This window comes from Cheilinus undulatus, linkage group 7 (genome assembly GCF_018320785.1).
Source record: "Cheilinus undulatus linkage group 7, ASM1832078v1, whole genome shotgun sequence".
NCBI classification, from domain to species: Eukaryota; Metazoa; Chordata; class Actinopteri; order Labriformes; family Labridae; genus Cheilinus; species Cheilinus undulatus.
This window is the reverse complement of record NC_054871.1, coordinates 25,911,774-26,032,410: the sequence shown is the minus strand read 5'-3', so window position 1 is coordinate 26,032,410 and position 120,637 is coordinate 25,911,774. Positions and strand designations below refer to the sequence as shown.

Genomic DNA, 120,637 nt, shown 5'->3' with positions numbered 1-120,637 from the left:
ATCATGGTTTCTCTGGAGTATCCCCAAAGAAAGACAAAAGTGTCAATACAGTCCTCCTCTCATCAATTGCTCTTCCTTTACTGCTGTTGCTGATTAGCCAGGACAACCCAAGCATGAACTCAGTTATGGGATACCTGTAGTTACCTTTGTTTCAGCTTCCTTATTACCTGCAGTGATGGCTAATTCAGAATTCTTCCATACCAACAATTTACCTGCTTCATTTTCAGTCGCTCTAAACTTCCCTGTAGATAGGTTTTGTTTGACACCATCCATGTTGATCACATGAATAGTAACTGCCTAAATTAGCCATGTGCTGCCAATGTAGCTAAAAGTCCCAGCGCCCAACAGGAAGTAGGTTGTACAAAAATGTCTTCGAGTTATATTAAAGGATCCTTGCAGTATATCTTCCAGGTAACACAATACAAAGTGTGTTATTATTATTATTCACCATTTACTTATTTGGTAATTGTCATTTCAGCTGAACATGTTGACCATTGATGTTTTTATCTGCCAGACTTCCACCTGTGAAGCCTAAGATGATAAATGCCGGCTAATGGAAACTCATCCCTGTGCAGAGAGTGCTCATAAAGAGAGGAGCTATTCAGTTCAATACCAGGCTACAGATTTATTTAACATGATGTTAATGAGACTTGGGGGATTTTGCAACCTCCTTGAAGTGGACACTCAAGGAACTGCAGTTTTTTTACTTCTGCATTTGCATCATTTTCCATGCCAGATGTTGAAGTTGATCATGCACATTTTGTCTTAGTCTTCTTTTATCTACTCTTTTTCATACTATAAGTCAGTTGTGCCACAATGTGGTGCTGGTTTTGCACAAGATTATTTAATCACCTTTTAAAAAATCAATTTACACAACACTTAATTTCTGTAAAAACTGGAGTCCACAGGTTTTTAGGCTGTCTTCCATTGTTTTTCAGAGTTATTATTCGTGATCCATCTTTGCGACAAACAGTCTTGTCTAAGTGTCACAGACCGGGCGGGAAAACTAACATGATATCTCTGCTCTTTTCAAGGGATTTGTTGACAGTCTGGAAAATATATTCTTTAAGTTCTGCTATAATTGGACAGTATGTTCGCTGAAATCACACAGCATGCATTGCTTGCGCTCCATACTTCATTGAATATTTTGCCTCTGTGACAACCACTCACACTCACAGCGCTCTTAAAAAAAAAAAATGTTTTCAGATCAGGGAATTGAACTTCAGCAGCAGAGACAAAGTTGAGTACCTGCAAACAGTATCGGCCCGCCAATACAAGAGTGCTGTGAATGTGTAAACATACAGGATACTGGTTTGTGTGCAGCGTGGGTGTATGTGTGGTGGGGGTCAGTCACCAGCCCCCTTGGGAGGAAGCGATCAATGATTGAGACCATAATGCACCTCTCTGTATTCCTGCTCACATTCATGCTGGCTGGCTGCTTTGGGGGTGCTGTCACACACACATTGACACACTTTCCCCCCCCTGCACGCTTGCACACACATTGTCACATGTTCGACAGCTCATCTCTCACACGTTCCCTTCCACTCCATCTTGTAGCTGTCTGGTCGATGGCCTCTCTCTCTCTCTGTCTCACTTCCTCCACTCAGTGTTTGGCAGACTGCGCTGATCTGGCGCTGTCTCTCCCTATGTTAATATAGTAGCTAACCTCTCTCTCCATAGCACTGCTACCAGACTGTCTCTATGTTGATATACTGAGAGGAGTGGAGCACTGCGACACACAACTACTACCCAACTGACTCCACAGCACAGAGCTCACTTCATCTCCAGCACTGCCAATGCTCGGGCGCTCGCATGAACACTTGTTTTCGGCTTTTCCAGCAGGTATAAAACACTTCTAAAGTACAGATTATTTCCTTTTTCTTCATTTTCACTCTCTTTTCTTTTTCATTAGTGGAAATTGTATGAAGTTTTGGAAGCAGTGTGCTGTAATTGGAGCTTGTGAGTCCCACAGCTAAAGCTAATCGTCACTAATTGGTGAGTGGAAATGATTACAGCAGTAACTTAGTTTTCTCCATGCCCCAAAACAAAGAATACAGGAGAGTGGAAATAATAAAAACAGGACTATTTAATGTTCGCCGCTCTAATTATACATTGTAAGAAGTTAAAAGACTCCACTGATGACCTCTGGCATTGTAATAAAGAAGTGGAGGACTCTCATGTTGATTTAATTTGTTTGGGATTCATCTAAAAACCACAGAACTAAGCTGCAAAATCTAGGCCTTTGATAAGTCTGAGATAAGATGCAACAATCCTGCTAAAAAGAGATGAAATCAAAGCATCAACAGCATGCATTAAGATGTTACACTCTATGTGTGCATGTGTATGTGCTTGACAGTCAAGAAGATGGCCAAGTGACTCACCTCCTGCCAGAAAATGAAGACATACAATTAACATCGTATCCCATCATCCTCAGCTGAGTGGGCAGGCCTGTAATTGGCTGGCTGACCAGCCTGCGTGGCTCCGGGTGGCAATTTATTCTGGGAACCGCGCAGTTTACCCAGGGCGGCTAACGGCCCCTGTGCCATAACCTGGCTGAGGCAGCGGGGACATCATTAACACTTCACTGGGCCTGCAGGACACACGTACACCCATCATCCACTGTACACCACCCACAGCCACTAGCACACGGGCCAAATTGGGTGTATGGGGTAGAAATAATAATCATAATGTGAATGGAGACACTTGTAGTGTTCGCTGATCAGCAGGGCAATTACGCGATTTTTCACATTCTGTGTTCAGGGCCTCTCAGATTACTTTTGATTGTTAATTTTCTATAAAACTAAAGTCATTCTTGCCCTGAGCAGGGATTATTTGACAGTGTGTAAGGTGGCATCTGCCTCTCAGACCTTAAAACAATGTGAGGGACAGAGGGGGTCTCTAGGTGGTGTAATGACCTTGCCTTGTCACAAGGAATGCATGTGTTACTCGCTCCCATATTGGTCTGAGGGCAGGACTGTAACAGAGTCAGTCTGGACTCTGCTTTATGTGTCCATTTAAAAGTCTACATCTGCTGTCTGGCCCTCCTCTTCCTCTCCAAGCGGCTGTCTTCAGGCACATATGGGAAGCTCCCTCTCAGGGATGACTGTATGGGTGAGGAGAAGTTATGCTTCTCTTCAGTCTTTGCTAATGATGACAAGAGGGTCCGCATTTATCTTTAAATCTCAATGATCTGAAGTATTTTCACAGTGCACAGTGAACCCCCTGATTTCCAGCTCCCCACATGCCTCTTCCTTGTGTCTGCTTCTTCTTCCTGGCTCTCTGATATTCCCAATTCACTCATTTCCCATCTCAGGACTCTTTCTTGCTCTTGCTCACACACACACACACATGCATGCACACAGGCTCACAGCCAAATGGCTGTTCATTAAAGACAGGGACCTGAGGGGAAGCAATCGTCTGAGAGACGGAAATTGCGTGTCACATTAGATTAGGAGTGTAAAGCCTCTGGATTGGCTTGGGGGAATAAGGAATTATTTCAATTACATTATTTCAAAAAGTCTTTAAGCAATACCAATACCGATAAAAACAAATTAAGAGTGATTTGGGCTGATTTGTGGCGCTCTGAGCTGCGCTTTCTGACAATGTGCTAGAAATCAGATATGAATAATGTAGATATTAGGCTGTGTGTAATGTGTTGGAGTTGAAAGGAGATTATCAGTGACAAATAATACCATTGGTTTGCATTGTGTCTCATCAAAAGGGAATGTTCCCAGGTGTCAATCACACAGACTGGAGACTAAGCAGGCTCAGCGAGGAGAGGATCACCAAAGCTGAGACTCCAACACGAGCACACACGATGACTAGTGAGTAAATATGTGCACTTTGTTGCACTAATCTAAACTCTAATCTAGAATTCTGTCCTTAAAATGCGTAAAGCCCTTTCTTATCATTTACATGGTGGAACACAGAGGTCAGACTTTCAGGTACAGTTAAAGTCAAGGTTGCACCTGGGATAAAAATCCTATTAAGTTAATGATCTGTATCTGTATCCACTTTTTTCCCCGTGCCAAAACTTTACTCTGTATTTTCTTTTGTCTCACTTTAAGTGCAACATTTCTCACCAGGTTAAGGGTTTAAAGGTGTCCATCGCCGGCAGCGCGCACGGCAAAGTGGGGGAAGGCTACAGAGAAAGAGGGCAGGGAAAAAGGGGAGACAAGTAGAGGGAGGGAGGGGAAGGTTGAGGGTGGGGGGTTTGTTACGGAGCGCACTGCAAGGAAAGCCCAACACAGACAGAGCCAGTACACTACTCACTCAAGTCCTGATCGTGGGCACAAACGCAGAGCCTCGACACCTCTCTGAACTCCTCCGCTCTCCGCTAAGTCTCCGCTCATCACGGAGTAAAAAAAAACAAAAAACAGAAAAACAACTACATCTGGAGAAGGACCGGGAAAGCTGCCCACAGCTGCCCGTTTCCCCACCTTTTTCTGTCTTTTCTGCGCAACCAGGAGAAAGTGCCGCGTCCTGAGATCAGAAGTTGTTGGAGAGGGAGAGAGTTGTTGACGGTGAAATCAACCTCGCGTAAAGTCCAAGGTAAGACACCAGGAGTGATAACAGCTGCATTTGTTTTAATTAGCTTCATTAGTTTTTTGATTGCTGTGTTGCTAAGTCGGGGATTGTGGGAGTTGAGGTTTCTACAGTGAGAGAACTTGTGCGCTCGCGCTGGGAAAGAGTTCTCGGTGGTGGGAAAACTTGAAAATTGTCGCTTTTAGATTACGCAAAGTGACATCTTGATAATTTCCGCTTTCATACGGTGTAAAAAAGAAATGGCAAAGACATGTTTTTTCTTGCCTTTGGGTTTTCGTTGGCTTCAGTGCTTTTTAGTCACTTAGTAAAACTGCAACTTTGTGCGTAAACTTTGACTTTTCAATGTGATCGTAGTAAATTTAGAGAACTTTTTGGGATTCAAACACGATAAAAAACATGAAGTTCACAAATATTTACTTAATATCCCATTTCAGTTCGGCCTGTCCCAAGTTTTCCATTCTCTCTCATTTTGTCAAATAAAATTTTGAGTTTAAAAACAGAGAAATTGCTCGGCATATAGATCCATTTCCACAGTTCTCTTGGGCAAAATACATGTTTTTATCATGATTTTTTTTGCACATATTCTAATTAAATACACTCAGATAATGCTTTGATATTTTGTCTATTTATGCCTTAGAAGAGAAAGGATGGCACTTTTTTCTTGGCCACTTAAACACATTTTTATTTTTCATAATACAATGAATATGAATCGATTTATTAAGACAATTAATTACAGACGGAAAACATGAGCCGTTTTTTAATTCCTCTGTGTTTGAAGGATTTCCCCAAATCTACTTGTTTGTTTCTCCCTATAAATGCACTTTTCTCGAGCTTCTGCTCCATGTGTGTTTTATTGGCTATTTATTCCGTTGTAATTATTTACAGGCAGAAAAGGCCTCCACCAACCCATTTTTACTGAAGTGAATCCAAACCTAGAATTGTAAAAATGCCTCTGAAGTTGCAGCTTTTCAAATGCAGAGATGAAGAGTTTCCCATTTGAATTATAAAACTTTTTTTCTGGAACTTGAAAATTGAATCTTTTGCCTTTTTTTTTTTTTTATTAAAAATTGAACTCCAAATATTTTAATTTTGCAGCTTACACCAGTTAGTAAATCCACTGAAAGTCTAGAGAAAATCCTCACATTTAAAAATGTCTGAAATAAATCTCTTGAGTCAGCCGGTTATTTCTTTCATGTTTTGATGCTCAGCTCTCTCCCTGTCTCCTCTGGTTCCCTGTCCTCTCTCTCCTCAGGACCACCAATAAGGAGGTGAATGGACCTCCACCGCCCCTTCAAGATGGACAGCCCCTCCTACCTGCCGACTCCTCTGGCCTCCCCCGCCCTCATGGTCCTCGCCTCCACCGCTGAGGCTGGCCGTGACGCCTCTGTCCCCTGCCAGGCTCCCCGGCCCTTCGGCGTCCCCGCCTCAGTGGAGAAAGACCTCCACCTGCCCTTCCCCTCCGCCTCCTACACCTTTACCTCCATGTACCAGCGTCAGGGCCCCATGTCGGGCACCTTCCCTTCCCGAGACTTTCCGGCCTCCTTGCTCCACCTGCACCCCCAGTTCACCCCTCCGAACCTGGACTGCTCCACCCTCAGCATGCTCAACCACAGTGGGGTCGGTGCCTTTCGACCTTTCTCGTCCCCACAAGAGGAGAGAGAGTCGGGGGTTTACCAGTCGGCTTTCACTCCAGCTAAGAGGCTGAAGAGCTGCTTCCCTGATGTGGAGGGGAAGGAGTTTGACTTTGGTTCTCCTGGAGGCTCCCTGAAAGGTGGAGAAGACTCAGGAAGGAAGCTTTTCTCCATGTCCGGCCTGCTGTCTGATGGAGAGGCTTCATCGAGCCCGGAGGAGCGAAAGGAACACAGTAAGTACTAGTGCTGGGCAGTTAATCTGCTTGTCTTACAATTAGGTTTGACCTTTGTTGTCATGTGGTAAAAGTTACTCTGGTCATAGAAGTAGTCATTTTTGTTGATTAAATGTTATTTTAAATCTTTATTTTGAAATATTTATGCTTTTAACTCATTCATGTTTTTTAAAGCGTGACAGGTATCTAAGTTTGTTAAGTGCATGTTTTGCAAATGTAAAATCAATGAGTAATCGTGTTCTATAATCATGATCTCTATAACTGACTATGATTTGCCATAATCGTGAGTACACATCTGATGTATGTTCTGATATTTAAGCTCACTGTCTCACTCAGCACAGCTTTAAAGCACGCAGACTTTAATTGGCATCTAAAAGACCTTTCTCCCCTGTCATGGTACTGCAGATGAGATTAACATTTCCTCTACAGATGCGTGGAATAATGTGAACAAATTGAAAGCAGCCTTTGTGAGCATATCTGAAAATCTTTCCCCCTTGCACTCTGGTCTTTATCTTCTAGTTGGACAAAGTGTTTACAGCAGCAAGCTGCGACTGACTTTGACACAAATAAATTGAATAGTGTCACTTGTTCAGCTTAGTGATCATTAGCCACATATGACCATTAGGGCCTATTGGAAGTCAGACTTTTCTCAGCTGCTGAGAAACACAAATACATGCGACCGCGTGAAGGGTTGACACAGGAGGAGTGAGAGTTGGAACGAATGACACCCTGTCAGAGATAACGAGGTGGCAGAGATAGAGAGGAAGGGATGGAGGAGGAAAGAGAGAGAGAAAGAGAGAGAGAAGGAGATGCGACGATGCGACGACAACCCTCAGCTCAATATGGCCGCCCACACCAGCCGTCTGATTTGTTGACAAATGAGTGGGAGAGGTGTCAGTCAGCGAGGCCGCAGAGGGAGAGACGCTCCTCATTACTCCCGGGGATAATTGCCCGACGACGCGGGGGCACAACAGAGAGAGAGAGAGAGAGAGAGGGAGGGTGGGCTGGGAGAGAGAGGGAGAAAGAGGGAGCTGGAGTCAAGGAAGGCAATGCTAGGCATGATGGGAAATCAAACCCCCTCAGTGGCGGTCGCCAAGGGGAGCGCCTGACAGATGAAAGGGACCAGAGAAAGACAGAGAGAGGAGAGAGAGAGAGAGCACCCAAAGGCTCGGCAGATCAGAGGGGGACACCATCGAAAATAATGACAATGAGAAGGGGGGGCAGAGATGGAGACGCTGAAACACGCTCTCACACACAGCAGCACCTAAAGGAAACTTTCATCCCACACATAAAGGGCGGGAGCAGGGACGAGTTGTCTTAAGAAAAGTTTGGATTGTGTCTTTCTCTATGCATATATGTGTGTGCGTCTTTGTTGAAACTTGCTGGTTTTGTCGCCGCTCTGTGGCTGAGTGACAGGACCAGGGAGGCGGAGTGGCAGCGAGGAATCTCAATATGGAATTTTAATAAGGACAGGAAAGGAAAGAGATGCCAGGCGGCGGGCTGGTGTGAGAGGTGTGTCTGTCTGACAATGTTTGCTCGGTGCACTCGAGCATGCGTGCTCCCCTCACCTCCTGATTTCGGGAATCTCATTTGGGGAATGTTGACAAGGACAAAAGATTGGGATGGGATAGAACATGGGGAACATCTCCTCCAAAAAAAATGAGAACAGGAGTAAAAAAAATGGATTTGAGCACATTGGAAGCTGCTTTTCCAGCTCTATCCAATTAGATTGCAGCTCAGGCAAACTAAGAGCTTTAATGCAATTGAGCTCCCGGCACTTTTCTAAGTCTGACATACACTTGTTCCTCTTGACTGGGTAACAGACAGTCACTTCAGGAGCAAAAGTCTTAAGTGTTAAGCTTGAAATCTTAGAGTGAGCTGTTCGCATACTGCTGCAACACCAATGCAAATACTCATAGTAAGTACAAAGTGCAAACCAATCCATAAAAACTTTGTACTTTTTGAGCTTTCTTCATAATTGAAATGACCTGTTTTGTTAGGATTGTTTGGTTTCACTCCAAGAGAATGAGCCTCCCTATAAGAAATACATGTATGGCATGCATTAATAATAAATCTGCAGATTTATTGGCCTCAAAATTGAGGGTAACTCTGTGTTTTCAAGAATGTAAAGGGCAACCTATATATACTATTTAGTACCTGTAGTGTTGGCTTTCCTCTGAACATTCAGAACATTTTGGACTTCATGTGACATTTAGCAGGCATACATTCTGAACCTCCTTGAACTTTTCTGGCCTTATATTTTGTCATGCTTCTATCTCCACTTAAAATTGATTTAGTTGAAGTCATTTGTAGTGAAAAAACACAAAATTGTCCACAAGTTTCTAGTTATAGGGGGAGATATTACATAGTATTTGAAAAATATTACAACCCCTTGTTAAGATAAGGCCCCTCCCTATACCCAGACCACACACAACGCATAGGGCCTCATCATAAGTGGGGAGCGTTTCTTTCTCTCTCTCTGCAAATCAGGCAGGTGTTTGCATGATGAGTATGATCAAAGTATATAAAGTGTTGGCCAACCATAAACTTTACCTGGGCATCACACATTATTAAATCAACCCTCAAGATTTTGGAAATATGTGATCAAGTAATAAATGCGCAGTGTCCTCTCACCCTGCCTCACTCTTCCTCTCCTGCTCATTTACACGCACACTTGCTGCAAAGAAACTTACGTTTCTCCTGTAAATCGAGTTGTTGTTCTACATCGTCAGCTCCGGCTATTGTTTGGTTTCTTGAATTTATGATAAAACTCTGTAAAGTTTCTGCGTTGGTTCCGATCATGAACTTCTCTCACAGATCAGCTGTTTAAGAGTCAGATCACGGTCGAAAACAAATAATGATGATGTATATTTTAAGGTGATTTAATTAAAGAAAGATTACTGATGAAAGCAGAAACACACTGAGGGAGTGAAAGAAGCATAACGGACGAGCTGCTATGTGCGAGGAAAGGAGAGGGGTGCAGGGGATGTGTGAGGGGGGGTTGGGGGGACAAGATGACCTTATTTAGGTTAATTTTATTTAGGGGGAAAGACACCAATAAAACAGATACCTAACAAATTGGGATTATTGTTTTGATGAAAATAATTATCCCACAGTGATGAGCTTTTTTTGGGGGAAAAAATGAGTAGATGAAAAGAAAAAAATCTAACCTAATTAGTGCAAAAAGGAATATGAGTTTTTCTGAAAGTCATTTTGTATGTAATCCTTGTTGATGAATAAATTATAACTCAAATTTTTCTTTTCATATCTCTAAGGCTTAATTGAAAATTTCAAAACTTTGTATTGTTGTAATTCTAATTGAGTATATTGGGGTGAGGATGATCCATGCGGAGGGGTCATGCACTGTAGGGGGGCCTCATACCAGAGTCTGCTTAGGGTCACACTTTGGCCAGGGGCGGCCCTGGTATTGCCTTTAAGTTGGCATCCAACTTTGCTTTCTTGTTTTTATCAAGCTGTAAAAAGCTCTAATAAATCTGTTATAATTCCAGGTTGTAACAGGGTGAAAATGCACAAAGTTTAAGGGGTGAGTACTGATGCAAGGTGCTGTTTATTAGGCGGACGGCAAAACTTCTATATCTCTTCTTGTAGCTTCATATCATTCAACACAAAACGCAGGTTGAACATCACTGTCTGTGAGCTTCTCCTCCTCTCTTCCTTCGATTTCCCCCCTCTCAGACTCGCCTCTGTTGTATCAGGGGCAGTCTGAGATGCACAGTGTGCTCTGACAGCTGTTCAAACAGCCACGCTCGCTTTCAAAGGGCAGATGTCTTCACTGGACCGAGTCCTGCTTATTTTCCTCGGGGAGATGCTTCCCACCGCAGGTCGGAGCTGGAACTAAAACGGCCCTTTACCAGAAACGCAAGTTTTGAGGACAGGAGTGGCAAAACACACCACGGCCTGGTACTGATGGAGTGTATGTGTGCGTTTTTGTGTCTTGCTGTGGTGGTGTAGCTGGGTGGGAGCTGTGATAACTAGAGGCAGATGTTTGAGAGCCTTCTTGCTAACTCTCACTGGATGTGGCTGTCGGGGAAGAGTGGTCCTTCACCTGCTGAGGGGACAAATTAGACTAACAGAGAAGATAGTCATCAGACATGCAGTATAGAATCACTCTGTTAGTCTGTACTGCAGATTCTTCTCTTCTTTCTTTAACATATATTACTTGGCCAACCTGGAGCCAGTTTATATTGCAATAATAGCAGCGTCCTGTTTCACAAATCAGCTTTTATTTTGCAAAAGTTGCTGTAAATGAATCATGCTTAAATGAATGCAAATGTCATTTTTCCTCCTCTAACTTAAACGAGTGACTATTGCTATATCATTAATATATTGTCTACTGAGTCCTTGGTTGTCTAAAGTGAAATTCAACTCAAGCATCAGGCCCGTAAATCAGCCCCACACATCACATACTCTTCTTACCGGGATGAGAGACTCTGAGAGACTCGCCAACATCTTCACCTGAGTGGATAGAAATCCTACAGGAAGTTAATAGAGGGGAAACATGTCAGCGTAACACATACTGAGGATCCTCCAGCAGATGTGTCACACTGTAAGTGTCCTCCATGCTCAGTTATTCATGGGCTGTTAGCGGACGAGTGCAATGCCTGAACAGAATCAATATTACAACGATTCATCTTGGATTTGGCACATGGATTATATCTGTGTTCAAGTTAGATGGCTTTAAGCTTGTTCTGGGGAAAGCTTACATGTATTGGTTGAGCGTGTGTCAAGGAATATGACTTACAATCTTGTGAAGAAATAGTCCAGATAAAGCCACACATGTAACATAATGTAACATTTTCACACAATGAAAATAGAGATGTTTATTGCAACTTCAGGTGATTTAATATTGTCTTCTATTCATTCATAAGCCAAGTATTTCAGATATGTCCAACATTAGTTGCATTTTACTTTTAAAACGTATCAAAGTGATGCACATGAGGAGCATTTTTGTGTCTATTTTCAAATCATTCACTTGCATGCATGAGTGACATGGTTCAGCGACACCTCTTGACCATTTTCTAACGCACACACATACAAGGTTGAATTACTCCAGCTGTGTGTCCTGATTTGATAACTGGGACAACGTCTGTGCGCCGTGTTTTCTGTGCAGCAGTCGTTTGATGGCCGCTCGTATCGAGTGAAGCGTCCCATTGAAAGACACAGTGTTTACATCCCACTGGCAGACCACGGGAGATCAATAGCAACCACTCGATGCTCATGCATACACATATCCTCTGCCTGCTGTTATTCCCGGGGCGTTTGCTCCGTATGTGCGCTCCATACATCGTCAGTCACACTCACCATATGCTTGAGTTTATTTTTGTGATTTTGTGTTTGTGTTTGATGGTCACGGACCAACTTAAGAAAGAAAATTGAGGTAATGTTGCAATATGAAGGTGCACACATGAACAGGACAACTGGAAATGTTGTGTGAAAATGGAAAAAGATGAGTGTCACAAACTTCTAAAGAAGTCACGGAGACGATGAGTTAAGGGCCAACAGCCATTTAAATATCATCCAGAAACCAACTGAGAAACTAAAAAAGCAAAGTGGCGGATTTTGAAACTGAAGATTTAACCTTCTAGGGGCTCAGACATTCATTTTTGTTTCCCTTCATCATTCCTCTTAATTTTGATTAACTTTGGCCTGTTGGCCTCACTTGTCTACCATTGTGTGGTCGCAAAGTACAATTATCAGTGTCCATTCGAGATAGCTGCCATTCTAACCTAAACACTCTACAGCTGGTCTCCACCCAAAACTGGTCAAGGTACCATAACTCTTCACATTTTTAAATCGAAAACTGTTTATTTATGCTTTGTAATGTATGATCCTAATACTGCTGCAAATTTGGCATGTTTTATCAGTACAGTAACAAGCTACAGCAGCAAGTACTCGCATGAGGACATTAGGACTATTTATTAGTGTAAAAATAAGAAAACATTGCTCGGGCAGATTTTGGAAAGACATCAACAATTTAAAGTAAAAGTGAGTATAAATGTTTATTATATGTGGTACAGTGAGTTTACAAGAATTTTTATTTGTGTGGGATACATATCCAGGGAATATTTATCAATAACAGAATCATTGATGAATACAACAGAAGAAAACGCTGATGTATCTCATTCAGGAGATACTTTATGTTGTTCAAAAACATGTTCCTGCAGACCAAAAGAACATTCAGGAGATATGATGTAGTATTTAATATTTATTTTGTGGCTGTCTTGTTTAGGCATATGATTTTAAAGTTGTATGTGGGCCTTTCTACCAAAATGGTACAATCTGTGTTCAAAAAGCCAACAAAAAAGCTTGAAATGATTTTAGTCTTGCATATTTAGCAACATTTATCTATTATCTCCCATGACACATAATTTTAAGCTATATTTATGTTAAATACCCATTTATGGAGTACTTTGTATTGTGAAGTGGGTGTCCTGAAAGGAAAACTCTAAGTTCCATTTCACTAGAACCATGCTAGATTTAAATTTGTAGAACCAAATTTTGTTATTTTGGTTCTGTTGCATATATATATATATATATATATATATAAGAAGTCATAAAAACTATTTTATTTGTTTATTTTTTAACTGTAACAGTGCTGTCACTACATACCATGGCATTATTTTCTCAAAAATTAAAAATTCTTAAACCACTATTCATGATGTTCATGATGTTTTAATGTTTTTTTTTAGTTAATTGTGTAATAAAACTAGTGAATATTAAACTTTGCCAAATATGGCAATAACTGAATAAAAAAAAATACATATATATATATATATATATAGTGTATGTAGATTTGAACAGAGTATAAAAAAGCCTTTTAATGTTATTTTTTCCCATATAATTCTATGTTGCAGTAGTGACAATTTAATTCAATTAAAAATTTTAAGGAACTGAAAATACAAATCAAGATGAAAGTGGAAAATTGTAGAAATGTATGTTCAAAAAAGTTTTTCTCATCAATATAGGCATAAAAAATGGAGCACATAAATACTTTTTTCAGGACATTTCTACCTCTGTTTTTGCACTACATTTATGGAATTGCCCATATTGTGGTCGACGGTGTGTTTATTGTGTTATGCAGTAAAATAGACCCACTGTCCTCATATGAGGACTTCAATTTAAATGAAAACTACCTATTGAGATACAATGTTTAGTTATTAAAAGGGCTGCCAAGATTAACCGCAATTGATTAAGGTCCACAATAAGTTGCATTATTTTTTAAATTAATTGCGATAAATCACATCCTTTGTTGTGCCTTTCAACACACGTTGGTTAACCAACAACAGTCTGCCTGCAGCCACAGTGATGTTAAAAACGTCCACCACTGCTCCTTGATGTCTCATTTCACTTTAAATAACTCACAGATGGATCAGTGGATAAGTCAAAAGTAATCTGAATCTTTTTTATAATGATTACTTATTTAATTTTCAATCCATAACGAGTTCCTTTATCTGTGGTTAAGATCATGTTATAATCTTCAGTCTACCTCTAAAAGCAGGTCTGAATCCAATCAGGAAGGCAGTACCCTTAGTTTATGACAGGAGAAAAATTCAAAATGAAACAAAAACAGTTTAAAATGCAAAACAACAGAATTTTGAAATGTGATTAAAAGGCTGCGATTAATCCCGATTAACTACAGAAATTTGCAGTTAAGAAGTTTTATCTTTTGACAGCCCTTGTTATAATACTTATAAAGTCCTAGTCATCCTAAATAAGTAGGATATCAAATACATGCCAAATAAAAGCTCAGGAGGGTCTCAGGAGGCTTTTACTCTTAAAATTTAATTCCACCTGCCATCAACACAAACTGCTCCAACAGTGTTTTCCACATTCTGTCCTTAACTTAAGTCATCCTAAAATCCGTCCCATCTGCAGCCTCCCCTCTCACTGACCACAATGGCAGTCTTGCTGTTGATTTCAAACAGTCATGGAGGAAGCATTACAATATTAATGGTGCTCGTGTTTGATGTGAGAACACGCCGTGGTTGACTTTTCCCCCTCCTGTTGTGATGGCAGTTTGTTCTCCTAATGTTCTCCCGAGTAAAAGAGGCTTTCATCCTAGCAGGAGGGGAAACTCTACTTACCTCCTTCTTCCACTCTGTGTGTGTGGGTTCCAGCTTCCATGCAGGCCCATGTATCCTCAGAAGTTTCAGGGTGTCAGGCTGTGGGACCACACGGCTTGTCGGAGACAGACAGGATTTCTATAGGTCTGGTGGTAGTCTTTACAGTAGCTGGGGGAAATGTGTGAGTGTGTTTTTAAGTGTGTGGCCATCAGCACCTGTTAGATGGTCAGGAGGATGTTCATCTCAAGAAGGGTGAGTCATAACACATCTTGTATTCACTGCACATGCCTCTATCGCTCGCTGTGATCGGCCCACACGAACAGTCTGTGTAGAGAGAGAGGGTCATAACGAGTGCAGGGCCCAGGGGTCGATAAAACAACAGCCTTGTTTTAACAGAAGACCTCTTCATTCCTTTTTCTGTTTCTCTGTCTCTACGCACCTGATCGACTTGCATCATGGCCGCCTCTGATCTCACATCAAAGACCTGTATCCAAAGGAGAAGGGGTATTTCTGTAGATTGAATCGCTCTTTCGTAGGAAATGGCAAACATATAGGTGCATGCATTCACAGACAGACGCACACATGGAGCAGAAACTCACATCCTCCGCGGTGTCCCTGGAGTCTAACAAATCAGTCAGGCAGATAGAGAGGGCAAAGAGGCCAAACGCTCAGGTTAAACACATGCTGTAGAGGAGCAGTGCAGGCAGACAGACGAGGAAGACCACACTGACATTGCTCGCCTGGATGGCAGCCTGGAACTTGGACACACAAATACACACATATACACTGTATATTACCTATAAAGGATATATATGTTATCCTGTGTCACACACAAACCTCATTACAACGTGTCACCTGTGCTTGTTGCAAGTGCAACAGCTGTGGAGGAGCCTGACAGGAGATGATCTGTCAAAGGCAGATGTGATCGCATTAGCAGATACATGACATCCTGACATCATTCTGTGGATTCAAAAGCTAGATTGGCAGTCATCAGGCCTGAAGAGGCTAATCTGAAGAACTGAGAGAATTCCTGGCTTGTTTTAGGGCTGTGAGGACCGATGTACAGAGACGTCAGTGTAGATGTCTTTTGAATATGTCTGATATCATGCATTTTCATTATTTTTATGCTCGATGTCATTGTAATGAGGGCTCGCCCTCAATGATTTTGGAGTTTAAATAAATAAAGATAAAGATCATAGAGGCTGTAGTCATGAGGTATGGGCATGAGCACTCATTGTTTGAGAAGTGTAACATTTACCCTCAGCTAACTTGGCTGGGGAGGTACGTCCATGTCTGTGTGACAGACTTATTTGGTTCCATAATTACTTTCATTTCTCTGCCCCCACAAATTTAAGATCATAATAAACAAGAAAAAAGGGGCATAAAAGAAGAAGAGGGAGCGCTGGAAAGCTGGATTAAAAAACTAAAAACTTTAGACGCATAGGCAGCCAAGTGGGGTTTTTTTTATTATTGTTTTTATTTATGCCTGAAGTTTGATGTACATGCACCAGGTGGAGATGGCATAGGTAAGCTAGTAGTGCCAAATGTTCAGCACAAAGCATAACATGGAGTGTGCAGTCATCGTCTAAGTTTATGAATGAATGCAGTGATTTTTGCAGTTTAATATAGCTTAAATGGGCTACATTAGAAATCAGTTTTATGGTGATAGTAGCTATGTTAAAGCTAGAGCTGAATATGAAACATCGCTATGAATCCCCGCTGCAGCAGCTGCAGCCCCTCACTCAGTTTGCTGCTTACAGTGAGAGTGATGAAGTTCCACCACCACCAAGCATAGCCATGAAAGTGTACAGGTAGGATTCAGTCAGTGTAATAATATAAAGAGTACAATCTGTAGGCTTCTTTTAGACTTCTAAACCTACAGCAACAACCTCGTAATGCTTTTTCTTTGCATAGAAAATAACAACAACCCCATGGTTAGTAATGAGGTTGCCATAACTATGAGGCTTGATTTTTGTGTCAGTAGCAGTGCCAGGATCCAGTTGCATGCTCAGTGCAGTTGTCTCTGTCAATAACACACAAGGCAGGAGCGTGCTGTTGTCCTAGTGTGTGAACATTTACAAATGATCAAAAAAATGGCAGTTTATGTGATTTCAAAGTCTTTATTGTAGAAACAGATTATAACAAATATACTAAATCCACATTTAAATAACTCTGTTTAAAGATTCAAGTGGGCTAAAAATGATTCCTATTCCAGCCCTGGCAGCCATTATGGAGTTTCAAATGTGCATTGTTTGATCTAGTTGAGTAAAGAGCTGCAAAATGTGCAAGTCATGGAAAGTCTTGTATGCTACCATACGGCACGGCCTTAGATGGCCATAAGGCATTTAGACATTTTTGGGGTGAGAAGCATGTGCAAATAGCTCAATTTTTCACTCAGACTTTGCACAGAATTTTGTGCATATTTTGTAAATATTACATGTGAAGTCTGCCTGAGCTCATATAAGAATGCAGCAGGAAAAATTGAACAAAATACACCATGAGCAGGTGAGAGGGGGTGACTATGTTTCTGTCCCGTGACTGTCATGTCACAACCCTGGATTGTTTCTCTGTTTATGTATTAAAATAGCTTCATATTATTTTCTCTTCAACAGCATGTTCTTCTCTGCTCTTTCAATGATAATATGAACATGTCAGAGCAAATATTCTCATTATACCATCCCAAAGCGGGCTTCAAGCATCACCCGCTATCTCCCTGTTGTCTTTTATGCCATGTCTTGCCTTCTTTCTTGAAAAATTTTAAAGAGGCGATATGAGAAAATAGCCAAAGTGTCAGAAATTTTGACAATCTTAGCACGGCCTACAAGAAAGTGTAAAAAATGTCAGGGTTTACAGAACGTGTGCATGTGACAGCTTAAAACACAGGAAGGAAACTGCACAGATTACTTACTCATGCATCCTTAAGAATCCACTCATCGATTCAGTCACTTCAAGTGCCGCTAAGCAGTTCACAAACTCCCATCAGTGCTGGTGCTCCCCCTGCCTCAAAGGTCAAAGTTTGCCAGGATTGACCCCCTCACCCCCGCTGTGTAGGGGTGTAAACACTCCCCCAATTCTCCTCAGAGAATAGGATGGAGTCCGAGCCATAAATCACAGGCCTGATAATTGATAGGAAAACAGCAGTCCAGCAGTATATAACCTTTTACGTGTCGTCTCAACTCTTTATTATGGTGCTAATGAGTGGCCGCGGATCAGGGTTAGAGCTGCCAGCAAAGAGGGTGAAGGGGGGGGTCTCAGTAAAATACAAGCTACTGACTACTTAGACACACATACTGTGGAGGCATACACACACATAAATACATAAACACAGGAACTCCATGTGCACTCACACCAGAGGGCAAGCAGATGCTTGACTACACAGGAAGGCACTCACACAGGAGGATATGCGCGTATGCAAACATTCCCTCACACACACATGCATATGCAAACACACACACATGCACAGTAGCTGGCAGGCTCAGCAGTGTCCATTACAGGCTGCCATTAGTATGGAGATTGTGCTAATTGTCCCCACAGACCACACATGTAGCGCTCGGCAGGCCCGCTGTGAGTGTGTGAGGCCGAGTGCGAGCAGAGACTCAGTTTTATACATCCCATTGTTTCGGTCGCGACCCTATTAGTGCAATTACAAATCAATCACTGAATGATCATGGGATGCATGCTGGGGATTGTTTCGATGCAAATGATCCCATTATCGAAAGTCAAGTGGATGCACTGTAGCTGAGTTTTAAATAAGAACAGAACTGATTTAATTTATACCATACAGTTTAATATCTAACATAGTTATCCAGGTTAAGAGCGGTGTTAATTTTGTCCACTTAAACTATGAATAAAAATGTTAGTCAAAAACCTTTTTTTTCATTGTGGAAAATTCTGTCAAAACACAACATATCTGTCCCTCCTCTGCCTCTCAGCTGTAGAAAGCAGGGAGCCCAGGTTATTTAGGGTGTTTAGAACTCACTATGAGTCTGGACCAGATACATAGCTGTCAAAATTAACAGTGGTTAGAAGGTTGAAGAAAGTGTCCTGATTAAGTTTGCCCTAAGTGGGCAATCATCTGTACGTTTTAATTTACTCTGTTCTCCTAAAAAAAGTTTAAGTTTTTTAAGATCTTGACTAAATTGTCTCGTTATGTAGATATAACAACTTTGGTTTTCCCCAAAATAAAAAGTTAAACCCTAAAAATTTTAAGAAAATAACTCAAATTACTGATAACAGATAAATAAACAGAGCTTTAAGGGAAACAACCAAAATATACTCCTTATCATGAAAAATTTGAGTAAAAAATATGGAAGCATGCCCTCTCATGGCTTACACAGATTTTTAAATTTAAAACAAAATTTGAAAACTAAAACATTACAGGAGTTTTGCACTTTTTTGTCATAAACTAACAATAACTGAATTCCTGTAAAATTGTAGACCTACTTTTATTATAAGGTAATTAAGAAACATGAAGTGAACCATGGGAAAAGGAACTTGTAGTGGTTTTGAAATAAAATAATGGAACAGTAAAAAGTAAAACATTTGCCATCACAAAGTACAAATGACCTTTGACCTGCTGTGGAATACTTGAAGTGTGCTTAATAGGACAATAAAGCATGTGATTAATGCAATTAAGAAAATTAATGCACTAGTAGTTATGGACCTTAACTAAAGAAAATGATTTTTATAAAAGGTGCCACCTTGAAAGTAAACTGATATTAATAGAGTTGTTGATCTATTCAATATTTCTGTAATTTAATACAAAATCAGACTCCAGCAGTGTCATAGTTTTAGATTTAAGTATGCTCTTAACATTAAACATGGATATTTTTGTCCTGAGAGTGATCTTAAATGAAACTTAAATACCCGATATTATAACATCTCTCACTAGTAAAAGGCATATTCACTCTGTTATAAAGAAAGCGATTTAAATCTGGCTAAAAAACCCCCATCAAATTATAGTTTTACAGATGTAGTCATTTTTTATTAAATCAAACGAGTCAGACCTGTGTAAACGATGTCTTGGTATGCTATTATTTCATTTTACTCTGACTTGGACTTTCGAGTATTTGCAAACTCGTTTTGAGAAGTAAAAGCCAAACTCCTGTACTTATGATAACCTGTGACTGTAAAGGGCTTTAACCAGCAGTGTTTATAACCACTTTTCCCAGTCTGAAACAGCTGCTTGTATCTGTGTAGTCTTCCTCTGAGTGGCCCTGTTCAGAGTCCTGCAGACTGGAAAGGGTCCGGTCTCATTAGCAGCGGCTCAGAGCTCTGATCGGCCGAGGTGAGGGGATTGAAGTGTGAGCGGAGCCTGTGTGACCCCACTGAGCGTGAACACAGGAGAGAAGATCTATATCCACAGCTGTCTTTGTTCCCCCCTGTTTGCTGACAGGAGAGATTGGAGGGGCGTATCGATGGGAGCTCACACCGCGCTGCGCTCACCACGGCTACATGAGGGTGTATATGTGTGCATGATGTTAGAGCGTGTACACACTCAGAACTGTGCTTTTACACCCATCCCTCTTTCCCATCCACAGTCTGGCATTTTCACTTGGTTACACTTGCTCTTTGCTCTAATGTCCTACAAACACACCTTCACAATAAAACTCAGTCACTGTGATTTCTCTTCTAATTTGGAGGGTTCAGTCCACTTAAGTGCATCCTTTTAAAGATCTCTATATCCTTCTGTCTATGGGTTTTAAGAGTTGGTCCCGTCTTTCTGGTGCTGGGAAACCACACACAGCATGCATCTATGTTGTTGCCCTTTATCCTCAAAAGACAACAACTTCAGCAGCTTCACAGTCTTTATTTACTGCTCACTTGTGTTTACAGTTTAACGGTCCAACCAGAGAATAGATGCCATTATAAACGATAAGGACTTTTGGGTTGAAGCAGAACTTATCTGCACAATATCTTGAATTCTTAAGAATTAGTGAGATTGTGTTTGTGATAATTTTTTTAACATGTTTTGGAAGGCCATTTTACTGCATGCACTTCTGAAAATTTCTGAAAATTTTTCTGGGGCAGGGGCTCTGGAGTGGCAAGACACTGTGAAAAGAACAATGAGAGGGACAGACAAGAAAATACAAATATTGCCCTTATATTAAGACTACATGTGGTTCAACATTTTTACAGTATCATTGAGAAAGAGTGGAGAATCATACAAGCACACAGAAACAAATAAACTTTATTTACATATACATATTTATGCCCCTATAATGTTTGCCCTGAAAATATCATGGAGCCATAAAGAGGACAAAGACACCTGTGTCTGGAAGATTAGTCACTAGTTGATCAGTATTCCTGGCTAGCATTACACCATGGAGACAAAAGAACACTCCAAGCAACTCAGAGAAAAGATTTTTTGAAAAGTATATGTCAGGAATTCTGGAGAAAGTCACCCACCTCTGAAGTTTTAGGATGTTTTCTGAAATTTTGTGCATATGTTAAAAAGGCCTAAGTTAGTCTTTTGGATTTTCATCTTGGGTTGTGGTGATGTATTTGGTTAAACATACACCTATTTTGATAGCCTGGAAAGATTTGGTGTTTTAATAAATACTCCTTTTACTTCAAAACGCTGCAAAATAGAAAGAATGTGTCCTATTTGCAAGCTTGAATCACAAACTATAACTTCATTTCAACATGTGCTTCTTCTTTTATGAAATAATTCTCTATTACAGAAAATGTATTATTAAAAATATAGGTTTTCTTTTTTCTAGATATGGGTTAATCAGCTTTAAATCTGTTTTTGCCCTTTGTGAATACTGTTCAGCTAGTGCCGTTAAAGTGTCCCTGATTCCTCTTTCCTTTGTGTGCCACTAAAGATAAGCAGCTCAATCACTTCTATCTTTCCACTTTTTGAAGAATGAAAAACATCATCTGCTGTAATCATTTTCTCATCCAGGCAGACACAATAACATCCTTTAGGAAGTGTGACTAACCCAAACACAGGTGTATCACAGAGCACCAGGTGGTACCAGCAGCAGTCTGCAGCCTGTTTCTGACAGTATCAGATCTTATCTGGAGGAGGAGAGGAGGCACTGATGGATATCTGTGATAATGCCCACTCAAGAGGTGTAAGAAAATCAACAAGTTGGTACCTCTTTTTAAAACCGCAAATGAGGCCCGGTGCGGAACTTTTTGGGGTCAAAAACATGCCATTTAGATTTTGTTTGAAGCTTAATGCATGTTTTTAGGATCTGTCGCTGTGTAGATGATGTGTATGTGGGACAGGTGTTTGAGAGGTGGCAGGTGGTTGTGTTTTCTTTGGTAGAGCATGCAGTGTGTAATCATGTGAGTGTGAAGAGCGCTCTGAAATGATTACAGTCTAATCCAATATGTAGTGTAATCATTACTCTATATATATCCTACACTCAAACAATAGCAGTTGAGGTTTTTGTTTGGAATTGAGGACTCTTTTCAGTAAAACCTACACTACTAAAGGTGTATGTACTAAACAGTAAACTCTCATTTGCATTTCACAGAAGAATGGAGAAATGCTGTTAAAGTGACCTACATGGTTTACACTGGGAGCCACTTGTAAATCATTCTGGATTCGCTTGCAGCATTAACAAGGACAGCTTCTTTTAATAGCTTTTCTACCCCATGAAATAAAGACGGAGATTTACTGTTTAGTAAATACACCTTAAGAAGTGCCATTTTTCTTGAGATGAACATTACGGGTGACTTTTGGGTGAAAGAGTGAATAGCAGGGTAATTGTGATTGTCAGGAGTAAGCTGCAGAAAACATGAGTACAGCAACAGAGCAGTGTAGTCATTGTTTAATTAATGCAGATATTTCAGTGCCAAAATTCCACAAATTGAACCTTTAAATATCACACTTCCTTTAAGTCTTTCTCTTTTTTATTTTTCTCACAAACTCACCCAGAGTCCTAACAACAGGACATATTTTCAGAGCTCGAGTTCCTTTTTAATAAATGATGTAACTGCTTAAAACTGCTCCTCAAACCTCTCACCACATCTGGGAACCTCATCTTATGTTGAATGCGCCTCATGCACCTGATAGCTACAGTATTAAAACCATAAATCTTGATAAAATTGACTTCTATTGGAAATGATCAACGTACTCAATTTGTTCTTTTCAAGTCTCGTGGTTTAAAAGTGGCCAAAAAAGTATGGCGTGACATTTGTTCTGTGAGTTTGGAAGCGAGGGACGGAGTCCAGACTTTGTGTGCCTACAGTGCTGGATGTGTCAGAGTTGGCAGCACCGTTACATCACTGTTTGATGCAATGATTTTAGGCATGATCCCAGAAGTTTTACTTCCAAGGCATTCAAGGAAACAGAGAAAAACACTTCTGGGGGAAGCACTGCAAAGTAGCATGAGTAAAGTTTGTGTACATGATCAGCACAGTTAGAAAATAGTCCCACCTGATAGAATAAATATGAAGATTTTACTTCTGTCATCTGGTTGGTGTAGTCACTGTAATTGTTCTCTGGGAACTGATGAGCAGTGTAATTAAACTCTTCAGTGAGCTCCACTCACAGTGTTGCAGTGTTTGTCCGAGGCTGTTTAGAAAAGTTGAGTACTTGATGCAAGCAACAGAGCGATCGGCTCATTTTCTCCTTATTAAGCACTAATTGAGAGAAAGAGCGAGCAGGGAAAAGAAAATGAGAGGGATGTGATGAGGAGACGATGGAATAATAACAGAGAGAGAGAGTATTAATGTGTATTAATCAGTGGTCCGGGTAATAGTGTTCTGTATTTTAGGAGCCAATCTAATTATCCTCTAATGAGGGATTGTGATCTGTTTATTAGCTTTGTGGTGTCTCTCTCTCTCTCTCTCTCTCTCTCTCTCTCCCTCTCTCTCTCTCTCTCTCTGTAGTTCTGTTTCAGTCCAAACATATCACAACATTTCCAAATCTTTTTGGAAATTAAAAGAAACCCAGATTTTCTATTACAGTTAGGAGTCAACAGATTGAGCAGTTGATGGCACTGCTCATTTCAAAATGAAAACACTGCGGAGTAAGAAGGCCCAAAGCTGTGTTTCATAATGATCAATAGCCTACATCAGCAACAATTATTAGGACTTTCCCTGAAAACATCAGGGAATTTTCTCTACAGCCCTTCCCTGCATTATCAAAATGCTGACCAGTCACTTATTTTACCTTCAAAAAATTGCTGCTTGTGCAAGTTTGAGTTAAATTTTGAAAAATATTTCAATAACCATGTATCCCCACCCTAAGGTGCATTGCTCCTAGCGTTATGATACTGAGTGACAGGGGAGGATATCAGTATTTTATGCCTGTCTGGTCCGTGCAGGTGGATGGCATCAGAGTGAATGACAGGACAGCAGTGAACAGCTCTATCACTGTCCACTGTCAGCAACTTCTTGATTCAAAGTGACCGCAGACACTTTGACAGACAGCAGTCACCAAACATACAGTTGACACTGTGTGTGTTTGGCATTTGCTGCCCAGACAATGAGCTCCAATTCCTCTCAGCATTTGGAGAATCATGTATTTCCTCTCCGGATTTTCAATATAACTTGCAACCCCATGTCTTCCACCACCTGGCAAAATTCAAGAGCTCATCCAAGGTGAAACAAGAGCTTGACAAACAAAACTAAAGAGGGAACATTCATTATGGGTCATTAACAAACATATTATGTAGTCCTGCCAATGTCCCAGGGTGAACTACTGCTAAGCTCAACAGACATCAATTACTGTTGTTCACTTACAGGAGAAATTTTAACCAAGAGAAGCTTCCAGTGTGGTTCTGTGCTCGTATTTTGATTAGAGATGTCTGGAACTACCTGTACCTGTACCAGCTGCCTCTGTTTACCAGCTTTCAGAACAACCACGCCTGCAGCTACTCCCTCTTTCTTCTCTGATGACACTGGTCTGTCTGTTCAATTTATAGCTACACTAAACAGTTCTTATTGAAGATTTGCAAGATGGATTCGTCTGATGAAATACATGAAATCTGACCGATTCATTGGCTTTGTAAGGTTAACCATCTTTAAACCCCTGTTGGTACATTTAAAATTAATCAGACTAATCATCAACCTAGATTTCACACCGTGAAACCACTGGGAAAACACAGTGAAACAAAAAACAAAAAAAGATACACCAGAATTGATCAGGAAACATAAAAAATTATCTATACCAAGTTTGATTGGATCATCTCAGGAAGAAAACACAATGAAATTCACATTCCTGGCTGCATCAATACACTGGGACTAGCTCAAAGATGGTATAAAACATGTTCATGCTGCACAAGCTTCATGTTTTAATGCAGGCTATATTCCATTGTATCTCTGGAATTTACTGCAGGCCAATCAAAAATGGGCGGCAATCCAAATTTAGCCCTAGGGCCATAGTTTGGACACCCCTGTTCTAGGGCCAGAGGTTGCTGCTTGGTCCAGCTTTATAAAGTTAGACTGAATATGACACAGACAAACTGGATGAAGTTTGCTTAATTTGACCTGTTAAGATCTCTTTCAGTCATTAATGTTACAGAATTAAAAAAGAACTCTTCAAAGAGTTCTGCAGATATTTTCCCATGAGGTGGACTCTAAGTAGCCTCATATTGCTGCAAATACCCAAGGACAGTCCTAACTTCCACTGCCTCTCTCCCATCTGTAAGTCACTATCAAAGATCATTGAGCCATGCATCTCAATGAGGGCCTGATTGATTGGCTGGAGCAGAGCAGAGGCAGGGTTCGATCTTTGCCCTCCGGTCCTGAGAAGGGAAATATGGTCTTGGGGACACTGTGGCACAGCTACACAGTCCTCTCTCCATCAACCTCATGATTGGACACATGCATGCAGCACCATGCCTGCACCTGATGGAGCAATCGCAGTGACTAATGGAGAAGATGAGAGAGAGAAAGAACGAGAGGAAGAGGGAGAGAAATGGAGGGTGTTGGATGCTGATTGACCTGTGGTCACAGAGGTTATGTCCATTGATCTGCAGGGCAGAAGAAAAGGGTTTTGGCCTGAGGTGCCTCTGAATGAGTCTATTTGAGGTTTAGGATTCCTGTCCGTTCCCACCAGGAGCTTTTTCATCATCTGACTCCTCGGGACTTACAGCTGCTGTCTCCTGTTGTCTGCATAATACACAGAGCACTACAGAGGCCAAAGGCCAATCAATGCTCTACAAGAGGTTGATACAGATCTTATTAGTCAATGAATGATCATTAGTGGTCTAACGAGGCATTGATTCCTGCTAGGGCCAAAGGTTGCGGTGGTTGTGGTGAGTGTCTTTAATACATTAAACACAATTGATTGCAGAGCAGGAGGAATAGTTTGAAGGATGCTGGAATTAGATTGGACAGTAGAGATTTGAGGTCAAGCCAGGAGAGGAAGTCAACCTTTTGTCAGTCTCTGAATGTGGTTAGGATTGAACACGGAGCCCTGAGCTGCACATTCTCCTTTTATGTATTACCGGTGTAGCAATACTGCAATTAATAAAAAGCAGATATGCAGAAGTCAAAGGCAAGTGGACTTGGTGTTTCAAAGGCTTGGAGCAGCAGCCTTTGAAAGCTGAGGAAATGACTCTGCTCATAGCAGATGTGTTACTACAGGCCCTATTATGTTGCTCATTAAATACCCAACCTCTCAATAGGCCATTATTTCCCCAATAAAAAACAAACGGCGGCCTGCATACTTTCCCCTCTCCCCCCTCCGCTTCAGAGGTTACTTCTACCTCACAGACGGTGAAAAAGCCTGACTAATATGCTGCATGTGATGCTTTTAAATAGGAAGCAGGCTGCGGGATAGGGTGGAGTACAGGTGTGGCAGGAGCCAATGGCTTTTATAGCCCTCCATCTCCTCTGAAAATGTGCCAAGGACCTGCCTACACAAACCCACCGCTGCAGCGTGAGCTGCCAAGCATTAACTTTACTCCCCCCGCCAATCTCTACATGCCTACTGGTTATATAGAGTCTGTGCTTGTTACCAGTTTATGGAGGGATTTCTGATGTGCTTAGAGAATTGTTTGATGATTGGGATAATGATGCCAGTTGGAGTGAGTCGTCTCAGCACTTTATCACCAGAGAAAAACAGACCCAGCTGATACAGAACAGCTCCACATCTTCCCCTGGATGCTCCTTCATATGTACCCCTGCCATTCAAAGCCGTCTAATCCCCCTCACGTCAATCAGAATTAGAGCACGTCCACAGGTTTGTCACCGGGGGGACGTTCATCACCATGTCTCCCCTGCAGAACAGCCTTTTCATGCCCCGGCATAATGTCAGCGGGTGACATCCAGGTCTGATGTGATGTGGCATTCACTAAAGGTCACGTTAGGCATCTCCGCTCCGTCTGCATCAGCAGAACTGGCAGCCGTCATATGGGCGCTGGCATCGGCTATTACCCGGGCCCTCAGGGGGGACTTCATGCTTTGAGAATTTGTCAGCGGGATGCTGATCTCTCTGTTTAAGTGTGGAGCGCTGAGCACGGACCAGTCAAGATTTAGTCTTTGATGCAGAACAGCTGAGGCTGGGTTTGACCATCAATCTTACAAGGGGATCAGGAGGACAGGAATGTCATTTTTGGTTTCAAAACATGAACTTTGCTGTCCTGTGATGCTCTTAAAATTAGGGGTATGTATCAAAGGTTGTTTGCCAGAGGGATGTGTCCTCTTGGGAGATAAGATATTGATGGTATCTGGATAGATATGTTTGTACTAGCTGTGTGATAATCCCCTAAAAGTCATAGTTATCAATTTTACTGGCAAATTTAAAACATATTTAAGTTCTTCATTTGCACATAAATGCACAATTGTAAACTGATTATGCATGGAATAAGTCTAGGCTGTCTGACTGAAGGGAAACGAGGACATGGTTTAGGCTACAAAAGTATCACTGGTGGACCCACAAAGAATAACCCAATGATTTAGTGCAGACCCCTGTTAAAAGTTGATCAGGTTATTCCAATTTTAACATTTTACCACTCAGATTCACACATCTTTTTTATCAGAGCAGCTGATGCATTTCCCCGGTGATATAAGAAAGTAAAGAGAGTAAAAGGCAGCTGGACAAAGGCGAGACATCCAGGAAAAGAGGTCCTGAACTGGCGAGACACAAAGACTGAAAAAGGAAACAATCAGATGCACAGAGACAGTGAATCCATCTGGAGACGGGCCAGTCAAACTCAGCACAGAGAGGGGACGATCCATCCCTGCCAGTTGCCGTAGTGAGGAGCAGTTAACAAGCCCCACAGGCAGCTTTTACAGCCCCCTGTTGTGTGTCTGAGACCCCCCAGGCTGAAAAGGGGCTGAAGCTGACTCACACTGACAGGGTTTATGTGGGCAGAGAGGGGGGTGCAGGGCGGCCAAGGGGGAGTGGAGAAGTGTAAAAAGGTGGTCATGTACCAACAACTGTCATTTATGAGAGTCAAGCCTTAGCAAAAGCACATGCACATCCTCACATCCAAACATGAAGCATTAATCTGATGTTTGTTTTGAGCAGAGGTGAAGTGTGAGGGAGGGGAGAGGGGGGCTTATCCAAAAAGTGGACCAATAAAACACCTGAAAATCAAATCCCATTGCTCTTATCGCGGCGCCATTCAGAGACGTTATCTGTGCAGGTAATGTGGTTATAAATTCAATTTCGGCCCCAAGATTTCATTGTTTACTGATGCCTGCATGTTCCGGGCGGCGGAGCGCAGAAAGCCCGGGAACGCTCGATGCGTGTCGGGAAAAGTCATTTAGGCTTCCACGAGGGGATGCAAAAAAGGCGAGAGAGACAAGGGGGGTGAAAACAGGAGAGCTGTCACTCTCTCCCAAGGACACCTGACTCCTTTCTATTTTCCACCCCATGTTTTATTTAGAAGCCATTTTGTCCCATTTGGTTCCTCATTATGAGGGCTCATAGCTGCACTGATGTCAGGGGATGCCACATGTCTGTTCTGGAGTTTGCCTTGTTTTGCTCATTTGGACAGGAGCTTGGAGAAAGTGTTTGGATTTTAGAGTTGGAGAACGGTCCACCATCCTTCCAAAAGAGGGGTCAGACACCGTCAGAGTCACTTGTAATTTTCCCCATCACAAAATGTTAAATTGTGTTTTCCAGCCCTGTCATTTGTTTCCTCTTGACTGAGGTAAATTAGGTGCATCTTGCCTACGAGCTCCATGTGTGTGATTGATGGCTTTCAGGAGTAAATCACCTCATCTACTAGGTAAAATCTTGATATAGTGGAGCTCCGCCGGCTCCCAGCTGGCTGCTTATGGCAGTAATCCATCAGTGGGACCAAATGGGCCGAGCGGCCCTCTTGGGTAATGTTCCTATTGACAGCCTATGATGTCAGCACGCTGACAGAAGGGGGCCATCGCAGTGTCTTTATATGAGTGTGTGAGTGTAACCGGATTTTACTCTCACTGTCACTGTCTGTCAATAGTGTGAAGTCTAGTAAACACACAAACAAACAGTGGTGGCTGTTTACAGCTAAAAATCCTGTGGGTTAGAAATTAATGAGCAGAGGTGACATGTGGTAACTCAAGTACAGCTTCCTCTCTCTCACCTTATTTCCTGTTTACTGGGTGCTGTCCAAGGCATTAAAGCTCCTGAGGAATATTTGGTTGGTGTTGATTTTGTCGCCCCCTGTGGTCTAAAACTATGACTGAAATGTTTCCTGAAACATTTGTTCCATGTTGTCTACAAAATAAAATGCAAAATAAAGGCAACACACAGATTAACAGCCTAATATCTCCTGATTTGAAATAAGAATAAAGAATGCAAAATGTAAATTTAGATACATACACTTTTGGGCGATGTATCACAGTTATGATTTCCGAAGTGTTCTTTTACATTGTTGTTGGCAGTAAGCCAGTGCGCTGGTCAATACTTCGCCATCTTCATGCTACCCTCTGCCTCCCCAAATGAAAGACAAGAAATTTATTATGGAATTTGATGATTTATTTGTACTCACTTTATTTTAGCTCTGATCTGCGTGAATTTACACAGGAAATAATCACATTGACTAACACATTTACTGTACTGGTGTATGAATTTTGCTTGGGCCTCTTACACAAAGTAGTTACACTGGTTTCTTTTTCTTATCCCTTGTTCTACTGGCATCTTTGGTAAGATACTACTGAGAATCATTTACGATACTCAAACAGCTTTTACTCTTCTCCCAACTTTCAACACACTTTTTTTTTCTCCTGTGTATCAATTCTAGCACCATTTAGGCATCAGCACCATGTAAAAAGAACTGATTTAGCACTAGTATCAGAAAAAACCCAATAATACCCAACCCTAGCTGTGACCGAGCCAGAGAAGTGTGCTTAAATACATTCTTGAAGTCAGTGTTTTTAACTAGTACAAGTACATGCATAGTTTTCAAAATGTATTAGCAATGGTAATGTCTTTGAACCGCTCTGCTTTTACATCCCGTAATATTTGTCACGTTTCTTTGCTTTTGTTTTCTTTTTCAATTGTTTGGATGAATTCATTCAGTGATATTTTGTCCCCTAAATCATGATGGTTTGGGCCGAATGCAATACAGCCCTACTAAAAATAGATCTTTGCTGATATAAATTTTCGGTCTGTAGTCAACCAAAGAAAAACTTGTTTGACTGATATTACAGCCGCCCTCGACCAATCAATTGGCTGCTTGAGTTTTTTAAACTGCAAGTTATTAAAAAAAAAAAAAAATCCTGCATGTTATATCAAGATCAATTTGATCAGTGACAGGCTTGTCGTTGCACCGTCCTTATAGTTCAGATTAACTCAAAAGTAACATCACAAGCTTTTTGTAGCATTATTGATTATTTTAACCTCATCACTGCTGTACTGAAATAACAGTATACTCACAGCTGACCAGCATGCACCTGCCCATACTCAGAAAATTTCTGTGATCACGGCAGGATGTCTAATAAAACTCATATTGCCTACAAAATGACCTGAGATCTTTTTTTTCTGATTTATAATTAACTATTAATTAACTATTAACAGGGCTACTTGCCCCAGTCAGCTCTGTGTAATTTCTAAACAATATACCAGACAGCATGCTGCCTTTATTTACGGAGGTGATGTGAAAAAAGGCTGCAGCTTGGGAGACATTGCTGTCTCTCTCCTCTGCTCTCTATTCTACAGTAATGTGTTAATTTGAATGAGATGATAAAGGGACTTAATACAGCATATTTGCCAGTTGGGGATTTAAACATGCAGCAGAAGTAGGCTGTGATGGTGGGAAGAGCAGTGACACTTGCAGCACTACTTCTACTTCAGGAGACTGCTTTTAAAGATGTGTCCTTTGTAGCTTATTTAGAGCTTTACTGCCGGAAACAATCAGAACACAACATAGGCTTGTGTCCCACATCTCTCTCATTCACTCAGCTTTGTGCTCCCAGTTAATTTAATCTTTGGATACAGAAAGAAATCATTGTTATAATAATAATAATAATAATAATGTTAAACTTTCTTTTGAAAACCCCCCAAATGCAGTTCCTCCTTTGGCTCTTCTTTTATCTGTCTTATCTCCTGTCATCTAGGTAAAGTGAAGGGTCTGTATGACGCCCAGGCCCCCGTGTGTCCAGTGTGCCAGACTGTCCTCAGACCAGGAGAGCTGCAGGAGCACATGGAGCAGGAGCTGAACAAACTCACACAGCTACAGATCAGGTATCATAAGTTAAATGTGTCTGTGTCCACTGTCTTCAGGTGGTTTTATCATAAAATGGGCCTTCAAACCATCTTTTTCCTCATTTTTTATCCATCTCTGTCAGTCCATTTGTCATTTTCTTCCTGCTCTGCCACACTTTCTATTCTGTTCAGGTGATAATTAAAGCTGACAGATTTAGTATCTAGAGGCTGCCCCTCCTCCCCCATCACTTTCCTCAGGTGGTATCTCCCGTCACCTGCGTGTGATGTTTACAAGCTGCCTCATTGTTTCCTACATATTTCATATTAGAGCCTGCGGCCTCCAGTCTACAAATCATAAGGAAGGAGGATAATGTCCTGCTAATGGTTGCTCTGAGCCACACGCACACAGAGTCAGAGAGTAAAACACACACACAAACATAACCTGCTGCTTAGACCAGAAGAATGATTCGTCCAATAAAGACATTACACTCCAAATCTCCTTAACGACCGCTCCGTGGACAGTAATGCTTTCAAATTGAACTTAGCCCACGGGGACAATGTGTGTGTGTGTAAGTCTGTGTGCGGTACAGTCTCTCTGTGACAGACGTGAATGTAGAATAAGGTTTTACACAGACTCAGAGACAAAATCCTTCTGGTTGAAAGCGGTTTTTTTTTCTGAGTTGATATTTAAATACAATGTTTAGTTTTTATATTTAAGGGAACAGTGCATGTGATTTGGGCCTTTGCTTCTTTCACAGATTAACGTCTGTATTGTTATCTCTTTTCTTAACAGCACCACCACAGTGCAGCACGACCACCTCATGAGGACGCCGAAGGTAAACAGCTCAGATCATGAAAAAAGTTTAGAGATCTTTCTGCCTTTTTTTTTTCATTGTTGTTTCTTTTTTTCTATCCAGTCTCTCTCGCTGTCTTTTCACATCAAACGTGAAGGAGGTTCTCCTACCTCGCCCCCACGACCGTCTGAGGACGTCCACTCGGATCGATACCAGGTCAGAAAAATGCAAAAAAAAAAAACATTTCAGACTGAGAGATAATAGGATTGATAAACTTTTTTTTTCATTAAAGCTCCTGAGAGGACTTTTTAGCTGGTTATGAAGCAGGCTAATATTAACACTGATGCCTTTGTATGACTTAAAAAACCCACAATGAATATAGACTGACTTTTCCTAATAATACTTTTTAATGCTTTCAAATGCTCCCAGGGGGTAGGTGTCAGACTGAGGCCTAGTCCACACGGTTTTTAAAACCAGAGTTTTTTCCTCATCCATATTCAAAAATAATCCCATCCACACATAAAAACATCTTTGTCCTCATGAAGACACAAAAAGAGCTATGTTGTGTGGAGCATACCATGCCAACAGGACTTTTCCCAGCTGCTTACGTTGGTGGCGCTAATAACATACTATTGTTGTACAACAGTAACATTAAACAGAGGAGAAACCGGTGTACTTGTTGTTTATTTACTTGTTGCTGTTTGCTTACAACACGACTCTGCTGCTCCTGAAAGTACTGTCCTTTGTCGCTGACTGGTCCACACTCTAACCGGGCCCAAACAGCTCAGACGGGAGCTTTGCAAGATGGATTCACCAGTGAGAAACAAGGAAACGGGCATATCCATCTGCTTTGCAAGGTTACCAGTCAATCCAATACCAGTTAAATCGTGACACCGGTTCAGACAAAATAATAAATGATAAAAAAGTGATATGAGTTAATACTTCTTTTGTTTCCTCTGAGTCTTAAAATGACATGTAATCAAGTCTTCCATGGTCAATTAAATTGGGCTTTTTTTTACATTTTTTTTTAAGTTTGGTGATTATTTGTTCTTGTTAATGATCACTTGGGACCCATCTGCAGCATCTTTAGGGCCTGCCAGTAGTCCCCGACCCACATTTTAAGAAGTACTGGTTTATACTAAGAAGCAACTGTTAACTAGAAATGAGTAACATTGTAAAAAAATGTAGTGAATACTTAAAAATAAAAACAGTGTTTGTCTTAATGAAGTTACAGTGATTCATCACTTTTATGGACGAAAACTGCAGTTCTTAACTCTTACCTCCAAAAAGTAGCTGGCTCTTTACAGGGCAAAACCAGTCATTTAAAACTGAATAATAATAATAATAATAAAAAGATTTTTAGACGGGCTTTATAAACCTACATGTTTTATGTCCTTACACTATGTAACAAAATAAAGTTTATTAAAAGAGAAAACTTAAATGAAAAAGAAACAACTTGCTGAAGTACAAATATAGGCTATATACTTAGATTTTAAGTATGATCAGTTTAAGAGGACATCAGTGAAGAGATGATAGTGTATGCTCTAATACAGCAGCAAATATAATTTATGTGTGGTAAAAGAACAAAGAATTAAAGTTGAAGAACTGATGTTATTCCTTTTGTGTTTTGCAGACTTTCCTCCGTGTGCGGGCCAACAGACACACCAGACTAAATGGTACGTTCCTTCATGCAGAGAGCACTAACTGTTGTGTTTCATTGCTGCTGACTCAGTTTGTTGTCAGGAGAAAGCTCAGTTCACTAAACTGTCAGGTCTGCAGCTTTTTAAAAAAGAAAGGAGTCAGAGTTTCCCTTCCCAGTGTCGTCTAGTCCTCACCCTTCCTCACCCGTCATTCAGATATTACCCTTTTTTTTTCCCACCACATCCTGGCCTAGCGCCCACACGAGCAGAGGAGCTATTAACCTTTCAACTTTGGCTTCTTGATATGTTAACAGTCGATGACCTCTGCTGGTGCAGGTGCTACGTCAAATCTGCCCCATTACGTCCCCACAGCGCAGGAGCCCACCTAGACTGCACACAAGCTGGTAAGACAGAAGACTTTCTCCTTCAACAAAATCATCCATGATAAAACTATTTTTTTAGGCAAAAATGATTGTTTCTCTTAAAAACTGTTCATGCAAAGGTAATAATGTGGAAATACTAATTTGGTTCATATGTTTTATTTCACACTCACTGGTGCTCATTTTCCAGAAACACGAGGTTTAACTTCAGTCAATTACAACTAAGTAATTAAACATTAGCTAATAAATGGCCCTTTATTTAAGAAAAAACACTTTCAGCTGTTTTCTTCCAATCACCTGATCATTTATAAGTGAAATATCTAAGTGTTTCTGTACAGACATGCAGGCCTGCAGAGGGTCTGTACAGCTGACATCTTACTCCTGGTATTATTACTGCTGAGATTGTTTAGCTCTTAGTTGACTCTTCAAACTGCCTCTGCTGTCGAGCTCTGTTAGCCTTTATTGGGCCTTATAACAGGACAGCATAATGAGCTTCTAAATACATGTCAGGGAGGAAGAAAGGAGAAGAAGAAGAGAGGAGGAGGAGGAGGAGGGGTCCTCTGTTGATTAATCAACCTCTCTCTCTCTCTCCCTCTCTCTATTTGATGAGCTCTTCTTCGAGTATGACCGTCTCTTTAACCCTCATTATGTGCGCCAGGATGGCGGCACTCAGGTCATGGCCACCAGCTCTGTGCGTTTGTGTGTCCCCCCCTCCCCTTGAGGCCCACTGTCATCCAGAGTGGGAATTAGAGGACCCTAAAAATTAATGTCCCCCAGTGCAATCTGCAGTCAGTCAGGTCACAGAGAGAGAGGAGATGCAGTTGGTGTTCTGCTGTGTTAACTTTTATATCAGAGGGGGGAGTCAGAGGATGACAGGATGGGGAAGGGGGAAACTGTGTGTCCAACACAGTTGTTGTAGAAAAACACAGATATGTGCTGTTATATGTACTTCAGGGCCTGTGAGTGGATGCAGTCCAGTTTTGAAGCCACCTTAGCAGTCAGAGCAGAATGGTGTTGACCTCACCAACAGCGCTCATGTTGGTGTGTCTCTGTTTTCATTCAGACTTCTTTTAACTGGATGATACTCAATGCTTCTAAAAATATAAAAGTGACATTGTTATAATACTTTTTAAGTCAAGAGCACTTTTCAAGAAATGTGCATGATTTGCAGTCATAAATATTGTTCTTGTTAATTATTTGCACTCAATACTGTTATCTATACTTGGCGGTGTGACTGTTCTGGGATCCCCCTGCCCTTCCATGAGTCTTTGTGAAAAACATCAAGCAGGGACAGCACACTTTCCTGCCTTTCCTGGGCTTACTGGGAAAGCCTAAGACTGGAAAAGAAGCAGCAACCACCCAGAGCAGAGCAGGCATCAGTGACAATAAAATGACACCGGCTAGGTCAGAAGCAGAATAAAGGAGGAGCTGGGGTGGAGGAGGGTTACAAAAAGAAGCTTGCAGATGGAGCAGCAAAGTGTAACCAAGCTACAGCAGCATAAATATAGCAGATATTGGGATGAGCTGATCTCAGTTATATGGCAGTGCTTGGCTCCATGGCCTGCCTGAACTAACACTAGGTGCTCTGTTTTTGGATATAAGATGTAATGATCATAGAAATTGTTCATGTTTAAATGGTTAATTGCCTTTTTTTGGCACTTTTATGGTTGTTAGCTTGTCTTGCACTGTTATGGCCTAGGCTATGATTGGTTATGTGCGTTGTCAGAGGTAAGACTTCTACTTAAATACATTTTTTAGGATGTGTTGAAGGCTGATATGACTTGACATCTTTTTAAGTCTTTAGAAATAAGGCTTAGAGCAGTGGTTCTCAACTGGTCTAGCTATAGGACCCACCACCACTTTCTTAAGGTGACACCGCAACCCAAATTTCTTACATTTTTCAGCCGCTGAAAAACATTCAATAAAAATTTTGACTTTAATGCAGAAAAAACATGACATAACAAAGAGACAGAACAGAATTTCAGGAAGGTATGCATGCAAACATGTTTTTTGAATGTATTATTCCCTAATAAAGGAGATTTTGGTTGTTTTTTAATCTTGAGAAATAATGACATTATCATGAGAAAACCAGATTTCATCAAGATATTTCTCACTTAGATATGAGTGTACAGTAAATAAGACAAAATCTCAAAAGAACATCCAGAATTTGCTCCTTGGAAACATGTCTGGCTTGAACTTCCACACACCTATGATATTTTGCCAAAGGTTTCTTTTTTCCAGGCACCAGTTTGCAACCTGCTTTCAAGTCCCAACCCATCAACTGAGAACCACTAGCTTAGAGGATTTATATCATAGGTTGATGTTGTGGTAGTTAAAGAAGGGAAAAAAAAGTTTGAGTAAGAAAATTTAGTTAAAGTTAAGTTAAAAAATTGAAGTTCGAATTACACAGGACTAAACATCTGTAGGATACTCAGAGTTAAATTTCTGATTTGATGCATTAACTGAAATAAGACAGGGTAAATAAATGTTATTCATTCTTGTATGTGAGCACACTCTCCAGGCCATCCCCGCATAAGTCACAGCCACAGTTGGGCCACCCAAGTCAAAAAAGTCTGCCTACACCACTGATCATTTGACTACTCACAGCTCTTTTTTCCAGGTCAGATTTACCTTTTGACAACCATGCACTAATGCCAAAGGCTGCTATGTAAAGTAGCCGTCAATATTTAACAGTCTTATTCATACACATCCACTGGTATGGATATCCCAAGGTAAAAACATGTGGGCAAAAATTATGGAGGCAGAACTTGTGGATCTGACCGACTTATCAAAGACGAGCAGATCTGTAGATCTTTCTTACAGGATTAGTTAACTCAAGTGTTACATAAATACAAGTTGATGGTTAGGTCAAGGAGACAAAGTGATCAAGAGTACGCACAAAGATTAACAATAGCTTATCATATCAGTTTTTTAGCATCTTCACTACATGCCGCGGATGCAGCAGTGGAAGCAATTTGGGGTTTAGTGTCTCGCTTAAGGACACTTTAACGTGGCTGCAGGGACTAGATATCAAACCCACTACTTTCCGACTCAAAGACTCTACAAGTGATCCACAGCTGCCCCTTTAGGCTGAGTTCAGTCTTTGAGCAAACCCAGTTGACTTAGTCTTTGCTGATTTTAACAGTTGAAGTTGGGCAGTTTTGGAACTGGTTCCAGTTTATGTGGAAGTAACTGGGATTTTTCTTCTATTTAACAACATGTGTTTGTTTTGTTTGTTTATTGGTATGCGTGTTTATATCATCCTTCAAGCCAATAATTAATTTAAAGTGTAAGCGAACCCCCCAGTTCAAAGCTAACTCCACCCATTTCAGTAATTAAAAAATGCACAGAAAGTGAGCAGTTTGGTCCTGAGAGGAGGGAGAGGTAAAGGACGGGGTTTTCCAGACGAGGCGGGAGTGACGGTGACGTCCCCTTGCCAGAGATTGAAACAGAGTCCTGCAGAATTTTTCCCCTCCAGAGTCCCCTGAAGCAGGCTGTAGTGTGGTGGTGGAGCATGGTGGTTCTGAGCACTACCTATTTGGGCCGTTTGCTCCAGCACAGGCGTTACTAAAGCTGGAGCTCTCTGAGCCGAAGCAGTGCAGGTGCAGGAGAGGATGGGAGTGGTCTCTGAATGGTAAAGTCAGTTAGAGGCAGTAACATTCTACCTTTTATATAAAGTTTGTGATTTGGAAACCTACCGATGGTGGGTTTCTATGTCACATAAGCCACGCCTTTTCAGAAAAGATTTTTCAAAGCAGATGTTTGAGCTAATTAAAAGTCGTAAAATGCAGATTTTTATCAGTTTGGTGCTAATGTCAGAAATAACACCAGCACTGATGTGTTGTATCATAGTTCAGTCAGATTCTTCAGTGTACAGATGAAAAAAAAATGTTAGAGTGTTTACTACTTCTTAAATTTTGATATATATTTTTTTCACCATTATTAGCAAAACTTTAATGACTTGATTTTACAGAATCACAACATGTTACTACTAATAAAATATTATATGACTCAGTAAATTAAAAAATAACTATTATATGAATTAAGATAATGTTGCATATTTTAGGGGTCTCTGAAAACAGACAATTACAATTACAAATTACAATTGGGTGAAAAAGAGAGACCCTGTGTGTCACGTTTACACCATTACTTATGAGTTCCTTCAATCTCTCCTCTTGGCTGAAAACCACTGCAGCAACCCCAGCTAGTTAGAACGTAACAGTGTTATCAAACCCTGAAAAAGGCTCAGACCTTTCTAAGCAGAAGTTATGTATATTTCTGTAACAGCTGTAAGTCACAGAGAACAGATCAACCTCTTTTTTAAGTTGATAAAGAGACTAAAGCTCACATGTTGATCAAACACAGTCATGAAGAGTCAAACCAGAGTCAATGTGACTTTTTATATTTCATCCATGTCTATCTTGTGTCTGTTCCAGTCAGGATCGGGAAGCTGAAGAGGAGGAAACCAGAAGATGGGCAGGTGTGTGGTATTTATTTCTTATCCAGTAGGACACACAAAACTTCCATGACATTTTATCATAATCCATCAACAATAAATACACAGCAGGTTGAGAAAATTTCAGGTTGAGAAAAGGACAATGAACCCTCTCACCCTGACTGCTCCTGTTCACGTAGCATCAGGATCAGCATCAGCTCGCGCTGTGTTCATGTGAACACACAGCTATGAAAACACAGGAGCAGATCTGTAGCTCCAGGCCGTCCCATGAATGTGGACAGATTCACAGAGACAGATGTTTTCAATGGATTTTTTTTTAGGAGGGTTCAGCTGACCTGATGCCACTGGAGGACGACTGGAACGATAAAAGGAGGATACAGATGACATCTTTAGTTGGAGGCTTTAAAGGTGAGCATAATGTGTGTGTCAGAGGTGAGTGTGTGCATGCGATGGAGGCCTCGGTGTATATGATGCTGTTCAGTGGGGGATGAATGATGTGACTGAGTGGCAGCTGAGAATCACTGAACTTTTCAGTCCAGATTACAGCGGAGAACAATGCCTTGGAGGTGAACTTAAAAATAACGGTTTCCTTTACCCAAGGAGGCTCTGACCGGCACACTGCTTACACAATGACTGACAGACACAAGCAGAGTGAGGGAAGAGCGATGGGACAGATAACATTTTGCGATTCATAAGTTCATCTTATTGTGACCTTAGAGTGCAAAAACAACCCTTCTCCACTTTGTTTTTTTCCAAACTGTGTCATACTACAGTTAAAACAGGAGCCAACTTTGTGATTTTTGTAAAAAATAAATAAATAAATGTCTCGTCAGCTGCAGTTCTGGTGAGCACAACTTCTAAGGAGTGCAGAGACAGTGATGCAGACCTGGATGTGGATGGAGACGACACTCAGGAGTACGGCAGAGCACAGTATCCTTTACTGAAGAAAGCATTTGAGATGCATTGAGAAGAATCACTACATTTAAACAAGAAACTACTCTAAGATTTACAACCCTATGATCCTAAACTTTCTACCTTTTACTTTTTTCAAGAATGTCTCTAACACTTCTTTATACAGCCATACCCTCAGCGCAACAGCAACAATTACAGCACAGTAGGTCTACAAGTGGTCTTAACCAAGCTCTTATAGTCTGCTTTAACTCAGGGCAGAAGACTTCAAGAAAGAGTAATCAATTATAGTTCTTATTTTATTATTAAAAAAAACTGTTACATCCTGTGCTCTGCCAGTCTTTTACAAGTTAGATAAGTGTCCCCTGCTTGTGTTGTTTGTTGTTGTTTCCTGACTGTTGACCTCAGATACACAGAGACAGATGTGATCCCCTGCTCAGGAGAAAGCTCCAAGGAGACAACAGTCAAGTATGTATCCATCTATAGTGCACATCCAGTGAGTTATATGAATGTAATCACACAATCTGCTGTTTCTTAAAGGAGTTATTTGCTATTAATTTATTTATTTTTACTTTTATCTGCAGCAGCAGTGGCAGTATGGTGCCAGACTCCAGAGTAAACCTAGAATTCTCCAAATGGTCCAACGATGGTGGGTTCAACAAACTTGTGACTTTCTTTATCACTCCTTTATCACACATTTTAGAAATCAAGCTCTTCTCAAAAAGTACCTTCTCACCATGAAAACATGCTCTTTAAGCCAGTTACTGTACATACAAGATCAGACTCAGCAAGACAGATTTTCTTGTTCTGGGCGTGAATCCTGGAGCATCTTTTAGTAATTCAGTGTACTTTTGTCTTTTGGGTACTAAAAAACCCTGACTTTATTTATTCATTTATTACTCACATTTTTTTATTGAACTTGTTTGAACTGCTTTAGTACATTTTCATTTTTAAAATATTGTCTTTCCATTCGTTTTGACTTTCATGTCAGAATTTATATCTTGCTGGATGATTTTCATGGCCCTAAATCAGACTTTCTTCTTGTTTTTACAAGGCCTATAAAAAGTATTTACTCCACTGGATGCTTTATTGATTTTATAAATCAGTCATGGTCAATATGATTTTGACTTTTGACAAGAGAAAATACAAAAAAACACTCTTGAATGTTAAAGTTAAACAGATTTCTACAATTAAACAAAAAAGGAATATAAAATAACTGATAGCATAAATACCCACCCCCTTTAAAGTAACTGGCCTACTATTGAGAGAGGCCACCAAGACACCTTTGACTAACTCTGAAGGAGTTACAAGCTTCAGCAGCTGAGATGGGAGAGACTCTGCATACAACAACTTACTTGTGTTCTTCACTAGTCAGAGCTTAATGGCTGAGTGGAAAGGAGAAAGCCACTGTTGAAGAAAACTCAGATTAAATCTTGACTAGAGTTCACCAAAGCACTTTTTGGAGACTCCATGGTCAAGTGAAAGAAAGTTATCTGGTCTGATGAGAACAAAATGATGCTTTTTCGCCATCAGACAAGATGCTGTGTTTGGCTGACACCAAACACTGCACATCACCACAAACACACCATCCTCTCTGTGAAGCGCGGTGGTGGCAGCATCATGCTGTGGGGAGGCTTCTCGGCAGCAGGCCCCAGAAGGCTTGTAAAGGTAGAGGGTAAGATGAATGCTGCAAATATAGGAAAGACCTGGAGGACAATCTTATTCAGTCTGTAAGAGAACTACAGCTTGGGAGAAGATTCATTTTCCAGCAAGACAATGTCTAGAAGCATACAGCGAAAGCTACAGAAATTATTTAAAGACAGCAAGGTGAATGTTTTTGAGTGGCTGAGTCAAAGCCCAGACCTCAATCCAATATAGAATTTGTGGTTGGACTTGAAAAGAGCTGTTCACACCTGATCCCTGTGCAACCTGACAGAGCTTGAGCAGTTTTGCAAAGAAGAATGGAGGAAAATTCCAGTGTCCAGATGTGCAAGCCTGATTGAGACCTATCCACGCAGACTCAGTGCTGTGATTGCAGTCAAAAGTGCATCTACTACTACTACTCATTTGAAGGGGGTGAATATTTATGTGGTCACTGATTTTACATTAAATATTTTCCTTTAATTGGCATCACTTTGTAGAAATCTGTTTTCACTTTGACATTAGAAGTTTTAGAGGCCAAATTAACAGTGATTGATTTTTAAAATCATTAAAAGGGTTAAACATCCAGGGGGTAAATACTTTTTATAGGTGCTGTATAACCTGCCTGTGTTATGTTTTAGTATCTTCTGCACATGGCTCAATATCCCTTTGAATGAGGTTTGTCACTCGGTGATTTCTTATAAATAAAGGCTTATGGATTGAAACCCTGACTTAATAAAATGATGAAATAAAGGAAAACTTCCTGCTATGTTTAATTTGTTTATTTCTTCCCACAGGAAGCCCATCTACCAGCAGTGCAGAGAAAATGGACGGCAGCACAGCGGGTCTTCCCAAAACTTGCAAAAACTCTGACATAGAGACGTAAGTTTTTAAGATGTTCAGTCTCTTAAGAGAGTAAATGTTTCAATATTCAGCCAGTCAGAGAGCTGCAAAGTGAACCATTCTGTTAAATGTGATTTGGTGGCCTATGCAATACTTTATCAATATGATGACATCATCAATCAAGGACACAGCAGGCGGCACATGCATGAACACACATTTCATCACACTTAATGCCTTGTTCCCCATCTGTCTGACTGTACAGTATGTTTGTCCATGTAGTCCATCCTGTAATTGTTCATGTGTTTGTGTGGATGTCTATCTGTGCGAGGACCCTGACACTTACACCCCCCTCCCCCCGTGATAAATGAGACAGCGAATGCAGCCAATGTGATTGCTGATAAATTTCATGCTCAGTGTCCATGTTGGCCAGAGAATAATTTAATCTGTCTTCGATTTATAAATGACTCTCCGGTGTCTGCCTAACTCATGCACCCTCCCCTCTCTCCTCCCTGTTACCGTCTGTCCCTGTGTGTGCGTGTGCAGGCTCTCGGAGGATTCCTCGCTGACATCCCTGGATGCACTTAAAGCTCGGATACGGGATTTGGAGAAACAGTTGTCCAAAGGAGACAGATTTAAATGTCTCATCTGCATGGTGAGTATGACGGCGAATTAAACTGACGAAGCAGACGCACAAGATAGACAACATGATGAAACTGCTGCTACTCCCGTGTCTCAGACTGAAGTCAGTATTAGTGGTCCTGCTCATTCATAGGAGTGTCAGTGTTATAGTGATTGCTATTTGGTCTGTATATGTAGCTTTAAGATGATGTAATGCTCTTACATAGATTATTTTGTTGCTTTCCTCTGTTAATGTATTGTAATTCAATTACTATACTTTTGCATTGGTTAGTCATATCTTTTCAGAGTAAATCCACTAAATCAACCAAATGTATCAATGATTACTGGATTGTTTAAGTTGTAAGACAGATAACAGATGGATGATAGATAAGACAGAACTTTAATAGTTCTGAAGGGCAGGCTCAATACAAACTTTTAAGAATCAAGTTTACTTTTTAAGACCTGCACTGAGAAAAATTAAGACCACATTTTGTGCAGAAAATGGTCAAATATAAAAGGCATGTGAGATTGCTTTGTACACTAGACAGAGCTGAATCCTCTGGTTTAATTCACTGGAAATGAAATGACTAGTGATACAGGAAAAGGAAATTTTTTTGGTCATAACACCCACATTTGATGTATTTTGGCACAATAAATGCATCTTTTATATCCGCCAACTCACTGATAAGTTCAGGTACCGATGCAATTCTGGCCCTAATTTCAGTGCAGCGCTGCCAGGCATGGAAGACCACAGCAGGAAAAGATGCAGAATTAGGTTGACTTGTGCTGACAGATGGGCAAAAATCTTAATTTAGTATGTAACGAACAAGTAAACAACATTGAGATATTTATACTATTGGTTTTATATAATCAGTAAACTTAATGTGCATAAAATGAAATAACCTACGTTTTATGTGTTAGAGCTCCTAAACGTCTCTTTTGAGGCTTTCAGGGGAGTTTGTGCCTTCTTCAGGGGAGCCAAGCTCACCTCAGTTCACTCAGAATTCAAACTATGACTGATGATTTAAGGAAGGTACTTTTAGGAGAATGTCTCTGATTAATGCTGAATTGTTTTGGTCGGATGATTATGAAAAATGTGAGTTTTTCTTTAGAGAAGGAACCTTTTTTAAAAGCAGATTTTATCTGAAAAGCTTGGGAGAAAAGACGGAAGGTATTGTTTATTACGTAGCTGGGAAAAAGATCATGCAACTTTGTAATTGCTTGTAATGAACTGGGTTTTTCTTACAACACTGCAGCTGTATTTCTGATGTCTAATAAACCCATGTGGGTGGGGCACTTTATGTGCATGACATATAAATAAAGTATATGTATAATATGTGTATAAAGTGAAATCACGACAGGAAATTGTGCACTTTGAAAGTGAGGAAGCTTTTTTTGCTGCATTTGTGTTTGAATTTTAGAGAGAATAGCAGAACTATTCCTCAGTATCTATAATTAAAATTGCATATTAATTTATATCATGAACTGACCTTTCTAGGGCTTTTCTTATTGTCAAAGAAACTTCATTAACACTTAAAAACACAGCAGGCTTGTATGAATGTCATTATTGTTGTTCCACGTGGACATCTAGTGGTGGTTTTTGCTACTACAGTTAAAAAAAAATTGTATTTTGCTCCTGCAGGACACGTACACAACCCCGCTCACCTCCATACAGTGCTGGCATGTTCACTGTGAGGAGTGTTGGCTTCGAACACTGGTAAAATATCACTAATTAGAAAATTATAAAAGCATGAAAACAAAGTTAAATTCTGAAGAATGATTGATTAAAGTCTCATTTTTCCTTTTTTTTTATTTCTAGGGAGCAAAGAAGTTGTGTCCTCAGTGTAACACCATCACCTCGCCTGGAGACCTGAGGCGAGTCTTCCTGTGATGCAGCCACTCACACAATAATGGAGGGAGCCTCTTCTGTTTCGACCAATCAGGGGTGGACTTGTGGGCAGCTGGCCTGTCAAAGACTCACACCTCCTCCTGCTTCTCCTCCTCACCCCTCCATGGTTCTACCTGTTCATCAGTGTACTCCTAACATCTGCTAATCCTGACAATTTGGGGAACAGCAAGTGTGACCTTTGTCATCCCTCCACAGCCCTGTAGGATCCACAACAAACATCAAGAGAGCTCAGGCACTACAAACATAGAAAAACAGCTTTGGGATAATATATACAGATTTGTAACCCTTTTATTTCTGTTTCACATGGGGAAAAATCACTTCAAAGCACATGTACATAATTTGCATTAGTTTGGATTGGTGTGTGTATATGTTGGCTAGCGAAACAACCCAACTGTATTTACTGTTCAGGGTTAGTCTCTGTTTGGATCATTTTTATTATTCCTGAAGATCCTATAGTTTGGAAACATTTACAGTCATCTCATCACATTAAGACCCTTTTGTCTTTCTTATTTCTGTGTTTCTTTGTATAGAGTCATTAAATCTAATTTTATCAATGTTACTAAAATAAAATGTCTGTCTAAAATGTAAAACTGACCTGTTGATTGTGTGGTTTTCATGTATGAATTGAGTAACGCGCTCTGTTGTCGAGGCCCGTCCACTGTCTTTTATAATGACTCTGTGGAGTCTTTAACCTTTAAGAAGTGGGTCGAAGCAGGATAAGCCAGAGCAGAGCCCATCACGGCTCATAGGAAGTCAAGGGATGCTAAATCCTGCTATTCTGAGAGTTTTACTGTTAGAGGACAGAAGACCACTCAGGGTTTGACACAGCAGAGGTCAATCACATCAAAAAGAGAGGGAAAAATAATAAATATGCCTTTGGTTGATTGTTACCATGACTTTAAATGTTTGAATTGTAAAATCATTTAAATCTACAGTGGTTCAAGTTGAACTGCTTCATAGACAGAGGAACAACTCTTTCTAGGCATATATATGAGTAACTTTATATCTATAAATCTTAATAATACATTAAAACATACAGATATATTTGTTTTATCCTGAGTTTGTGAAGATATTTTGGGGGGTTTGTGAAGATATATACGTTTTTATTTTGTTAAATCCCTTTAAACATACTAAGACAATACTGGTAATTTGGTATGTGTCCTGTTTAACCATTACAAGGTTTTGGTTCAAAATCAAAATTAAACAACCTGCAGCTTGAGTAAAAATGGTAAAATTCACTCTTAAATAAACTAAAAGCTTCTGTTTGGTATCTTTATGAAGTTTGAAGTTTTTATTTTATTATTATGTCATACACACAATCATATGCCCAGCCCACATGGGCTTACATGAGACCAAGAATTCAGACAAAAACAGGATCAGAGTGCATGGTAGTTCTCTCATCATTAAAGAACAGAAAGGAAGATGGAGACAAACTAAAAATTAATTAATTAGTTATATAAATTATCTTGTCTTCTTTTCCAGGCTTTTGAGACAAAATAGCAAGCTTACACACATCAAACTTAAACAGCCATTACAATTTTTGCTTATCAGTCAACTGGAGAATTTCAGGATTTTGACAAGTCATTCCATGAAGCAATACTTCTCTTAGGTCATTATATTTGGTACAATGCGAAATAAAATGGGACTCACTTTCTATTTCTCCTGAATCACACAGCTCAGAGAGTCTGATTCTCTGGGGATATTTTTGAATCGACCGATCTCAATAGCCAGAGGAAGGATACCAGACCTTAACTGCGCTAGCAAGGATCTTTGGCTTCTAGATAGTCGAAATGTAATGTACAGTTCAGGCATAAATGTGTTTTTAATCAGCACATACGTACTTAGTGTTGGTTGGCCATTTTCTTCAAACTTAATCATGAGCTTCTCTTTCAGTGAATTAACATTGCAGCATAAATTATTCCTGTAGATATACGACATATCCACCTCCTCAAAAATGGAATAACTTTCATCAGCCCATGCAGAATTATTTACTTTACTCCATAAAAATTCTCTTTTATTGATTCTGTCCTCTGGCATATTGATCAATCGATTCCACAATCAAATCATGTCACATTTACGTTGAATTACACCTGGTGCCTTACCCATGTCGCCCTGAGTAGCTGGGATCTTTATGTGTTCTTATTAGGGCTTTAAAATTAATCGTGATTAATCAAGGTCAACAATTGGTGCACTGATTTTTTTTAATGCTTTCATTGTCCCTTTAAATGTACATTTGGTTGAGACACATCACAGTGATGTCGAATCGTTCTGCCATTGCTGCTTAATGTCTCATTTCACCTTAAAAACTCACAGACAGCCAAGAGGAAAAGTCCCATATCATCCTCTACATGTGTCATTAAACATGGTACCTTTTCTGTTCCCTTATTTACTTTAAGATCCAGAACAAGTTCTTTATTCCGTGGTTAATTTCAAGTCATAACCTTCAATCCAGAGGTGGAAGAAGTACATGACTATTGAACTAAAAAAAAATTGCAGTTACTTTGGCTAAAACTTACTTAACTAAAAATAAAAGTACTGGTCTATAAGTCTACTCAAAGGATAAAGTATCTAATTGGCATCTAGTATCTAATTCCTCTGGCAAGGACAAAGCAGAGAATCAACCACATGGCCTATCTAAGGTCATCTAAGGAACATCTAATGCCACACGTGGTAACTAACTCAATGGATAACGTCATTCATGGTGCAAATGCGTCTAACATAACAAACATCAACAATCCACCAGAAACATGAGCCAAAAATCCCCAACAGAGATCAGCTGTTTTGGGTTGTGATGTGGAATCATTCTCTTGTCATGTGTTACTGTGTAGTCAACAGAGGTGAAAAAGTACAAGAGTAATGTACTCAAGTAAATGTGAAGTTACTTTGGTTAAAACTTACTTAAGTAGAAGTAGAAGTACTGATTTCAAAATGTACTCAAAAAGGTACGAATACCCAAAAAGCTACTCAATTACAATAATTTGAGAAATGATAAGTGACTTTCCATCTCTTCTTCAATCTACCTATAAAGCAGGTCTGTATCCAAACAGGAAGTCAATTACCCTTAGTTTCAGACAGTAGAAAAATCTTAAATGACACAAAAAACAGTTCAGAAGGCAAAATAGCTGGGTGTGATTAATCACGGTTGACTACAGAAATTCTAGGATTAATTGCAATTAAAAATTGTAATCTTTTGACAGCCATAGAATGATTCCTTTGTTTATGAAAATAAGCCACCTGTCTTGTGTGGTTTTGCCATTAGCACAGGCGGTGTGGATAAACACCAGCCAGCATGCACACGTGTGATTGGTCAGTGAGCTGAAGAGAGGTGGTAGTAATTAAGATTGACAGTGAGCTGCTTCAGTGAATCAGTAGGATTCACACATACACACACACACATTCATCATACTGAGTCCATTAAGGAGCCAGGCCGGAGAATCATCTGCTCCTGAACATTTGTACATTTGAGACTGTACAGTAGGAACTAGAGAAGGTAAGCTGGAACTTCTGCCTTTGCTCAAACCTCACCTAAACTTAGAGAAATTGCTTATATTTGTCTCATGCTTTATGGCTACAGAGAGAGTTTGTTTTATTTTAGGAATATATTTCTTTAATAGCTTTGCACCAGTGGCTGAGTTTATGTGCAGTAATTTTAAAGCAATAGATGATATAATGGATTATGTGCATAGGCTTACATAGCAGTTTGGTTTCTTTAGGTGATCAAAAATAGCTTGATGCTTATCTTTTTATAAGCGTCAAAAACTAACAAAAGGTGAGAAAGGGCAGCAAATCTTTAATCTTTAATCTTTAAAACATTATCTGAAACTGCAGATAAAAGCAATAATTATGAGTTTTGCTATTTTAATAAGGGATAAGGTGTTTTTTTAAACAGTGACACACTTTAATTGCATTATTAAGTAATTATATCAATGCAGATTATGATTAATTTGATTCCAAAGTGTCCTCTAAACATCATCATCTCTCAGTGCAGTAGGTAAACAGGTCACCTGTCCAAGACCCTTTGTGCTGCCTGGCTCAGATTCAATTAATCCTGTTGACTGACCTGCCTCGACTTCATTAACAGGCATTCTTAACATTAACCTCAGAGCCCTCTGGCTGTCTCACTCGTCTGCAATTAGGGCATGGACACATTTGAGTATTTTAATTGAAGAAATGGGAAGTATAATTTCCTTAGTGTCAATGAATTATTAGTGAAGATGTAAGCCAAGAGAGGAAAGGTCTGCTTCTCACCCTCTATGTGCATGTTGCCCACAATGGTGTCGTGGTTAACGGGAGCTTGGCTCTGAGGATTAGACTTACTTCTCATTACAGTTAACAGCACAGATGGCAGGCTGTCCCAGCACTGCAGCAGGATCAGTCGAGTTTAAAATCATTGATAAAATAGTGTTTAAATCAAATTAATCCTGTTGACTGGCTTTCCAGTTCAAACCTTTCTTACTAGAAAACCACTCACTGAGTATTGTCTGAGAACTTTTCATTCTAGATATTCTCTGAAACAAAAGATCTACTTTTAATCTGCTGTTGGCAGGACTCTGAGCTTATCCTGTCCCTGCCTCTTCGCCCACCTGCCTGTCTGTCTGTCTGTCTGTCTGTCTGCTCGTGTGTCTCAAAGCGATGTCAGGACCGAGGCCTGTGGTGCTAAGTGGCCCCTCCGGAGCAGGGAAGAGCACTCTGATGAAGAGGCTGATGAAGGATCATGAAGGCGTCTTTGGATTCAGTGTGTCACGTACGTCTAAGTGCCATCTGGTTATTGGCTTCAGCCGCAAAAACATCCTGTCTGTAGAGGAAGTAGGACAGGAGTGTTACATAGTGACTCAGCCCCATGGTCTAATTCTATACAAGACCATATGTTTGTTTTGATGAGGCATTACCTTAGTTCTGTGAAGGTTTTGATGATGAAATCTTCTCTTCACAGATACAACAAGAAACCCTCGACCAGGAGAGGAGGATGGCAAAGGTACAGTAGCTCAAAGCACACTTGTTTCAGTACTCACACACTGATTGAACATGCAGGAGCCCTGCACTTGGATTCAAAATTTTACCTCCCCAGCCTTCACCCTACCTGCCCGCTCTAAAAGTCTAACATCACTTCTTACTCCCAAGTGAACTGCACAAATGGTTTTGTCCCCATGTTTAGTTCCCCTGGTTCTTAAAGGGATATACCTCTCTCTGTGCCTTTTTTGCTTTCTCCCTAGGGCTGAACAAGCTCCCCTTGCTTCTGGGGGCTACTTTACTGCCTGTAGCAGACGTCTTATCCTCTGAGGACTTAGAAATGTCGAGCTCATTATCGTGTCCAAATGAATCAGAAACCACAGATAAAGGTGACCGCAGTGATTCCTGATAGGTTATTTATTTAAAGGCAGAGGGATGGGGGTTACTTTCATCATTCTGGCATGCTCTCATTGGATTTGTAGGATATAGTCACGTGAGAGTCATACACCAAAAAAACAAGGAAAAAAAAAATCTAAAGATCAGACAGTTTACACTTTGGAGTAAAAAGCTTTTGAAAATAGCCCCCTGTGATGCCACAGTTGTGACTCCCTTCCTATATCCAGCCCTGTGAAGTTTTTTTGTCCAAAAACCCCCTGCCCCATCTCTCCTCTGTAGAACATGGTGATCTGCAAACAACCATTAGCATCCCTGCAGAAAGAAGTTAAACAAGGCTACTATGTGCTGTAAAGTGGAGCAAAATGTTGAGAAACACTCCAACAGACAGTCCTTTTGTAAATAGCTGACATTTTTGGATACTGAACAGCTTGTTATTAATATGTATATGTCCCATTAATAAAGCAAAAAAAAAAAAAAAAACAGCAGATTTTGCTCACTTGGGGCCAAAATAAGATTTTTGTCTCTGCTGCTGTTTAGAACAAAATCTGCCTTTTTTTCAGGCCTATTATCGATTTGTTTACAGCACAGCCACTTCCTATCCAGCTTTTCTCCTTGGATTGTTACTCCAGTCTGAGCAGACTCCTTCATGTTGTCATGCTAATGATTGTGTGCTATCGCAGAGCCCATTAGTGGTGGTGGTAGTAACATATTTGTCTCTAAAACTCATCCGTTTTAGATCCCCACATGTTTTGATGTTGTGATGATTTAGGCCTATGACTCTGGTGTGGACAAAATAATGTGTGCTGTGACAGTGACACTAATGACATCATTAGGAAGTAACTGGCAAAAAAACATATTTCCTGTCTTTGCCTTATCCCTGGAGAATAACTGAGTACTTGTCTATTTTTCATATATATATATATATATATATCCATTAGATAGATCCCAGTTTATCCATGTTGCCTGTTAAAATCCTGATTTTACTGCTCACTGTAATGAAACCTGATTCCAAAATGTCAATTTTAAAGACAGAGACTGATTGGTTTTAAATGTTGCATCTTTCAGACTATCACTTTACAACAAGAGAGGCCATGCAGGAGGGAATTGCAAACGGAGACTTCATAGAAAACGCAGAGTTTTCTGGAAACCTTTATGGAACAAGGTGAATATTCAAACCCTTGCAATGGTGGCACCATAGCTTGAATCTCACAGAAAAGCTGGGTGAAATTGTATCATGGACACGTAGATTATTAGTGTCAGTGACACTGGTTAAATGTCAGCCTCAGGACTCTTATAAGAGAGTACCCTCAGGCTTAGCTGCAGAGATCAGCAGGATATATAACATTCAGGTCACAGATGGAGCTCTAACTGCATTACGTCAAAAAGAGCAACGCGATGGCTCAGCACCTTAAGTGTTACGTGTAATCTCCTCCTCTTTTTCTGAAGATAACACACACTCACTGAAGTAAAAGACTCAGCAGCTTGGATCAATGCAGAGATCCTCTTACTTAAGGCCTTTCATAGTGTGAGAAACACTTTGCATGTATATACACCACAAATACATGGTTTTACAATATGATGAATGCCCATGTTCAGATGTGTGCTATTGTTTGCCTCAGAATCCTCTATTTTGTTTCTTAAGCACAACAATACATTGTTTTTTCAGTAAAGCAGCCATAGAAGACGTGCAAGCCAAGAACCTTATCTGCATCTTAGATGTGGACATTCAGGGAGTGAGGAGGATTAAAGAGACTGACTTAAATCCCATCTACATCTCCATTCAGCCACCCTCCATGGAAATCCTGGTAAATGTCCAACTCATTTTAGAGCATTATATTTCAATAGGTTGACTCTCAATAGCATATAGAAAAAGGATTGATATTTATCTATATTGTATACTTAGTTTTTCACTTTCAATTCACTGGCATCAGGCCAAAACCTTGCATCTCAATAATTCCCCCTTTCTGAGGGAAAGAAAAAAAAACGGCTGTATTTTCAATTAATTTAACACTGAATGGTCATATTCAGCATCTTTTTGACACTTTTATTGTCATAAACATGGTTTGAACCCACTGAAAGATGTGAAGTGTGACATATAGCACTGATTTATGAGAAAAAAAATGGAGATACAGGGCTTTGGCTAGACACCAGCAAATTATTCCTGGATTTCCTGGACAATGGGGATCAAATTGGTCTGAGAAAGAGAAAACATCTATGGTCAGCTGTAACCTGCAGCCATGACTGCTGATTTATGACTTTGTGGAGCAGCTCTTGTCTCAGACAGAACATCATGTTTCTTGTCTTTTCTCTTTTTAGGAAAAACGTCTGAGGGACAGACAGACAGAGTCAGAGGAGAGTTTACAGAAGCGTCTGGAGGCAGCTCGCATCGACATGGAGCTCAGTGAGTTTTACAGAAGTTCTTTTTGAGCAGCGGTTCTTAACTGGCAGATCAGGACCCAAAACTGGGTTGTGAAGCTGTTTTCAGTGTTTTCAAATGTGTGTCAAAAAGTCTTTGAGGTGCAAAAGCCCTAAATGGACATATAGTGCACCCAAACATTATTAACCCATTAATGCCTGTTGTTGCAAATTTGATACATAGTTTTATGATACCACTATCTAATCAATATGCTCAATAAATTACTCAAAAAACTTCTGAATACAATCTGGTAAATGATAAAAATACCCTCAAGTGGATAATCAGTTACCAAAAACAGCTAATGAAAGAAATTAGATACTAAAATATATATTTGTTAAATTTTATGGTAGTTTGGATTTTTTTTTAAATTTCAGTAGAAAGTTAAATGAACATTTCAGTTCCAAAAAAATTAGAATTTTCTGGCTATTATTTGTGTTTTTAGGCTTTAAGGGGTTAAGGTTTTCCTGTGATAATGAGTCAAATTCAATTTTTTTTCTCAAGATTTCAACTTCTATTTCTTTTTTCTGTTCAGCAAAGGTGGTTCTCCCAAGATGATTAGAAACTTTGTTGAAAAACTGCCAAATTTTCAAACTGTCTTGGGAAAAATTGGATTTAAAAAAAATGTATGTCCATCTATAGTTATGTGTTTGTTAAATGAAGACTAGAATTAGTTCATGCAGGACACGGTAGTCATACACCCAGCTGTGATCGGCTGACAGCCAGCTGATCCTAATTATTGCCTCCCAGCTCATACAGCTCTTTCTCTCATCACAGCCGTGTATTTAAATATTACATACTTCTCACTAATCCCTGCTTGCATTAATGCTGATGCACAACATTTCTGCTGCTGCTGGCAAAGCTTAACCTCCTCCACCCCAGCTTCCTCCTCCATAGCAAAAAGCTTGTTGCACCCTCATGTTCAGATCAAAAGCATGCTGCTTGACTAACCCAGGGGGCATCTTTTGAGCAGAACTTTCTCCACCAAGTAAAACTGCATATCAGTTTTGCAATAAAATGGTCAAATGTATGAAAAGTGTTCCTGACTGAAACCTTTTTTTGTCCTTTATTTTTGGTGAGTCATGTTTTATTCCAATTCGGGTCCAAACTGTAGCATTTTTCATTTAATATTTTGAAGTTGTTGAACACTGTAAAGAATTTAGGCCTTATAAGGAGGTGATGTTGGTGGGTCCTAATGCCTGACCAATTGAGAACCACTGTTTAGTGTCTGATGATGAATATAGACAACAAGCTACAGCTGATTTATTTCACTTTTTCAGGCAAGGAGCCCGGAGTGTTTGATGTTGTTATCATCAATGATGATTTAGAGAGGGCCTACGAGGAGCTGAAAGATATCCTCAATGAGGTGAGCTTTAAATCTTTCCTCTTATTCACCAGATTTTTGAAAGCTTTCGTTGAGACAAATTTCCCTCATCCTCTTTTTCTTTTACAGGAAATCCAAAAAGTTCAGGAAGCCCAGTCTTAAGGTGATTCAGAAGCTGGGAAGACAAACCAAAACTCCACCTTGTCACAGAGTCATCTGGTGGAAAACTTTTTTTAACCCTTGCAAGTCAGAGGTTTACTCTTGGCAGTTTGATGCTCTGTGCTGCTCAGAAAGTAAAGAGGAACACATTCTTGTTTCTGAATGATAACAGGGGAGAGGGAGGGTTTGTGTTAGATTTAGTTACATCAGTGGTTGCTACCTAGGTATGAAAATCCTGATACGACTGTCTCAGCTGCAATGTAAAAGAGGAAAATTGGAACTGATAAGTTCACCGCAAATTTTGATTTTCATAACCCCAAATTTTGGCACTGTATTTTTCAAGAGTAAAGAGTCTCACAAGTCAATACTCAGACAAACTGGAACACAGCCCTTCTTGCTTTGAGAATTTGTTGAATTTAACACAGTAGGAATTGTTTTAAGCTTAGTGAAGTGTATTTTTGAGCCTTTGGTGACTTATCTGTGTGACTTATTTTATGTCATTTAAATAATTGCTTTCATGAAGAAGACAATCTGTTTATCTGTGATACAATGATGGCATGCATTTGATCTGATCCACTTGAAAGTATGATTGTGTGTCTGTAACCAAACAAGAATGAATAAAGAAAATAAGGAATGTGACTGCTATGCGCCATTTAAGTTATCTTTTATTCTCTTAAGCATTCACATTGTAAATTTATATGAATCTTTCCATGAAACCTAATCAATTTACCATCTAACATTATAGCTTTGGGCAAACATGGTATATTTAGTTTATACAATACACATATCACTCTGTAAAATCTCTGCTTCACTTTAAGGCCAAACCTGCACCTGTCTGATACTGATGAAAAAAAAAAAAACAACTTATGTCACTTTAAGTAGGCTAAATTATTACTACTCATACACTTGCTGCTCAGACCAAGCCTTAAATTTCCCTGATACGTCTCTATATAAGCCACGGCATAGCAAATTTGGCACGCTTACATGTACAAACTAATAGATAAGAACATCATTAAGACAGTTCATCTTTATAACATCAATCAATACTGAAACCAATTTATCCACAGTGGATCAACATAGGAAACATTCATGTGCTGCTGAATAGAAAGCCCAATAGTTTGTCCTTACTGGAAGAAGGGACCCTGAAGCTTAATGTGGACCTGGTCTCGCTTCTCCTCCTTCTGCTTGAGGAAATCTTTTAGCTTGTCTGTGGAGAAACACACTTTGGAGGGTCTGGCTTTGTGTGGGGTACGATGAGCGCGCAGCCACTGGTTCTGGAGACACTCTGCTGCTGTCGGTCTCCCCCTAAATTCACAAAAGGACACACATTTACTTTCCCTGCTCATGAATTGTCACAGTCAATCATTGTGTTTGTATTAGAAATATGAGAGCAAACATACAGTCTGTTGGGGGTGTCCCCAAATAAAGCCTGACGTAGTTAAATATTATAGCTCTGATTTTGCTTAATGTTGAATAATCAATATATTTTTCACTGATCCATATTCCCATTTACAATGTAAGAGATAAACCCCATAATTAAACTATTTATCTTGTTCACTTGGAATAACAAATAATTCTATGGTAAGACTTGATCCATCCCTTTTCTCACTCATTATAGGCTATATATAGGCTGTGGTTCATGATTTATCTGGAAAAATAACAAAACAAATCTTTTTAAAATTAGACATTTAACACCCCCTTAGTTGGACTGGAATGATCCTCGTTTTATAAGTGGGTGTTTGACTATGAGATTGGTGGGCTCTTTCAAATGAATTGTTGAATATTCAACATTTGGGGGTCAACCCTAAGGTCTCTATATTCTTCAGTTCAGATCAAATCTGAGACTTACCAAGATTTATTATTCAGACTGCTCTTCATGAAGTTTAAGGCCCCCTCGGACAGGCCTGGGTAACAGTGACCAAACTGGATTTTCCCTTTCTTGATGTTTTTGTCTTGTTCCCAGCTGTGCTCTGCATAAAATGGGCTGTCAGCGCTCAACCTTGTGATAGACAAAATATGAAATTAACAATAAAAAATACACATATAGTACTGCGTAGAATTTCAGGCATGTCTTTAAGGTGGAGTAAGGGGTGGATGTAGTGAGTAAGCGTGGCCCAGGCTAGGGGGTCTAAGAGCCCCTGATTGTGTGGTGGATGTCTCTTGGGCCTGAAAACCAATGGAGGTCTCCGGGCGTATTACCGGGTAAAAAAAAGGCCAGCACAAAAGAGATGCCATTGAGCTTGACCTTGGCAGGTGTCGAAATGTGTGAAGTTTCACTCTGGCCATCCCAGCATCCCCAACCCCCATTCTTGAAGTAGAGCCGCTGCTACTTTACATCAAAAAGGGCTGGTCGAGGTGGTCCAGGCATCTGATCAGAGTGCCTCCTGTTCACCTCCCGCCAGAGGTCTTCCAGGCGCGACTAGCTGGGAGGAGAACCCAGGGCCAACCTTAAACTTGCTGGGGGGATTACACATCCTATCTGGTCTGTGAGTGCCTCAGAATCCCTCAAGAGGAACTAGAAAATGTTGCTGGGGAAAGGGGTTGACTTACTTTGCCTGTTGCCACCATGACCAATCCTCAAAAAGCGAAAGAAGATGGCTGGGGGGAGGATTCATTTTTAAACATCTCAGAAATACAGAAGATTTAGTAATTGGTGGTGTTAACATTTAATTATTTAAAGACTTCAACCATTTGTAATTTCATCATTTTTAATTACACATCCCCATCTGCCAATTCATATTGCTTTTTGACATTGCAGGGGCGTGAAAGAGCATGGTACAGTAGGAGCTCTACATACACTCACTTTCATTTCCCTATTATGTCTCTGTGATGTTCACAGTGAGGAAAAACATCACATAGGTGTACATATCATTGCTTTAAACAGCAGAATTTGGTTGGTAAAACCAAAAAAAACCTTTTCCATCTGAATCTCTACTTACATGATGAACGACAGGACTCCTATTGCCCAAATGTCAGTCTCTGGCCCGACCCCCTGACCTTCCAGGATTTCCGGAGCTTTAGGAAGCACAATATAAACTGACAAAACAGACAGACACAGGACATCGTTCATACAGTGTTGTGCTGTTACTGGCAAACCACGTTCACTCACATGCTTATTTGTTTGAATTAGGTAAATCAATAAACTAGTAGGAAATACTGTTTGCATTAAAATGAGAAGAAAATAGACTTGGGTTTGTTAAGCTATCTGCTGATGTAGATGAAGTTAGGTTGAATTATTTCCATCCACCAATCCGTCCTCCGTTAGTGTGTACCTTTGCTGCGGCAGTCTGTTGAAGGTCATGACAGTCAGAGGTTTAGTACATTAGAAGAATCTATGGTAATCATCAGGCATCAAAGTCTCTAAGTTTGACTTTTGAGATTAAAAACACATCAGTACCTTTGTTGTCCGCCAGGCTGTGGATGTGCTCGATTTGAAGAGGCTGACCGGGTGTGAAGGTCTGAGCTGAGCCAAAGTCGACTATCTTCAGGTGGTTACCGTCATCCACCAGCATGTTGTCTGACTTCAGGTCCAGGTGGATGACTCGACGGCTGTGAAGGTAGTCGACTGCACTCAGGATCTGAACCAGCAGCTCTGCAACTTGAGTCTCTGAATACAGATCTCTGAGGGAGCACGAACACAAAGAGACAGGTTTCCTTTGCGTTGCAACAGTATTTTAGAGACCACATACTGTTGATATCTTGTGAGGAATCACTATAAAAGTGCAAGCTGCAGAAAAATTATTTTTCTAAACATCCGAAAGAGGGTATTCCTCGCCTAAGAAGGTACGGATATATTTGATAAGGAAGTGTTCTTTCTTGTCTCAGTCACCTGTTATCAGTGTGGACTTCGACTACACTTTTTTCAAACTCATTTGAATATGCGTCTTTAAATGACCTAAAGGAAGTCAAATATATTACATTAATCATTGTCTGTAACAGCAGTATGGCAGTTAAGATTTTTACTGCCTTCTTAAACTAACTAGAGCTTCTTAATTTGAAATAATTTAGTAATCAGTTGCCCTAGCGTCATTTCTTAAAAAGGGTCCACAGGAAAAATATTCCCCTGACAAGATTCCTCATATTAATGTTTGCAGGAGTGCAAAGAACTGGGACATTGAAAATTATCCTCCCAAGACTAGCCTCAGGACTCATCATCAACTCCTTAATAAGAGACTGCAACCCAAATATCTGATATTTTTCAACCTGTTAGATTTAGTTATTTGAAAACCGTTACGGCTTGGACCTCAGATAGTACAAAACATAAGATAAAACAAAGAAACAGAACTAGGCAGACATGTCTAAAAGACAATTCATGGACTTTTTGACCGTTTTTTATCTAGACAACCATTGACAACCCATTAGAAACAGCTCCATGACCTTCTCAGCCTACAGAAAGTATTTCCCCCCCTTGGATGTTTAACTCTTTTATTGATTTCATAAATCAATCATGGTCAATATAATTTGGCTTTTTTAAAAACAATGAAAATCCTCTTTAATTTCGAAGTGACAACAGATTTCTACTAAGTGATGTCAGGTATATTAATGTAAAATAAGCGTCTGCATAAATATTCACCCTCATGAAGTCTGTTCTAAGTAGATGCACCTTTGGCTGCAATCACAGCACTGAGTCTGTGTGGATAGGTCTCAATCAGGCTTGCATATCAGACACTACAGTTTTTCTCCATTCTTCTTTGCCTAACTGCTCAAGCTTTGAGACACTTTCACTGCACTCAGGTGATGCCCATTTTACTTAACATTGACATTAAAGAGTTGTTGTTGTCATTTTTTTGGTTAAGAGGTAAATTATATCAACTACGATTGATTTATAAAAATAAATTAAAGGGTAAAACATCCATGGGGTGAATACTTTTTATAGGCACTGTACCTGAGCCACCAGTTGGGAAACACTGATTTAGACCAAATTAAATTGCTTGAGTGCAAAATATTATGAAGGACAGACACACCTACCTGTCTACTCACAGCAGCTTCATGAGGCATGGCAAAAAAGACAAGAAATGATAAACTGGTGATCTTTTTATGTAGAGAATTAAACCCTCTTTTTCCATTTCCCTACATTTTTTTCCAGAGTTAACACTCAATTATGTCTCTCTCTTTATTAATTGATCCAGCACTGTTCCCTGCCTACACATGTCTCTAAAGATTCCCAGTACCTGGCTGACAGACTGTAGAGCAGCTCCTTGCCAGGACACATTTCTTCCACTAACACCAGGTATCGGGAGGTGATGTAGGCAGTGTGCAGCTGCACCAGGTGGGGGTGATGAAGCCTTTTCAGCAGCTGATATTCCCGAAGCACCAACAGTCTTTGCTCTGCCTGGTATGGGGTGATTTTAGCAGCAAACACTTGGCTTGTCTCAGGATCCCTGCACAGGGTTATAACGCTGAAACGACCTCTGGGATAAGGAAAGCAACAGATGAAAATGGAAATGAGTAAGGCAAGATTTTGTGGCAACCTGAAAACTCTTATCTATGTGCATCATGTCCACAGTAGAAACTACCACAGTTATCCTTAATATGATCAATCTGAATATGGGAAGAGTGAATCATAGTTTTTCTTTCTAATCTAAAGATCTAAAAATCTCACCTGTTGATCTCAGAGAGAAAATTGTAGTTCTTGTGTCTTATTGTTTGTTGACCTGACACAGCGACCTTGGATCCCAAAGACTCAGTCTGGATCAGAGGAATGTGAATCTCTGCACAACAAAGGAAAATAAAAGTAAAAAAAAAAAAAAAAAAAAAAAACTGCATTCCCATTCATGCTGTCTTGTAATGTCTGTTTATCTTAATTTTAAACACACTAAACAAATGAGGCAAAAAGCCTGGTCTTGTTAAAAAACAAAACAAAACAAAACAAAAAAAACAATGGAGTTAAGAAATAAAACACATTAGAAAAAATACATAAAAATGTAAAAATTAAACCCATTCAATCACTGAAACTTGAATTATGTTCTTGCCTTCAGGATGTGTAGCCATGACAACAGGTGCTGAAGCATCACTGAAGGGTCCTGCTCCTGTTTTGGTGACGCAACCTATCCTGAACACATAAGAAGCTCCTCTGGGTAAATCTTTCACCACATAGCAGCTTTCTGTCACTTCCTCTGACAGGACTGTCCATTCTCCTCCTGATGACAAGACACACACCATGTAAAATATTCCCTTATGCATGTTTTAGCACTCTTTCAAAACAGCAAATGTTAGTTGAGGTCAGATGGAGGTAGAAAAGAATCCTACAGCCTTGAACTCGTAAGTCCCATCATTTAATTTTAGCAGTGGTTACTGCACATGCCAGTCACGTTGTGAAGTTTTGAGTTGCTAAAGTCATACTAAGCTAAATTCAGTTTTGATCAAAGTTAGCCCACAATTGCTTCAAAATGGTAGTTTTTTTAAATTAAAAAACTAAAACTATCACAATTTTGAACACAAACTAAGAATTCGGTTAATTTACTTCCTGCTAACACAAACCACCACTTAGTATCCATGCTGGGTAACTCACCATCTGTGCAGTACTGAACACAGTAGGTGACAGGGTCACTAGACTGGACAGGTTTCCAAACCAGCAGGACGCCTCCTCCATCTAAGTGGAATACTTCGGCTTTGTTTGGACGGACAAGCAGATCTGGAAATTATAGGTTCAGACAAACATCTAAAGCACCATTTACAGCAAAATAATGACAGCATAACTTACTGAATTTAGCTTCATTATACCTTTTGACTTTATGAATGCAGGTATTTTAAAGGACGGCAAGAGTTTGGAGGTCCTCTTCTTTGGACTCTCAAGACCACTGCTACGGTGCCTTTCAGGTGGGATAGGAGCTGATCCTTTTACTATAGGCCCTTTCATTTGAAACAAGCAGAATCAAAAGCAAAGTAATATTTTGTAAATACTGCATTGTATCTAAGGACTTTCCCTTCCACAAGTCTTGATGGAAAGCATCAAGCAGGAATAGCATGTTCCTGCTTTTCCTGTGTCTACAAGGAGAGCCTGAGGCAGGGAAAGAAGCAGCAAAAACCCAGAGTAGAGCAGGCATCAGTGACAACAGAATTACACTGTTTAAGTCAGAAGCAGAACAAAGGAGGCGCTGGGGTGGAGGAGGTTTATGTAGGGAGCAGCAGAGTGTAACCAGGCAAGAGCAGATTAAATATGGCAGCATAAGTGCAATAAGCCAACAGCATTCTTAGAAAGAACAGCTGGCTGTCAGCTGATAAGGGCTTGTATGGGATCAGTTGATCTTAATTATTTGGCAGTACTCAACTCTGTGGCCTACCTGAACTTATGCTATATGCTTGATTTTTTGTTTTTACTCAAAACAATATCCTGTTGACATATATTCTATCTAATAATAAATAAAATCAGAAAAAATTAAATGGCTCACCTCCTTTACTCACATCCTCCTTACTAGAGGACCTGGTGAAGAGTTTTGTCAGGCTGGAGGCTGAAGCTCTCATCTTCTTCCTCAGAGACATGGTGGGAGTGTCTGGCTTCATGATCTCTCCCAGTGTTGGTCCTAACTCTGAGTTATCCAGCTGGGAGTATGAATGACCAGTCCAGGACTGCCTGCGGAAGATCTTAAGCAGTCCCACCTTGGGTGACCTCCCCGTAGGTGGCCGGGCTTCGAGGGCTGGGGCAGACGCATGCCGCTGGAGACCATAGCCCTCCTTCTTGTCCTTGGCTCTGGGAGGCCTCTCTGGAGCCTGGAGTGAAGAGAGACTTGGACTTGGACTCGCTGTTAACAGGGTCCCTGACTGGGTCCTGCTGGTTATTGATAAGTTGGGGTTGGAGCGGGTGCGATTACGTGGTGGTGCCTGGGGCACTGAGCTTCTTGGTTTAACTTCTTGGAAGGAGCGTGGAGATGTTGAAATAAGAGGCTCCCCTTGATCGTCACAGCCATCACTCTCTGTTGATCTGTACCTACCTCTGAGATAACCACGACTCAGCTCTTCATAGGAGCCAACTCGACTTGATGACTCAGAGCCACCATGTTCCAAAATAGACGACTCAGCCAGTGACGCCTGGGAGCCAGCTAACGCGTCTCCCTCTGTCTGCTCCTGATCCAGCCTCTGGCTCCTTCTGTCTCCAGCGAGAAAGCTTGAGGGAGCTGAAGATCCACCAACTATGCCAGTCCCTTGTTTTGGAGCGACAGATCCTCTTCTTCTAGTGGGTCGGCGAGGGCTTGGTATAGGCAACAACTTTCTCCCTGCTGCTTCATCATCTGTGAAATCTTCTTTCAGACTTTGAGAGCCTTCCTCCTCACCAGACTTGGATGTGGGTGAGCTTGGAGATCTCCGAGACTCATCAAGAGACCTGCTCCTCCTGTGAGGGGGGACGTTTGTATGGGCAAGGCCAACACCGCTATCAAAGGAACAGGACTTCTGTATTGTGGGTTGGACTGAAGCTCGTCTCTGACCTCGATTGGTTTCTGTGTCATCCTCCACATATTCAATAAGAGGCTCATTGAGACGTCCTGAAAAGCTTCTCCGGAGTGGTTTACGGCCTCTTTCCTGCTTTTTGGCCTGGAATTTGTCCCGTAATGTCATGTGTCTAGCAGACATGGGTGAAAGCTGATGAGAGGTGTTGTAGAAAGTGCTTCGAATGACGTTCCCACGAGGGATACGGCCTCCATCACTCCCTGAACCTTCATCTCCATCAGATAAGCAGGGAGATGGACTACTGTCTTTACTGAACCTGCGCTCCCTCTGAGGTGTCCTCTGGCATGAAACGTCTGATGAAGCAACAGACTGCCTGCTTATGCTCCGCTCTAGGGCACTCCTCCTTCCAACTATCTCTCCATCCTCATCCTCCCCTAGTGTCACGTCATCGTCCTCTTCTACCTCAAAGTAAGGTTTGGCAAAAGGTTCAGGGATCCGTGCTCTCTCTGATAAAGGATCATAGTCCTCCTCTGTTTCCTCCTCCTCCTCCTCAGTCTGGCTGTAGTGCTGGAAAAAGTCCCAAGAGTCTGCTTCATCGTATTCTGAGGAAGAGCCGCTGCTCAGAGAGGTGCTGCTGTGCTCTTGAGGCTCACGAGGCACTGTGACGGCAGTTTCTCTGAGAGGAGCGTCCAGCAGCTCAGGGATGGGCCTCAAGGTAAGAACGGACCCAATGCAGGTCAAAGAGCGCTGGGAGGGTAGATAAGATATTACTGGTGAGGACAGACAGTTTGCTGTACTTTACAGAAATGCATGATCTTTTCTGATGGTCTGATTAATTTTTTCCCTTTCTCCCTGATGTTTCAATAAATGACAGAGTGAGAGAGAGTTTACTCACCTGCCATTTCCTTTTGGAGATAAAGGATTTCAAATTTTTTGAGTTGATTTCATCTGTATCCTCTCCTGCATTCTCATCCTGGACATAACATATTCAAGATTCAATTTTTTGTCCAAGTAACAGTGCATTTGATTGTGTAGCAACAGCCCAACTAAGTTGTATTCCCTCTTACCTGGAACCATTCATGACTCAAGCACTCAAAGGCAGAAGGTCGCTTCCTTTATTGAGGACAATTGAGGGTAATTAGATGTTTTATATGTTAAAATAGCAAAAGTTGTATAAAAACATATCATACCACCATCTAACATGTAAGAAAAGTTATATTGCAACTACAAAGAGTGAGAAGCCTTGTTTCTGTAGTTTTAAGCAGATTTCATGAATGTTACCAATCATTTTCTGCTTTGCCAATTATTTTTTGTTGAGACATTTGAGATCTAAGTTAAAAACAGCTAGGGTTAGCTTACCTGGATAGAAATAAAACTTTAAAATGTTAACATTTTACTCAGTTTTAAGAAAAAAATGGTAACACTTCAGTTAACAGTAAAGTTCTCCCTATTAATTAGCTGCTTATTAGCTTGCTTATTAATAATTGTGCTTATGATGTGTAAAAGACTATAATGAATTATAATCAAAATAAATTCAATACACTTTGATCTTTGCAAATACAATAAGTCACCGGCAATTATGTTGTATTGACTTCCAAACTTATAAATAATTGTAAAATGCCTAATAGTGTGAAAATATATTTTTAAGCATGACGAATATTTATAAATACTTGTAACTCTATGCTCACTATAACTCATTATACATATGTTTATAAGTCATCACAGAATAGTTACGATTACTGTTATGAGGGATTATAAACAGTCATGAGAGCTGCTAGCTATGGTTATATATCATTATGGGGGCATTACAGTGCATTAGAACTAACTTATAATATATGATACAGGTAAGTGTCATCAAAAGTGTTATCCATTTGACTTTTCAGGAAAAGCAAAATTTGCTATTTAACTACTTCATTTCATAAGAATATGCTCTATAAATTGCATTTGTTGTGAGCTTTATTGAAACATTAAGTGTAACGGTAAGCAATTTCAGAACATGGAAACATTACTAGTGTGAAACTACAAGTGAATAAATGATGAATAAGACCTCACTTTAGTTTGGATACATGTCCTGAGTTTCAAAGGTTTAATTAGGAGTTATTTGGACTTTACTCCGAAGAGAAATGTTATACTTTGTTTCATGAGAATAGACCGTGCATATTCAGAGTAATTAAGGAAGAAGAACTATTCCTGTGGTAATACAACCTTAAATGGGTCACACTAAACATTGCATATTAATATGAAACAACTGCCTAATTTGCTATTATTATGCAGTTGTAAGGAGGTTATTAAGGAAAGCTTAGTTGAAGGCCTATTATCCGTAATATGGTCTAATAAAATAAGGTAAATTAACACTGCTATTTAATAGCTTATTGATGGCAAGAAATGTACCCTACACTATGATGTTAGCAAAAAAATATTCAATGAAGCTGCAGTTTATGCATAGCTGATGTAGCATATAATAGTCAAACAGGCACTCTACTCAGGATCTGGCTGAAGAAGCATGTAGAGAAAGTTCTGGGCCTCAGGACTCCTATAGGTGACATCAGGGGCATCCCAGTTCAGAGTTCCCTCTCCCACCCTCAGCAGTGTGGAGCGGTCTGTCTCACCCACAAAAGGACAACGGCCCACCAGACTGTCGAAGCATAAACAAAACTTGATGTATCTTGTAAAAGATAATGTTATAATAATGTAAACCAAATGTACTAAATATTTCAACAGTGCAGAGATACGGTACATACCATAAATAGGCAATGACACCTACAGACCTGACGGAGAGAATAACAGAGACATGGTTTATTGCCTATCACCAACTTTAACTAAAGGTAAAACTTTCTTGTAAATACAGCTAAAAGTAAAAAAGCAGGACTATTAGTTAAACTCACCACATATCAGTGGCCACAGTGACCGGTTCTTGGTGGACTATCTCAGGGGCAACAAACTCTGGTGTACCAATCATGCTGTATTGGTGTCTGGATGTGTCTATTTCTTGGGAGAAGCCAAAGTCACAGATCTTGACTTCATCTCTGGGTGGATACACCATGAGGATGTTATCAGGCTGGAATTCATAAAAATAAATTAGGTTAAGAAATGCATTAACAATATCAGGGTCAATAATGAAGATCAAGAAGCTCACCTTAATGTCCAGATGCAAAATGTTCATGCTGTGAATATGACCAACTCCTTCAAGTATTTGTTGGATGTATGACTGAACCTGAAACAAGTCGTAAAATATTACAATAGTTTATACCATGAACAAAATATGAAAGAACAACATTACCACATATACGCAATAAATATAAGTTCAAACCTCTTTCTCCGAGATGGATCCTTTCAGTAATAAATGATCCAGAAGTCCATGAGAACAGCACCTTCAGACTGTGTTAAAGAACCCCTCGACTGATTTTAACAAACACATTCTCTAAATTCACCAGAAAAAACAACCTAATGATGAAACAGTAGCTGATTACTGTGAGGATACATTTCTGTAATGAGCACCAGTGTGCGTCTGGTGCAGAAGAAGTCCAGCAGACAGGCCACTCTGGGGTGAGCCAGTCTGGATAGCAGGTCCCTCTCCTGGAATGCTCTGGTCCGAGTGCTGCTGCGCAGAGGCAGAAACTTGGCAGCAAACACTTCGCCTGTTCTTCTGTGGACTACACGCTTTACTACCCCAAACGTTCCCCTAAATAAAGACACTATGTTCATCATCTGAGATCTCAACAGGGCCCCTGGTCATGTTGGACTAAACTTAAATAAAGTAAAGGTTCACCTTCCAATTTCCTCATGGACATCATACACAGAGAATAACTTCCTTCTCTTCCCCAGCTCCACCTCTCTTTCCTGACGCTCCAGTGGACCTGCAGATGGGAACATGAGAATTAAACAAGGTTTACACCAATCACTAAGTTGTCATCACTTCTCCCATTACAACATAAACTTCTGTGTGCATTATATTGCCTATGCATTGCATTCTGGTACAATCTAGAAGTAAAATAAAATAATCTGTGTCTTTAAAAGTTAACTTGTAACACATAGAAGGAGTTGTCTCACCTTCTTCCACTGTCAACTGAGCCTCACATGAGGCATGACCAGACTCGTTGTAAGAAAAGCAGGTGTAGATACCACTATCCTCGCCTTCAGGACACAGTATGGTCATTGAGCAGCGGGCACCATGCCGGACTATCTCCACATTCTCATCAGCTGCAAGCTCCTCTTCATCCTCCAATCACAGAAGGAATGGATATTCTTGACCTCATTGTTTATTTTGTCTATCTATTTGAATTTATTTAACCAGGAAAACCTCATTGAGATTAAGAATCTCATTTACATGAGGGTCCTGGTCTGGACAGGCAGAAGCACATTTAACAGAGTTGCAATCATGAAAATTAAACATAAAAAAGCTAAAAAAAAAAAAAAAAAAAAAAAAAAAACAAAAGGGAAACACGATCAACCAATTTCTGAGTCACAGAGCAGAAAGTCATCCCTATAAATATGTACAACCCTGATGCATCTTCCTCCAATGCCTTCAATTTATTTTTAAAAAGAAGTAATAGAGACCAGCCCCCTAAAAGAAAAGTTCTCCTGCAGCATATTCAAAACCCCTTTTGCCCATCTCAACATGGACTCTAGGCACCGATAGCAAAAGTAAGTCTTGTGACTGAGTCACAGAGGGAAGACATTATTAGATTGAATCCATCTTCCTGAAATGTGAGCAGAATAACATTAAATGAATTGAAAAGTAAATATCAGTTGTTTTTTCTCAGTGAATTAGTGCAGGAAAAGGTTAGTTACCACTGCCCTAGGATATATTAAAAGTGTTTTTACAAACATATTTTTGCAACTCAGCCAACCTAAAATCATCCTTCAATCAACTTTTAATGTAAATACCAGAGGAGGGCCCCACCTTGTACCACTGTACTGTTGGAGTAGGCCTTCCTGTGATGATGGCTGTAAACACAGCTGGTTGGCCCGGCTCTACACACACATCCTCAGTGGGTACCTGTATGGAGGGTGGTGCTGTATAGGAGATCAGAGCAGTAAGTAATCAGACAGTTTCTCAGAGGTAAGCCCCTTTTTAAAAAAGCCAAGAACAAGACCTGTCATTTCCTGCATTGACTCTGAGATGTAGATTTCTTCCTCCTCTTCCTCCAGGTAATACATTGGCTGCTTTTGCTCCTGTTCTGTTGTTATTATGGTAGGAACAGCCTCCTCTGTTGTACCTCCAACTCTGGAGACAAAGATAAATTCAAAGTAGAAGTTCATTATTAGAATATTTTAATCAGCCTGTGGAATAAGCATTATAATGTATAAAAATGCAGCATGACTTCTTCAAGTGGATGCATATTTCTAATCTCACAATTCCAAACAAGGAAGCTAAGTCAGCAGCTGAAGGTACTAAACTCACTCTTCCATTTCTTCAGGAGGAAAGAGCATCTTAGCAATAGAGGTTGGGCTGAAGTCCGTTTGTAACCACTTCTTAACAAAGGCAGTGGACCAGCCTTCTGAGTCTGCATCTGTGAAAACCAGAATGACACTGAGTGCAAGAATTCTGATGAACATGTGTTAAGTGTATTTTGAATAAATGACCATGGTCCACACAGACTGTCTTCAGAGTATATTAAATGATCGGAAAAGAAAAAGTGGAAAAGTACATTACCTTGCATACCAGAAGCAGTAATATTGCATTTCTTACCTCAGCATGTGATGGCCTAACCCCATTAACCCAACACAACAACAGGATAAGGGCAAATGCCTGCTCCTGCATGTTGGTAAAGGACACGCCTGCCCAGCACATGACCATCTTGTGTTCGTAGGAGTGAAGAGTTAGCTGGGCATGCGTTGGCAGTAAGAGAAAGGGAAATGTTGAGTGGTTATTTGTTATCATGACAGTGATGACTTACATGGAATGGTCCATGTGAGGAACCTCCTGCTTTAGAGATAGTCAGAGGGAGATGGAAAAACATGAAGGTTATGGAGAATGGCAGGACAAACATAATGATCTGTGTCCAGAGAAAGTCAAAAAGAAACTAAGGCAAGTCCTTAAAGAGGAGAACATTTGTATTTTTAACCAACATTTAATTATTCTATTGAGATGTTTGAATGCTTTTCTATATTAAACTGCTAATAATATCATCGCGTAACCTGTGTGATAGTGAAGCTTAAAAATAAATGGATACCGGCAACATTGGAAAATCACTACATGAAATGGGAGATACAGGTGATACTTGCCAAATCACCTCTGTAAGTTCACAAAACCTTTAGGATTGGCTGACTTTTGGACACTTGTAACAGACGGATGGAGGTAAATGATCCTGCCGGTTCAGGTTGATTTCCATTGTTGAAAGTGGAAACTTGAAGAACACAAAACATGTCATACAAGAAAATGTATCATTGTCTTTTATGAATGAGGATGCGGAAAGGGGAGTACAATGTCTATGTTGGATGTTATCAACCAGATCCTGCTGAAATTAACTGTGGCAATGGACAGTTGTTAAAAGAAGTTATTGTTAGGTTTGAGGTCCCACATCAAGTCTCAAACTGTGAACTATGAACACTTATGAAGATGATTTACACCACTCACAAGTGTGACAAACAGATGAAATGAGGGGTGACACAGATGGAAAACCAAAAAGGAAATGTTAAGATGGTCATGTTGAATTGTTAGGTCAGAGATGGCCGTTGGGGTGAGGTATAAGTGAAATATGGACTAAGATGTAGTGGTATGGTGAAGGGTTAAACTTGTCATAAATGTATTTAGCAAAATTATGAATATGGAGCATGGATGGATTTTTAGAACATGCAATAACCCATTTGTAAATTTTAGAGATGGAAAAATAATTATGGCTATAACAATATGTTTTAGTTCATGCATATCAGCATCTATTATATTTAATCCCAGTTCATTCATATTTGCTACACTGAACAAGTAGTAACTGTCCATCCATGCATTGACTGAAGTCCATGCCATATTCTCAGAGGATCTAGTGATAACTGTTATGGTAGTTCGAGCTTCTTATGATGTGAGGGTGTGTGAAATGGGGAAAAGTAAACATGAATGAAATCATAAAATGACATCAACTTTGATAGAATGAAAGAATGGTAGTGGTTGGAAGTGGAAATTGATGCAGTTTGTTTCAGTTCATTGAGAAGTGGAGGACTGTCATATGACATGATGTTGAAAAGGGTCAGATGTGATATGAACTGAAGTAAAACTTGACAATGGCATGTGCTTTTACCCTTCTCAATGGCTGCTAAACTTTTAAAAGTGTGGATCTGAATGAAAACCCATTCTTGGGTGTCAAATCTATGTGGAGAATATTTACCTTTAGCATCTCTGGCAGTCATACCTTTAGGAGGCAGGTCCTGTGGTTGGTCAATCTCAATGTCAGTTGTTGGTACATAAGCTGGGCACAGTCCTGCTTTGCATTTGACGCAGCCAAACTCATTCCACAGCTGAACACAATACAGTTAATTGGCAATCTTATCAATTCACAGATATCAATAACACTGAAGCTTTAAGACATAACTGATAGGGGTTTTATACCTCACACTCATACTGTCCAATGTCTGCCTCAGATGCCCTGATGACCGTCAGGCACAAGATCCCACTGCGAGCATCATTCTGGATGGAGTATTTTTTCTGGTCAGTCAATTCTCTTCCATCTTTAAACCATCTAAAAAACCCAAAGATGCATAGGTATGAAACAGACACTCAACAAGAAAACTAAAAATAGCAGTCAGTGAGGTTAAATTGTCAATGTGTTGCCATACCTGATTCGTGGTAAAGGAGTAGTAAGTGTGGAGCAGATAAACTGAATATCCTCCCCATCTATCAGACAGGCACTCTCCAGGCGAGACACAAATCTAGGAGGAGCTGGAAAAGATAAAAACACAATTTTTTACCCATGTAATAACAGGTAGATACACAGTGATGGCAACAGTAATGGCAACCAGTAGTAAGTAATATAAGTACTGCCAGTAGAGAAGGAAAATAGTAGTGACTGAAGTTGTAAAAATATACAGTGCCTGTAAAAAGTTTTCACACTCTTGCATTTTTTTACCCTTTCATTGATTTTGTAAATCAGTCATGGCCGATTGTATAATTTGGCTTTTTACATTTCCACATATCCACACTTCCACATTTAAGAGGACTGTCCTAACAGAGGTCTAGCCTATTGGTGCTAGTAGTCTCACAATTAGTGAAATAGGGATCACCTGATTGCAGTGAATGTTGCAAGTGATTGTAGTGTAAAGACACCTGTGTCTGGAAGGTCCAGTCACTGGTTAATCAGTATCCCTGGCTACCATTACACCATGAAGACAAAAGAACACTCCAAACAACTCAGAGAAAAGGTTGAAAAGTATAAGTCAGGGGAAGGATACAAAAAAATACAAGGCACTGAACATCCCCTAGAGCTCAGTTAAATCCATCATCAAGAAATGGAAGGAATATGGCACATGTGTAAATCTGCCTAGACCAAGCCGTCCTCACAACTGAGTGACTGTGCAAGAAGGAGACTTGTGAACAGTGATTAAAAAATCGCAATGATATTACGTATATGCTGTAGTAGTACTAGTATTGCCTATTTTATCAAAGATATTGAACAATTATAATAAACTAATTTGTAAAGTGGTTGTTTTTTTATGACAAAGCATGTACATCTTATACTACATTCATAGACTCACCCTGCACTACCACTTTGGCCAGAGTACCAGCGCTGCCCATGGGGCTGGTAGCATAGCAAGCATACTGTCCAGAGTCCTCTGCAGTGAGACTGTCCAGGATGAGACTGCAGGTTCCTAACCGGTCGGCTGTGATGATGTGACGTGGGTCATCCTCTAAAGGAAGACCATCTATGACGTGAACATCAGAATTTTACTCAGTGCAACAGAACTTCACAATGCTTACAGGATAAATGTGGTCAGGAAATCATACTTCTGTTTTTCAAGAGAATAAATACAGAGGAAAATGCCAGACCAAACTGGATATTTTAATTTCCTTTTACACTGGCAAACATGTATAGTATATGATATTTGAGTGAGCTATTTCTGACCTTTGAGCCAGCTAACCACTGGTTTTGGTGATCCTGTGACTTTACAGGTCAGTTTGATTGTCTGGCCAATCTTTGTTGTGCAATCAGACAAGAGTGACTCAAATATAGGCAGGCCTGTTGAGAGACACAAATATAATCTTGAATCACTCAGAGAAGAAATGATTTTCAAACCCAGAATGAACTTCCCTTTCAAAAGCAAAATACGTACAATTAGTGGTCAGGCTGGAGCGTTGCTGTAACTCCCTTAGATCCTTTAGCCAGGAAAGTTTCACCACAGAGGAGCGACCCTGCAGGGTGTACCTTCGCAATGAGCCCCTGTGTTCATGCCACAACCCCCAAGACTTTTCCTCTGCACCTATAGTCTCCTTTATTTCTACATCATTCAGCTGGGTAGATAGAAAAAGTGAGATAAAGAAAGGCAAATAAATGCAAAGAGCTGGCAAAGCTGTGAGAGTACACTCACATACAGAATCTGTTATTACCTGTGGTAAACTACACAATTAAACAGCATTTTTATCTATTAATATACAAAGGATAAATGGGAATAAATAGGATAAGAGATGAAAAGCTCTTACCTTCATTTTGTTCTTGAAAGAGTATGTGTCACCCTTCAATTTACATAGTACAATACATTCCTTGAAGAGAAACACTTGTCTCTGATGCCCTCTAGTGGTGGTTTTACTTTCTGGAGATTCCTCCCATACTGTGAAGACTCCCTGAAATAAAGTGAGTGCCATGCAGTAAAATGAACATTTGTGACTGTGTGTCTTAAATCAGAGTGACCCTCAAAGTCACATAACCACCCACAAGTACTGTAATTTGTGGATTTATACTGAGTTAAACTATGTACACAGTATTGTGGAACAAAGTTGACAGAGCTGATGCAATAACGTGGTCACAGAGTAAGTCATAAGAACAAGCTATATGCATCATTTTGTCCACCTGGTAACCTCCTTATATGCAGGACAGTCATTTGCATTTACCTGTCTCACAGGCTCACCCAGAGCAGTCAGGGGAGCTGGATAGTTCTCAATGAGGGATGCCTGGTGCAAGTTGTCAGACCTCCAGGGCAGACAGGACACAGTGGAAAAAGCATCCTCCAAAAGACAGCAACTCTGGCCACTTTTAGCCTTGTTCTTGATCAACTCCTGATAGTAAATATCATATTTACATCCAAGACATTAATCAGACAGCAAAACTTCATGATAGTGATGTGCACGACAGGCAATGAGGCATTACCACTCTCCTGCTGATGATAATTACTGGGGGTTTCAGATAAAAGCGAAGCACTGACCTTCAGTAAAGCCTGGTAGGTTTGAATCCTCTCCACCGGCCGTTGGAGGAAGGTCAGGACATCCATGACCGGGGCATCAGGCTTACCAGATTCTGTTAGTTCCTAAAGTGTAAAGACAAACATTTGAGAGAAAAACAACCTCGGTTAAGTTTCAGAAAAGGTGCTTTTTAGTTGCCACATTGCTCATGTAAAATGTTTACTATTAAATCCATACAGATTTTAGGTATACTTTGAAAAACTGCTGGATAGCCTTGTCACTGATGCAGGCTTCTGCTTGTGCTTGTCCCACCATGTAGTGAAGATATTTCTCAAAGTCCTCAGTGTGTTTAATCAAATGCATGGCCACATCGTCGTCTGTGGTACAAACTCTGAGACCAGGCAGGACAATCCTAAGAAGAAGACATATTCTTTCAACCTACTTGCACACTGTAATAAAACATTTAAATGATATTGTTATGTTGAATTTAAAAATATATATTTCCTGCTTGTGTGTGCATTTGTTACCTCTCATGCAGAAAAACAATGTCTTTGATATTCCTAAAAATGATCTCTTTCTGGTTGAGGATGTTAATGGGAATGTTCCGACAAGATTCCAAATAATTCAGCTGGTTAGAAGTAAACATCTTCATCTCCTTCACATATTCCTCTTCTCCATCAACGAGACCTTGGATCAGTTGGCTGAAAATAACAGAAATGAAGTACAGATCAATTGTGTATCTTGTGTTGTAGTTGCATTTGTTTCTTACTGTTTTAATCCAGGAAATTTGTTGTTAGAACAACTACATTTTCTATCAACACAAAAGTTGATTTGTAAGAATATAGAGCAGGGTTCCTACAAGCTTTTAGAAAACAATTTAAATGAAATGAAAGGCATTCAAGATTTCTAAGTACACTCAACTAGGGCTTAATTTTCTGATTCAATAAAGTGTTTATGAAATGTCAAATGGTATAGAACAAAAGATTTTTTTGTCATAAACGCCCAAATTTGATGATTTCTTGCTCATTTAATGCCTCTATTCTATCATTACGTTGTATGACTAATTTTATCATGACAAATTTTCTAAAAAAAAAAAAAAGATTGGATAAGGATGTCTGAGACAATGTGGCTTCTAGTATATATCACCTCTTACTGGTAAAAATCAAACTTTTAAAGACTTTTTGTAGCCTTAAATTTTAAGTGTGCCATTTAAGATTATATCAGACTTTTTAACAGACCTGTAGGAACCCTGATAAAATTGGTGATGAAATAGAAATAATGATAATTCAAGTATCCAATAATAATGCACTTGGCCTATATTATTTAATCTCCCATTTTATAATAGAAAAATGACAGACCTCAGAGCTCTCTTGTACTCCTCTCCTGTAGACCCGATTCCATCAAGATCCTCTTGAGGTGCTCTTAACTGTGGGAAGGTCTCCTGTTTCAAATAATGGCATGTATTTATTAAAAGCAGCCTTTTAATTTTGTCATAACCTGATAAATAAATGTGTCTAAAGAAAAATCAGGAAAACCTGCAGAGTATACTTAAGATTTCATAATATGACAATGGTCACTCATACTTGTCTAAACCTACCTTTCTCTTCTTCTCCAGGTAGGCGGGACACACCCATCCCTGTCTAGCAGGGTTGGTTTTAGTGGGTTTGGTCCTTACCAGCCACCTATCTGGATGAACAGAGTCCAGGACCTCTACAAACTGGCCCTCCTTCAGAATAAAACTGTCCTTTGTTTCACTGTCAGGGCTGCAGTCAGCTCGAGCCACGTATATTTCAAACGTCTGGGGTTAAGAAGGAAAAAGATATTTGATTGGTTATGAAATGTCTCAGTTATTGTAGTACAATTAATCATACTTATCAGCTTGCCTCTCGTCTATCCTCTTCTCCCTCTGACTCTGATCCAGAGACAGTACTAGTTAAGGGTGTGTGAGCACGGTGGTGTTTAGGAGATGGTGTCCTCATTTTACCTTCATGAGCCCCTACAGAGAAGAGGGGAACACCAGTGTGATAAACTTCACAGAAAACTTGACAAAAACTGCTCAGTGCTATACAGCACTGACCTTTTACTTTCAGTAGTTTCATAGGGGGTTGCAGGGCATCCAGCTGTTCATTATCATCTTTTGGAGGGAGCTGCTCCACTGGTTTTGTCACCTCTCTGCAAAAGTATTCATTTGGGTATATTTATAATAACAATATAATGAACATGCAACCCAGTCAAAGTAACAAAACTCTTCTTGTTTCTGCCCCTGACCTTTGTACAGCTGGAGCAGTCTCAACAGGTTCCATTATATCTGGAGCAGTTTCATAATCAGAGGGACTTGACACTGCGGAAAGAAAAAAAGTAGAAAAGTTACATCCTGTAGATATGAGGCCAAAAAAATCCTTGTCTTTGTCACAACAGTGAAAAAAATAAACTCACTGGAGCTTGAAGCGATGGGTGAGGATGCTCTTCTCTCTTGCAGTCTCCTCTGAGCGTCCTGCTCCGTCATGTTGTAGACCTCCCACAGAGATTCAGTGACACTTTCTACATAGTTTGCCTCATCAGCAGCAGAGGCAGGTATCTGATTCTGGGTTTCAGGCCTCTGTGGTGCGAGTTGCAGAGGAGTTATGGCCGCGAGGGGTGGATGTATGGGCTTCTGAGCCATAGGAGCAGGATTCTGAGGCTGTACAACTGTTATGTTTCCATTGTAGGAAGTCACACCAAACTTATTCACAACTTCACATGTATAGATCCCACTGTCATTTGTGGTTAAGTTTTTGATCACTAGGGTGCATAAGCCGTTCTCTGTAGTGTCAATGTGGCAGCGTTGATCAGCAATGATTTCTTTGTTGTTTTTCAACCAGCGTACGGTGCTGGGTTTTCCTTCGACAACACAAGCTAGAGTTAAAGTACCATGAAGATCTGCACTCTGGTTCTTAAACACCTCTTTAAAGACAGGCCGCATGTCTTTACGGGTTTTATAGCCTTTAAAGGCAGCCTGGATCTTGACTGCAGCTTCTTGTAGTTGGGGTTCATCATCAACGCTAAAGTCTAATTGTGGTGTTTCTTTGTTTTGAAGTTGAACCTTCTGGGGTTCATCAACAGGAAGAAGAGTAAATGGTTGCTTTGACCTGTCGCTGCTGAGGTCTGGGGGTATGTCAGTCAAAGCCTCAGAGAAAGTGTCATCCTCAGAAATGTACAGGAGGGGAATTTCTTCTGTAGTCTTTGTTGTTTGTTGTTCCTCCCATCTCATTGGTTCCACTACCAGTTTAATTTCCTGGTCCACTTCAGGTTCTTTTCTCATAGGTTTGACTGGTTGTTTGATTGGTTGTTTGATGTTTAAGTCTGCTTCTATAGATTTAGCAGGTTGCTTTATAATTTCAGCTTTTTCAGTGTCTGCCATAAAAGGTTGCTGGGTTGATTGTTTAATGTTTGCATCTGTTTCTTTAGCTTTAACAGATTGCTTTATAATCTCAGTTATCTCAGTGTTGGTAGTATAAGGCTGTTTGACTTTTGCATCAGTCTCTGCAGCTTTAGCAGGTTGTATTATAATCTCAGCTACCTCAGTGTCTGCAGTATAAGGCTGTTTCATTGGCTGCCTGATGCTTGTGTCTGTGTCTACAGCTTTAGCAGGTTGCTTTATAATTTCAGCTACCTCAGTGTCTGCAGTATAAGGCTGTTTCATTGGCTGTCTGATGCTTGTGTCTGTCTCTACAGCTTTTACAGTCTGCTTCATAATCTCAGCGGCCTCTGTGTCTGTGGTTGGTTGTTTTACTGGTTGTTTGGTGTCTACATTTTGCTCTATAGTTCTCACAGTTTGCTTAATCTTCTCGACTATATCAGCCTCAGATGTTACTGACCTCTCAAATCTTGGCTTATCCTCAACTTGTTTCTTCAAAGTTTCTTCTGTAGGCTTCACTGGCTGATCATCTGATAGTTTCAACACAGCTCTTATTGTCTGCTGATCTTCTTGATCAGTCTCTGTGTCCCTTGAATACTGTTTATCCATTCCCCCTCTTGTTTTGCTTTTCATCCTCACTGGTGGTTTTGGAGCTGCAATTTCAGCCTCTTTTACAGTCTTTTCTGGTTGCTCTAAAGCCTGTTTCTTCATCGGTAGTTCAGTCTTCTCCCTCTCCACTTCTGTTGACACTTGTTTCACATACCTTCTCTGTTCTCCTTCAGCATCACTTACAGCAGACTTCACTGATGGGTCATTCAACTCCTCTGTTTCCTTTGCAACATCTTTAAATGGTTCCTTTGCACCCACCACCTTTCCTTTAGATCTTACTGGTGGTTTCAAAGGTTCCTCTTCTGTTTTGTGCACTTCATTCTCCTTTTGAAGTTCCTTTATTTGTTCTTCCTCGATATACTTTGCTTTAAGTTTTAAAGGCTGCTTTTCTTCCTCACTGACCTTCCACTGCAAGGTTCCTTGAACGTTTTCCTTCCTGTCAACTTCACATGGTAGTTTTGACCATGGTTTTTGGTTCTGATCAACTTCCCTTTCTTTTTCTAAGAATATCAGTTGATTTTTATTTTGTTCAAACACAGTATCACCATGAGCCTTGACTGGCTGACTTTCATTTTGTTCAACCCTGACTGTATTCTCGATATTTAATCTTGCTTGTCTTCTTTCCATTGTAATGTCTTTTTCTGTTTCCAATGACCTTTCCCGATCTTCCACATGTCTGTCAACCCCATCCTCTTTCCCCAGTAGTCTCATTGTCTTTTTGACTTTTTCGAACACCTCACTGTCTTTCTCCTCATGTCTTTCCTGTTGTTTTACATTCAGTGCAACTTCAAAGTCTTTCTCCACTGTCTTTGCAGCCTGTATGCCCTTTTGGTCTTCCCTGTTTTCTCTCTGTACAGACTGTCTTAGATCAACCAGTGGTTCCACATCTTTGTCTATAGAGGTAATTGATGGTTTCCTATTGGTTCTCTTTTTGGGCTCTGGAGGAACAGGTTTAGTCACTGGGATATCAGGCTTCTCCTCCTCGAGAGACAGATTTGGTTTTGTCCGAGGCTGTAACGTGGGAGGCTCTATCTTTGGCGGAGGTGGGAGTGCTGAACAAGAGAAAAAAAAAGTTTTAGCTGATTTATGTGGTGTATTTTGATACAAAATGGCCCTCAGTGGCAGCTTGTCCCTCTTCCATTGTACTGACACTCCAGGCTTAAACAGCTCACAGCAAAGGGATGCTGTAGCTCCCTCCTCAGCCTCCATACTCTGTAAACCTTTGCTGAAGAACAGAGTGAGCTCTACGTGGGTTGAGCAAAATAAACAAAATATTGCTTTACACAATGCAAGACAGCTACATATGTAAACATATTTTGTTTTTCCAGTATGCTTTGGCTTACAGACTATACAGGAATACAAAGCTTAATATAGTGATGTGAAGGACAACAATATTACTAAATTGCAAAATGATTACTCTTCACTGAAAAAAAATCACCAGTTTCCCAGACTTCAAACAACTGAAATCCCTTTTTTGAAAGATACGGCATACCACCTTGTCAGTTGAAAAAAAATCTAAACTTTTGATTTTAATGTATGCACAGTAACACCCACAGCTGCCCACATAACTGGGTAGGGCCCCTAGAAAACCCAGGGAACGGGCCCTACCCACTTATGAATTACTGATGACATCGTGCATGCCTGCTGATTGTGTATGATTGGAGCTAGAGTGCCTCATTCTGGACCAAATTATTTATTCATGCTAGTTTTCAACCCCTTTCCAACACTTTTTCCACCCCTTTTTTTTGCTACTTCTTTTTGTCATTTCTAACCAATTTTGACAGTTTTTACCTTTTTTGGCCACATCAAACCCAATGTTTGCTACTTTATGCCAGTTTTGGTCATTGTTTAGCCACTTTTAACCGATTTTTAATGTTTTTCCACCCTTTTACCACTTTTAACCTATTTTTGCTGTTTTTCGCCCTTTAGTGCCACTCTCATGCCACTTTACGCCAATATTTTTCACTTCTTTTTGGCATTTTAACTCCATTTTTGCAGCTTTTGCCCATTTAAGTCGCTTTTCACTGATTATTTGTCACATTTGGCCACTCCTTTTTGCCAATTTTGACCCATTTTGCTGCTTTTTGGTCATTTTCACATTTTTTGTGTCACTTTTTGCCTATTTTTGGCCTCTTTTCTATTGTGTAATTATTTACATTAATATTGTGTCAGTTTTTTCTGTTTAATTTTCTGGCATGCTGATTACTTTGAAGTCTAACGTTACTGCAGAGTTCTAATGATATTATGACATCCTCAGATGCAGGTAAATGCTCAGTTTTGGTTCTACTTGACCTGAGGTCTGCTTTTGATACCATGGCTCATAGTATTTTAATTGACAGACTCAGAAGATGAGTGATATACGGTGGCACAGGGAGTGCCCTTGACTGGTTCTGCAGCTACCTGTCTAATAGGAATTTTTTTGTCAGTTGGTCCATGTGTTTCCAAATGAGCTGCTCTGTTGTGTTGTGTGCCCCAAGGATCTGTCTTGGGGCCTATTTTATTCTCTCCTTATATGCTTCCTCTGAGCAGCATCGTCAGTAAATTTAAAGGACCGTCATACCACTTGTATGCTGATGAAATTCCACTGTATATGTTTTTCAGAGCCATTGAAACTGATAAAATTATTATGTTGCTTGACTATTTGACTGCCAATAAGGACTGGATGACTGATAACTTCCTTCAGTTAAAAACTGATAAAACTTGAGATCCTCATCATCGCATCAGAGAACATCTCTTCTTATGTTGAGAAATGACTTTGGATCCCTGTCTTCCTCTTTAAGGAGAAGCTGAGTTAGAAATGCTTATACTTTTTTGTCCTCTCTGCTTGACAATTGCAATTCTCTTTTTACCTGCTTTAATAAATCCTCTCTTAATTGGTTACAATTGGTTCAAAGTGCTGCTGCAAGATTGCTGACTAGATCTCCAAGGAGAACTTACGTCCCTTAAATTTTATTTTCCTTCCATTGGCTCCCAATTATCTTCTGAATTCATTTTAAGATCCTTGTTTATGTCCAGAACGTAAAGCCCTTCACAGGTAGGCACCTGATTACATCTTAGACCTGCTCCATCCCTACATCCCCAGTCGATCACTCAGGTCGACTGGGGTCCCTCAATTTCATCTAAAAACTAAAGGTGACCATGCTTTTGAATATGTGGTGCCTACTGTTTGGTACTCTGTTCCACTTGAGTTGCATGCAGCTGCTTAAGCAAAGGCTTTCAAAAAGGAGCTTAAGACACATCTTTTCAGATTAGCTTTTGAACATCTCTAACATTGATTTGGATTTATGCAATTTTTCTGTGGTGTTTCTTTTTTTTTTTTTTTTGCTTTGCTGTTGTTTATTTGTTGTGATTTCATTTTAAGTGTTGTGAAGCACTTTGTGGCGTTGTTCTGTGAAAGGTGTTATACAAATAAAATGTACTTACTTACTTTCAAAATGGTTCAGATCAGTGTGCCCATCCACACAGTTAACTTTACCAAAAACAAAGTAATTTGGTTTAAAGAAAGGTTGTTTTCCTAAAGGATATATTTGTACAGTATAAAAAATAAATTTTGTGTTTTGTTGCTTTGATAGGAATGGTGATTATTCAGGTATAAAAATAAAGTATCGTTAAAGAGCTTAACTTTTCAGTGGACCGTGATTTTGCAGACCTCTCTGAGCTCCGACTTTGGCTGGGCCCCAGAAAGCTCTCCCCTTTATTACCCCCTATGAGGTGGTCTTGGTAACACCCAACATGAGCATACCTTTCACTGTCACAGTTGCAGTGGTCTCTGCACTTCCTGCATGGCATGTGTAGCTGCCACTGTCCTCAGGTTTCAGCTCCTTGATGTGAAGGTGGAGGACGCAGCCCTCCTGCTTTATCTCGTATTTCCTGTTAGCTCTTAGAGGAAGCTTGTTCTTCCTCCACTGTACAGACAATGCAGGTCTTGACAGCTCACAGCGCAGGGAGGCTGTGCTTCCCTCTTCAACTTCCACACTAGATAAGTCCTCTTTGAAGAAAGGTGGAAGCTCTGAGATAAAAGGAAAGAATCAGGAAACACTGAAGTGATGTAAATACTGAACAGCATTTACAAAAAGCAAAAAGCAAAAACATGTCTTTGAAAAAAAAAAAAAAGGCCTTTGGTTAAGTACCAAAATGACCATACCTTTGACTGACAAAGTCGCAGTAGTTTCTGCACTTCCTGCATGGCAGGTGTAACTCCCACTGTCCTCTGGTTTGAGCTCCTTAATCTGCAGCTGAACCTGGCAGCCATCTTGCCTCATTTCAAACTTCCTGTTGGCTCTGAGAGGAAGCTTGTTCTTATTCCATTGTACAGATACTCCAGGCTTAGACAGCTCACAGGAGAGAGAAGCTGTGCTTCCCTCTTCAACTTCGACATTAGATAAGTTTAACTTGAAAAATGGTGGGAGCTCTGGCAAAATATTAAATGATTGGAAAACATTACTATTATTGAGAATCACATACAGCTAGCCAAAAAGGGAAATGCATTTCATAAAACATTAGTAGATATTAAAATATCCAACCTTTCACTGTCACAGTTGCAGTGGTCTCTGCACTTCCTGCTTGGCATGTGTAACTGCCATTGTCCTCAGGTTTGAGATCTTTGATGTGGAGCTGAAGTTGGCAGCCATCTTGCTTCATCTCATACTTCCTGTTGGCTCTCAGTGGCAGCTTATTTCTTTTCCATTGTACTGTCACTCCAGGCTTAGATAATTCGCAGCAAAGAGATGCTGTATCTCCCTCCTCCACCTCCACACTACGCAAGTCTTCCTTGAAGAATGGCAGGAGCACTTTAAAAATAAACAAAGATTGGTTCAACAAACATATGTTTAATAGGAAATGATTGTCTGTTTACCAGTAGGGGGCAAATTGTCTTTAATAATACTTCTCTGCTAACTTCCACTCTGTGAAACACAGCACACCTTTGACCGATAAAGTTGCAGTAGTTTCTGCACTTTCTGCCTGACATGTGTAGCTGCCACTGTCCTCAGGTTTGAGCTCCTTGATGTGTAGCTGAAGTTTGCAACCTTCCTGCTTCATCTCATACTTCCTGTTGGCTCTCAGAGGAAGAGTGTTTCTCTTCCATTGTACGGGTACTCCAGGCTTAGACAGCTCACAGTACAAATAAGCTGTACCTCCCTCCTCAACCTCCACACTGCACAGGTCTTCCTTGAAGAAAGGTGGGAGCGCTGGAATGATATGTAAAGATTAGACATTCTTTAAGATTAATGCATACACCTTGCACTGTTACCAGACTTTCAGAATCAGCAAATGTATAGTCAAAGTTCGAACTATTACTGTAACCAGTTCAGTTACACCCAGATGGCATCAGCCTGACTAATTTCATTTAGTTTAAAGGCATGCAATGCTAAAATTCTGTGAAAGTGCCCCACCTTTCACTGTCACTGCTGCAGTGGTCTCTGCATTCCCTGCCTGACACGTGAAGCTGCCACTGTCCTCAGGTTTGACATCTTTAATTTGGAGTTGATGGATGCAGCCATCCTGCTGCAGTTCATACTTCCTGTTTGCTCTCAGTGGCAGCTTGTTCTTCTTCCATTGGACTGACATCCCAGGCTTGGATAGCTCACAACACAGTGTGGCTGTAGCTCCCTCCTCAACTTCAACACTCACCAAGTCTTTCTTGAAGGACAGTGGAAGCTCTAGGAATATAATAAAATATTGAATAAACTTCAGAATAAAGGAAAATGCTTGAAAGTAAGATAATTCTAGGCTGAATAGTCAGAATTTCCCTGTCAAGGCTTGCTGGCAAACTTAAAATGTCTCTTTATATAAAGAGCAACTCATGACAGAGAGAATTCTAGCAAATCATCTTTTTCTCAAACTTCATTATAAGCATTGAATTTTGTCACTGTAAAATGCTCGAACCTTTCACTGATAAAGCTGCCGTAGTCTCTGCACTTCCAGCTTGACATGTGTACTTGCCACTGTCGGCTAGTTCAAGATCTTTGATGTAAAGCTGTAGGAAGCTGCCATCCTGTTTCATCTCATACTTTCTGTTAGCTCTCAGTAGCAGATTGTTTTTCTTCCACTGGACAGACACTCCAGGCTTAGACAGCTCACAGCACAGAGAGGCTATACCTCCCTCCTCAACCTCTTCACTTTGTAATTCTTTGTTAAAATATGGAGTAGGCTCTGCAAAAAAAAAAAAAAAAAAAAAAAACATGCTAGTATTGAAATATTCTACCTCATAAACAAAAAAAAAATCTTTTTTGTGATTCAGAAATTTTCAAGAGGTTATAACAAATCAAAAAAAAAAATGTTAAGGTGAAACTACAGCTTTGTTTGTAAATTTGAATGCATGCAAAGGAGAAACTGAATTCTTCTCTGTGAAATGACAGACCTTTCACTGTCAAGGTTGCACTAGTCTCTGCATTTCCTGCATGACATGTGTAGCTGCCACTGTCCTCAGATTTGAGTTCCTTGATGTGCAGCTGAAGCTGGCAGCCATCCTGCTTCATCTCATACTTCCTGCCAGCTCGAAGTGGCAGCCTGTTCTTCTTCCATTGTATGGATACTCCAGGCTTAGACAGCTCACAGGATAGAGAAACTGTCCCTCCCTCTTCAACCTCCATGCTGTACAAGCCTTCCTTGAAGAACAGTGGGAGCACTGGGATAATACATAGGGATTGGACAAACTTAAGCAAAAATGGAAGACAACTGAGGTGTCCGTGATCAAACATGTAGAATCATGCAGTATCAGGAAACTTACAAATCTGGGCTGTTAAAATTCCAACCAGAAGTTCTGGAAATGTTTAGTTCTACTGCATTTCACCTTTTTGTTGAATGCATGCTGTGCTAAAAGGAAATTCTTCACGCCAAATTGACAAACCTTTCACTGTCAGAGACGCAGTGGTCTCTGCACTTCCTGCTTCACATGTGTAGCTGCCACTGTCCTCAGGTTTGAGATCCTTGATATGTAGGTGAAGAAAGCAGCCATCCTGTTTCATCTCATATTTTCTGTTTGCTCTTAACGGTAGCTTATTCTTCTTCCATTGTACCAACACTTCAGGCTTAGAAAGCTCACAGCACAGAGAGGCTGTACCCTCCTCTTCAGCCTCCACACTTATTAAGTCTTCCTTGAAGAATGGAGGGAGTTCTAAAAAACAAGACAATAAAAACTGAATTGCACATCCTGAGTGCAGTGGTTCTCAACTGGTCAGGAGCCCTTTTCTGTGGGTCACTCGAATTCCTTGAAATAACAATTGTGCAAAAACATCCATGAATCTCCTTTAAAACATGCTTTGTTTGTCCTGTCTTTTGATTTCCATGTTTCATGTACTGTGAGTGGTCAAAATTGTACTACTTTTGATTAGATGAATCCAGTTGGTTGAAAAATATCAGAAATTTGTGTTGCAATTTCTCACTGAGGAAAGCAGCAGGTCTCAAACTTTTCAGCCCACAACCACCAAAGTAATGGTGAAAGAGACCACGGAGCCCCACTGTACATGGATATGGTTGAAGCATAGTTAAACACAGCCATGCAAATTCAAGAGCAGTCATGTGCAGACTTACATTCTATGGATTTTTAAATGTACTTTGGTTTAAGCATACATCTCACTAAATGACCATGACTTCATTTTAAATTTAACTAACTTTATGCAAATTTTCATAAGAATGGGTAAAATATATAATTGGAAATCATTTCAAAATATTCTTTATTTTTGGAAGGCATCTGACAACCCCCTCTCAGTATCCCGCGACCCCTAAGGAGGTCCGGACCCCCACGATGAAAACCACTGAATAAGTGGAGGCAGGTCCTGAGGCTTTTCTAGTTGAGAACTACTGCTATAGTGTAATGTAAACCATTCTTTAAATGTGCAAAAACAGAATTTTATAGATTTTTGGAGGACCTTTCCCCTGCGGCTTATTATAAAGTGTAGAAAGCAATCTAACAAATAAACCAAACATGGAAGGGCAGAAAAGCACTGCACAACAAAATGCAGACATTTCTTACATCAATACCATAATTTAAAGTCAGACTCTTCTGATGGACAAACCTTTCACTATAACAGCTGCAGTGGTTTCTTCCCCTCCTGCCTGACATGTGTAACTGCCACTGTCCTCAAGTGTAAGATCTTTGATGTGTAGCTGGAGTTGGCAACTGTCCTGCTGCATGTCATACTTCCTGTTGGCTCTCAGTGTTTGCCTGTTCTTCTTCCATTGTACCGACACTCCCGGCTTAGACAGCTCACAGCACAGAGAGGCTGTAGCTCCTTCTTCTACCTCCAAATTCTGCAGTTCTTCTTTGAAATATGGTGGCAGCTCTGTAAAAAGTTGATTGTTTCAGACTTACAAAATAGGATGGCTTAATGTAATATCATCACTGACAAGGTAGAATAAAGTATAGATAATGTTTGTGATACAAGGCTTTCAGCAAGTTGATGATTATTTGCCTTTTTGCATGATTAAGGGAAGCTCATTATCTAAAATTCAAATAAAGATGTCAAAATGAACACACCTTTCACTGTCACAGTTGCAGTTGTTTCAGAATTTTCAGCTTGACATGTGTAGCTGCCACTGTCCTCAGCTTTGAGATCCTTTATATAAAGTTGGTGGAGGCAGCCATCTTGCTTTATTTCATACTTCCTGTTTGCTCTCAGAAGCATCTTATTCTTCTTCCACTGTACCCAAACTCCAGGCTTAGACAGCTCACAGCGCAGTGTTGCCATACCTCCCTCATCAGCTCTCACATTACACAGTTCTTCCTTGAAAAATGGTGGGAGCTCTGGAAAAGAGGAAGATCAGACACTAATGAAGCAATATTTTTAACTTTAACTTCAGAAATTGCCAATCAAAACTGAATAAAATATTGTTTTAGCCTCCTTAGCTGAATGCAATGAATATGTCTACATGAACACACCTTTCACTGATAAAGTTGCAGTGGTCTCTGCACTTCCTGCCTGACAAGTATAGCTCCCACGGTCTTCAGGTGCGAGCTCCTTGATGCTAAGCTGAAGGATGCAGCCATCTTGTTTCATCTCATATTTTATGCTAGCCTTCAGAGGCTGTCTGTTCTTCTTCCACTGCACCAATGCAAAAGGCTTAGACAGCTCACAGCAGAGAGTGGCTATACTTCCTTCCTCAGCCTCTACACTTCTTAGTTCTTTCTTGAAGAATGGAGGAAGCTCTATAAAAAGGGGATTTAAAGTGCAATGTTACCTATATCGAAGACACAAGGTAAAAAAGTAAGATGTTACAACCAAAATCCCACACCTTTCACTGTCACAACTGCAGTGGTCTCTGCATTTCCTGCCTGGCATGTGTAGCTGCCACTGTCCTCAAGTTTGAGGTCATTTATGTGGAGCTGCAGAAGGCAGCCATCTTGCTTTATCCCATACTTTCTGCTGACTCTTAAAGGCAGTTTGTTTTTCTTCCACTGAATTGGCACTCCAAGTTTAGAGAGCTCACAGTACAGGGAGGCTGTACCACCTTCTTCAACCTCATGACTCTGCAGTTCTTCTTGGAAGAATGGAGGGAGCTCTGGGTAAAGACGGTAGAACAAAAAGATAATAGATTAGCCCTATTGCAACTGGCAAAATGCAATTTCTGTCAATAGCAAGCCAGTAGAAGAGTAATCATTAATCTATAAGTAGCATCATATACATTCATACCTGTTACAGTAAGTTTGGCATTGCTTTGCGCATCCCCAGTATCACAAGAGTATATTCCAGTATCAAGGGGATCCACATCATGGATAATCAGTAGGTTAACTTTTCCCTCCTTGCGTAGTTCATATTTATCACCATTTCGGAGCAAGATGTGGTTACGCCTCCAGGTAACCAAAGAGGTTAAATCAGAGATCTTGCAGGATAAAGTGGCTGTCTCTCCTTCCATGATTATAACATCTGTGGGTTTCTCCTCAAATAAAACTAAAATGAAAAAATAAGGTTCTTTGTATTAGATGTTTAATCATTTTATTTGATGAATACCAATTTTTGACATATTATCAATTAACTTTCCTTTTCTGTATACCTTTTGGTTTGGGAACAACCAACAAACTTGCAGAAGTCCTCTCCTCCCCAATCACAAACGCCACAGTGCCAGTCTCCTCAGGTGTTGTCATGGTGAGGATCAGCCGGTGCTCACGACCTCGGCACGTCATCTGGTTCATCTCGTTCTTCTGGAGAGGGCTGGAACCAAGCCACCAGACACCCTCGCTCACGTCCGCATGGCTCAGCTCACACAAAAACATTGCATCCTCACCCGCTGTCACAGTTATGTCGTGCAATGGCGTAACGATCCGCACACGCTCTGTGGAGGAAGAGGAAGCTAGATACAGCTGGCTTTTTAGAGATGGAATGGGATATGTTTATAACATATATGGTAAGAACAGAATCTTGGTTAGTGATGTGAACAATATGACCAAACATATCAATGAATGAAGGATGACAATGTTTAGTAGATCCCACCTACCCCTCACTATTAGCTTTGCAGTTGTCTTTTTGCCTCTGCTGATACAGCTGTACTCTCCTGCATCCTCCAGACAAAGTTTCTTGATCTCCAAAGTGTGTGTGGGGCCTTTCTTCTTTAAGATGCATCTCCCTCCATCTTCTATCACTGTATTGTCCTTCTTCCAAGTGACAGGGACATTAGCACTGGAAACTTCACAAGACAGCAACACAGATTTCCCCTCCATCACTGCTTGGTTTTCCAGTTCCTTCTCAAAGAACACCGATGCTGCCGCTGGTAAAGAAAAGGGGAGAGAAGGATTTGTTACAAAAGTTAAAAACTATACACAAGTCTGATAAAGTTATATGACAAAATTAGAGTCACCATTTAACTCAAAAAAGGAAAAGTGTCTAATTTATCTATGATCTAAGAAAGGTACTGGGTGAGCAACACTTAATCAGCAATATACTGTTGAACAGGTTTCCCTGTATTTGCCACATAGACTATACTCGGGTGGGCCCCAGGTATATTTACAGCCACCCAAGTTTATTTGTTAATATTTTTAAAATCCATATAAAACATGATCCAGTTTATGCCCTGATAAATCCACCTGCCACGTTCTTTACGAGGTTTGGGAGTGTCCAGGGGTTGCAGATTTCTGGAAGGGAGTTTGTGACGTATCATCAAATATATTGGCAAAACCCATCCTATTCTCACCCAACGTTCTTCTGGTTAATGACAGCTTTAATTTAGAGCATTCAATTAAACAGAAACATGTCCTTTAAGCTGGCCTCAAGACTATAAAAAGACTTATATACTGTTGCTGGAAACCCTGCATTTAATATCTGTACAGAAATGGTTGTTGGATTTTGTTTATGCCGCTAACATAGAGGCAGCAGAAATGGCACCATGCCTCTGATCTGCATCTGATAATGTAACATGTTGGTTTTACACCATCAGACCTCTCAAGGCTTTACTATGACAGCTTTATAACTTTTTTGGTCCATCCATGGGGTCCTTGGGGTGGGGGTGGAAGGATGATGGGTGGAAGAGACATGGTGCAGTTCATTTTACTTATTTATGTGTGTGTTTGTTCTGTGAAGATCGAGAGCTGAGAGACAATCCTATCTTGGTTTTGTTTGCTGTTTCTTTTGGCCTGCTATCCATCTATCCTCTGTTCGATATAGCTGCACATGTGATATTGGGTTCTAATATGAGACAACACTATGTTTATCCTTATTGGGAATTTTCATGAAAATAATTCAAAAAAATGATCACAAAAAATAAACAAATCACCATTCATGCATGTATTAACATGGGGCTATGCTTGTAAGACAACAGCATTTATGGAATTTCCCCTTGTGGGACTAATAAAGGAATATCTTATCTTATGTACCTCTCACGTTGACCTCAGCTGTTGTCTTCTGCTCTCCCAGAATGCAGCTGTACTCTCCAACATCTTCTGGTTGGATGTTTCTGATGTGCATCTCAGCTATGCTTCCTCTCTGTGTCATCTGATATCTTCCACTGTGGAAGAGCTGATCCTCTCCCTTCCACCACTGCACAGGCACCCCAGCCCTGGACAGCTCGCAGCGAAGGGACACGTTGCCTCCTTCAGGGGCCTCCTGGTTCTTCAGACCCATTTTAAAGGTGAGCGGTATAGCTGTGGATGAATCAGTTTTTATGGTGTTTTTATTATGCCTTTGATAACTAAGTGTTAATTCTACAAGAGAAGTTGTAATTAAATGAAAAAACACTTGAACAGGGTGGACAGCCTGGAAAATATTCAACTTCTTTCTTTAAAAATAGATAGCCCTAAAAAACTCATGTCAGGATTTTTTCCCGAATTTCTGAAATTTTTAAGAATGCAAAACATATATCCAGTACATATAACAAGTGTTTTTATTTTTCGTTCTCCCTTACGTGTAACCGTGACGTTAGCTGTTGTCTTGACATCACCGTAGTTACAGCTGTACAGGCCACTGTCTTCAAGCTGTGAGTTTTTGATCATCAGCTCCATGATGCAGTTTCGGTTTTTAATTTGGTACTTGAAGTTATTCTTCAACACCTCTTGTCCTTTTCTCCACTCTACAGAAAGGCCAGGCTTTGACAACTCACAGCTCAGTGTAACACTGTTCTCCTCCTCCACTTGCTGGTTCTTTAACTTTGTCTTGAATGTGATTGGAGGAGCTGCAAGCAGAAGTTTACATGGGTAGTTTTTCTCTTTTATTTTTCATGATAAACTATTTGTGTATTTAAAAGATATTTTTCTATTTCATAGCATTTAATATAATAGCATTTAATTTAATAGCATTTTTACTAGGATATTTAGGATATTCATCAGGAGGCCTAGACCTGCTATGATCATTTTCATTATCATAATCTCTTTATTACCTTTAACTGTGAGCTCAGCAGTTGATTGGCAATCATCAGTCTTGCAGGTATATCTCCCAGCATCACTCTCTTCTATGTTGTTGATGATCAGTTTAGTGAGACATCCCTCCTGCTTCATCTCATATTTGTATCCTGGTTTGAGGACCACTCTGCCTTTCCTCCACTCCACTGGAGCGCCAGGTTTGGAGAGCTCACAGGAGAAAACTCCACTGTCTCCTTCCTTTATTTCCAAACTCTCCACTTCTTTTTTAAATGTCACAGGAATTGCTGAAAAAACATGCAAAGCAAAACTGAAAATGGGTCTACCTTCCTCTCAGTCTCATTTCTTAAGTTCTGATTTTCCTTTTTTGTTAGATTTTAAATAACTGAACAGAAGTGTCTTTTCCAGTTGGCTGATGTAATACGTACGTCTTACTTTAATATCCGCTGAAGTCACAACACTGCCAGCAAAACAGCTGAACTCTCCTGCATCTTTTAGAGTTAAATTTCTGATCAGAATCTCAGCCACCCTTCCCTCCTGCTTCATCTGATATTTATCTCCATCTTTCAGGAGTTGGCCATCTTTTGTCCACTCCACTGGGACTCCCAGTTTAGAGAGCTCACAGCGCAGTGTCACACTGCCCTCCTCCACAGCTTCCTGGTTCTTCAGCTTTTGCTTGAAAGTAACTGGGATGGCTGAGGACAAAAACAAAGATCACCGTATAAGATATTCAAACATTTAAATATTTTTTAAATAACTCATACTGGCTCTCACCATTGATGATGATAGTGGCGGTCGTTTTTACATCATCACAAACACAACTGTAAGTGCCGCTGTCCTCGGGCTGACTTTTCTTGATGAGGAGCTCCAGGTTGGAACCGCATTTCTTCATCTGATATTTCTCTCCATTGGTCAGCACTTTGTCTCCCTTCCTCCACTGAACTGGAGATCCAGGTTTTGAGAGTTCACAGCACAGTGTTACTCCATTGCCTTCCTGCACCTGAATGTTCTTTAATTCCTGAAGGAATCTGACAGGCCGCTCTGGAGTGAACAATCGAAGAATTATCAGGATGATTGAAAACGTGTTAATCAAGAAAAACATCTGCTTGTTGCTACCTGGTCCTGACAAAAACTCAGGCTAAGAAAAATATAGATTATTAAAGGTGTTATGAGTACACCAGGAGGCAAATTATGTCACATGATTTCAATTTAGCACCAGTCCATATTTAAAAACACAAACACAAATTCACACCCTCTATTGTAACAGAGACTGAGATTTGAAATAAATTTTTGCACATATCTATGCACTCTGATTGGTCTGATTCATGTTATTCCTGAAGCACACCCATGTCAAATCGAAGGACTAAATGCAACCTCTTTGCCCTGCACCTGGCTCTGTGTAGGCACTCCCTAAATGACCTTGCCTTACATTGCACTCTAGACATGCATTCAAAATAAGGTCCCTTGATCTTTTAATGGCATACTTTATCACAAACAATTCAAAGACAAATTCCTTCCCTTTTCATGCAAAATTAAAAACAGTAGGGATCCACAATATTACCAGCATGAAGTACATATAAGCAGATATTAGCTTGTAAAATTTTTTAGGGCTAATGTTGGTAGCTGTAGAGATGTGAAAATTTTCTGCTAATATTTACAGCTGTGCATATCTGCTGTGTAAATACTATAAAGGCTTTAAATATCTGCAAAATGTACCATTTTTTACTGTCAGGAATAGTTGGCTGCCTAGGATGAACACATTCAAGTTTGCCAACTGTGAGCCATGAACATTTTGAAAGAAGCCCCAAACATAAAGCAACTACCAGACAGTCCCTGCTCAGCTTAACTCAGCCTCTCTTTGCTGTGAAGATACTTGGTGTTTTTTCAACAATAAAAGGAGTGCGTATATTGGTATCAGTATATGCTAAAATGGGTTTGGAATTATCAACATATTGGATATCAGATATCAGCAAAAGTCCAGTATTGTGCATCTCTAAAAATCAACTATTTAATTTTTTTTCTACTTTATGTCAGAAGTCAAAGCAATGATGTAAGCAACACTGTTCAAACATTTGGTTCTGGTGAGCATAGTGGCATCAAAATACAAAAGCAATGGAACATCTGGATAACAGTTTTGTGAGAACTCTCTTTGCCAGTCAATTCTTAAGCAATCTGTTTGTATGTGTATACTTCCTGGTAGTCACTAAATATTTTACACTGAACTACTGCTGATTAAGAAGTATAAATATTTGAAGGTTATGTTACCATTATCTGACCAGACAGCTGAGGAATAACAGGGATGTAATATGGCATGCAGCTAAGGGCTGAAAATTAAAGTCAAACCATTGGGCCACTGCAGCAAGGACTGTAACCCCTGCACAAAAAAAGTTATTTTCTACCAACCTTGCTCACACAGCATGCTGATATATTGTGTATTTAAGTACTCACCATTGACGATAACCATTGCTCTGGTCCTTTGTTCTCCACATACACAGGTATAATCTCCAGTGTCATCAAGACTCAGATCTGATATCTTCATTTCCACCTGGAGGTCCTTTTTCCTCATCTGGTATTTGTCTCCATTTCTCAGCAGTTCTATTCCTCTGAACCACTCCACTGATGAAGCAGGTTTGTCAAGCTCACATCGGAGCACCACACTGTTGCTCTCAGTCGCTTCCTGGTTGACTAGTGGCAACTTAAATCTTGGTGGTAAACCTATCATGAAAAAAACATAATAACTGACAACAAATACTCTAAAAAATATGTATGCAGCCTAAAAAATCTTAACTCTTTTCTTAGAAGAAATGAAGAGATCAAAAAGACCAAAATAGCAGTCTTTATAAACCATAACTTCCAAAGTGTAAAAAGCAATATTCTTATAATGCAGATATCTATAACAGACAGAGTGCCTAACAATTGAAATGCATTTTCTTGTCTTTAGAATGACAGTGAAATAATGAATATTACATTAGTATTCATTGTTGATGGGATGTGTTGACAAGAAAACATGTCATGCTTATAACCAGTTGTTCAGGTTAAATTGAACTGTTGAATGGATTACATTGCACTCCACAGATGGGGATATTCAACTTTAAGGTCACAACAAAAATACTTTTTCTGGCAAAAAACAGTAAACAAACTAGAAAACACTAAAGCTAATTCTTACACTAGAGATGTGCACACAGCGGCTTATGATGTATGATCATTACGTGACTCTTTATTCATGTTTTCAACCAGCTTATGTGCAAAAAAATGTACAGTATAGTGTACTGTGACATTTGGCCATAAGCAGAAAAAAACAAGGATATGAAGCAGTAGTTTTTAAAATCTATTTCAGTGAAATGGCAATGTGGTATTCACGCACACCAAGTCTACTGTTTTTATTGTACAACATTAGAGCTGACCTCGTTGCCGTCTGCGCTCAGCTGTTGGAATATATTTGGAAAATGTAAAAAAGAGAGGAAGAACTGTGTTCAACAAAAAGAATGACTCAGAAATATTTGGATGCATTATTTGTTTCATCTCTTACCTTGGACTGTGAGCTCAGCAGTTGATTGGCTGTCTCTTGTCTTGCAGGTATATTTCCCAGCATCACTTTCGTCAACACTGTTGATGATCAGTTTGGTCAGACGTCCCTCCTGTTTCATTTCATATTTCTCTCCATGCTTTAGAATCACCCTGCCTTTCCTCCATTCCACTGGAGCTCCAAGTTTGGAGAGCTCACAGGCGAAAACTCCACTGTCCCCTTCCTTCACCTCAATGCACTGGATCTCTCGTTTGAATGACACAGGGAATGCTGTTGTGGGCACATTTTAAGCTCTTGTTAGTTGTGATTGCATTGAATAGAAACCTGGCATTTCCAATTACTTAAATTAGATCTTATCCTCATCCCAGGCATCTGTCCTTGTTGCAAAGCAAGGGACAGGCACGTTATTTTCTACCTTCCCTCTCCTTGAAGGCCCCAAAAATGTCAACCTTTTGTATCTGGTATAGGATACAGATTTTGAATTATAATAGCTTACATATTCATATGAATGTTCAGGGATTTTTCCCTGTATGAGTTACTAATAGCTTAAAACTCAATTAAGAAGAAGACTTACTGAAACAGCTGAGTCACTCACTTTCCAAAGACAACATCTAACATCTGTAACAGATTTCTTTTTGTCATTTTTGGAGAATCTTCTTGCTCTGAGATTGTGCTCTGGAAAGCTAACAAGTGTGACAGGGTGTCATTCCTTTGACTGATACTTCCTGTTTGGACACTTCAAACTTACGTTTCACTTTGACTTCAGCTGTGGTTTTTTCATCTCCTGTAACACAGCTATATTTCCCAGCATCCTCTGGTTGCACATTGAGAATGATCATCTGAGCCATCCTTCCTTCTTGCTCCATCTGGTACTTTCCTCTAAATAACTCCTCAGTCAGCACCTGACCAGCTCTCTGCCACTGAACTGGGACTCCCTTCTTTGACAGTTCACAGCGTAATGTCACACTCTTCCCTTCTTCAGCCTCCTGGCTTTTAAGACTAACTTTAAATGTGGCAGGAACCGCTATGGATCCAAAAACAGTTACTGTTTACACATGAAAGGCTTAGTTTTAAAGAAGTACTTTTACACGTAGCTTAATAAACCTTCAAAATAGAGTCAATACAAGAAAACTGAGATTTCTACATACCAATGACTTTAACTGTGGCCTTAGTTCTCTGCTCTCTGCACACACATGTGTAGACCCCGCTGTCATCTGGATCAGCATATCTAATGATCAACTCCAGAGCTGTGTCTCTCTGCTTAATCTGGTACTTCTCCCCGTTTTCCAACAAATCTCCTCCAAGCCTCCACTCCACTGGGACGCCAGGTTTAGAGATCTCACAGTAAAGTGTGATGTTGTGTCCTTCTTCCACTTGGATGTTCTTCAGCTTTTGCTTGAACGTGATGGGAAGGGCTGAAAGGCAAGGATAAAGTAAGATTGTGAGAAGAAATTCCTAACCACAGTGCCTGACAGCAAAAACTGTGGTTACACATTAAAGATTTAAAGTAATATGCATGGGGATTTTTCATAGATTAGTGTACCTTTTTGGATGGCCTGTTTGTTATTTTACACAGAACATCACATTCTTACACGATTTAATAAAAATCTAAAACCGTTTTAATGATATATTTTGATAATAAACACCTACCATTAACAGTCAGTGTAGCAGTGGTCTCAATGTTTCCACAGATGCATGTATAGATGTCACTATCCTCAAGTGTCACATCAAAGATCCTTAGTTCAATCAGCATGTCTCTCTGCCTCATGTGATATTTCTCTCCGTTTCTTATGAGTTCATTCCCCCTCTTCCTCCACTCCACACTGTGACCGGGTTTGGACAGCTCACAGCGTAAAGTGGCGGTGCTACCCTCTTCAAACAGCACATTCCTCAACTTCTGCTTGAAGGTGACTGGCAGAGCTGGTGGCGAGATAGGTAATTATGGACAATCACTGACTACATTTGTCATTCTGATTGCTAAAAGCTATTACTATTAACCTACCGGTGATCTTGACAGTTGCAGATGTCACCTGATCAGCACAAACACAGTAGTAGACCCCACTGTCCTCAGGCACAGGCTTCCATATAAGCAGCTCATAGGTGGTCTCCCTTTTCTTTATCTGGTGTTTAACCCCATTCCTCAAAAGCTCCTGTCCCTTTCTCCATTCTACAGGAAGTCCAGGTTTAGAAAGTTCACAACGCAATAGGACATTGACTCCCTCATCTGCTTGCATGTTCTTCAAATGCTGTATGAATGTGATGGGGATAGCTGGAAAACAAGATACAACTTATTTCAACAGACAGCTAGTAGCAAGAGAAAACAAAGATTAGATAATGACATGTCAAATGCATTCTAAAATTCAAGACCTCTCACTGGTAAAAATCAGACTTTTTATAACATTAATTTTCAAATGTGCAATTTAAGACTATTTAATTCATTTCAAGGATCAACCGGAACCCTGTGAAAGGAACAATCTTGACTGCCTCAATTTCAAGTACTTGTTGACTGGTAAAGGTGACTTTGGAAAATTAAGGTGTGATAAATGCACATACAGGCTAGAAAAAGTTATTGGCCTACCATGTACTTTGAGGCTTGCTGTAGTGCGATGATCTCTGCACTGACAAGTATATTCTCCAGAGTCCACAGGCTTCACAGCTTTGAGGGTTAGGGTATTTACGGTCTTCCTCTGTTTCATTACATACTTGTCTCCGGCCCTGAGGCTCTCAAAACCTCTCCACCAGTGGAACTGCACCCCAGGCAGAGAGTATTCACAGGTCAGGGTCACTGTCTCCCCCTCATTGGCCTCTACAGTCTTTAGAGGCTGAGTGAACTCGGCTGGGATGGCTAAAGAGGGAAAGCAGAGGTTATACCAGGGTTTCAATAACAAGCAGACAAGTTACTGCTATTATAAACTTGATCTGTGAAATATTATCCCTAAAGCTTCTAATATTGAATAGGAAGTGACAACAGTGCAACAAAGCAGTATATATACCTTTGACTGTAACAACGGCTCTGGTTGTAACAGAGCCAGCACTGCACTCATACACGCCAGCATCACTGTTGCTGACCTCCCGAATTGTGAGTCGAGCCTCGCAACCAGAACGGGTGGTAAAATACCGCGACGAACTCCACATCAGACAGCCATCTTTATACCACAGGATGTGGCATGGCTTAGAAGTCACACAAGACAAAACCAAACCACCTCCCTCAATGGCCTCACAGTCTTCCAGGGCTTTAATGATGGTGGGACGCCTCTCTGGTAGTATAAAAAACATGGATACAAATCACAACAACATTAAGTTTACCTTTGAATCAGTGTTAATTTTGTCAAATAAAGTTATGCCCAAAGATGTTTATCAACTATTTTTTTTTAAATGAGGAATACTATGACTAGACAAAAACAGATCTATGGTGATAAAAACTCTAATGAAAAGCAAGTTCAGTTTTTGTGAAGGAAACCAAAATGTTAGTGCTAGACTGCTGGAGGTTCAAAATCCATGATATTTCTCCACTGTGCAGATAATAGGTAAAAGCAGACTGGGTAGAGAACTTTCATGGCATGTCAGCATTTTAACAAAATATTTTAAAGCATTGATAGAGCATTATTATGAGTGTTCTACATTTATTCTAATTTTAAATATGGCAATTACATTAGTTCAAAGAGAATAACTGCCTTGGCTAATAGTATAAACTAAGAAGAGAATGTTCATTGACTAAAACTATAAACTTTAAAAATGACTAAAATGAGGGTGCAGGGGGACCTAGCAGTTACGTTGTGTACCATGTATGCGGGCAGCCTGGTAGCCTGCAGCTCCTTTGCACCTTTTTTCTAACTCTATCCACTGTACTCCTCTCTAGAAATGAAGGCATAAATACCCAAAAGTATATTTCTAAAAAATGACTTAAATGTGACTAAATTTAAAAAAAAAAACAGGTCCAGGACCAATACTAAATCCAAAACAGCTGCCAAAATTAACACTGCTTTGAAATACACAGTTAAACTCTACAGTAGCTTAAAGCCTCACCTCTAACCAGCAGTGAAGCATATGATCTCTTGTCCCCTGCTGCAAACGAAATAGTGCCAGTGTCTTTTCGTGCAAGTTGCCTAAAGGTGAGGCTGTGGTAGCCTCCAGGTAGCATTTGGATCTCATTGAGCTCATTGGTGTACAGCAGGGTCTCGTCCAGGTACCACTTGACCCCAATGTAGTCACTTGGACAAATCCGACACTTGAATGAGACTGTGTCGCCCTCCAGGCACTCAACATCCTCCAGCTCATCCAGGATCAACACTTTCTGCCCTGAGACATGCAGAAAATAAGCAAAAATAGGCACAGATAGTCAAGAACAATTAATGGACATATTCATTGGTTATAAGCTTTTGAACTCAGTAGTTAAAAAAAACTTGAGCATTAAGAATTTAGCCTTGATATTAAAGTCAAGCAAGTAAGCTCTGTTTTGCTGTTACTAAGCATTTGTATGTTGATACTGCAGTTATGTTTTTTATGATATGTATGGAGAATACTTCAGAGCCCCAAAGGAAGCCTCTAACGATAAGTAAGCTGCCTAATATATTCTCTCATGATTTGGCTATAAATTAACATCAATTTATTCTTGCACCAGCCAAAATAACTTGCAAAAATAAATGATGTTTATCTGCAGCTTCACAAATTAATGAGCACTTGTGGTATCGTCATCTTAATTATTTAATTTTAGCTCTTATATGTGCATACTTTTTCAAATTTCTCCAGTATTTGCATTGTATCATCAAGCCTAATTAAGAAACAGGAATAAAGTATACATGCTGCAAATAAAATCAAAGGTAAGTTTCATAAGTCTCAGTGGTGCTCAAATGAGCACAGTAAACAATAGTGATACAAAGCCCCTTCACTCCATCCTTACCCAATACTGTCAACTGTGCCCGGCTCTGCATGGTGCCAACATCACATATGTAAATATCCGTGTCTGATTTCTCCAGGCAGGTGATGGTCAGGGACAGCATGACTCCCTTTTGCCTGATCACATACTTCCTACCAGACCTCAGCTCCACCAGACCCTTCAGCCAAGTCACACGCTTTGCCGGTCGTCGCGTCTCACACTCCAAGGTAACTTTACCCTTTTCCTCTGCTCGCGTCTCTCTTATCTCCCTCACAAATGTGTGCTGGAGATCTAAGAGGAATAGTAAAGATTGGAAAATGAGTCGGGTTTGTAAATAACAGGACAAAAAGAAGAAGACCACACTGACTTTCTCAACACAACAGTCAAAAACAGTTCATTAGGAGTCAAGTAACTTATTTTCTGGAAATCCTGACTTACCTCTGACCTCCAGCTTAGCACGTGAGGCAACGCCTTCAGCCTCACAACAGTACTCTCCAGAATCCCTTATAGTGGTATTCTTGATCAACAATCGAGCCAGGTTCTTCTCCACACTCATCTCATACTTTGCACCCTGCCTGATCAAATGGCCATTTTTCAGCCAACGGATTGTAACATCTGGTTTGGTGATCTCACAGCTCAGTTCTGCGTCCTCGCCCGGCACCGCCTTGACGTTCAACAGTTCCCTGAAGATATGTACTGGCTTTTCTATAGAAAAGAAAGCAAACACAATCAGACTTGGGCTTACACGTATAAATGCATGCGCCAAATTGGATAAATAAATCCAAATTAAATAAAATAAGTCTTGTCTTATGATAGAAGCTGTCACCTTTGACGAAGAGCATGGTTCTACAGCTGAGGTCTTTTATTGTGAAGAGTATCTCTCCAGCATCAGTCAGAACAACATCTCTTATGGTCAACCTATACTTGCGACCATTGTTGATAACCTGGATGTGACTATTTGTGACCACTGCTTCATCATTGATGGTCCAGGATGGTTCATCACTGACATCATGAGAGAGTTGACATTCAAAGGTGCAGGTTTCACCTTCCTGGACAGATGTAGTCTTTAAACGCTGAATAATAGTGATGTGTAAGTCTGCAATAAAAAAAAAAAAATGTTACAGTTAATAGCTAGTAGATGTCCTCCCAAATTACCAAAATAAAAATCCCCCACACTCACCATGTACGATTACTTTCGCTTTGGTCTGACTGGTGCCCAGGTCACAGGTGTACTGTCCAGCATCATCCTTGCTCAGGGAGTGAATTATCAGCGCCATGGACTTCCCAAACTGGAGTATCTCGTGTTTATCGTCAGCAGTCAGGACCATACCATCCTTCCTCCAAATAGGAGTCACTGTCTCTTTGGATATTTCACACTGCAAGCAGACTTCTCCTTGCTCCTCTCCTGTTACATCCTCCAGAGACCTCAGGAACACTGCTGGTCGCTCTGAAGTTAAGATACCATTTCTAAGGATGCATGTCTCTCAGAAGTAAACAAATAGAAAAACAAGCATGAAAAATGCCCCGGAAAACACTTTATAACCCTCCCATCTGACCTTTGACTTTAAGAGTGGTTGTCTGAGAGAGAAGTCCTGCTTTAAAAGTGACCCTGCTCTGCTGTGGTCGCAGCTTCTTGATTACGAGGCTGTGCATAGTTCCCATGTGCTGGATCCTGTTGATGGCATTAGAATAGAGGCGAATGTTGTTGACCAGCCACTCAACGTTGGCGACGACATAGTTGAGCTCACATGAGAATGTGGCAATACCATCCTCCTCAATTTCTACTGGCTCAAGGTGTTTCAAAAACTTAAGGGTTTTCACTGTTGCAAAAGAAGGAAATATTAAAAAGCCAATCAGCTGATCCAGTGTGGCAAAAAACTACAGATATAAAACTTTATATTAAACTACGATGAACTCACCTTCTACTTTTACATGTGCTGTGCTCTGTGCGCCTCCTGCGACACAGCAGTACTGCCCTGCATCCATTCCTATCAAACCATGAATGGTCAGCTCAGCTCGTTTCCCTTCTCTCCTCATGCTGTATTTGTTCGAGGTCTTCAAAGCTGTACGACCTTTAAACCACCGCACAACTCTGGGAGAGGGAGCAAACCTACAGCTCAGAGTCACTGAGCTGCTCTCCTTTGCTTCTACATCGTCCAAATGTTGGGTAACCTGAAGAGGACGCTCTACATAGAAGACATGCAAGCCCCCTATGAGACACTTTTTTATAAATAACACATTCATTTACGTATCACACAAACCTCACCCCTTAAAGGACCACACTCAGAATATAGTACTTCAGAAAGGCAGTCTGTTGCTGTGCTTACACAGTCACTTACTGCCCAGACACAGCTTTGAGAGATGTTGTTATGAGACCCAAATTCAATCTGACTGCAGAGTGACTTTTAAAATGCAGCTTTACTATAGCATCACCCATCCAGCATACATTCAGATAGGGCTTGGCTAAATGTTTAGAAATAATGTAAATTTGAGAGCTTTCAAATGCTTTCCTGGTTAGTGTAGTCATATGTTAACCTACTACCAACAACAACACTTTATGTTAAGCTCCAATTTTTAGCATTTTTAAAGAGAGCACAAACATTTAAAATGTTTTCAATGGCACATTAAGCAAATTCACTCTATGTTTTTGGAGTACGATCATTATATCAATTATATATATAAGGATGCTTACAACTGGGAAAATGCAGGTAGATTTGGGAGGAAAAATGTGTAATGCCACGATAGAGTTTGCACTAATTTCAGGCCTGATATAGTGCTAAGGCCTGCAAGTCTGCAGATAGTTTATTTTATAGAACTGAGTGTTCCCTGGGAGGATTCTATGGAGGAAGCGTATTAAAAGAAAAAGCTTAGATATGCAGATTTAGGGACAGAAGCTGAACAGCAAGGAAGGAAATAGAGTTTGCTCTGTAGAAGTGGGATGTAGGGGCTTTATAGCATGGTCAGTAGTTTTGTTACCTTGAGAGCTTGAAGTGCAGGGATGGTGTTTGTAAAAGACTGTTAAGGAGATGTCAGATGAAGCAGTTCGATCCAGCCAGTAGATTTGAGGAATACAGACAAATTAGAGCCAAACAAAGGTTGTCAAAACCCCTCAACTCATCTGTTTGCTCTTTTCTTTACTCTTTCCTAATGAAAAGGAGAGGGAGGTAGAGCCTAAGCCCAGCCAGGTAAGGATGTAAGCTCGCCCCTGTCAGAATACCTTATCTTAGCTCTGCTTCCCTTGCCTTCTTGCTAAGTTCACTCTCTTCACTTCTCTGTCTTCCTATTTTCTCTTGTGTTTTCTTTGCAGATTTATGTGTAATGTTGGCGCCAGGAATAGTGAGATGGGTCTGGCTGCAGGCTGTTCATCTCTGACAGCCACTCTCACAGACTGTTCTTCTGAGACAGCATGAATCTCAGAAAGGAAGTATGCAGGTACAACATATTTCCAGTTTTGGACTTTTTTTAAAATTCAAATCAATTCATAAACAAAGACTGGCAGTTACATTCATGAAATAACCAAACAGAAAAACATCAGAGGTCTAATCTGGGATTAAATCATGTATAGACCTGTTTTAAAATAATTACGAAAATGACGGCTCACTTAAGTTTACCGAGCTTTAGCTAAAGCTAGTATAGCTACGGTAGCTATGTATTAAACATTACTACATAAGCCGATGAAGCTATGTTGACTTTAGCTATGTGAGCTTTAGCAAACGTAGTTAAAGCTAACATAACTACATAGATAATGTATCTACATAGCTTAGCATTAGGGGTTGGCTACGTAGCTCCATTAGCTATGTAGCTACATTAGCTACATAACAACGTAAGCTATGCAACTACATTATCTCTAGCTAAGTTTGCTTTAGCAACGCTAGCTCTAGCAAATGTAACTGAAGTTAATTTGGTTAGTTAGATATTGCAGATATGTAGTTTACGTAACTGCTGAGCTTAGCATAGGGAACATGGCTGCATTATCTATGTAGCTTATGTAGCTATTGAAACCACATAAGAACACACACACTTGCTGTGCTGGAATGTTTTCATGGAGAACAAGCTTTTTTCCTACAAGCAGACTTTTTACCTGGCTTTATTAAATGTTTAGTAATCAGGTTTTGCAGGTCAGGCTTTTAACTTTAGATATCTTAACTGTAACCTTAACCCTTACCTTAACCCTAACAGAAGTTAAATCTGATTTTATTTAAAAAGTTTAAGTGTGTGTTCCTGTTCTGAGCTTTACGTTGTTTCAGATGAACAGTGTGTGAGAGTGGCTGTCAGAGATTTACAGTGTATAATTGAAATAATTGCATTTTTTCGGGTTGTAGCTATAAGTCTGGCTAGGGTAGGTAGTTTCAGGTGACACTACCTGGATCTTGCAAGCCGGGGTCTGTTGAAGGTGTTGTTTTGGGCTGTGATGGCCGTGTGGTAGTCTGGGTAAGATACAGAATTTTTCCATGCTGGCATGGTGGCCACCGATGAGGGTGGCTTTGTAACACTGGGGATCCTTGTTCAGTCCTCTGGAGATGTCCTGGGTCTAACTGAACAGAGGCAGGTTCAGAGACAACCCTGGCAAGGTGCTGGCTTTTCACTGCCCATTGGTCTATACGGTTGACTTGTGGGGTCAGCATCAAGACCTTAGACAAGGATTTAGGGATCTCTTCATCAAGTACTTATCCTTTTCATAGGGCATGAGCATTTTACATTACTTGAAATCTTCTGTCAGGAAATGTATGCGCTGGCAACTCTTTCTACCCACCTCAAGCCATTCAGGAAAAAAATTGTACACTTTGATGTTTCTCCAGACCAGCTGGTGCACGTGGCTTCAGTTACATTTTGACAGATATTTTTGCTGCCAAAACAGTCAGTATAATACCAGCTAAAATTACACTCAGTGTGGCTTCAATTGACTTTGGTAAAATATCTCTTTTAAAAACAAGTGCAAGTGTTATTTCTGACAACTGTTTAAACTTTTATTTTAGTTTCAGTTTGACAAAAAACATAATTCTATCAATTTATTTCCCTAATTTTCTTCCAGAGTTTTTTAATTGTCAGACATGGTTTATGCTACTCACCCTTGACCGTAAGGTGAGCAGAGGAACGACTCTTGCCAGCAACAAATAGCATGGGGCCAGACATGGAGCTGTCTGTGGAGTTGAACAGGAGACTGTGCAAGGTGCCTTCTCTGTCAATGTTCACTGCTGCACTGGGCTCCAACACCTCACTGTTCAGGGTCCATCTTGGGGGCCTCCCTGATTTTAGGCTAGTCTCCACTTGGAACAGTGCTGGCTCTGGCTCCATCACCTCCACTGAGTTCATTCCTCGTACTATTTTTATAGCCTGTTCTGAATATACAGCAATAATACACACTACCAGTACTGAAACAACTTTGGACTCAAAAACATTTGAAAAACCACTTGTGATTATAAAAGTCTTGGTAACACATAGCAGTCCATATATGATATGACAGCAGGCATCTCACCCTCCACTAGAAGCTGACAAGAGGTTTTGTCATCTCCTGCATCACATGTGTAGGTGTCCTCATCTGACGAGCAGACGTCGTCGATGATGAGCTGCCTGTAGACATCCTGGCTGATCAGTTGGTACTTTTTACTGGGCACCAGCTCCATCCTGTTCTTATACCACCTAACCTGAGCATTGGGTCTTGACACCTGGCACTCCAGCAGACCTCGGTGACGATACATGGCTATCTTAACCCTCAGAGGGCGAAGTATTTGGATTGGAAGCTCTGATGGAGGAAAAACGCAATAACAAACCATAAGGGTTTTGGTAATGTGATGGATACTTCCCTTGAATAATTTGACTTTAAATAGGGCATAAACTTAATTGTAGCTCACCTTGTACTGTAAGAGTTGCATAGGATGAAACTCGCTCTGCAGTGAATCTGATCTCTCCTGCATGTTCAGGTCTGACTGACTTGATCATCAAGGTGTGCGATTTACCTGCATTCAGATCAAGGAAAAAAGTTTTATTTTCATTTTCACATTCACCTGCTACGGTTGTTCTCTTGGCTTTAGTTTCTGTTAAAATGGTGTGATTGGTTAACCTGGCACGCCAGATGGATGTGTTTCACACATCCATCTGGTAAACCACTCATAGACCCTTGGAAAAGGGCAGAGCCACTGAAAAAAAAACTCGGTGGGTGCCTGAATGAGCATTCTGTCTGTCACATCTTTACGGTCCAGTCAGATCAACAAAACACGTGACGTAGCCGCTACAGAGCTGCGCCCCTACCAAAGGAGTAAACTCTATAGCGAGCTGCACAACGCGAACCATAGGGACTGTAGACATGTCAGTACACGACTTTTGTCGCTTTTGAAAAGAAAACAACTTAATGCTATTCTTTGTTCTCTTGTTCTTTAACGAAGAAATGTCATCAAGTTCTGATAAAACTGGCGCTCTAGCAGCATCCATGCTAATGTAATTTGCAATAATTGCACTGGCCTCTTGTTGATGCTTGCTCCAACTCCGCCGTGTCTGAAAGTACTGCCCTTCGATGGTGATTAGTCCTGTCACTTTCTAACCGGGCCCAAACGGTTCAGATGAGAGCTTTGCAAGATGGATTCGCCAGTGAGAAACACGGAAACGGGCGTATCCATCTGCTTTGCAAGGTTAGTGGTTGGACTCTTACCCTGATGTCTTATTTTAATGTTGTCTCCAGGTCGAATTCGACAGTCATCTCTATACCAACGACCATCTACATCCACCTGGTTGACCTCACACAGGAAGCTCACAGGCTGACGCTCCATCGTGTCTACATCCTCCAGCTCCTTCACAATGTGGATGTCCCTGGCTGGCAAAACAAAGCCAAACAATGACTGTGAGAGGAGGCTGACAGTTGGTTTTCGTTCCTCTAAGTGTTAAGGCTTTGTCATAGCTCTTCAAATCCATGTAAGTCAATGGTCTCAAACTATGCAGGCCACTTTGGACTCCTGGTGAGAACTAATGCTCAGAACAGCATACTAACTGTAAAAATACTAATATCCAGATTTTTTCATTAAATGTTACAGTTCAATCTGAAAAAAAAAATTTAAATAAAGTGGAAAAGTATTTTCCCATTTTCACTATTCAATTCAAATAGTGAAAACGTCAGATATTCTAGATTTATTACACATGAAATATTTCAAGCCTGTATTAATCTTGATAGATATAGCTTATGGAATGTTTAATGCAGTAATGCCAGTATTCTTAAAAACATAATAATTCATGCTTTCAATAATTGAAAATGTGTTTCCTCTATTGGATCAAGGCAGTATGTTATGGAGGCAATGAGCCCATGGCACTGCTGAGGTGTTATGGAGGTCCATGTTGCTTTGATTGGGAAATCCAATCACACTTGGGAGTTTGGTGCCTTATTCAGTGGCACCTTGACAGTACTGTAGACATGCAACTCCTCCACAGTCACAACCAATTTCCATACTTCATCCACAGCAAGACCTGAACCAGGACGTGAATCCCCAGGTTAAAAACCCAAGTCTTTATTGACTGAGTTACTGCTGATTTTTTGCTAGAAGAGGTGGAAAAAGTACATGACTATTGTACTCAAGTAAAAGTACAGTTTACCCAGTAATTCTTCTCAATTAAAAGTAAAATATTTGATTTAAGGACTAATTTAAGTACTGAGTAGCCACAGAGAAGTTGTACAGTAAAATATGATTTTTTCCTTGGCAAGAACAAAACAGAGTCAACCTCGTAGCAAGGCCATACATACCCATGGATTGAATGCACTACATAACCTAGGAGAACCTGAAGTCAAAGGAATGAACTCTAACTCAGTGGATAACTTCACTCTCGATTCATGTGTGTCTCACATCAAAAACAACAACAATCTACCAGAATTCAAAGACCTGAAGTATGGATCACTGTACAAATCTAAACAGCAGTTTACTGCTTATATTTTCTTTAAAAAATGAAAAATGTAGAACTTTACCACCAGTGCTTATCTGTTTTCCCCTTAATTAGTGTGTTTTGAGCCAGAGCTGATAATCCTGGATTTTGTTGAGTTGAGTTCACCTAGTCCTGTTAAATCATTGTACAACAGGCAACTTCCAAACAAAACACAAATAAAACGCATCTAAAAACTCTGCCCAAGAACCCCCATGATGAGGATCTCTGCCCAAACTTCCTCCCAGATTTGAAATAGCAGTGGGCAAAGCTTTAACCAATGGACTCTTAACAGAGTTTAACTAGCACTGTTGGATCAACACTATCCAATAACTCTAACCCTGAAGACCATATTACTCACTCAGAATTAGGTTAAATCAACATGAGCTGATATCCGCACTCAAGTTTTTGCTGTGTCCAGCAGCTGTTTTGGGATGTAATGTTGAATCCTTCTTTCTGTATGTGCTACTGTGTAGTCAACAGAGGTGGAGAAAGTAAAAGAGCTTTGTGCTGTAGAGTAAAGCTACAGTTACTCTGGTTAAAACTTAAGTAGAAGTAGTCAAAAGTAATGATTTCAAACTGTACTCAAAAAAGTACAACTACCTAAAAAAACTACTCAGTTACAGTAATTTGATTAAATGTAATTGATTATTTTCCACCCCATTTGGCTAGCTAGGTACAAACTAGCATAGGTCATTAGCATGCAAACATTTATTGATTTGCAAAAACCTGCGGAATCCAGATATCACAACTTATCCCCATAAACCATGTGTACTTGGACAAAAATTTTAATTTTTCAAATTCAAAAAGTTACATTTTTCCCCAACGTAGCTTAGCCTATTAGCATGCTAACATTTTTGGTTTGTACAAAATAAAACACAGAGAATCAAAATAAGACTATTTTACCATGCAGAAATTTGGACTAAATGTCACAGCTATCTTTGAGACTTGTTGAAGTATGATTAAAAAAATGCAAGGGGAAATAAATTGATTCATCAACTGGTGACCATGAATGTTTAAAATTAGTCTTAAGAGTTTTTCGACCAACAACCAACAAACACAAGTTCATGGAAAAGCCATGAGAGTATTGGTAATTTTTACTACCTTACCTCTGACTGTGAGTCTGCTTGAAGTCTGAATGCCATTGGCCTGAAACATGAAGAGGCCTGCATCTCCCAGAGTCACCCTCTTCAGTATGAGTGAGTGTTTCTTCCCATGAGTGCTGATGCGGCAGTTAGGCTTGGACTTAAGCTGCATTCCATCTCTGGTCCACACACCTTCGATGTAGGCCAGGTTGAGAGTCACCTCAAAGGGGCAGCTCTCACATTCAGACACCTCCACATCCTCCAAACCTTTTACTACCTGCAGACGGTTCTCTGGGACCCAGAGAGACACCCAGTTTAGAAAATGAAGAGCATTTTCCTGTTTCATAAACTACTGTAAACATTTAATTAGAGGGAAACTTACTTGCAGCAGCAACTATTCCTCCAGGTATACCATCTCCCATGGCTCCAGCTCTTCTCTGACAGTGATTTAAGGTTGTTTTACCACAGTTAATACAGAAAGGCTTTAACTAGCCTATAATATAGAAAATATATTTAACAGGCAAGGGTCTGGCATAGAAGACATTTGTTTGATGTTATAAAAGACACTGTCTTTGCATAAAGCCATCATCTTCCACAAAATCATCCACACTTCATTAACACCCACAGCTTTTCAGGTTCTTTCAGGCAGGCTACACTCAGTAGATATTGTTCTGTAAATAACATGTTGTAGTATATCCTCTGCATTTGTTTTGCATAAAATTACACTTTGCATCCAAAACAGATTCCTCTCAGGCTATCATAGATATAAACCATCTCTTTAAAAATGGCAGCAAACACATATACATGGCATCACCCTTGTACGGCTGATGCCTGTGATGGCATGCCAGTCCTCCACAGTAATGCAGAGCAGGGTAATCTCTGTCACCTCACTTGGCTGAGCTCAGCAGCACTGATATAGACTCAGCTGGGATGCCAGCTCTATGAATTGAGGGGAAGCTTTAAAAAACAAAAGGGGGGCAAAGAAGAGCTGCCAATTAGTAAGCTGATTGATAGGACATTTGAGATGTTAGAATGCTTTTTTAGAGACTGGCTCCTCCCACTATTATTAGCAGCATTAGGTCATCTACATACTCTGTAAGGAGGGTCTTGTATCTTATCAGCAGCTGATGAAATTTCATAATGCGTCACACAACAGCAATGAATTTGCCAAACACTAACTAGATTACACAGCCTCTACAAAATAACATGTCAAATACATCATAAAAAGATATGTATTTTTGAATGAACTCGGGCAAAGTGAGCAGTAAGAGAAAAATACCCAGGAAATCCATTGATATTTTGACCTTTGTGATATCCAAGCATACATGCATCAATAATAAAATGCAAAGACACAACCAGACACAACCAGAGAAACCATGATCACACGAAGAAATACTCCTACCTTAACCAGGTATTCTCTAGAAAAAAATAAGTTCTTGCATGCCCTTTTGTTTCACCAGTGGCAAAAACAAAACACCTTGACCTGAAAAAAGAGCTGCTGAAGAATCCACAATCCACACATGGCATCAGATATGTCCCAGTCTGTTGTCTTTTCTTACAAAGCCTTTTAGATAAACAAATATTTAGGCAACGGAGAGCATTCCCAAGTATCGCCCAGTCCCCCCAGAGCAGACAGCCTATGGCGCTTTCCTTTTTTTTCCTCTATTGATGCCAGTGTTGAACAGCTGACATATCTCTCCCCACATACTAACATCCAAAATAGCCTTCTGTCAGTGTGAGCACAGAGATAGCTATGGCTTTAATGGTGAAAGGACACTCATGCACGGCATCAATGGAGCAATCACAAACAATCATAATGTATACAATGGACTTAAGTGTGTTTGATGGTTTTCTGTTGTGCTTGAATGAAGGGTAGGGAAGCTTAGGTGCAAAACTCTTGACAGCACAGAAGTTAGCAATATGAAGAATGAGAATGTGGGTCAGTTTATCATTTATACATTAATATGATGCCGGCCTATCCCCAGAACTGGCTGGGTCCTGAAAAACCCAACGAATGGGTCCCCCCCAGTTGTGATTACATTAATGATGTCAATGTATGTGTGTTTGATTAGTAGCATTGGTGCTAGCATTCCTCCTGGCTAACAGTATCCTCAATTTGAAGCTTAAAAGTGTGTGAAGCTGTTATTAGTTTCTTTTGTTGAAATTATTTAATCATGTTACCCCTTTTCAAAAACTTTTACACCTATTTGAGCAACTGTTTGCCATTTTTTTGCAACTTTGAACCCATTTGCCACTTTATGCCACATTTAAACCATTTTTGCCATCTATCACCAATTTTAACCAAGTATTCCTACTTTTAACCAGTTTATACCACATTTTTACAACCCATTTCTACCACTTTTTGCCTCTCTTAACCCAACTTTTTGCCTCCTTTTAACCCATTTAGTCACTGTTCGACCATTTTAGCATCTATCTTGCCACTTAGAACAAAGTTTTGTCACTTTTTGCAATTTTTACCCCACAATTGCCTCTTTGTTGCCACTCTTAACCCATTGTCGTTACTTTGTTTCCAGTTTTTATTGCCACTTTTCCTGCAGTTCTTTGCATTTTTTTTATTTCCTCACATCAGTTTGTGATGTTGTCTTCTACTTTCTTTTCTGGCATCCTGACCCATGACACTGCTTTCCAAATGAGTTAATTAAACGTGCCCATCCACATTCTTAACATTTCCTAAAACAAGGTAATCCTTGTTTACATCTTGAACAAGTCTCTGTTGCTCTACAGCATAAATAAATCCAAATTATTTCTGCTCCTTTGATAAGAATGTTTATTATTCAGGTTAGAAATAAAATAGGGTTCCTAGATTAATTTACAATGGATTATGAATTTGCGGACCTCCATTAGCCCGCCTTATGGGCTGCCTTGATTTGTTTTGAACACAATTAAATTTACTGCAAGGCTGCTCACAAAGCCATCTAAGATCTTCTCTACCAAAACAACAGGTCCAAGACAGAAGTGGAGGGTTTTCTGAATTATATGGCTGATGTATTCAATCACATGCTCTGTACCATGTCTGCTGGGTCCTAAACCTTAGGTGAAAGACATCAAAGTCTGTAAATCTCCACAGGGAGTTTCCTCCGCTGCTTCACTTAAAAGGTCACTAAAGATTAATCATCATATCCCATTCCTTTGATATCCCAGTAAGTCTACTGCCCATAATGCCTGAGCACGCCATACATGGGGCCCATAGGATGTGAAAGAACAGAAAATTAGGGGAATAATGCAAACCAGCGCATAATGGAGATAATTACCCAACATTTGAAACAAATGCTTGAACATCCTCCTCAAGATTCTCCTGCATCTTCATCTAATTCTTCTGAGATGCTTCCCTAAGATGTTTTGAAACTGAATTGTACAAGTTGTACACTGCCTTCAACTAGAAAGTGAGACAAAACAAAGCCTGCACTAGCCAGCATTGTGTTCCCCTGAGTTTGACAGACAGCTCCATGTGCCACTGAGTCCAGTGAAACTCGACAGGATAATCTCTGCACAGCTCTGTTGAGATACAAAAAACAAGTTGTCGTCACTGAGGAGAATGACACCCCATTTATTACAAAGCTTTAACGGCTTTCTTGAGAATCTGAGAAGAAAATGCAGAGAAGTCTACTTATGTGCACATGATGACTTTTTCACATGAACATGTCAGTTGAAATTGTTAAAAAAGGAAAACGCCCTAATTTTTGTCAAGCCACAGTAAAGATTGTGAGTACTTTAACTTGAGATCTTAAAATGTAGGACTTCACGTGTGCAGCATCCTTTCAGTGGTGCACAAAGGCTAAAATTAGCTTGATGTTAAAGTAACTGAGGCAATGTGAGGATGTGTTGAGTGAATTTAGAACTCGACAAAACAGCTGAACACTCCACTTAAGCCTCTGGATCCTCATTTGGAAATGCTCCCCCTCCTACGTGTCAGATTTCCTCTGGTTCAGATGCTCTACACCTGAAAGAAGTCATTACAGAGGAATAAAGGAAAGTTCAGCTGTGTTTTAACATAAAGAAGGTTTAACACTATCATGAGCACAGACTTAAACACCATTTTATCAGTATTTTGTGGGGAAAAAATCTCTAAGTGATCATGTGATATAGCCAGGCAGCTATAAACATACATCAAAACATTAGATGGCCTTGACTCAAGTATATTCAACAGTCTTAGCATCTTTAAATACAGATTGACCTTGGGTCTGAATACTATTTCCATAGGAGTTTGTGCAGCACAGTTGTGTTACTGGTATTTTTTCAGATCCTACGAATGCAAAGCATGCAGTTGTATTCCATACATCTACCTTGACAATACACAAATGGGTTTGAAGTATAATGGCTTCTTCATGTGCTTCTCACTGAACAAAATAAGATTGTGTCCTACTCGGAACGCCTGTATAATGGTCACAAGACAGGAGTTAGCACCTTCTGTTATAGATCACACATTCATATTTGAAACTTTGGAACTATGACCTTCCATTAAACCAAGTTTAAATAATTTTTGCATGATTTTTCATATTTCAAACAGCAGCCATGGCATCCATGTGTCTTTCAAAACCAATTAACAGAAACAAATAAAGGCAACATGACTAATAATGATTTAAAAAGCGTTTATTTTGTAGGGAGTAGCTTGGAAAGTCATCAGTTTACATCAAAGAAACTTATTTTTTTCCTTTCTTTTTTGCACCTTTCTTTTTAACTGGGGCCTCCTCTTCGTCCTGTCCTGTGGCAGCTTTAATCCTCTTCTTCCCAAGGGGAGTCTTAGCATACCAGTTCTTTAAACATTAGAGAAAAAAAAAACTAATCAGCAACTTAACTTTAAACTTTAGAAATTTTATCATTTCTATAACTAAAATTGCAGCTTACCATACTACAGCTGCTCAGTTAAATGTGAAAGGCTATGACAACAAAAAAAAGACATTTCCTCTGCACCTTTAGGGCCTCTTCTTCCTCTTGAAACACAGGATCTATCTTCGCTAATGGAGGAACAAACTCATCAGCAGTCAGTGGTCTGTTTGCCTGCTGTACGATGCGACGCTTGGTGACAATGCTCTGGACCACCTTGACCATGTGACCTGGTGTGTAGCCATCAGAAATTTTTGCAAGACAGCTGAGGTCCAGTGCCTTCGTTATTACACCTCCCTGTTTTTTGATGAGTTGCCTCCACAGTACTGAAAGAAGTAGAAGTCCTGTTTAATGACAATCATCAGAGATTTCATTATGATAATATTGTAAAATAAAACATTCTGAATTTGTCTATTCTTACTGTATCTAGAGCCATAGTCAGGTCTCGGGATTAGGATGATTTTGCTGTACATTTTACACAAAGACTTGATGTCAGCACTTTGCGGATCTTTAGTTGTTCCAATTATTAAAACACGATCCTCCCCTTTGATCAGCTTCAGAGACTTAGGCAAGTCTTTCTTCAAGCGTTTTGGATCCAACTGTTACACACAGAAAGTAATATGAACTTGAACTGAAATATTTAAAAAATAAAAGGCAATTCTATTCATTTTTCATTTCGCTTAAAGTACCTCTTTCTCTTCCTTGGGAACTTTCTTGTAGAACATTTTTTGTGCATCTTCAATCCATATTACAGAGGGTTGCAACAATCTTGCAACCTGCAGAAAGATGGTTATGTTCTTTCTGGGTGAGCCAAAATATCCGCAAGAGGCAAATGATTTACATTTCTCATGTTCCAGTAAGTTCCTAACCAAATATTAAACTTTTAAATTAATTAAATAAGAGGAATAACTTCTAAGACCATTTAAGAGTTAAAAATAAAGGTTGGTTTAAGTCTAGTCTTTTTGTATGTGAAGATTATGATATTTATTTTTTCAAGAACTCTGGAATAAGCACTATCATTATAAAGCTGGCTCAATGGCAGTGTCATTGTGCTACCTTAAACACCATGTGGAGCATCATGGCGAGTCCGTTCTTTCCCGGGTACTTCCCTGCTGTGTTCAGAGGAGACAGGTCAAACAGGTTTGCACCAGTCTCATGGCAGATAGCATGGATCAACATCTTCTTTCCTACACCTGAGGGTCCTGCCAGTAGGATGGCCTTTATCAAAGGAGCTTTTTCATGTACCACCTGAGAGCCTGTCAACAAAACACATTTTATAGTTACACCACAAAGGATATGATCAAATGTATTTTTAAAAATGATGCAACTGCTGATCATACCTAGTGGTAAAACTGCATACAGAGATAAGATCTGGCGAACATCTGACAGTGATGGCATCGGCTCAATGTCATTTTGCCTCAGGGTGGTCCCGAGGTAGCTATAGTCACCTGAGAAGATGGAGGAACAACTTTAAGATTGACATTTATTTATAAATGTAAGATACCCGAATGTATTTCCTGACAACGAAAATGGCTTTTAAGGAAAAATTATTTTTGATGATGGTGTTTTGGTGATAATAAACCAGAAGAGGGCAGCACATTACCACTAACCAGTTAGATGTTACCTTGACTGTCACATAGAGCTACATGTCGAGAGTTCTGTTAACTTATTAATAAATGAAAGATTTCTAACCCTTTAAATGACAGTTAAAAAATGTGAAAGTCTTACCCAAGTAATCCTGCATTCTAACATTATCAGCCTTTTTCAACAAGCCTTGTTCCACCAACTCCTGACAAAGAGACTCAAGCGTCCTGGCAGACATGAAAATGGCATGATGTTATTTCTATCTACACCATTTGCATTGTGTATTTGAATTTATGCAACATCATTCTGTACAGGAAATCTTCAGAAGAGCATCAGCCTTGTGATCTCACCTATCAGCTGTCAAATCTTTTTCCTTTTTTTTCTTCTTCCCACTCTTAGATCCTTTCTTTTTCTATGGTGGAAAAAAATGTCATCAGGAAATGGCTCAGTTGGTGTGGTTTGTTTTTCTTTTTCTTCCTACCTTTGCATTCCCTTTAGTTTTACTCCCCTTGTCTTTATCCACAGATAGTTTCCATTCGGCCAGCTCTTGTCTCATCTCCTCATCTACCTGAGACAGGCAGGACAAAACAATGAGTGGAGCTGTAGGTGTGCTAAATTAGTTTTCAGTGATGTTACCAGCACCTGAATTGGAGCAAATGGCTTTTGTGTATTGATTACAACATGTTATGTCCTTAAAGTGCTGTATGCTCAAGTTGGCACCACCTGTAGTCGGATCTCTGCCTCAATATCTTTCCTCTTCTGTTCCTTGATCAGCTCTACCTCATGTCTCTGGCTTAAGTTTTGTGACTCGTTTCGGGTTTGCCAAATATCTGAGGGTGAGAAAAAGCAGATGTGGGCCTCTTTTAAGTGAATAAGCTACTTCTATGAAACAGGAGATGCTTATACCATGACAAGAAAACTAAATTAAAATTTCCATGCTTTACTTTATACATCAAAACAAAGTACTTTGGAACTTAATATGATCTGATGATCTTCAATTTAGACAAAGTTTTTGAATAATTCTTAATTTGAAAGGCAATAAAAACGTATAAACCAACACACCGGCAAATGTTTTGTTTCCAACTACCAAGTCAGGCAGAAAAGCTGAAGATAGCATCTTCAACCCTGCTTCTTCTTCCTGAAGGTTTGGGAAAAGTGGCATTGATTCACAAAAAGCTGGCAGGGATTTAAAAAGGTGAAACTATTTATTATTTGCAGAATTTTAAAATTAATAAATAAGTCCTTACCTCCTCATCACTCTTCCCTTTATCCTTCTTCTGTTCCTTGTCCTTCTCCTCCTTCCCTTTTGGTTTGTTGTTGGAATCCTCTTCCTCTTTAGCAGCAATTTCTTCTCTTAACTTATCAAACAGGAGCACACCAAATGTTATTTTTTCTTGATATTGCACTAAAATGTAAATTACTTTTGGTCCAGGGTGTATCACACCTGTTGAGGGTCTTTATTTGCAAAAATGAGCAGTGAACCTCCCTCCTCCACGTCGGGGTAGTCTGGAAATGAACCTGTAGCATCGCTTTTTGAGGAATAAACACAAACAATAATGATGGCTGACTTTAAGGAATGTGGAAATGGTTTAAACAAATCATAAACACATAAAAAGGACATCTGTGCCATCTTACCGACATTCAATATACCACTGTCGGATTTGTTCTTTCATAGTTTTAGTGATGTTATGACCCTCCATTTCTCTTAGCTCCTTTGTGACATCATCTACAGACTTTAGGTAGTCTTCTTCATACTCCTCTTGTTTTAGGTGTGAAAGAGCTTCATTGGCCTGGGCAGTAATTTCTGCAGGGCAGGGCACCTGGTATTTTGGATCCATTGCCTATCATGGGTGTTATCAAACATACTTAATGTTACAAATTTGCATTCCTTTATTTATTGTGAGCTTCCATTACTATTCATGAAAAGAAAAGTGTAATGGGAAACTTTATTTAAATAAAGTGTAGCATGAACACATGATAAAAGGAGATGAAGGAAACAAAAGCAAAATCATGTCATACCTCAAGCAAGGCATAGATCAAATAAGACTTAAACACAGTTTTGTTTTTCTCTCCCAAAAGTTATAGATGTATTTAGAATAGTTCAGGATAATTTGCAGTGTTAGAGATCCATTTTACTCACCATTCCCAGGAAAATCATTTCTTCAGATCTGAGAATATCTGTCCTTTTCCTCTGTATGTAGCCTCTCCACACCTGCAGATCACATTCAGCTCAGTCTTACAGCATAAAAGGTGACAAAAGGATAGAGGAATTGTATAGAGCTATACCAATAACTGAGGACCTTTTGAATGCAGACCACAGCCAGCTCAATTTGATCTGGTCCAGGGTCCTTGGTTCCGTACAACCTGTTCATGTTTCTGCTTTCTTCATTCAACTTTGCCCTCTGGCGTCCTTGGCGGGCCCTCTCCAGCACCTGAATGATCTTAATGGCCTCCTCTTGACTCATGTCCTTGTACACTAAAGGCTGTATAAATTGTACAAAGATATAACATTGTCACAATATTTTGTTTGTAAGTTACTCGTAAATAAATCTTTTAAAAGAAAACTTTTTTCTTTCAAATCTATGTCTCAAACTTGAATCCATTATATTTCTTTGTATATAGGAAGACAGAATCATTGGTGAAATGTCCAAATAAAGGCCATAAATGCAGGCTTATGTAACAGGTAGCTACTTTATAACTCACTTCTGGACTTCCAGTAACCTCCACCACTTTAAGGATTTCTGTCAGCATCATCTTTCGCTCTTGTAGCTCTTTGCTGCGATCACTAATGAAATAGTGAGGGATAGGGATCTCAAGGTCCGCCTGGAGTAAAAGCCAAGGAAAAAACTTTTATTCTGTTACAAAAGGAGCTACACCGATGCAGTCAAATCCTGCTGTTTCTGATTAAGTCTGTTCATCATATTTGAAACTTACAGGTAAAAGCTTTAAGTCAAGAAGGACATCATCCATGTAATGGTACTCTGAAAACTCTTTTTCCACCATTTCATTCTTCAGCTCTAACACCCTACCCATCACACCATCAAGAATGGCCCGGATGACTCTTCTCTTCTGTGGGTGGACGATCTGGTCATAGACCTCCTCCAACTGTCTGAAGATTTGAAGGTACCGTACATACAGCTTGGCCAGGCGCTGGAAGAACACCACCCTGTCCTTTTCAGGTCGAGGGGCCTCAGCAGGCAGCTCCTCAGCCAGCAGACGACCCAGCTCTAACTGGGCATCAGCCCACAGCTGGTTGTAAGTCCTGGAACAGTGGAAGTAAGATGTCGATCAAAGAGCCAAAATAACAGAAGAAGACGACAGGTATAATAGTCAAGTGACGTATCATTGTTCATGTCTATGAGTTAAACAATGTTTTAAAGTTAACATTATTCTTCATTTTGCTTTAAAAACAATACATGAAACGACCTGCTAACAGGCTAAAGTTAAATATAACTAGCTAGCTCTACTCCAACCGTAAACTAGACGGTAACTGCAGCAACTCCGTAAAAGTTTACCTTTGCGACATGTCTATTGAGAGAAAAGTTTTCAATATACTGATAAAAAAAAAAAACAAGTTAACAAATAAAACAGAAACAAAAGTAGCCTCGGTGCAGCCTTGTAGGTCAGAGTTATCGGGTTTCCATAGTAACAGTTATAACAGTCAGTCCGGAAGTGAGTCGACTGGCTTTACAACGTCCTGGACCAACAACAATAAAAGTAATAAAACTAGAATAGCACTCGGAGAGCGCAGAACTCCGCCATTAGCCCTATCCCCCAATAGTAGCCTACAGAGTCCTTAAAAAAATTCCTGGATCCAGACGGTGATCCCAAAATCTAATCAGGTCTTCCTTATGCCATTTCTGACATTTCCTGAAAATTTCATCAAAATCCATCCCTAACTTTCTGAGTTATGTTGCTAACAAACAAACTAACAAACTCTCCCGATAACCTCCTTGGCGCAGGTTATAAGATAAAAGAAAAGAAAAGAAAGAAACAGGGATAAATAGCTAATTGTTTGTGTTTCACATACATTTAAGAGTGACTACTGTTTAATATATACATACATGCAAAGAAAAACTGTTTGTTGCTGCAATTGCCAGCAATATATAAAAATAACGGATAATATCGCGTTATACATTCACTCTTCACACTTTAAATAAATGGCAGAGGAAAATGTATCTTATTTTCACCAGTTCCTCTGCTCTCATTTTGTATTCTTGATATCAATGATAAATACATTGAAATATATTTTCCTCGTGCAAGATTGGCTATTTTTTACGAGCTCTAACACGATTAATCATTTCTACCCAAAAAGGCTGGCAAACTGCCGGATGGCTGCTTCTGAAGGCGCATTCTGCAGCGCTTAGTCGGTCACAAGACTTCAACATCGGTGAACAAACACATCTCAACGCTGACAGGTCAGCTAGAAGCTTAAAGGCCACGGGTTCTTATCTTCCCAACATCCAGTTTGTGCATTTGAAAAAGTACTTTCTTGCGTGCTGCCGTGTTACCGTCTCTGTCGTTTATTTAATTTGCGGAGGTAACAGCGAGACACTTTTTAAGTCACTGAAACATTACTCTCCTGGGATAGGGTTACTTTGGTCTAGAGTTGAATATTCCTGTTAAACTGCACCTTGTGATGTTTGAGTGCGTAAAGTAAGGGCACATGCCAAAATGAGCGAGTGCTTCTGGAAGAGATTGCACCAAAGATATGTCAACATTGCTTTACCACCCACTCGAAATCGATTGTGTTACCTTCAAGAAGGTGGCTCCTCGTATAAATAGGGGCGCATAATTTGAAGAAAGACGGTGGTGAGCACAATCTGCTGGCTGTTCTCTCTCCTTCTCCCTCCCTCCCTCTCTCTCTCTTCTCGGGACCACAGACAACGCCTGGAAGAATTTGCTGAAGACATCTCTGTCCACTCTCCAGGACGTAAGCATATTCAACTACTAAACAAGTAAGTCTAAAGTTAACATGGGTCCATTTTGCCTTTAAATTTAAGTGGAAGAATTACAGCTGCTGCGTAAAGTGGAGGCATGTAACTATTTCTGGCGATTGATTTCACTTGTATGCACTCTTACAGAGGATGCATTTTTGTAATTCTGTTTTTGTGAAGGATCTCAGATTGCAAATTCTGCTCTTACATCTGTTGGTTTAAGCCTGATGCAAAGTGCAGTGCTATCTTTTTGAAGGATTCACCACTAACCATGTGTAACAAAACTTATTTGCTTCTTTTTCAGACAGTAAAGTCATGCAGGTGGAGTGGAAATGGCATATACTCTTGTCTATCTTCTTTCTGCTCATCAACCCAGGCCAGTGCATGGACAGTAAGGATGTGAAGCAGAAAGAAAGAAGGACCCTGTTGGATCTAATCTTACAGGTTATCAGAGACAGCCAACACCGGGAAAAAGGCGTCTCCAGGCGCTGTAGCAGCGGACTCTTCACATCAGCCCAAGACATAAAGTTCTCCTCCCGGGAAAAGCCTTTCTATGTTCCTAGGCTGGATAACAGTAGACTCATAGGTAAGCTGATAAGATTTATTTTTAGGTCCTGATCATGGAAGCATAATCCTCATTTCTCTGGGTGAGACAGCTGTCATCAGTCTGGTGTGGGTTGTGCACCTTACTTGTAAGCATTTCATAATTAATATGGTTTTAACTTAGCCTGTACATTATCAATTTTAGTGATTTGAAAAGAACTTTAGGATGTCTCCTCATGTTCACTTTGAATGTTCAATTTATTTAATGTATTCAATAGAGGCATGCTTTTCTACATAAGGCAAAATGGGTTTGTAACTTATAAAATTTGATATTGTTCGTACGAAAAAGGGACATTTCCCAACACTTCTCAGACACATGGTTTTGCCTCCGTCATTCAAACTGTAAATGACTGACGGACACTGATGTGGAAAGATACTATGAATCCACGTAGGAGGAGCATGAGACCAAATTTGTGAGTGATTCATTCAGTGTGATTCATTGTGGAATCTTAAATGATGGTTACTCCTTACACACATAAACACACAGTGAAATCTCAATAAGTCATACAAGACCATCTGTGTTTTGCTGCATTGGTGTAATTTTCAACTATGCATTAGTGAAAGCATTAGTCAAACATTCTTTACTCTCCATTTATGGAGTGACGGGACAATACAAAGAGACGTCTACTCTATTCATCTGAAATATAAAGCTCTTAAGTCATGTTAAATAGCATCTTCTGTATGATAAGCATAGACAACATTTATGAACAAAACCTCATACTATAAAAACACAAAAAGAGCATGATAAAGAAATGAGCAGGCAACACGTCCTGTATAAAGTGCAGAGTGAAAAGAGAAACATAATTTTACGTAAACAAATCAATTTTTAATATTATTCTCAGCTTAATGAATCTTTGATTATTTCTTGCTAAGTAAATAGATGTTAACCATCATCTAACAAGTGTGAATGTACCTGCTGCAGCTCTCCTTTTATTCGCTTAAAGAAAAACGCATCATGTAGGGCTGGAATAAATGCATTAACTTTAATCTTGGAAAACATCACCATAATTATTCCAGATCCACTACAAATGCATCACTCAAGACAGACTGCATTAACTCAGTCGTTTTTCACGTAGAGTCATAGTGTAGAAATAGAAGATTCTTGATCTTTAATACATTTAGTGCCATATGAGCAAAATGTTTTGCTTATCTAAAAAAAGTCAAAATGTACTCTTCAACTCACTGTATATTAGATCATGTTTTTCGAGACATTACACAGGCTTCACAGAGCTCAAAGTCTGGGCCCAGGCTTATGCAATTGGAAAAGTACCTTTCTCAGACCACTGGCTGGGTGGAATTTATCTTCTAAGGTTATTAAAAGTGGCATATTAGCAACTGGTGCGTGTGACACTACACCAAAGATCAGTGGTCACACAAGGAAGTGTTTTGGAACATAATGAGGGAGGAGACACATCTGTAGGCCTGCTGATGGGTGAGCCTCTAGTGTCTCTGCACACTCCTGAAATACCTTGGCTGTGTCACTAGTGGACATAGCATCAAGGAAAAACAATTATTCACAACTTGTTTCATCACTTGTATTTTCACATGGGTGGCACAAGCGTTCAGCTTTGGAGTGACAACTGAAGATGTTTTTAGTTGCATTTATGTAAGCACTGGGGAATACAGTGCACAGGCTTTAAGTTGTCAAACCACATCAGCTGACTTTGTTTAATCCAGGCTGCTGTTTGCACTCCTTACATGAGGGTCCCAAGGCTTAAAGGCAGACTTGGCTTCAACACATCTGATGCCATTTTAGAATTATATGTTATTAATAAGCATCAATATGGTGGTTTGTTCACGTATTAAACTTTCTGTCATTATCCTCCTACAAACTCCTGAGTCTGGGGGCTAATGTGATGCTAGCCCAGGGATACCAGTATAGACTTATTATGATGAGCACTAAGCTCAAATACAATAATCTCTTTAGTCTGTTAGCATGGCTAATGAGTTATCAGACACCTGCATGGATGAGGAGAGCGGAGTCAGTTTGAATGACACAGATTCCAGACAAAAACATATGAATATCTATCACGTAAGACATTATCTACACCACATTGAACAATATAGAGTGAATAACGTTAATTCAAAAAGCTACGTGGCTATTTTATCTGAAGCACATCTTTTTTGTGAAGAAATGGATACAAGAAAGGATGGCTGAAATATTACTCACAATCACTGTGTAAATTTTCAAAAGTGCTCATCAGTTATGAAAATGGTTGTGGACTGACAAGCTGAATTGTTTTTTTTTACAGAAATTGTTCCTAGAGATGTAAACATGAAAGGCAAATTCATTCAACACTTCACAGGTA

General features: G+C 40.0%; 4 protein-coding genes across 4 annotated transcripts; 2 read left to right on the top strand and 2 right to left on the bottom strand.

Moving 5' to 3' along the window:
* Nucleotides 1-4,393: 4,393 nt before the first annotated feature.
* Nucleotides 4,394-44,749, top strand: rnf220b (ring finger protein 220b). The gene is made up of 16 exons (XM_041792047.1): nt 4,394-4,551; nt 5,798-6,409; nt 30,955-31,081; nt 31,836-31,878; nt 31,960-32,052; nt 33,470-33,512; nt 33,791-33,880; nt 38,293-38,336; nt 38,633-38,720; nt 39,146-39,242; nt 39,630-39,689; nt 39,806-39,870; nt 41,660-41,744; nt 42,249-42,357; nt 43,966-44,040; nt 44,143-44,749. Exons 2-16 carry the CDS (start codon nt 5,818-5,820, stop codon nt 44,212-44,214), a joined length of 1,683 nt encoding a protein of 560 aa, XP_041647981.1. The 5' UTR covers nt 4,394-4,551; nt 5,798-5,817; the 3' UTR covers nt 44,215-44,749.
* A 2,362-nt stretch (nt 44,750-47,111) lies between these two features.
* guk1b (guanylate kinase 1b) lies at nt 47,112-53,477 on the top strand. The gene is made up of 8 exons (XM_041791872.1): nt 47,112-48,976; nt 49,166-49,207; nt 49,446-49,571; nt 50,644-50,740; nt 51,245-51,383; nt 51,895-51,979; nt 53,272-53,357; nt 53,445-53,477. Exons 1-8 carry the CDS (start codon nt 48,865-48,867, stop codon nt 53,475-53,477), a joined length of 720 nt encoding a protein of 239 aa, XP_041647806.1. The 5' UTR covers nt 47,112-48,864.
* A 644-nt stretch (nt 53,478-54,121) lies between these two features.
* Nucleotides 54,122-106,508, bottom strand: obscna (obscurin, cytoskeletal calmodulin and titin-interacting RhoGEF a). Its single transcript, XM_041791411.1, has 80 exons — nt 106,384-106,508; nt 104,022-104,183; nt 103,228-103,332; nt 102,852-103,118; nt 102,445-102,714; nt 99,295-99,561; nt 98,932-99,195; nt 98,556-98,822; nt 98,202-98,471; nt 97,814-98,080; nt 97,400-97,666; nt 96,526-96,798; nt 95,493-95,756; nt 95,078-95,344; nt 94,502-94,666; nt 94,150-94,419; nt 93,648-93,914; nt 93,248-93,523; nt 92,503-92,769; nt 91,422-91,688; nt 89,748-90,014; nt 89,402-89,668; nt 88,994-89,260; nt 88,523-88,789; nt 87,996-88,262; nt 86,624-86,893; nt 86,183-86,461; nt 85,424-85,690; nt 85,071-85,337; nt 84,669-84,935; nt 84,208-84,474; nt 83,040-83,306; nt 82,551-82,817; nt 82,076-82,342; nt 81,583-81,849; nt 81,112-81,378; nt 80,713-80,979; nt 80,334-80,600; nt 79,932-80,198; nt 74,620-77,241; nt 74,452-74,524; nt 74,261-74,355; nt 74,067-74,179; nt 73,781-73,981; nt 73,542-73,624; nt 72,711-72,884; nt 72,421-72,595; nt 72,207-72,308; nt 71,896-72,060; nt 71,488-71,628; nt 71,121-71,298; nt 70,913-71,026; nt 70,545-70,712; nt 69,630-69,732; nt 69,403-69,532; nt 68,862-69,311; nt 67,264-67,409; nt 66,956-67,086; nt 66,763-66,875; nt 65,910-66,078; nt 65,629-65,716; nt 65,341-65,541; nt 65,170-65,230; nt 64,996-65,073; nt 64,745-64,917; nt 64,601-64,627; nt 64,342-64,494; nt 62,927-62,972; nt 62,755-62,832; nt 60,866-62,606; nt 60,198-60,326; nt 59,986-60,108; nt 59,447-59,614; nt 59,077-59,185; nt 58,646-58,885; nt 56,872-57,095; nt 56,747-56,761; nt 56,414-56,510; nt 55,324-55,473; nt 54,122-54,779 (listed from the first exon to the last, which is right to left on the bottom strand). Exons 1-80 carry the CDS (start codon nt 106,430-106,432, stop codon nt 54,599-54,601), a joined length of 19,587 nt encoding a protein of 6,528 aa, XP_041647345.1. The 5' UTR covers nt 106,433-106,508; the 3' UTR covers nt 54,122-54,598.
* Nucleotides 106,509-110,996: 4,488 nt separating this feature from the next.
* On the bottom strand, nt 110,997-116,314 carry zgc:153738 (uncharacterized protein LOC558115 homolog). Its single transcript, XM_041791410.1, has 19 exons — nt 116,304-116,314; nt 115,723-116,050; nt 115,492-115,611; nt 115,089-115,271; nt 114,929-115,000; nt 114,424-114,629; nt 114,233-114,317; nt 114,036-114,146; nt 113,851-113,926; nt 113,512-113,618; nt 113,270-113,356; nt 113,139-113,200; nt 112,933-113,015; nt 112,545-112,652; nt 112,261-112,460; nt 111,894-111,980; nt 111,626-111,803; nt 111,292-111,530; nt 110,997-111,134 (listed from the first exon to the last, which is right to left on the bottom strand). The coding sequence occupies exons 1-19, from the start codon at nt 116,312-116,314 to the stop codon at nt 111,021-111,023; spliced, it is 2,457 nt and encodes an 818-aa protein (XP_041647344.1). The 3' UTR covers nt 110,997-111,020.
* Between the last annotated feature and the right edge of the window lie 4,323 nt (nt 116,315-120,637).

Excerpts from the sequence above, each read along its gene's own strand:
- guk1b (XM_041791872.1), top strand. The coding sequence starts at position 48,865 with ATGTCAGGACCGAGGCCTGTGGTGCTAAGTGGCCCCTCCGGAGCAGGG. Across the intron at positions 51,980-53,271 it reads TCGCATCGACATGGAGCTCA|GCAAGGAGCCCGGAGTGTTT; the intron begins GTGAGTTTTACA and ends TCACTTTTTCAG. Across the intron at positions 53,358-53,444 it reads TGAAAGATATCCTCAATGAG|GAAATCCAAAAAGTTCAGGA; the intron begins GTGAGCTTTAAA and ends TTTCTTTTACAG.
- rnf220b (XM_041792047.1), top strand. The coding sequence starts at position 5,818 with ATGGACCTCCACCGCCCCTTCAAGATGGACAGCCCCTCCTACCTGCCG. Across the intron at positions 32,053-33,469 it reads TCCACTCGGATCGATACCAG|ACTTTCCTCCGTGTGCGGGC; the intron begins GTCAGAAAAATG and ends TGTGTTTTGCAG. Across the intron at positions 39,690-39,805 it reads TCCAAGGAGACAACAGTCAA|CAGCAGTGGCAGTATGGTGC; the intron begins GTATGTATCCAT and ends TTTTATCTGCAG.
- obscna (XM_041791411.1), bottom strand. The coding sequence starts at position 106,432 with ATGTTTCAGGCCAATGGCATTCAGACTTCAAGCAGACTCACAGTCAGA. Across the intron at positions 99,196-99,294 it reads AGCACATGTAAAAGTAGAAG|TGAAAACCCTTAAGTTTTTG; the intron begins GTGAGTTCATCG and ends CTTTTGCAACAG. Across the intron at positions 59,186-59,446 it reads CATGGCTACACATCCTGAAG|AGATTCACATTCCTCTGATC; the intron begins GCAAGAACATAA and ends TTTGTTGTGCAG.
- zgc:153738 (XM_041791410.1), bottom strand. Across the intron at positions 115,272-115,491 it reads AGGTTACTGGAAGTCCAGAA|CCTTTAGTGTACAAGGACAT; the intron begins GTGAGTTATAAA and ends CAATTTATACAG. Across the intron at positions 113,201-113,269 it reads AAACTAAAGGGAATGCAAAG|AAAAAGAAAGGATCTAAGAG; the intron begins GTAGGAAGAAAA and ends TTTCCACCATAG.